This window comes from Coenobita brevimanus, chromosome 87, assembly GCF_032717465.1.
Source record: "Coenobita brevimanus isolate Jiangsu-jjx chromosome 87, ASM3271746v2, whole genome shotgun sequence".
Taxonomy (NCBI): domain Eukaryota; kingdom Metazoa; phylum Arthropoda; class Malacostraca; order Decapoda; family Coenobitidae; genus Coenobita; species Coenobita brevimanus.
Window position 1 is genome coordinate 897,250 of NC_137040.1, and position 144,179 is coordinate 1,041,428.

Sequence of the window (144,179 nt, forward strand, 5' to 3'; positions counted from 1 at the left end):
CTCTCTCAATTAGCAGTTAACATATTCTTAAACCCTATGTCAACACTATTAAGTTGTCATATAAAAAACGAGAGAGAGAGAGAGAGAGAGAGAGAGAGAGACTCTGACGATACTAAATGTGATGTCAACAGAAAATGATTGCAGAATTATTGACACGAAAAATATATAAACGCATTCGTTGACCGTGTACTTGCGTCGTGTTGGGATATTCGTCACTGAAAAAAAAAAATAGTGACAAACGGGAACTCCTTAAAAACAGAATATGAAGCCAAAATCAAAACTGCCTGTCTGAAAATATAAATTCAGGTGAGTTAATTGGAAAAGAAACGTGAACTAGGCCACCTGAAACTGAATTAATCGAAACTTTCCAATTAATATAACGAAAGATAAACATACTGGAATGGCAAACAGATTAAAAAAAAAAAACTGAAAAACTAAAGTAACAGACACTATGAAAAGGAAAAATAAAGACAAGAAAATCAATACTAAAGTGACTGCATTAATATATTACAGATTAACAAACCAGGACGAAAAATGTGTTAAAAATGAATTAATCGCGCATGTCAATGATGGAATGTATTAAGGGAAAATGATGGGACTAAGTTAATGGAAAATTGATGGGGCATGTACTGAAACGCATCCCTCCAGGGCAGGAAATTATATATTGCACTTCAAGATAACGATAATGTGATTAAAAAAAAAAACGACAGTACAAGAACGTAGGGTAAAGTAATATAAATAAACACTGGTAAATATATAAATAATACTGACAGCATAGTAATGGACCGTACATTCAAAATTAAAAACATAGCTACAGTTCTTTCACCTTAACCTGACCCAGATTTTCGTCTTTTTGCACCTTACTTCACGTATCTCAGTGTGATGGAAAAGTAATGTGGCTCAACATCCTTCCTATGGCACTGCATCGTGATTAGCACCGTATTCCAGCGTTACTCTTGCTACAGGTAAGCATGCTAGATGAAAAGGTGGCAATGTTAGGCCAAGCTAGAGTAAAAGGTGTAGAGAACTATTACACTGCCTCAACTGAAAATGAATAAACATGTAAATACCTACAGAGTCAAAATTCAATACCCTTTTCACTCCTTGCCCCCCAAATTGCCATCTCACCATTTTGCATGCTGTGTTATAGCAAGATATTAACACTGCAATATGCTATGGAAAGGTGCTATGGAAAGGATGTGGAGCCATAGCACTTAGCCTATTCTGCCACTGACTTACGTGAAATAAGGTGCTAAAGAACGAAAGTCTCGGTCAAGTTAAGGTGAAAGGAGTACAGTGTAAGGAGCAGTGCAAATAAGTAGCCTATATAGATCTTTTTAATTTAATGCAAGGAAGAAGGAACCAAAGGCCAGGAGCCCGCAATCCGTTCCTTCCAATAAAAAAACAAAACCAATACAAAAGAGAGCCAATTTCATGATCTGTTCATTTCGAGATGCCTGGACACACTACGCTTGAAAGACTGGAGACCATAGGAAGAGGGAAATACAGACAGAGGGAGACAGTTCCAGAGCTGACCTGTTGCTAAATGGTAATGTAAGTAACTGTAAATAAGTAAATAAATGTAAGTGGTAATTATGTAAAAAGTGCAAAGCTCTCACCTCCTTGGGCTTGGCGAGGACAGAGAAACAGCCGTGGTGAGGATAGATGTGAGGATAGCAGTGCACAGTGAGGAGACAGGATAGTGAGTGGGGGTGAGGATTGGGGGAAACGGTGAGTGAGGATAAGATGAGCAGAAGGAAAAATTAGAAGGGTGAGGATAGAGGGAAGGGATCAGTAAGGATAGGGCTGAGTGACGGGAAAAGTTAGATGGGAGTGGGGATAAGTGGAAAGGTGTGAGTGAGGACAGGATGAGTGAAAGAAAAATCAGAGAGGGGAGTGAGGATTAGGGAAAGAAGTGAGTGAGGATAGGATGAGTGAAAGGAAAAATTTGAGTGAACTGGAGTGAGGATAGGGCGTGTGAATAAACTACAGAGAGGGGTGAGCGAGGACAGGGAAAGACAGAATGAGGACAAGGTGAGTGAGTGAAGTTTTAGACTAAAAGAGGGGGGAATGAGTGAGAATAGAGGGAAAAGTGTGAGGACAAGATACTAAAAGTGGTGCGTGAGGAATGTGAGAGGTGAGTGAGGATACAGCAGTAAGTGGAGCAAGCTGAGGGGGGCAAGTGAGGTGGAAATGAGGATAGGGAGAGAGTGAGGATAGGAAGCCTAGCAAGTGAGGTTAAAGAGAAACATGACAGTGGACAGAGTGAGGATACAGAGGCTTAGTAACAAGAGTGAGGATAGGTATGAAAAAAAATAGGGTAGTGAAAGGGGAGTGAGGAGAGGGCAAGGAGAGGGATATGAAGGAAGACAGAGTTGTGAGGGGTGAGTGAGGATATTGTATGGTCCGTACTTGTGAGGATAGTGAGGCTACGGTGAAGGAAATGAGGATAGAAAGAGGGGTGAAGTGAGGATGAAGTGAGGGGGTGAGATGAAGACGACAAAGGGGACGATGTAGAGAGGATAGTGAGCAGCAGTGAGGATAGGAAGGAGGATAGTGTGGTAAGGAAGGGGTGGTGGTGGTGCAGTGGTAATAGCAGTGTTCCTCTCCCAAGACTAGGAAAGTGAGGATAGCAACAATACAGTGAGGAAGGTGGGGAGGATGGAGTGAGGACAGAACAACAGGAAAAGATGGTGCAGTGAAGGTGGTGGTGCTGAGGCAGTAGTTATAGTAGTGAGGATGATAGCAAGAGAAATACAGAGGACAGTGAGGATAATGAAGTGAGGATAAGAGAAGGGATAGTGAGGAAAGGATGATGCAGTGATGTGGTGGTGGTTATAGCAGTGAGGATAGCGACATGAAAATTGCAGTTATGAGTGACTGGGAAGTGAGGATAGGAGGCAAGAGACTAAGGAATGGGTGGTGTTGCAGTGTAGTGGATATGGCAGTGAGGACAGCAACAAGGAGGATAGTGTGAAGATAGAAGAAAGGAAGTTAGGTAAGGATGGTGGTTGTGGTGGAGGTATAGTGGTGAGGATAGCAACAAGAAGGATACAGTGAGGATAAGAGAAAGAAAAGGTTAGGTAGGGATGGTGAAGGTTGGTGTAGTGATTATAGTAGTGATGGTAGCAACAAGGATAAAGTGAGGATAGGAAAGAGGAAGCTGGGTGGTGATGGTGGTGGTGTGGATATAGTGGTGAGGATAGCAACAACGACAGAGTAAGGATAGGAATGAGGAAGCTGGGTGGTGGTGGTGGTGGTGTGGATATAGTGGTGAGGATAGCAACAAGGATTAAGTGAGGATAGGAATGAGGAAGCTGGGTGGTGATGGTGGTGGTGTGGATATAGTGGTGAGGATAGCAACAACGATAGAGTAAGGATAGGAATTTGGAAGCTGGGTGGTGGTGGTGGTGGTGTGGATATAGTGGTGAGGATAGCAACAAGGATTAAGTGAGGATAGGAATGAGGAAGCTGGGTGGTGGTGGTGGTGGTGGTGGTGGTGGTGGTGGTGGTGGTGGTGGTGGAGGTGGTGGTGGTGTGGCTACAGCAGCAGGCCCTCCGACAAGTCCGGGGATGAGGGAGGGAGGGAGTGAGCGAGCGAGTTGCGTTGAGTGTGTGACCACCACCACACCTCTGAGCAGACTGACCCCGCACACCACAGCCACACACACACCGGGAGAGGAGGGGGACCAGGGACGGAGAGAGTGGAGACAGAAAGCGGAGAGGAGGAAGAGATGAGGAGAAAGGAGAGGGAGAAATGATTGGAAGAACGGGGGGAAGGGAAGAGAAGATAATAGGAAAGAGAGAGAGAGAGAGGGGGGGGGCTGGAGAAAGGAGGAAGTTAAGAGCAGAGGGAAAGGAAGAGAGAAGAGAGGGAGCAGGAAGAGAGAAAGGAAGGATGGAGAATGGAATGGGTCACAGAGGAGTGAATTGAGACGAGGAAGAGAGGAATGAAAGGAGAAAGAAAGAAAGAAGAGGGGGAACAATGGAAAAAGAAACCAGTGAGGAATGAGAGGAGAGGGAGGAGAGAGAGGAGAGGGTGGGAGGGAGAAAAGGGAGAGGGGGATGAAGAAAGATGATCACACACACACACACACACACACACACACACACACACACACACACACACACAAAGAGGAAGGAAGGGGAAAGGACCAGATGAAGGGAAAGTGAGGGGAAGGATGGAGGGAAGGATGGGAGAAAAGCGAAGAGACGGGAAGGAAGGGGAGAAGAATAGAGCCAGGGAGTGATTGAGAAAAACGCAGGGAAAAACAGAAAGAGAAAGAGAGAGAGACAGAGGAGGTAGGAAGGTGAGAGAAAGGATTAAGGAAGTTGCAGGGGAAGGGAAAAATGGAGGAGGAAGGGACAAATGGCAAAGAATGAAGGGGGAGGGGAGGGACAAATGAAAGTGAAAGGAGGAAAGAAAGGAGTAGGAGGGGTGGAGGTGAGTGGGAGGCAGATATAGAGGATAGCAACACGAACAGCGTAGTGACAAGGCGTGAGGATAGTGTGAGGAGGAGGAGGAGGAGGTGAGGACAGGATGGAGAATGAGGTACAATGATCAGTACAGTGGAGGAGAAACGTAGTATAATGTAAGAAATAAAGACAGTGAAATGAGGTGAGGACAGGAAGAAGGATGAAATGGGGCAAGGACAGTGTACGGTGACGGGGCGAGACAGCGTAATGGTGAGAGCAACGGGGCTAGAGAATTGAGGATAGCAACAAGGGAAGTGCGGGGAGTGAGGATAGAGATGCTGGAGTGAGAATAGGATGAGGACAGAGTAGGGGAGGTAAGGATGATGTGGTGAGGAGGGTGGTGGCGGTGGTGTGGTGACTATAGTAGTGTGTCACAAGAGAGAGGGTGAGGGGGCGCTGGTGAGGACAGTGAGAGAGGTGTGAGGACAGGAAGAGGACAGAGTGAGGGAGATACAGATGGTGTGGTGAAGAGGGTGGTGGGGGTGATGGTGTGGGTATAATCGTGTCTGTCTCAGAAGTGGAGGGTGTGGGAAGGAGCGGTGTGGGACGAATGTGCTCCCACCACCACACCACGGAGCAGACTGACCCGGCATATGAGAGAGAGAGAGAGAGAGAAAGGGGGGGGGGGGAATGAAATAAATAAGGGCCCACCATGAAAATAACGATGATATAAAGATAATCTGTTTTAAAATTAGCTACACCAGCACATACAATAGGACAGAAAAATATATACATATAAAAAATATACCAGAAAACTTACCAGTAAAAACTGGTGGCATTTTAGGAGTATTTAAGGAGAGTTCAGTTATCACATTTTTAATAATAATAATAATAATAATACTGCTACTATTACTACTACTACGACGACGACAAATAATAATAGTAGTTGTAGTAATAGTAGTAGCAGTAGTAGTAGTAGGGCAACCGAGAGAGAGAGAGAGAGAGAGAGAGAGAGCAAAACCTCGTACTCCCGGCCACCCTCACAATAGGACAGTATCGACCAACCCACTTCCCGCCTCTTTAACATGACTTTTTTTACTCATTTAATTTTTGACCCTCATAATCAATATAGGAATAATGTTCAAACAGCATCTGAGATACTGGTAATGAACTGACTACAAGCGAAGGGATAGACTACTACTACTCCTACTACTACTACTATTACCACTACTACTACTGCTACTGCTGCTGCTGTTGTTGTTGCTGCTGCTAATGACGATGACGATGATGATGATGATGATGACTATGATGATGCTACTACTACTACTATTATTAAAGTCATGGTCAGTATGGGTGGCTGGCCCGTACGAGACATGGCTATACTGTGGAGGAAAGACACGCACATGAAAATGCGGCAGTTAGAGAAGAATTTTATTGTTCTTAGCATTAATATTATTGGGTTTAATGTTCTTATGGATGTATATTTGAACAGTGATATCTGAGAAGTGGTTACATTAAATAATTACCTGGAATCTCTTGCCAGACTAGAATACTTCCTCAAGAATTTGCATTGACTATATTTTTTATTTGGGGATTTTAATGCTGACCCTTTTTATGGAAGATCTTGGCGAAATGTTTTTTTTTTTTTTATAGAAACCGTTTAAAATGCTTCGACTTTGAGGATCTTGGGCATAATTCTCACGCGTTTATGGGTTATGGGAATTCGGTCTCTGACTTGATCACGTTATAGGCAGGGAACACAACATCAAAATAGATAACATTAATGTATTACAGATTATTATCGGTTCTGATCATTTGCCATTGGCTGCGAGTTTGAGAATTACAGGTGGAGTATTTGTAATGCAGCCTCAAGTGCCTTCCTGTGACACTGTCCATTCATCAGTCAGATGGGAAAAACTCAAGGACCACGAGATGAATGAAATAAATCGTACAATTGATGTGCACTTGTAGGACTTTGTTCACTGCCTGCACATAATTGTCACAAGACAGGTTGCCGAGCCCCTGAACATCTTAAATGAAAGATGAACTGTATGAAATTATTACGAATACAGTTCAATATTGTAGCCAAAAATATATGAGCAGCGCATCAAAAAGAATAAATTTAGGGTAATCCCAGGATGGAACCGCTGTATTAAAGAAAAGTAGTGTTGCCGGAGAAAAATATGTGAACTGGGTGAAACATGGCAGGTTACGAGGCACACATTTCGTGACAAAAGCAAAACAAACCTCTGGAATGATGTTAAGCAAAAAGTCAATAAATAAGTTATCTAATGTTATCGATGATGAAAGTGGTGATGTTAGTATTGTGTTTTATGAGAATTTTTATATTGAAGTAGCCTCGTACCAATAACGAATCTGAAACAAACTTGTGCAGAGAAATTAAGAGAGTCTGGCCTCAAGAAATAAAAATGTATTTATATACACAGTGATACACTTAAAAAACTTATACAGCGTCTTATGTCTGGCCAAGGTCATGATTTAATTAATTCCTGTTATTCAAAGAATGCTTCTGACTATTTCTTACGAAATCTTGCTCGTTTTTACAATTTATGCTTTGTACTTTGGTACCTCCCTGGTTACCTTCTGAAGAGTACTATTATTATTGTAATAAAGGATACTCTGAAAAATGTTGCCGAGTCATCAAATTACCAACCAGTGACGCAGTCCTCATGCCTTTTAAAAACACCTGCATTACTTAGATATTTTAGATGTTTTATCAGAGAAGACTAATTAATTTTAGGTAACTATGTTTTAAGACTGGTTCTTCAGCCACGGATGCTTGTTTTACCTTAAGGGGTTAAAAAGGCTGAAAAAAATACGCATGTTTAACTTAATCTTATTAATTACAAGGCATAATTTTACACGTCACCTAGCCTTACGGAGCCATACCTATCCTATCCGAGAAAGCAGTCATTTCCGCAGACTCGATTACATAAACGTCACTGTGAAATAACTGGCAATTCACATTTCAGCATCTGTGAATGAAAGGTCCATTTTGCCAGGGGGTTTTAAATGCCAAGCGCCAGTGTTTGCGAACTGGGCTTTAAACCTTCTTGTTTACACACGATGCTTGAACACACGAGTTGCAATTTTCTGAAGTACCATCACACCTTTGCTTTACCATTATCCCATTGAGGTTGATGATGTCTTCTGCTTTTGGGAACCATTAGACAATATTGCTCGGCTTGGGAGGTTCTCAAGCTGAAGGGACTGGATAATATTCTACGTACAATCCACCGCAGTGGAAATGAACAGGGACGTGAGCATAAAAGTCACTGCATGACAGTATTGTGATACCAACTCTAACATATGGAAGTAAAGCTTGGACCTTGTTGGAAAGACACAAGAGTGACGGCAGTGGAAGTGAGTTCTTTGAGAGGAGCGTGTGGAGTTACATGGAAAGAGACTGACAAATGAGGAAGTGAGGGTGCTCTGTGGTAATTAATTCACCGGGTCGGTCAGGATCACCTGATGGTCGTGATGGTCAGCTTTTACCCTCCCGGAAGGGAGCTGAGAGCTCATATAGTCCGATCTAAGGGCAAGGCTGTGACCTTCACACACGCACACACCCGTCCCCTTGCTCAAGGGGGACAGTAACCACCCACTTCGTCAGTGAAACTCTTCGCAACCTGAGCGAGGCGCGAACTCCCGTCCACCAGTTGGCAAGCGAGAATGTTACCACTGCACCACCGAGCGGTGTGGTGTAGATGTGGATGTGATAGAAGGCGTTAGGAGAAATACACTGAGGTGATCTGGCCATGGGGAGAGGATGGGGAGCGAGAGACTAACGAGGAGTGTATGTGAGTGAGGTGAAGGGGGGGAAGAGGAGTCCGAGGATGAAATGGAGGGATGTAGGGGTATATGAGCGAAGGGGGTGTGAGCTGGGAGCAAGACAGTGAGGTGGCATTGGACAGGGCGACGTGAAGGTGATTTGTTTGCGGCCACCCCTTACAGGATTTAGGCGTCTGGCAATAGATACATAAACAATCCACCGCTACCTCATCTTCAACAAGTAGGGATTGGTTACGTTAAGGTACCTGGGCACATCCCTGAAAACACCATCATATCTCCCATTGTACTATATGCTAGGTAAGTCTACTTCATTTGGTTGATGTACTTACCAATATTCTGCTCACCAGGTGTAGATCCGATCGTTATTTCGGTCAAAAAACTCGGCTGCTCACCCACACACCTCACTTCAAAAGCCATGTTGCTCCCAATAATTCCCTTTCTCAAATGCACACTTGAGTCGACTTTGCAACAGAAGTAAATAAACATAACTGTAAAGCTATAAAAAATAGATGAAACACGGTTAATTATTGGAAAAAAATGAAATTCGGGCATTTCTCCCATCACATGACATTAAATTTGGGTCAATGAATGCATCCAAGGAAGAGGAACACGAGACGAGGCATGGCGCCTTTTTTAAATTCCTCAGACTGTGCTCACCGTTTAACTTCCTTGAAAGCTAGTCTTCACAGTATAACAGTGATGCATCTCCTAAAGAGTCATCAAATTTGTTGTCTTCATATTAAAATGTATAGTTAAATACCATTAGAATTTATTTTCCAGCGATAATAACCCGTCATCAGATGTGGCAGCATATGTAGGTGCAGCCTGGTCAGTCAGTCACATCCCAAGCATTTTCACATGCGAGGTCTTTCACTCTGGTGAAGTCCCATACGGTGCTTCTATATGGTCCTGCATGTCTATGACTTCTGTAATTAGGTTATTCTGCTATCTTCAGATGATTTTGTTCAGCTTTGGAGAGGTGGGTCAGATAGAGACTAAACTAATCCTTCTCGCTAAAGCAGATGGATAAAATCATTAAATAAAATGGCCAGACAGTAACATGGCTAGGTGATTCTACACTGAGTGAGAAACAAAACAGTACCCTATTGCACTTTGTCTACTATATATTACTGTATTTCTGTACAGTCCTTCATCTGCATCTGTTACCAACAAACAAATTTCTTACTGTTACTCATACAAAGTAGTGAACAGATATACAAGAACTTATATCAATAATAGTTTATTTATTTCAGCAGCCACATCTTTTAAAAAATCAGCTTCATTTAAAGTCTTACACATTGCAATCTAACCTACATGACATGGATGGCATGTGAGCATTTGGAGTTACTTATCATTACCTCTATGTAGCTCAAAACTAACAGTAATATCTAACAATTAAACTTAAGTACAAAAAAGATCTGTGTATTTGAGCAATTACAAAAAATAAATACAGTAGTTTAAATTAATGCATTATGAGTGAGCACAGGGTCAACTAAAATCTAAATATTGACAAGCAGTATTAACCTTTATTCCTTATCTTATTATAGGTGATCAGCCCATACTGCTGTTTCTAATGTTACACCTACAACCTGCAATTAAAAAAAAATATACAGTATAATAAACAAAGTATGTTGTGCCCCCATCCAAATTCTCTGCCAGTTAGGCTCAGTAAGATATTCAAAAACTGTTACCATATATAGGAACCATTCTTGTTCTTGATGCAATTAGATTTTAGCCTACAGGCAATATAACAAACTTTGAACCTGGTATCAAGAACTAGAAGTCTGGTTTACACTTACCGTGGTAAAGAATTCAGTAACGTTTGACCTTTCCAGTAGAATATAACAAAACTATAATGATTCCACTGAAGGAATCTTCCTATTAGTATTTTACATTGTGATGCCTAGTAATATTCTGATACCCTGTACTTGACTTCTGACATGAACACTTTGGGTAACAAAATGACATGGCTTTTGAAAATTCTGTTCCTATAGGCACTGTTGTAGATTACCTGCAGCATCTAACTGGGAGAAAAATAAGTCACTGGTTACACAACTGCTCCTTTTCATTCCTAGCCATGCTCAGCATACAGAGACCACTGATGTTTCAGCCCAGGCTTTACACTCTTCATGGCAAGGAACATTAACAAGCATCCTACAAATATCCTGCTAAAACAGACTAGCCTTCATCATCCATTCTGTATTCATTTCTCAACAAGACTAGATAAAATGGTATTACAGTAAAACCTCCATAAATCAGAACCCTTTTGGTCAGGATTATGCTTAAGCTGGCATGGCATATGATATTCATTAATGAACATACAGTAATTCATTGATGAAAATACAGTCATTTAAATCTCGGCATGATGCACTAAGTTCATCACGTTTCAACCTACGAGGGGCCCATCATCAGTCTGGCATCTGCCACCGCCCCTGTTGGTACTCTCTTGTACCTGCTCCTGTAGTGAATCCATGTTCTGCACTTTTATTCGTTACCAGCATTGCTTCCAAGGCTCCCAAATGTTGCACTGAAGTGAAAATGTTGCACAGAAGCAATCATTTGCCCCCCTAACACCTCTATATCCTACCAAAAGGCCCTCCTTATTCTTGGATTATACCCTCTGCAAACATGGTAAATCTTTTTTTTTTTTTTTCTAGTTAGTCTGCAGGCCTCACACTTTCCATAAGTCAGAATGTCAGTGAAGGTGGAATGGCCTCAGCCCCTATTATTCCAACTTAAAGAGGTTTTACTATAATGTTAACATGACAGTGAAACATAATCTTCATATTGATTGTATTTAGACCACTTCACCTGAGAAACAATCGCTGCTGACTGGATATAAACTCCCAAATTAGGAGTTTTTGTTCCTCCTGAGTCTTACATCAACTTTTTAAACCTGCTAGACAAGTTGTAAGCATATTTCCTGTTGTCTTAAGTCCTGAAAGTGACATGTCAGTGTGCCTCAATGACGAGTGAGTCACGATTCTATGACATGGTTGCTTCTGAAAAACTTCTTAATTTTAAGACAAGAACATGGCTTGGCTTTCTGAATACTGGGACAACTTCAAGTATGTCAAGCTACCAACACTGAGGCAATCCTGTACTCACATGGTTTAGCACCAATGTGCCACAACAGAGTGGAGAATTACAGTACTTAAAAATGTGACAGGCTGGTATGTCTACTGTACATACAGTATTTCTTTCTTTATAAAGTCTGGGGCAAAATCTGACATTACAGCAACTGACAATACCCTATCCCTCAATTCTGTGGTGATAAACAATACTGTGGTTTGTTCAAGGCACTCTTAAAGAAAGTTATCATTATAATCGAAAGAGGTCAACACAGTACAGCACCACCTCCATGACTACATTGGTCTTCGTTTTGGAAACCCTTGAAAGTTTGGGCCAAGTATTTGGTACTGTTTGAGCAATGTCTGTAAATCATGACAACAAACTGTTCTACTTTTTGAAGAGAATATTTGTGCAAAAGGGAAACTCCATACTAACTGCAATGATGTCTTCTGCAGTTTGATATGACTATGAGACCTACACAGCAAAGTATGATGATCCACCATGGAACATTCAGGTGATAGTGAAGCATTCAGGTGTGCAGGAGTTTTACAGTACCACTGAGAAAAAGACACATGAACATTCACTTGTTTTATACTGATGGGACAGAAGCCATGAACTGGTCTTCAAGTAATCTAATGAAGGTTATCCGATCTGCAGTTCTGTGAGTCTCGTGACAAAAAAATGCATTTGTCACCTGCATGACTATTTATCTCCTAAACAGCTACAGATCTGATCCCTTTTTGGTTGTCCTTCCCATATAAATCATTGTCATCATAAAGCTCAACTGAATGTTACTATTCCATTCCCAACATACACTGATGAGATGGTATGATTGGTTTCAAGGATGAAAGTTCTGTAAATGTTCAAAAACTAAACTCTTAATCCAAGAGATTAAAAAAAAAAAAAAAAAAAAAAAAAAAAAACTGTGCAATTTAGTTCCCATCAGTATCACATTCCACCCCAGCTCAGACATGCAGGTGATGCTTTCATGGGCTAGGATGGCAAGGACTCTGTTTATGAATCTGATTCCTACTACCCTGATTGGAGCTGATCAGATTCAGTTTTTACCAGTGTTGAGGGGCTACTGTGTGTGATGGCCATGCTGTCTTCTTCCTCTTCCCTTTGGAGGAGGAACTGATCTGAGACATTCTTATATTAATTTGGGGTTCTCTCAAAATCCTATAGATTTGGAGATGTTTAATTCTCTTGAGTTTTGTAAGTAAAGAAATTAATATCAATGCTGGCTGTACTGAGTAATGTGGGATGCAGGCTAATCTAGTCTATAATATGGTTTCTAAATAGGCCTATCAGAAACTTGTGGTCTGCTCAAAATGCATTCTAAATATGCCCATCAGAAACTTGTGGTCTGCCTTCATCTTGGCATGTTAAGTTAGTCCAAAATGCATCCAAATTCCTTTCAATTAAAAATCAAATCCTGGGAAACCATATTTAGAACCTGTGGTAATCCTTGGGTGCTAAGCATGGCTATGGAAAAAAAAAAAATCTAAGTACTGTTTGCTCTATTGTCACAAAATACTGCATTAGAGGAACTTGTATTTTAGACAGTACTGAAACTTATCTCAAGAATAACACATTAAGTTACAATGAGCAATAGTTTGAGGTGAACACCTAATAAATAAAGCAAAAACTAACTACAAATGTCAGTTAAAACTACATACACAATAACTGTAAACATTGAGCATCATCCCTAGTCATCTGGTGGGATCAGTGAGCACTAGGTTCTAATACTACTGGTACTGTATCTGGGCGCCATTAAAAAATAATTAAATTTGGCAGGTTTGTGAGCATAGTGTGGTTGGGTTGCATAGGCTGCATCCAGGACTGAGCAGCCTGTAAGCTTACCAAAACTAAATCCTCATATCTAACACTGAGCATAAATTACAGGGGCATATATTTTGATAACATTGCATTACTTAGCTACTGCATTAAATACTATTATATCATATACCCCAACAACTGTATGTTAATACATATAATTTAAAATTGGACACCTGTAAACCAGAACATGGACTGTTTTCCATGAACTGCAATTAAAAATACCTGTATGATTGCATTTCAGTAACACACTAATGAGAAACATCTTGCAGCAAATTTGAGCATTGGTTGTTGATCTAATATCTAGAAAATAATTCAACTTGGCACTTTTCTATGGAGATCATCTGAAAAATCTTCACTTAACTATACTTTGTTCCATACTTCAAGTACTTATTAAGCACTTCAAATACTTTAGTTATATGAAGGATACAAAAATAGAGTGACTTACATGAGTAGTCTTATAAAACTGGAAACTAGAAAAATGCCACACACTGACGGGAAGAATCTCCTCTTGTCTTGGCTATAACTAAAATTACAAAAATAAATTATAAGTTATATAAATAGTACTTATTATCTACAACATTTATGAGGAACACTTCTCGTCCTTTACTGAATCAAGCACTAGAAACTTTTAGTAACTTTCAGATTCTCATGAGAAGACAAGGATAACACAAATAAAGCACTAGTACAGTTGCTCCCCTGCTTAAGACCTTGGGTCAGAGAAATTATTTGTGACTTTTAAGAGTCTGCAACTCTAAATTCACTAATACCCAAAATCAAATACACACAATTCAACGGTGATCACTGGTTAAAAACTAAAAAAAACTTTTGCAACTGCAAGTGAAGTTAATCATTTATAACATTCATGTCTAAACAAATACTGTATACAATCTTTTGTAGATGTCACAGCAAAACTCTAAATAAATGCTTCTTAAAAAAAAAAAAAAAAATGTATATAACTCAAAAGGTTTTGAGTAAGGGCACAACTGCACCTGTCCTACCAAAAGCCTAAGTTTCTGCTGTGAAGAGGCGGTGAGATACCAGCAGGAACTTTCAGTACAATTCCATGTTTGGGCACAGGGTACATCTTAAATCACTTCAGACAGTGTGGTCACTATGAAAATTAAACTTATTTCCTTACCATGTATCTGTTTATCGTATCATTTTAAGTCACTGCCATTGGCATTCCTGCTGCGTCTTCTTCAAAGTGAAGGTTCTGCTTTCCTCATGAAGAAACCTCAACACACAAGCTAATGAAAGTGGCAATCTTAAAAATCTTACACCAAAAAGTATTTGTACAATATTTAGTAAAAAATTGCAAAGATAGTTGATTTATAATATTCTTTGGCACAATACAACACGATCTTATGATTGAATTTTTGCTAACTCTTTAAGGTACAACATTTTGGAGAGCATCTCTGTGTGGAAATGATTCAGGATAGTCCCTATACTTAGTTATTCAGTTGACAATCCTTTCTAATTCACTGACAGATTCTTTTGGTGCAAAAGTGACTAACAAGATTTGACAGTAAAAATAAAGGAAGACAAAAATTTGGCATAGACATTGTCTTGCATATATTACATATCTTACTAAATTTTATAAATTACTTGCAAACCATTTGGTGATGTTCACAACCTCTCACAAAAACGGAAGACCTTTGTATATTTTTCACTCTTATAAATATGAAAATATCTTCTACTACAGTCAGACAAAGTTTCCATTCTTCACTAAATGAGAGAACATTTCCAAACAAATAGGCATTTATTCATCAAAGTCAAGGAGCGAAAGACTCTGCCCTCTCTAGATAAGGGGGAAAAAAATGTTTGAGAATGACAAAAAGGTGCCAAGAATGGCTGCAATGGTTGAGGAAAAGGAAAGGAATTAAAGGTGTTCAGGTGGTGGTGGTAGGAAGTCAAGAGAGGTAAAGGAAGCTGTTTGAAAATGCCATCATCTGAATCAGGTGTTGTATAGGTAATATAAAAATGAAAAAATAATGGATGAAAATAAACAAGAAAGCTGGCAGATCTACCTGATGGTACTGAAAAATAAAAGCAAAACTGATAAAAGGAGTAGTCATCGGAGGGGATCTACCTATCTATCTACTGCCAGATGCCTTAATCCGGTAAGGGGTGGCCTCCATGTTGCCCTGTCCCCCAATATTTCACTACTCTGCTCCCAGATCACACTCCACTCTCTCATATATCTCTCCACTCCATCCCTCCATCTCATCCTTGGCCTCCCCCTCCCTCTCCCCCCCTCCACCTCATTCACATACTCTCCTCATCAGTCTCTTGCTCTCCATCCTCTCCAAATGGCCAAACTGCCTCAATGTGTTTCTCCTAACACTGAGGGGATCATGACTACAAAAAGAGACAAGATAGGTGCCAAGTTTCAGGAACTACAACAGATATTAATTCCTGACGCAAGTGATGTATTCTACTGATTTACTCCTGCTACCTCTGGGTAATTTTATTCATCACAGGGGAGACCTTTTGTACCAGAGGGGTCAGTGAAAGCCAAATCTAACTCTCAAGTTCACAGTCTCCTATGCTTCATAATATTCTCAGGAGGTAAAAAGAAAGAACTATAGAATATGTTATGGAACTGGAGAAGTTTAGAGCTATCAGGAAGGTTCTGAAACTGTAAAAAAGACTAAATGCTGTCTGGATATACCACGAACTACAGTATAACTAAGAGCTGTATTCTAAGTGGCATGGAAGACTTTGTATCAGTTATTTCTCAGTGATATATTTTGCATATTACACCTTGTTATCTTATTGTACATTGTTATGTGTTACTAGAATATATATATATATATATATATATATATACACACAGTATATACAATGCAAAAGAGCATATCAGGGTGTAATATGCACAATAATCTGCCAAGACAAATGTGCTATGAAGATTCCTATGCAATATAAAACAGACCCTATGAACTACCAGGAAAGATTTCTGGGGCTAAACAGAGGTATAAGAACTGTGAACAGAGATGTAAAGATCTGCCATAAAAAAGATATAATTAAGAAAAAAAATTGGAGCTAAAAACGAGATATCTGAAAGAATTAGAAGATTTGCTGTAAATAAAACAGCCTACTGGGAAAAAAAAAAAAAAAAAAAAAAAGGTAGTTACAATAAAGATGTCAGGAAGGATTAGGAGATCTGCAATAAATGACATATACTGCATTAAAAAAAAAAAAAAGAAGAAGAAGTATGACAGAGATGTCAGGAAGGATTAGAAGTTCTGCCATAAACATGATAAAGTGAATGAATAAAAACAAAAACCAGTAACTACAAGAAAGAGGGCAGGGCAGCCAGAAAGGGTCAGTAAGGTGGGCTGAGAGAAACCAAACCAGGAGGCTCAGTCAAGATGGTGTGCAGTGAGTGGGAAAGGTTGTGTTTTGTGATGTGCCGCTTCAACACATCCTTCCTTGCAAATGCCTTGGAACACACAGCACACGAGTAGGGACGGTAGTTGGCTTGTGAGGCGAGGTGGCGCTGCAGGTTGGACCGGTTGCTGAAGGACTTGTCGCAACAACGGCAACGGAGGGTGAATCGCATGGTCTCACAGTCCAGCTGAGGGGTAAAGGAGATGCACGATGAGCTAAATGCTGCTGGTGTATACACTGATAAATTTATCAATAATTCCACTAATATACTACTTTTCTACTGCAACAACAATTACTACCATTACTTCTACTACTACTACTGGTACTACTAATATTGTACTACTATTGCTAATGGTGCTGGCACTACTACTGCTACTACTACAGGGCTGCTTCAATTTTACAACTACTACTGTAATATCATTTTGTTACAATGAAAGTACTGTATCAGCACATGTAGTTCACTATAAGAACAACTTATCATCATCAACTGTCATTATTATCTAAGTGACATATATTTCAGTGGTTATAAATGTAGAAGCTCCAATATTAATTTCATGAAATATTATACGTAAAAACCCTAATACATATGCTTGTTTCTAAGTACATTAAGGAGAAAGTAAGAGTTTCAGGTGATACTGCATTTTATTTCAATACCAAACAACAGACAATACAATACACATTCATACAAATAAACAGAACTCCTTACAAAACATACGGTACCAATCAGTGCAAAAACACAGTAACATGTATATAAACCTAAACACTGTGCAAAATAATAAGCATAACCTTATTTCACTAGTGGAAATGTTATAAGAAATATTGTATAACAGAAAACCATTAATTACCTATTACATCCAATACTGAACTTTGCTGCCACTTAAATAATAATCTCTTACATCTAAAACAGCATCAGCATTACTGTGAGGCAAGATCTTTGTTTTGATGCTTGGAGTTAAGAGCAACAAAAGGGCCTTTGTGAAGGCTTCAATGTAAGAAATTAAGAGGTAGACTGACAACGGTATAACATCTTACAAACACTAGTCATTTAGAGGTAACTTGAGCCTGGACAAACAATACTAACAAAATGCGATGATGAGAATCCTGGAAGAGTGGCACAAAAGAGAAAATGTGGTAATAGTCTTAGTGATTGTGAACTTTGGTCCAACATGTGAACATGAGAGGTGACATAAAGGTCATGGTGGGGTGGGATTAGGTGGGGAGTCATGTGGTGAAGCCCTGTGATTGGGGAGCCAGGAGGGCAATGTGGTGGTGTGGCACCCTCAGAGTGAGGGCGGGGGCAACACGCCAGCCTGCAGCTGGACCTGCCTTGCCTCACACCGAGCCTGATGGTACTTGTACTGATCCTTGCGGTGGAAAGACTTTCCACAAGCAGTGCAGCGGAGGCGGTGTGCAGTGGGCAGATGGCCCTGGCAGTGACGTATCATGGACTCAGGATAGGAGAAGGTCTTGCGACACAGTGGGCACACAGTGTCGGAGCCACACACCAGCCGGGCCACACGTCGTGGCGACACGCCCTGGGCCAGCAGCGCCTGCAACACACCGGGGGGTTAGTACCTCCACCACCACACCACACCACAGCACACCACACCACAGTCACCACACCACATTTACCCCCATCACCACCTAAACCCACCACCACAATGACCACCACTGCACAGACTGCACCAAAAGAAGGTAAAGGCGTGAGGAACATAAACCAGCTTTGGTAGGGCCACGTAATACGCAAGTGTCACACAATTAGTTTGTACCAGTCACAGGAATAGTCAAAGGAACAATATTATACCTGAACCACCACTTAGAATATGTGACAAAGTAATAATACTGCATATGATACTTTGGGTTGCATAATACTGTCTAGCTGCACTGTATGTGAATGTGTGTGTGTGTGTGTGTGTGTGTCAACAGGGTATACCCACACTGACTTGGAGAAACATCCTGTATACTAGAAACAGAATTAAGGTTTTGAGTATGTTTTATATTGGTTACTTATGAATACTGTACATAGTGCCCCACTGAAACTCATATATAGCAATAGCTTACTAGAGCCTGAGAATCAAAGCTGTGCTTAAAGTGCCAAAAAGGTAACATAGTGGCCTCACTTTCTGCAATTATCAATTTATCGCTCTTACATTTCTTCTCTTTAAGATCACATATTTGCTGCTCAAAAAGTAGACATAATAATCATATCTACATTTTTCTTCTGCTTTATTTTCTATATGAACATTCAATATGTTCACTGAGAATTTCATTTGGAGGTATGTCAGTGCTAGAATGCAGTCCCATCCCATGCTGAAGGGACGTGAGATGGTGTAGGGGCATGGCCATGGGCAGAAGCATGAGTAGTGGCAGGGGTATGGGCAGGGGCAGGAGCAGAGGTATGGGCAGGGATTGGAGCATGGGTGTGAACAGGGATATGGGTAGGAATGTGGGTTGGAGCAGGAGCATGGGCAGTGGCTGGAACATGAGTTGGAGGTGGAGCATGAGCAGGTGAGGGTACATGAGCTGGTGCTTGTGCATGAGCTGGAGCTAGAGTGGTGGTAGGAGAAGGGGCAGGTGATGCTGGGGGTGGGGGCGCCACATGTGGCACAGCCGAATCAGATACAACAGAGTCAGATGAGGACTGCTGTTCTCTCGAGCTCCTGCTGCTGCCACGCTGAGACGGAAAGTGACGGTGGCGCAGGAGGTGGTGGTTCAAGTTGGAGCGATCACCGGTGCGGTAGGGGCAGTGCGGACAACCAAATGGCTTTTCCCCTGTGTGTGTGCGTAGATGTGTGGCCAGGTAGGTGCGAGCCATCACATTGCTGCATACGGGACACGCCACCCGCCGCCCACCGGCCCGCCCACCACCCGCGTCCTCAGTCTGGCCAGACAGAGCTGCCAGGTACGCACTCTGGAAAGAGCAAGAGCACAGAGTTGAGGGGCGGGTGGCGATGGCGGACGGGCGAGACAGACCAATCTTCTAAAGCTCTACATCATTTCTGAGAGCTAACCAAATAGCTACAGAAGCATGGAATGATGATAGGTAATTCTCCAAAGCAAGCAATTTATACAAGTAGGCCATAGCAGAATTTCACAGATATTAAAAACTAAATGCTGTAGAACAAGCTCACTCCATCAGTACTGTCAAATATACTTCATGTTTTCTTCAAACATTTGGTTGTTTTCCATCACAGTCAAATAACTATACTATTATTCATATTAACAACTTTATTAACAACAATATATTAACAACACTGCTACTTCTCACCCTGCCCTAGCGTGGGAAAGGGGGTCCGGATGATGTTGATCATGATGATGATGATGATTAACAACTTTATAAATTCCAATACAGTACCATAAATTTTTATTCTATGTACTAATCAGTGCAATCTCTCTGGAGGAAAAGAAACAAAAACACACCAAAGAAAATTTATTGGGTAAAAACCACATTTGGTAAAAATGTGAAAAACACTGCCATACATTGATCTACAGGTGTCAAGACACTGAACCAATACATATGCTGGGTCCACTTTGGAAATGGTTAAAAAATATCATCTCATCCATCCTTGGTAATCATACAGTACAGTATCAAGTCAAGTTATATATTTCTTTAAAAATGGTTTCATGCACTGATGGAACCAACAAAAGAAAACACACACACTCACACACACACACAAACACACACACACACACACAATGCCTTTGAATTATTTTGGTGAATAATATGGTAAATTAATACTGACAGCTCTGATCTCATCTGATAGCTGCTTACATCAGTCAACTATACCAGCACCATATTAAGCAGGGGTTAATACATCATTAACAGTAACATGATGAAAAGATGTACACACAACACAAAAATATTACTTTGATATAAAATCTGCCAGAGTACATTCCCACCTCTAAAATGTAACTACTGGTGAGGGAAAAGTAGAATTCAGATTCCATAAATATATAGATTACTGTACAGTATACGACAATCTCATAAATACATCCTAGAATACTGACAAATTCTTGTGAAAAAAAGACTATTATACAAGAGGACGGCAGATGTGGGGAACATCAATAATGTAGCTGTATTCTAGATGGCACAAGAGACTTTGTTGTACCACTTTGTCAGCAACTTCTTCTGTACAGTATATTATACCTTAGCACTCTCTTGCATGGCATTCATACTGCTTTACTATCAACACAGTTTGCATCAACAAGATACAAGAGGATACTGAGATATAGTGTGCAGAACAATTTTCAAGAAAGAGGTATTATTAAATCTCCAGCACCACTCTGAATATGAGCCACTGAATAATCACAGCTTGGTTTACCGACAATTTCATCAGCAACATTTACTTCTCTACCAGGAGTATAATAAAACATCTTAAACCACCTCATTGCAAGATTAATTATAATCCTGTTGTTTCTGGAGTAAGTTATATAGCTTAGGAGAGCCCTCACTGAGAGAAAAAAATTAACTATGGTTATTTTTTACTCCTCCAGTTCTAAACCTTTATCCTAAAATGAATCCAATCACCAGGAAACAGCAAGAATAAAACTGAAAATACATCGATAAACTGATGGAATTTATTACCATTTAATAACTTTTAAAATTAATTCCACATTTATCCTTTCAAAACAATGTTGTTTATATTGCATTTTGTTCTCGTTAATCCCCGACAATTCTGTTCGTGACAAAATCAGTTCTCAATTTACTTCTTGCCACAGCCAGTACAATCTATTTAGCTTAGAAGAGATCCACCACAGTGAAGGGTGATAAACCTGGTGCCAAAATATCCACCACAGTGAAGGGGGTTAAATCTGAAGCCAAAATATAAGTTACAACCATAAATTTGTTCAAACATCTTGTGTACTGTACAGTGATCATTAAAACCATTTATTCCACCTCTTGTACCTCAATATACATCAACAAAATTACTGTACAAGCAAGAATTACATACAGTACTTATATTTTGGGCTAAATTATATACAGTACTTATATGCTGCACTAAACAGTACTGTATATCACTCTAATTTCAATCTGGGTCCAGTAACATGATATAAAAAATTGTGTGTAATACAGTAAAACCTCAGTAAGTCGACCCTGAAAGCGAAATTTCCTGTAAGTCAAACTCTGACCGAGGTGTGGCTTAGTGTTTATTCAAAGGGTTATATATTTGTTTCTTATATTCCAAGTGCTACATTTTAGTTTATTATATTGCAAGTGTTACATTTCAGTGTAACTGATTGTGAAGGGAAGTAAACAAGTGCAAAACGTTACATAATTAAGTGACTGTTGCACCTCTCCACTTACGCAACCTCCTATCCTATCCGAGCCTATGATATGCACCAAATTGTTTTTATTGTTTATTTTCCCACCCTAGGGCAGGGTGAGGAGTAGCAACATCCAGACAGCTTAAGTTTGCCCATTCCAGTGGGTCATGCTTCCATTAACTCATCCTTCAAGCCCCTGGAATCCTGGCTATAACTGAATGTTTTTAACGCATCAAATAGAGCCAGGATTCCAGGGGCTTGAATGATGAGTGAATGGAAGCATGGTCCATTGGATTGGGCAAACTCGAGCTGCCTGGACTTTGCTGCTCCTCACCCTTCCCCTAGGGTGGGAAAGGAGGTCTGGATGATAATGACGATGATGTTTATTTTTATTACTTCATAAATGTTTCTTTAGTTTAGTGTTAATAAACAAGTAATCACATACAATTTGCAATTATTGGGAGGGGGGGGATAATATACGTTTTTTTGCAATTATTTCTGGTTAGTCTGAAGGTTCAGTAAGTCAAAGAGCCCTAGAGCCCCATACAGTTCGACTTATGTAGGGTTTACTGTATGTACAGTATATATATATATATGCCATAAATCTCAAACAGGATTCAGTTTTAAGTATGTATCCAGATGGTTAGCAAAAGCTAGAATAATCACTTTCTGGTATAAGCATCAGTGTGGTAAAGTTATTTGAATAACTCATTGACAGAAGTTATTTAATTTTCCTTCTTTAATTCAGTTTTCACTTCATCCTTATGAGCTGCTGCAAATTTATTTTTCCCTCACTTCCTGAACTACATCTGAGGCAAAGGTGTTTGGACCTTGAATATTTTAAAGAGTAATGGAACAGTTTCTTTGGTTTCTTTCTTTATTCCAGCTTTATTGTTATCTTTAGGAAATACAGAACATTTGTTTTCTCTTGCTTTTTAAACTACATCTACAATGCAAGTCTGTCTTGGTGAACAATCCCATGATGACAGACTGATGGAGTAGTTTTCTTTTTACCTCCCCCTTTTTTTTTTTTTTTTTTTCTTCCCAATCTACAGGATATTTTTTTTTTCCCTCACTGCCTGAACTGCTGTACATGAGCAAGTTCTTCCAGTCTCCCTCTTCATTCCAGTTTCAATTTCATCTTTACTGTCTCCTAATGGGGCAATACAGGATTGGATGAGACAGTTAGATAAATTTATTATCTACTGCACATCTTTTTCTCGGTCCTGAACTACCCTACATTTGCAGTGCCGGTTTGTCTGGGTGAACACTGGCATGGTGGCGGCGCAGATTAGAACGATCACCAGTGCGGTAGCGGCAGTCAGGACAGCCATACAACTTTTCACCAGTGTGAGTCCGGATGTGGCGCTGAAGGTTGGCCCGACTCACACTCGACCCACAGATGTGACAAGCCGTCCTAGGCGAGGCACGGCGCATGTCATCTGTTGTGTGACGCATGGCCTGCCTCATCTCCTCCCACGACCCTGCCCACGCCCTCCGCCCGCCTCTACCACCACCGTCCACGCCCAGCAACACCATGTCAGTAAAGAGGCCAGCCACACCCTGCAACACCAGAAACACAGGCTCACTCCACACCCCCACACACATTCACTGACCAATATCATATCCTCTTTTCATTTTTTCCAGTTTCATGGGAAGAGAAGCTAAACAAACAGCATGTCCTCACTGTAAGTTGCCTTATTTATTTTATCTATTTACTTGCTAGTTAAATCTCAACAACTTAGTAATATTTCCAACGAAAGTTCCACTGCAACCTATAGAGCTGGCTCCCAGTTTCCCAAACTTGTACAGGTATTTTAGAACACATCCTTGACTTACAACGAGGACTGCCTCTGTTGTAATATGCTAACTTTACTTCAGCATGCTATACAACCTTCAACAGAATTTACCAAACATTACTGTACTTAATTTTTCTAACATAAGATACAACTTGATTAATTTGAGGCAGCATAGTACTGTACTAGATAACACTGTACATGAATTCATAATGATAAAATTAATCAAAACATTAAAAATATGCAGTCTCACCTGATATGGCCTTTTGCATGTCGATATATTGAATTGCAATATTGACGATCTGCATGAGCACTGTTTGCTTGAAAGATTTTATGAGATTTGGTACACAGAATTTATATTAGTAAAATATGTCCAGTATGCCAGAATGCAACTTTTTCATGCTATTACAATGTAATGTTACAACACAGGGCAGTAGAAAAACTAATGTTTTTCATCAGTACTGTATGAATATATATTTGTCAAGTTATCCTTATCGGCTATACACTTAAAAATTTTATCAAGACTCATCAGACTTTGCCTGCAAATCTTGGCTTTGCTTAAGTAAAACAAAAATACAAGGACAATGAAATGGAACACTGCAGTAATTTTAAAATAATAACTTAAAGAACCCACAAATAAAGGCAATATGTCTCCTGACATACACTTCCTTCTATGCATTTGAAAAAAAAAAAAAAAAAAAAAGTGTACTGGCATATATGCATGGAGAGACATTTTAAATAATCAGAAACTGCAACTTAATACATCTACTGTACTTTACAGAAAAAAGCACAAAAAAAGAGTATATTACTCAAATCATCTGGAAGAATTCCTATAGGTGAAATTAAGTAAATCCCTGATTGTCTGTCATAGATCACAAAAGGCAAATACTTTTAACAAATGGTGAGAAGTGCTGAGGTAATGATGGTGTTATCCTTGCTGGTCCTGCTGCTGCTGCTGTTGCTGATGGTGGTGGTGGTGATGGTGACACAGAATTACACAACGAAAGTTTACTTTGATTAATTAACGGTACACTTAGTTTCCTGTGGTAAAATTATTCAATTCTGTTGAAGCTGTTGTTCCAAAGTTAACACAGTTATCCTTTCTGATGGTGGAGGGTCCTCTCTGTTACTGTTATTACTGCTGTTGCCCAGTGCTCATATGGACATGAACTTGGTGGACTGCAGCCTGAAGCTAGTCTCCTGCAGTCCATCACCCTCCATCCATCAGACAGGGAGGGAGCTGGGGGAAATTCGTATAACCAAGTAGAAAAACCACCCAATTAAATTGATGCCATCGCATGAAGGCATCCCTTCCCCGCACCTCTCCTACCGTAACAGCTGCTAATGAAGAATCTGTTTATGTGGCTGTCTCCTTAGTTTGCACAATTTTCCATTTTGATGGTATGAAATTTCTCTACTGTAACTGCTGCTAATGAAGATGCTGCTTATGCAGGTGTCAGGGAGGTGGTGGCGGTGGTGGATGTGAGGCTCGAAGGTGGCGTGCCAAGTGGCTCCGATCACCCGTGCGGAATGAACAGCTATGGCAGCTAAAGGGTTTTTCACCCGTGTGTGTCCTGAGGTGCTTCTGCAGGTCAGCGGCAAAGACGAAACGCTTATCACAAAGGCTGCAGGGGTGCTGGGGATTGGACGCACGTCGGTGGTAGTCCATGTGACGCTTGAAGCCTTGTTTGGAAGTCTGAAGTTTGAAGCAGAGGGGACAAACCCACTCCTGCTCGCTTCCTTGCACTGGCTGTACCAAACTCACCGCATTGCTAACCTGCAGTGAGTCAGTCCAGGGAGGATGTTTAAACTGACCGGAGTGTAGTCCGTCCTGCTTGAATAGTGTTACATAGCTGCCCCCTGCCATGCCCGCCCCTGCCACAGTACCGGCCTGCAAGGAGGTAAGACAAAGGCATCTTATCATGACTGTATTGGCCATGCGGCACTTCCTATCACCCATAGTTTATTTATTTTCCTTTTCTGTCCTTAGGTGGTGTACAGTACTGTTCAAAAACATCTGTGAAAGTGTCAACATTTCATTCACAAGCCTTTCTTTTCTGTCCTTTGGTGCTGTACTCCTCAAAATATTTGTGCAAGTGTTAACATTTCATATTCACAAGGAAGAGCATCTTAACTCAGGTGGTCACATCAGGGTGAAGTCTATGCCGGTGTGTAACAAAGACTACTGCAGTTGACAAATTTGAAAGGGCAGTAAAGGCCATTCACAAGGACTCCTTTTCTGTCTTTTGGTGCTGTACTGCTCAAAAACTTCTATGCAAGTGTTAACATTTCAATCACAAGAAGAAACAGCATCTTAACTCAGGTGGTTGGGTCAGGATGAAGTCTACGCCGGTGTTTAACGAGACTACTGCGGTCAGCAAATCTGAAAGGGCAGTAGTGGCAAGCATAGGGTTTTTCACCCGTGTGAGTCCTGACATGCTTCTCCAAGTCTTTACGATAAGCGAAGGACTTGTGGCAGGTCTGGCAGGCAAACTGGGGGTTGGCTGCACGACGGCAGTACTCGAGATGGCTCTTGTAGCGTGAGTGAGTGTGCAGGAGGCGGCCACAGAGCGGGCAGGGTAGTACAGGCACACCACCACCTACCATGTACATGCCGCCGCCCTTACCACCCCCGCCCAGCAACAGCCCGCCCCTAGCCTGAAACAAGAGGACAACCATCACTCTTGACACTCTCTGCACAGTTTTTGTTTGCAGCATCATCAAGTTTTGTGGAGAAACAGCAACAAAGAAGACCCAACACAAGGCAGTTAAAGTCTCCATCTTCTTTTGTTTTGATTTTTGCTGTATTTTTTCACTTACATAACACACCAATACTTCATATTACACAATCATTAATACACACACAAAAATAAATTCAGATGCAGTACAAAACCTGCAAACTTTAAGTAATTACAACTTGCTACTAGAAGTCTTCCAGTCACAAACTTTGATGTCTGACTGATGTAGGGCAGCTGCCATTCTTCCACAGCACACACCAAACATGAATCATTCACAAAGGATATTTTTGTTCAGTCTCTTACAAACACACACAATCAATTCTCATAATACTGTACAACATGATTAGTTCTCCTGATACTGAGTAACACAATTAATTCTCCTGAAACTGTATAACACGATAACTTCTGATACTGTATAACACCATCAGTTCCCTTGATAATGTATAATAAAATCAGTTCTCCTAATACTGTATTACATGATCAGTACTTTCTGATCCTGTACAACACAATCATTTCTTGACACTACGCATAACGTGATCAGATCTCCTGATACTGTAAACACAATCATTTCTCCTGATAGAATATTGTATAACACAATCAGTTCTCCTGACAGTGGTACTGTATAACACAATCAGTTCTCCTGATAGTGGTACCGTATAACACAATCAGTTCTCTTGATACCGTATAGCACATTTCATTCTCATGATACTGCACATGATGATGGGTTCTCATGATACTGTATGCTGTTATCGTTGTTGAGGAAATGTAGTGGCACGTGAACTGCTTTGAAGCTGCTGTTGTAGCTGCTGCTGATGATGACGGCGGACATGCTTGGACAAACTGGATCTGTCACCGGTGCGGAAGGGACATGTGGAACAGGCATATGGCTTCTCCCCAGTATGAGTCCGGAGGTGCTTGTCGTAGTCATAGCGGGTGGAGGAGAGCTTCCCGCACCAGCAGCACCGCAACATTTGGTAGCGTCGGGGAGGAGCGAGGGGAGGTGGGTGAGGATGAGGAGAGTGGACAGCTAGCAAGCTCTGCAACAAGAGATAAGGTCAGCCCTCTTTTGGGTTTGCCCTCCTCTCCTTCTGTCCATCTATTCCATTACTCCTCCAGCCTTTATTTATATTCATCATTTATCATTCCATCCATTATTTATCCATCCAATACAGTATTTTCGTGATTATTCATCGTCAGTACCAGCATTTTAAACATAAGAGTATTTCAAATACAGTATTCACTCTCGCTTTTATCTACAGTGAAAAATCAAATGAAAAGGTCAAGTAAAAACTCAGACATCATAACACAACGGGTGTGAAATGAAACCTCATTTTTAATTACATTACCCTTCTACACTGGCAAGCTACAAGCACAATCACACACCAGGCCAAAATAAAAAACAACGATGTCGTTGGGGAAAATACTTTAAACTGCACGAATCACAGTATCACTCAACTTTCAATGTTACGACCTAATCATCTTACCCATTAATGCTTCACTTTAAGAATTAACAGTTAATAATGCTCAAGACTAATATCTTGCCGCTGCTCCCTTGTGTTACACTTTACTTCGTGCACAAAAATGAAAAATATGCATTCTGAAGATTCTCACTCTTGTTTTAAACACAAAAGTTCATGACCCTATATGGTAGGAACCAAATCATTAAGATTCATATGCTGTATTTTCAAGTGTTCAATGATAAGTACAGTACTAATGTACTACAGTATCATAGAGTAAAATCAGCTTCATATCCTCTTCCCAGAGTATTGTGGTCATCCACACAATACCATAACAAATTATCCACAAAATGGGTATACACGAGATGTAATCACCATTCCAAAATTATTATGGAATTGTATTTCAATAAAACATTCATACAGTGCAGTATTTAACTCATAAGGTATTAGAGTGCAGCACTTTCTCCAGCAGGATCACTGTTAAGAAATACAGTGCAATATACTGTTAAAAAAAAAATGACACTCAACAAGATGCAGTACTGTATATGATCTGTCCTTGATTTGTACATCATTATACTCTTTCAGTTTCACATGACAATGAGTTGGGCTGGTGACGGAAATGAGAAAAGAAAACATGATGGTGTGAGCAATCTGCGAAATGTTCACAGAAATCTCTCAAACACTCACACATTATCACTCAGACCTTCAAACACTAAGCTCCATCCCACTGGCCACATCACAACAGAACACATTCTAGCTGTCCCAGTGTGGTACAAAAACATCAAGTCCTTAATATATGCCATACATGTGTTCCAAAATACCAAAGTTTTTCCACCTTTGGTAGGTGGGGATGCTCAATATCCACGCACTCAATGTAATGTTGCTTTGGGTGTCTGCCCTTTCCCCTCTTCCTTCCTTCCTCTTCTGTCTTTCTTTCCTTTATTCTTTCCTCTTCCTTCTGCCTATGGGTGATTTTACGCTCCCTCTTCTGTCTTTTTTTCATTCATTCTTTCCTCTTCCTACTGCCTAAAGGTGACTCTACACTAAGTGACAAGCCAAATGGTTTCCTGTACACCAGGAAACCATTTACTGCGCTGGGTGGTAATCATATAACCAGATTATGGCGTCTAGTGGTTTAGTGGGTAATTAAGGTGCTCCAATCAGATTGAGCTTGTGAAGGTTTATATTCAAGGGGTGGTTGGGGTTTACTGCTCACGTAATGCCATTTAGCGATGAATGAGACGTCATTCTCATCTTAAATGTCAGGACCAACTTGCCTAGCCTCAGGCTGGATGATGGATAGTAAGTCAGGTTTATAAGAAGCAATGGAAATTTAATATGCACTTATTTTCATAATTACTGTGGACTAAATTGCAAAAATTAACATTTAAAAATATATCCTAACACCCTCAATCCAATTACTTTTTTGTGTGTTCACTTTACTACTTCTACATGATTTTATTCAGCTTGGGAGAGACTGTTTTAAACTGAATGGGTTACTTTTAACATTCATTTATCCCACCGTTGATGCAGGAGAGAGATACCTTCATGTGGTGGCACCAACATAACAGCAAAGCTTCAGTGCCTGCTTATACAGATGTCCCTCAACTCCCTCCCTATCCTTAAAAAGTATGATGATGGAATCCATGAGAAGGGGAACTTCTCCCTACCATCCCCCTGGGGTCACATTTCACATAAACCAGGGGCTATAACTACTACTACTGCATTTACTCATCACTAACAGAGGTCTGTCTTAATATCTTCAGCAAGGAGACATCTTTTTCTCTTAAATAAGGCTATCACATGACAATTCTATGCAACTTAAGAATGATCTTGAGTCAAAAAGTCTCCCCAAATCAAATAAAATCATTTAGAGATAACAAGAATAAAATGTTACAAGTACTGTGCATCATAACACTGAATCTTATTTGTCTACCTAACAGCCCATCTAGTGCCAGACACCTCATTTCTGGAAGGGGTGGCAACAAACATAACACCTCCACATCACCCTGTCCTCTGTCACCAGGTTGCCCACTCTTCATCCCATTCCTACAATACCTCTCTACCCCATCCCACCATCTCATCTTGTCTCTCCCTCTCCCAACCCTGCTCCATCTCACTCACATACACTCTCCTTTTCCATTCACTCTATATGATCATATTCTAGTAGTTATACTGAATAAAATTTTCTGGTGGTTGAAAAAAATAATAATAATAATAATAATAAAAAAAAATAATTAGAATCGAGGGGTTAAATATTTACCAGAGGAAGCCGCTATGCTGGAAATCTGAGTGACAAATTCAAAAGGTTGCATTTGTTTTACCCAATGCTTTTCATGTGATGCCACATTTTATATTTTAATATCATTACTACCAGATGCTTGTACACAGCTTGAGAGAGGATTTTCACTCTGGATTCACTCTGGATGGGTTAGCTACAGCCATCATTAACCTTGCGCTACAAGAATTCTTCCCTACGTTGAATAATTTAAAATCAGAAAAAATCATATGCAAAATACATCCTCAAGCTGAAGGATTTAAAAGTAAAAATGTTAGGTTTTGAATGTGAACAGCAGTGCATGCCAACTTTCCACCATGCGTCATCTTCCTAGCACATTCCCTCTGGCTTTGGAGCTCTCTTAATGCCACATTCTTGTACTCAGTGATTTTGCCCTTTACACCTTTATAATAAGGCATCTGGCAACAGACAGATAATTAGACACCTTTATAATTTTCTTGTACTGTATGATACTAATGAAAACCTGACTGATTTCATTATGACAAATAACATGCAATGGAGGGCATAGCTGTAGTATGCAAAATATATTGCTAATGAAAGGGTGCTGTGAAATCTCTCAAGCCAATAAGACTATGACTATCTTGTTACCATCCCTTAGTCACTTCCTTTTGATTTAGGTAAAATGGTAACAACCAATCCCATTTTATCCCCTCCTAGGCATATAAAGCCAAAGTTAGATTATGACAGTCCAGTTAATTCAAAGTAGATAAAAGCATATTCCCTTACTGGCATTACACAGCTGGAAACCCTCCAGTCACTTCATGGGGACTAAACTATGCAAGGCTGTCATCGCAATTGGGGCATTCTAACCACTAGATCATCATGCTCCCCTCATTAGGATACTACAGTCGCTGGAATATGGTACCTACAACACGCCCACAATCAGTTCCCAAAGCCATGCCCAAGAATCACTTATAACTGAAGATTAGCTCTGGATGAGTAGAATGATTACCAGTAAGTGCTGAAATATATGGATTAAATCTGGGTGTGAGCTGATACAAAGACTTGCGAAAGAAAAAGAAAAAGGCATTACAGAATACATTTAAATACAGTACAAAGAAATGTCTCTTGCTTGGCAAAACTTGATATCAAATACTTGCTGGATAATAACCTTCAGTACATGTAACAAAGCACTGAGATGTAAAGCAAACTTCTATTCTTTCCTTGATCTGGGTAGTTTTTGAGTTAATGTTTAGGCCACAGCCATTTCACTTTAAATAAGTTTCCAGACTATGACTTATTCACAAGAAGGTGCCATGCTTACAAAATTCCACTGTACAAGAATCTTCATTCCAAATAAAAAATTTTCTCTGCCTAGTTTGTCTACAGCACACATTTCAAAATAAGTGTAAAAATGAAATACTGCATTTACATATCACAAATACACTCATTTATGCAAAGCAACTGCACCACAATAAATGTAATACCATGCAGTACATTTTCTAAACAGCTGTCTTTTGTAGAATGAGTACTATATATGGTATTTTCTATATCCAGGATACTGTATGTATGTAGGACAACTGTTGATGATCTACTTGTACTGTACATCTTTATATTGTAAAACTGATGCCGCCACAAAGATTCCAGGTGTGAAAAATCTGTACCTCACACCCAGCTCTTCATCTGAAACAACTATCACTGTTGTGAAGGTGGTGGCAGCTTGTCCCAGTGTTTGCTTCTAATGTGAGACTTTAGATTCCACTTGTATGAAGCCCTAAATGGACAATATGGGCACTGGTGTTCTTTGTGAGCCTGATGACACTTGAGGTGACGCTCATAGTAGTATTTCATGCCAAACTGCTTCTGGCACACCGAACACGTCCAAATTTGTCCGCTGCCCAGACACCGAATCCACGCCCGGCGCTCCGTCTCGCTCATGCTTCCAACTCCTCCCCCTCCTCTTCCACTACCTCCTCCTCCCACCTCACCAATTCCTCCACTTCCTCCACTCACTGCCCCTAACACGCCCATCACACCTCCGCCTCCAAAAACGGAAGTCAGCCGCTGCAAAGACACAAAACACCATCTTAGGCAGGGCTCCTTTACTTGTACAGGCATTTCTCATTATAAGTCACATGTGACTTTCAAAATATCACAACCTGAACTGGCAAATCAGCTTTATAGGCAGCAATGAAGGTTTAGTAAAAGTTTCTGTGGACCTAACATAACAAAAAGGAATGTTTACAAAACACTTATTGCAAGGACTTATTGCACTCCCTCAATTCTTTCACCAAATACTTTGGAACTAATGTAAGTTTCTGAAGTCATGATGTATATACAGAGCTGTGATAACACGACCAACATCATTAATATAACTGCAGTCATTTCAAGCTTATTTCCGTTCAGGCTTAAAGGATACTCTTTTGCCTCAAGCATCAAAGCAATACATCATCAAATAACAATATTGCCTTCAGTCAACTCCTGTGTAACTTCTTCCTTCTTCCATATTTCACATTAATCAAAATGTCTTCATGATTTAGTGAACACAGTTCTATTTTCATTCACCATCCAAACCTGTAAAAATTTGAATTTCAATCATCTGAATATATTCATATTCCTCAGGTTGAAGAAAATGGCATTATGTATCTGAGTACACGTGTATTTCTTTTAAAATTACTGTATACATTTTTATACTGTACAATGGATAAGTTACACATTTCACAATGTGACATGCCCAGTTTGTAATACTGCAAATAATTTATGACAAATATTGTAATTGCCATATTTACCTTAACACAAAAAGATTTAAAGTTATATAAAGAGAAAATTACACAAGCATACCTACAAATTAAATAAAATTTCTTCCCTCTCAACAACAATGCCCACAACTAAAATAACATTTTTCTTCTCAAGGTGTGAAGTGGAAGTAGGGGACTGTACTCTGTCAAAACTGCATTTTTTTTTTTTTAACATAACATGTTTACAGTGGCTGCCATGATATCAAGAGTATGGTGATATTTATTTTAATTTGCTATAATTTTCTATCTCCATCCATGCAAACTGCAAAGGCATATGATGACCCCACTTGAATCTCTTTCACAAAATACAATAGAAATAAAATATTTTCCTTTTAAAATTATTACCAGCTGCTAAAATCTGTGGCTACATAAAAGAAAACTGGCCAGTTTCTTATGAGCAACTCTTAACCATCCAACATAAAGTATCACTGCTCTCTGGACTAAGGTTTCTCCATTTTTATTTTTTTATTTTATCTATTTCTTTTTTAATGCTAGGAAGAAGGAACCAAAGGCCATGAGCCCATGATACTGCTCCTTCCAAGAGAAAAACAAAATACAAGAGAAAGCCAAATTCAAGATCCAATCATTTCGAGATGCCTGGACACACTGCATTTGAAAGACTGGAGTATGGTGATGATTATTTCAATTTGCTATAATTTACTACCTCCATCCATGCATAGGATCCCACCTGAACCTCTCTCATAAAATATGGCAGAAATAAAATATTTTCCTTATCAAATTATCACCAGCTGATGAATTCAGTGGCTATGTAAAAGAAAACTGGCCAACGTTGTAGCAACAGAACTTAAGGTAATAGTTAACATCCAACATAAAGTATCACTGCTCTCTGGTATCATTTTTCTCCATTTTTAATTTATGTATTTAATATAAATATAGTTTTCAAAGTGCAACCAAGATATTACTACCAATGGTTCTTCCAGTGACTGACTTCATATATCTACCCAGTTAATGTGTACACCATTCTTTCACAATGACCCGAAGAGGCAAAATCTCAAACAAACTTCAACTATTCATACAAACATATATTTGGAAAGACAGTGTTCCACGCTTGCCGGAGTCAGCCTTGTTCAACTGATGGCTACTTGCCCACAGTCACCATCAACCACAGCCACCCTGCCAAGTCCCATCATCCTGAGGTCCATATTTCATGTGGCACAAAGACTCAGTAGCACCTCTTCTTTAGCTATTTATATCGCACATTACACAATATTCTTCTCTTGAATGTTAATATGGCAAACTGTCGGTAACAAACACACATAAACAACATCTATCCACTGCCAGACACCTCAATTCCATAAGGGGGGACCACAAACAAACTGCCTCCATGTTGCCCTAACCTCTGCCATTTGGCTGCCCTCCCTTTAACTCAAGTTCCCATATCTCACATCTCTCTCCACTCCAACCCTCCATCTCATCCTTGGTCTCCCCCTCCACCTCAATCACATACATTCTTCTAGTCAGTCTCTACATGAACCAAACATACAAGAGAACAAGGAATAATATGCATAATAAATCACAAAGGAAAGGGGGCAATGATGCATTCAAAGCTACCCCCTCTTATAAAAAAAAAAAAAAAAAAAAAAAAAATCAAGGTTTCTTTTCAGTGTGTGTGTGTGTGTGTGTGTGTGTGTGTGTGTGTGTGTGTGTGTGTGTGTGTGTGTGTGTGTGTGTGTGTGTGTGTGTGTGTGTGTGTGTGTGTGTGTGTGTGTGTGTGTGTGTGTGTGTGTGTGTGTGTGTGTGTGTGTGTGTGTGTGTGTGTGTGTGTGTGTGTGTGTGTGTGTGTGTGTGTGTGTGTGTGTGTGTGTGTGTGTGTGTGTGTGTGTGTGTGTGTGTGTGTGTGTGTGTGTGTGTGTGTGTGTGTGTGTGTGTGTGTGTGTGTGTGTGTGTGTGTGTGTGTGTGTGTGTGTGTGTGTGTGTGTGTGTGTGTGTGTGTGTGTGTGTGTGTGTGTGTGTGTGTGTGTGTGTGTGTGTGTGTGTGTGTGTGTGTGTGTGTGTGTGTGTGTGTGTGTGTGTGTGTGTGTGTGTGTGTGTGTGTGTGTGTGTGTGTGTGTGTGTGTGTGTGTGTGTGTGTGTGTGTGTGTGTGTGTGTGTGTGTGTGTGTGTGTGTGTGTGTGTGTGTGTGTGTGTGTGTGTGTGTGTGTGTGTGTGTGTGTGTGTGTGTGTGTGTGTGTGTGTGTGTGTGTGTGTGTGTGTGTGTGTGTGTGTGTGTGTGTGTGTGTACACATCAGGAGTTCTTGTTGGCAGGTGGGGATGCCCACCATCCACTCACAATGTAGTGTTGCTCGTGGGTGACTGCCCTTTCCTCTCTTACTTCTTTCTTTCCTTCCTTCTTCTTCGGTCTTTCTTTCCTTCATTCTTTCCTCCTCCTCCTGTAAACGGATGACTCTATACGGAGAGACAAGCCAAATGGTTTCCTATACACCAGGAAACCATTTACTACACTGGGTGATAACCATATAACCAAATTATGGCACCTGGGGGTTCAGTGGGTAACTAGGGCACTCCAGTTGGACTGAGCCTATAAGTGTAATGCCACTCAGGGATGAGTGAGGCTGGTCACACTCATCTTAAATGTCACGACCAACTTGCCTAGCCCCAGGCTTCTACACTCATGGAACAACACAGGATTAGGTGATGTATGTATGTATCAGGAGTTCTTTCTCATTTGTGCACAATTATGAAATTATTTATCTATTTTGCAATCCTTCATTACAATTCAGCCAAAATTACTGTTAAATACAGTCTTCACAAAGCCAAGCCATGTCAACAACACTGTACCCGTCAACTCACTAATACACCCAATGCCCACTCCCATCTAATACGCAACTGTGAACAGTCCTGCACTTACAGAATGGTTAGCTTTTAAAAATCATTTGCTTATTAGAAAAATAAAACCTATGCAGCATCTCTGAAATGAAATGGATGCATTTATGGGTGAAGGGAAGTTTTATTGGGGTAGTTTCAAATTTTAAAAGATTTTAAAAAGAGGAAATTATTAATTTATCATGTAAGTGACCATATTAGAGACCAAAAGTATATAATAATATTATAAGTAATGATGCAGAGAGTGAAAGCAGTAAAAAATTAAGGCAATTATTTATTGTCTGCATCAAGTATCTGTACTGTCACTTTTCGCTTTTCTTGTTTCATGCCATTATCATCAGCAGCAGCATCACCATCACCATAACCATCCTCTCCTGACATTGTGTTCTCCACTACAAATCCCACAACAATGAATGACCACTCCAGGCTCCCCATTACACTGTTACTCCTTTCCTCTAACTTTGAAAAATCATATTATGGTGAAAACAATTAAAACATTTCCTGCACTACCATATGCTTAGTATCCAATACAAAAGGGTACAGCTGGAAACATACTGCCCATCACAGAGAAAATATTATACATAGACAACTCATACTCTATCAGTTCACGTACGGTGAGCGGTAAGATAAAAATTTTTACAAACTTCTCTCCAATGTTCATTTTCAAAAAGGGATGGCAACCTTGACACTAAAACCCCTACTGGCAGTGCTCACATGAAATTACATATAACCATACAAATATGCTTATAAGACACCCAGCTCTGGTTAGGACAATAATATTCCAATAATGATCTGGAAGTGCTACAACAATACTATGCTCTGATGATAAATTTTGACCCTGCTTTTCTTATACATACTCTTGAGCATTATCTAATGATAGTATCAAATTATAATAAATACATTTAAAATCTTTGTTATAATTATTCCAAACTTATTTCTACATCCTTCTTCCAATACTGAATAAAGAAAACAGGTATACTTCTTGTTAAAAAAAAAAAAAATCATGAAAACAAAAGAATACTTCTTGTATAAAAAAAAAAAAAAAAAAAAAAAAAAAAAAAAAAAAAAAGCTTCAAATAATGAGAAAAGAAAAAATGTATTTCTTTTCTGAGGATGCTGGGCTTATATAAAGCTAGTGTCAGATTTGCCAGTGAAAGATGTTTGTGGTTGTGACTGTGGTTGTTGGGTGATGTTGGATGTGTCCGAGCTAAACACTGCATTCTGTCCTCCATTCGACGATGATGACCCCGGTGGATGAAACACTTTATGAATTGATCTGAGATGGACATTCAGGTTGGATCGTTGGGCCGAGCGGTAGGCACAGAGGTGACACCCAAACGGTTTCTCGCCTGTGTGAGTCCTCATGTGCTTGACAAACTCTGAGCGGAAGAGTACAAAGCGGCCACACACGGGGCACTTGATGGGGTTGTTGGAGCGTCTCTGTGGCCGGGTGATGGACTGTGCTGGTGAGGTCATAATGACACTAACAAGCCCTGCTGGGTTACTCAGAGTGGCTATGTTGCTGGGGCTAGATAAACCCACCATTCCAAGATTGCCTGGAAGTCCCGTAAGTCGAGGGTAAGTCATATATCGATGTGGAGTAGTTTCTATAGGTCCTGAGCCCGAGACAGCTGGGTTCTCCAAGGGGTCCTTCTGCTCTGGCGAGGTGTTGCAGGGTTCATTCTTCACCGCAGCGACCAAAGGGGGGGAGATCGTCGACCCCCTGAGGATCTGCTCCAGTGCAGTGGCCTGTAATGATACACACAGAGGTGTCAGTGGCCGCAGGGCAGTCCTCTCCTTCACAACTCACGCTCATCCTTCCTTCATCTGCACCAAACATCATCCTTTCCTTTCACCAGCCTTATCTAATAACCTAAACTGGAATCACCCTCATCTTTCACCAGTCTAACGCTTGCTACACCCATTACTAGACAACCCGGCAGGGTTTGAGGTATCCTCACAAAGCCAAATTTCAACATATGACACATCGACCATGAAGGCAACTAGTTACCAGCATCCTATACCATTCCCTGGTTTTCTGTTCATTCAGCAACAATGTACTAGCCCTAGTCATTCACCTATGTCACCTGATTCACGTTATTCTAAACACACATCACATATCTCTTCCATTATAAATATTCAGTAATTTAAGTGTAACACAGTACTGTACTGGAATGATCTTGTGTACTGTAGTCAATCAAACAGCAGCTACTGTAAACAACATTGGAAGCATTTGTAAACAACACTTATAAAATATGCTACACAGCAACATTAGCAATGGCAACTATGTTCAACTGTGATTTGAATATGTTACTGTAATAGAGAAGCATCAATGTAATCCCTGTAATACACTGCTATAATGTGTATGAAGGGGACACCGATAATCCTCAATCACCTCGTAATACACCTTGGGATTTATTGATTCATTATGAAGTGCTGCTGATGAGCTGTCCAGAGGAGTGATGCAGAAGAGGCTCAAATATTAATTTACACATCCTTTAGGTTATTACCCTTAATGAAATCTTTACTGGGCTCAATACTGTATAAGTACATATCTTACTTGACAAAGGTTTGGAATATAGCTTCAGCTATCTGAACATCAAAAAGAACTTTAAAAATATGAATGCAGTATTATCTTAATAATATTAAAAAATTTCAATTTTCATACTGCAAGATACAGTACGAGTGTACTTATTACCAAATATCATCAAAAGTATCTGAAAACAACAAGGCAATGGTATTCTTTATTTTCTTCCATAGAGTAACATTACTTCGCTTGGGTATACACTGCAGTAGTACACAATTTGTAAGCTTAAGGCATAAGTGTTCCCGCTTTAATACTGTACCATAATACTTATTCTCATACTATTAACACATATTTACTTAATTCTTCAATAAACATAAGGACAATGCTGAACACACTCTGTATGAGACTGCTACCACAGAAAGTCCTGGCAATGGCCACTCTCCAACCACAGCTCCTGACACATGTAGCTCAATAATTTAAACCTTGTGTTTCTTATTTCACATCCTTAGCTGGTGGACTGCGAGGTATCCGTGGAGTGCTGGGTGTCTGAGTGTGATGAGTGAGGAAGCAAGGCATCAGAGTGTGATGGATGAGAGGAAGACGACTCATATTCTATCAGCAGCGCCTGATGGTGAAGCCTCATGTGGTACTTGACCTGCTTAGCGCGCTTGAAGGTGGCAGGGCAGGCAGGGCAGCAGAAGGGCTTTTCTGCTCGATGGACTACATCGTGCTCTACCAGGTGATGCTTGAGCTTGAAAGCCTTACCACACACCCCACAAGCATGACGCCTCTCCCCTGCACCTCTACCAATGCTCATACTACCATTGCTACTACCACTACTACCAATGCGCCCTCTCCCACGCCCTCGCCCACGTCTCCCCCACAGCGAGCCAACCAGCGCAGGTGGTGTTAGGGGCACGGTGGACTGCCAGTACGACACAGGTAGCGACATGGCCATAGAGAGCATGCTCGCACCATCCCCACCACTCGTGCCAGCCACCTGAAACACACAGCCGCCAGTTAGCCCTGTGGCCAGCCCATCTCTACCCTCAAACTCCTCTACAAATCACATCCTCTTTGGTGCCATGATTTCACAGACTTGAACTGTTCACATAGAAGAATTACACTTATACACACTAAGTCCTCATTATATCACCCTTCTTTTTATTGTTTTTGCTATGAAGTCCACATTATATTTGGGAATAACTGCCAATTCAACTTCCATTACCACCCATAAAGCTAATTTATCTGTTTCCCCCAAATAACAGTACCAGTTATATGATGAGATGTGATATTTTGAAAAACATCCCTAACATACTATGACTGCCTGTATCAAATCTACATCACAAGACTGTACAGTATGCATAACTTTAATATGTGGGTATTAGTCTGCCACAATCTTCTTCACAAGTACACCCTCTACCTTCCCATTTCTCAATATCTCCAGCCCACCTACATGTACATTTATAGATGATCTTGACTTAAGTAACCCTTTCTATCCACCTGCATCTCTTTATAGGTTCTTCTTGCTACTACCAGAATAAGTTTAGTCAGCTTAAGAGTGACCTCTCACATTGAAGAGGTGAGTGAGGCTACATCTAACCCCTCCAGTTCTAAAAACATTCTTAGCTGAATAAAGGACAAAAATATGACTGAAAACATCAAAGGAGTGATGGCTTGTGATAACCATTCACAGTTTCTGAATGCTGCTCACAATCCCTCTATTCCATCTCCTATCTTATGCCTTCCAGCATCACTGATAATATTCATAATACAAAATTCATAGCCATTTACAGAACTTGAAATGCGGTAATGAAATGTTTACAACGCTTAAGACTAGATACAATAGTACAATGTGTGTGTGTGTGTGTGTGTGTGTGTGTGTGTGTGTGTGTGTGTGTGTGTGTGTAACTTGAAAACTAAGTAAAAACATGTCACAGTCTTAGTAGTAACCACAAAACAACTGTTTGCCAATGTCACACTCCCAGCACTGCCTACATATGTATCTTACAGCAACAGTACAAACAAGTCATTTGATGACCTTATACCTGTGTCATGCCATCACAACTGTCAGCTGGCATAACCCGCAAAGAAATCAACCAAAATATCTGATTATCCTGTGTGAACTGATTAAAAACATTTTTGCTTACTGGCCAAATTTAGGCTATCACAGATCCATCTGGGGGGCCATATCAGTCATGTATTATATCATGAACCCCTTCAACCAGATGACATAAATGCCTTTTGTTCCTGCTGACTCCAAATGATGTTACTAAGCTGAAAGGGTGACTGAAGGCCATATCTACCCCTCCAGTTTGAAAAGTTTCTACTAAATAAAATCATCTGAAGAATGCAAGAATAAAATGGAAAATGTCATCAAGGTTAAGCGGTTAACTTCCATTGAGGCAGGCTAAGGTGTTGCCCTATTTAGAAGGCTTTGGTTTGTGTGTGTTGCCCTATACACATAATTATCATGCTAATTCAGTGGTATTCATGTTAATACTAAAATTATACTTGTAAATAAACAAAATTATGCTGTTGTACATTGCTTTATTTCACTCATGACACTTCACGCTACATGTACAACCGAATTTGTTACCTTTAGCTTCCCGAAAACCAAAAGTCTCAAATTCTTCTAAATTATACTAACAAAATACATCCGTTAAGAATCTGAATTTATACTTTCTTGGATTCCCCTAAAACCATCAATATTAAGTTTTCCAGGAAACTTTCTTCTCTGTTTGAAGCAACGATTTATGGTAGAAGTCTGAATGGGAGTTATACATTTTCTTCTCTAAAAGATATAATTGCATCAATTTTATTTCCTCCTCACACACACTACTGTATATGACTACATAATTATCCATTCTCATTTGAAATTTCAGCTACAAATGTTGGACATGGATATGTAACAATCAAATACAAACTTGTACCTTATCACGGCCTTCTGTTCTCTCTCACATGGTATTACAACTACTCCACATGAACATTTAATGATCCATGTAGAATGCTACATCCCAGACATCACACAACAAACTATTGCTGTTGTTGCTAAACCAGGTTCCTTCTGATCGAGCAGATCTTCAACCACAGGTTGACTGGAACTGTCTCCCTCTGTCTGTATTTCCTACTGCATCTCCAGTCTTCCAAATGCAGTGCGTCCGGGCATCTCAAAATATACGGATCTTCAATTTGGCTCTCTGATATCTTGTTTTTGTTTTTTCTTGGAGGGAACAATTTGCGGGCTCCTGGCCTTTGGTTCCTTACACACACACATATATACATCACTATACTGTGTATATATATATATATATATATAAAAGTTAGCAAATGCCCCTATGGATAGCTCTCACTGGTTCCCTACACTGTCAATGTTGTGTCTTCATCTTAGCGGGACATGTGTTGTGCAGTGCTACATATGTGTGCTCTGTTGTGTAGGCCTATTCCACAAGCAGGGCATGTGTCATCTGGAAGCTGGGGAGGGCTGGGTGATGTCCTGATCTAAGCCTAGCTAGATGAACTTGAATCATCTCAGTTTAAGGACACATCCAACGGGTGGATAACAGGAGGGGGACTTGTAATACAGCACAGTGTTTTGATTAAGGTGTCGTATTGCCCTGCATATAAAGTGAGTACATAGGAGTTTCTTCATTGCTAGTATGGGAATATCTGGAGGCAGGATAGCACTGTAATGGGTTGATAATGTTTGTGTGTTGACTGTTTTATGTGCTTATGTGGATAGTATGCTGTGTATTGACACAGGCTGCTGCAAAGAACTGTGTGCCTCTCATATCAGGGAAGTCTCTGACAAAGAAGACTTTAGGTTCAGAGTGTACAAGAGCTATGGTTCTGGTGCATCCAATGGTCATGTGTACAGCACTGTTCTGTATGGTTTGCAAGATGCTGTAGTGAGCGTTAGACATGATGGAAGCCCATGCTTAGGAAGTACAGATCATCACTGATCTAATGAACTGTTTGCAGAGTAAGGATAATGCTTTTGTTGCCCAAAGTCTGCTCCTGTAGTTGCCCTAAGAGCACTGACTCTGAGGGTGCACTGTCACTTGATAGCCTATACATAGTCCTAGAAGATTAGTCCAGGATCATATGTCACTCTAAAGACCTTGGTAAAGGAAGTGTGTGGGTGTGGCACAAGTACACTGTTAAGTGTAATATTAGGTAAGTACAGTATAAGTCCTCCAATCCGACCACCAATAATCAGAATATCCCAATACTCCAAAATTTTCAAGGCGAAGTTTTTTAAATTTTTCAGGGCTTCATCTAAGGATTTATCTGGCTTGGACTTGGATGTACATGCTTGCAACTATTCAGCTACACTTCTATGCATTTCTGGTGAATAAAACAATAATCCATGTCATTTTAAGTGTTTATTTAATGATCGTGTACATATTTCTAATGTTCTTAAAGGTCCTATCCAATAGTCCAAAAAAAACACTGGTCCAAAAGACCCTCAGTCTCCTGTGATTCGGATTACAGGACTTTTAAGGTACTGTACCTGTGTATTTGCAGATGGTGATGAGTGTGGTGATGGATTTGGCTGACCATCAGCTTGTTGTCCTCAACCCAAGCCTGCAGTGTGTTGAGGTAGCCCTGTTGCAGTATACAATGTGGTGTGTGGTTGTGATGGTGATGTCATCAGCATATGAAGTAATATTTGTGGGCAATTGGAATGTGGGTGAGAGGAATCCTGTGGAACTTCCTTAGGGATATTTTGTGCTCAAAATGAATTGCCCTCCAATATAATGTGTGCAAACAGCATACTGTAAGCAATACTAATAACCACCAAACTTCTCTTCAGTCACTGACGCAAGTATGACTACCACCCTTGAATGATACCATATAAAACAATCTTGTCACAGATCTTATATAAGTCCACAAGTAAAGTTTGCAGCTTCCTGATTTTAGCAACACAATTTTAAACTTTCAATCACCCTAAACAACCATGGTGATGACACAACAGTACCTACAAGTAAGAACAACACTGTAAATTTTCTTTCCTTCTAGATCACAACACCTAGTTTATCTCTGATGTAAGACATGGCACTGAGAAATATATCCATCTTGAATATGTTAGAAATGTGAGTTGCCATCCCATATCTGAGACCGATGGATACTCCTCCTTTCTGGAATAAGCACCCCATTTACAGTACCACACAGTATTTAATATGGACTGTAACTTACCATACATCACAAAAGCATGTGAGGAAATGCAACATACAGTGTGCTGTGTACCTATACTTGTGCCAATAAACAAGGCCTGGACCATAATTACCATTCATGTACCAAAACACACAGCAGCATGCCACTATGCCCACACACCAATGAATACTTTATTGTGGTGATCCTTGCAACCTGATGATGCATTTTTCATTTTCTACACTTATGTTATCAACTTATGTTTTTATTCATCTTGGGAGAGACTGCTCAAACCGGAGGGATTACACACAGTTTTCATTACTCCTTCACTACTTGGGCACTCTCTTTGACTGAATGAACTCATCTGGTAGCAGAGCATAAAATGTACATTACGTCACTACACTGAAGGGATTAACAGAACAGACAGTGTGTTTGAAAAGTTTTGCTTTCTGTTTTCAAATGTGATGGTGACCATTTTCATGGTAGATACAATCAGAGGACTGAAAACGCTATCATATCGACTAGCTGCTTTTGCGAGTACAGGACTAAATGCTAAAATCACTATATGGTAATCCTTTGGCAAAGTATGGGCATCCAAAATATATTACCACATTTTTTCTCTGCAACAAATTTCCAATGCCATAAGCATATAATTTAGTGCTGGAGGGTGGTGTGCCAAACTAGAGAAACAATCCAGTTTGATAAATCTGAATACCCTGTTATGAGTAATATATTTAAAGCTCTGAAATATATTTCAAGCGATAATACGTCACTTAACAGTTAAAATCTGATATTATTCCTATAAATAACATTCATGTTCTTAAAAACAGACTGGAAAGGTGCAGTCAACAATTTCTATCATTTGTGAAGCCCCTTGATAAGACAAAGGGTTATACTGTAGGTGGCATTGGTGGTCATGTAACATCACCTCCTAAAAGATAAACACTATCCATATTACACCTAATATTCTTTTGTATGCTATTTATGTTGTTTTAACATCAACTAGTCTGAACAAATAATATACAAGAGGATAATGAGATGTAATGTGCAGAATACATATCATTCAGAAACTCCAAAACCACACAGAATACGACCCTGATGCATGCTTATTATCAGTAGCTCATTGCTGAATATGCTCTGAAAGATAATATGCAGGCCAAGGGAGAGACACTTTGGGGTCCTGGTGCATCATGGCCTGATAACACTATTAAAGTGTGCAAAGATGATCAATTTTATTAGACCTACAATGCTTATTACTGAAGAACATTTATTACTTATAGCTCTTGCCTTGCTTTCTAAGCCCTCTTCATGTTTGGGTCCTTGTGTCCTGGTATCATTAACACCATCCTTCTGCTGTATTATACTGCAAAAGATAGAACAATGGACTTGTTCTGTACGATCATCTACATGTTGATACAATGACATCTTTATTCAAAACGTCTTCATGCCGGATGATTCTATTCTGCTTAGTGAAAACCTTGGATTGTGGAGGTACAGGAGACTGTTTCTAACCCATTCATTACAAAATGTTTCAACTACAAAAAATTATCAGGCAGTCACAAACATAAAGTGAAAAAGTGTTGTCATCTTAGATGACTTATACTTAGTTCCTGTTTAAAACTTACTTCACCGAAGAGTTGTTCCACTGTAAAGTTATTTGATTTATGAATTGATGGCTTTTTGTCACTTAAAGATAGTTATGATTAATCTTGCTGTAAAGTTGTTTTGATGTAAAAAAAAATATATTTTCTGTGCTACTACCGTAACCAGAGTACAACTCTCTTAAGGTTGTGTTACAATATATCCTAGACTCTTTGGGAGGACTGACTGCAGATAGCAAAATGATTAATGATGGTGATTTTCAATATAATATGTAGTCCAATGACAAGCAAAAAATCTTAATACTTCAGTAATACCCCTGAAGGTAATCCACGGTAGCACTTATTATAAAATAAAACTAAATAAAGCAGTATTGTACTGTGCCACAGACAAGATATATTCTGGCAACAGATCCACCCAAGAATGATCAACAAACAAGCATCAAATAAAGATGCACCTAAAGAAAGCGGTAATAAGGAACAGACATCATTATTCTGGAAAGGGTGACCAAAGAACATGATTTATACTGGCTTCAATTGGAAAGGAAAATGAGCCATAAAAAAAATAAATAAATAAATAAAGATAATAAACTACGGAACACATGATTTGAAAGTGGTATGATATACAGTACACAAGGACGTGGTATACATATGATTTGAAAGTGTGTATGATTTACATAAGAGAGTGGTATTGAAGAACAGGCATGAATTACACAAGAAAGCCGTACTGTATAGAGGAAAAGACTATTGCAACTGGCTACAAATGCGCCTGAGAGTGAGCCATTGTGATGTGTGTCTTGAGAGTACGCCCGCGGGTGAAACGCTTGAAGCAGAGTGGACACACAAACGGTTTCTCCCCAGTGTGAACCCGATAGTGCTCCTTGACGTGGTCCTTTTTCTTGAAGGAGCGTCCACACGCCCTACAAGCATAGCGTCTACCAGCGCTTCCCACTACACCTCCCTCCCCTGTCGTCACGCTCACCACCTCCGCCACACTCCTCTGCAAAGACCACAACAACACCCCACCATTACAATGCAAACCTGGCCCACCATTCTAAAGTTCTATTTGTTTATCTATACCGAAGATGCTTTCCTTCCAGATGGGGTGACGATGTATAAATTGCCTCTATGTCACCCTGCCCTCCACCATCAGGTCACTCTCCCTCCACCTCACACCATCCTCACTTATAAACCTCTTCACCTCATTCTCCATCTCCCTCTTCCTCTCCACCTCCACCTCACTCTCATACACTGTTAATCAATCTCTCTTTCTCCCTCCTCCCCACTTGGTAGTGGTGTTCACTCAATACCTACAACCATACGTGGCAGTGGATATTAACCCACTACACATGGGGATGTCTGCGTCTAATTTTTTTACTCCTGCCATCTCCAGAGGATTATACTTGGCTTGGGATAGATTTTTTTGAATGGAGAGAGAGAGAGAGAGAGACTACATCTACTGTATGTAACAATGGTCCGAACTTCTCCTTTTATAATTAAAATAGGATTATATATATAATACCGGAGATTCAAGATACAATACACTGATCTTCCCGAAATTAATATCTACACACGGGTATTGCTGTCCTCCTCCTGTTACACTACTATGGTATTACTAACCTTCTCCTGGTACACTACAATGGTCCTTTCTTACGCCAGAACTTCCATTAGCATCCTAGAGAAGATTCATTTTTGGCTGGTGTATTTCTCCATCTCTAAATATTCCTTATGAAGAACAATACAGTATTCTCTTTACACAGGATCCTTCTCAGACTACAAAAAGTGAGATACCATTGCTTCCACCCATCATGGGTAATCTGTTGTGTCTCATAATGTTAAGCCATCATCATGAAGGGCTGAAAACAAGTACAGTACTCAAAATTCAATCGCACAGCCAACAGAGTTGTCACAGCTAATGATATTGTACCATCTGCTCTCTGTAAATTTGTAATTGAATGTCTCTCACCGTCCATCACTTCTTGCATGAAAGTCAGGAAGAAAGGGAAGCCTACAACTTACACCCTTGAAACTAAATGACATCGGTGTTTATTTATGCCATCATCATACTATTTTAGCCTGGGACATACTTTTTGATCTGGAGGAGATAATGCAACCTTTATTAGGCCTATCATAAATAAAAATATTTTTTAAGTTCTAAAAACCTGTGTGGGTGTATCATAAATCAATAAAATACAACATGCCACCAGGCTGAAGGGGTTATGATAGGATACTCCTTCACAAATACCAGCTTTACTTGTCAATGTGCCCTTCTTTAACCCAGTACCTACAGTTTTATATATATATATATATATATATATATATATATATATAATGTTAATAAGACCGAGGATGAGGTGGAGGGATGGAGTTGAGAGGTATATGAGGGAGGGGGGGAGTGAGTTGGGAGGAGAATAGTCAAATGGTGGGTGACAGAGCAACTTGGAGGCATTTTGTCTGCAGCCACCCTCTGCGGGATTAGGGCGTCGGGCTGTAGATAGATAGATTAATAAGAGGGTGTTCCAGTCTTAGGCTGCACTTAGGAAAACTCACATTGAGTATCACACTTTTATTGTACAAAGGAATTCATTTGAATAGGTTTTGTATAAAATACATCAGAATGAAATACAGGCTCGTACATCTTCCTGTGGGAAAATAATAGAAAATACTATTTGCTTAACAATTAACAATTGTGTAATATGGCAACTGAAACTGACTAATGTGAAAACTGAGATGTGCAATTATCATAGTGATAGTGGTACTAAGCTGCATGTAAATGGTGAAGGTAAGGTTGTTGCTGTTGTTGCTGTTGCTGCTGTTGTTGTTGTTGTTGTTGTTGATGACTACGAGTATGAGTGTTAAGGTTGGTCTTTTTTGCAAAACTCTTGCCACACACCGCACACACATAAGGTCGTTCACCTGTGTGTGTGCGTTCATGTTCTACCAAATGGTCCTTGCGTTTAAACCGTTTGGCACAAAAACGACAGGCAAAGGGGCGGCACTGATAGAGAAGGGAGTCGGCCCCCACACTACGGGCTGCAGTCACCCCTGCCCCGGGTGACCGTGGCTCCCCTGGAAGTTGGTCCCCCACTGCATCACTGAGGCAATATTCCAAGATGTCAAGGTCTGGGGCTGACTGGCCAACAGAGCCCCCAGCCAGAGTGCCAGATCCCACAGTCGAGGTGAGACCTGTAGGAGCGGCCCTACGAGGGAATGCGCTGGCCCCGTCACCGCCGCCCGCCTCACCCAACTCCCCAAGTATTAACCGCATCGTCTGTAACGATACACAAAGACATTGTCAGGCCTCTGGCACTGAGCATCTGGCAGCACAGTAACTAGCTAGGAAATATTATGCTCTTACTGGCGTCACGGCCGAGGTAGGAAGGTGGTGGCGGTGGAAGAGGAAGAGGGAGGGGGCATCAGGTGGAGTTGCATGTGCAGGGAGAGTGCATCCCTACTAGGGAAAGTCTGGTTGCATGTGAGGCAAACAGGGGCAGAACACTTGGCTGCACGCTCATGCTGCCGCAGGTGCTGCCGCTGCACGAACGATCGGCCGCAGGTGTGGCAAGTGAAGGGGCGCTCCCCAGTGTGAAGTCGCAGGTGGTCACGCAGGTGGCTCGTGTTCAGGAAGCGCTTGCCACAGAATGAACAAATATGAGGTCGGCTGGCATCGTACGAGCCCCGCTGTGTCCGGCCAACCAGGGGCCCTGGTGCTGCGTCCCGCCCTGCCCGCCCCTGCAACAAACACCACCACTTAGACTCACCGCACCAAAACTGCCCTCCCTTCACTTGTACATCCAGCCCTGCCCCACAGCCAGACTGACTCTCACACCACCACATTTGGACCAGTTGTGCCACCAAAGGAAAACACTCGACACAAACAACGCAAATACTGTACTGTACCTCAAACTCCTTCTATGATGTTACTGCCCGTACCCGGCTTACAAAAGTTTCCTAATACTGCATTGCAAAGTACAACATTGCTCCCCAAAAAAGGGCATTCCTTAACAAAAGTGTAGTTGTTTTCCAACTGATATTATTACTTTCATATGACTGCCAAGATTAGTACTGACTTTCTCATTGACATTCTTTCTCTCATATTACTGCAAAGACTAGTACACCGTTAACATTACAGAATAAAGTACGATGAACGACGTACATTATATAGTACACTGATCTCCACCAAAAACAGTCTGCTTTACCTTTCATTTTTCATGCATTTGCCAATTTAATCAATACATTATTTGATCCCCCCCCCCCCTCCCCAAATACCGAGAATGCTTAAAACTCTTCCTAAAACTCTCCCTCAAGTGCAAAGGGCAGGCTGAAAATAAAGACAAGTAAATTGCATAAGTTCTATGGAACTTTTATTAAAATCTCAGAATAAATCAAATTTCATAAAATTTATGGCATATGCATCTAATATGTTAGTTTGTACATCATGTACAATTTACAAGAATGATGTTATACAACATATCCATACACTACTGAAAATAAAGCACAATGTATTAAAATATGGCTAAGTCATTTCTTCATAATAGTACTGACACATTGCACTAACAACTAGCATACAATATTTACAGTCTCCCCTCAAATTTTCCCTTTCTTTTTTTTTTTTCCTTTTTTTTTTTTAAATAGAAAAATATATTTCACTATTGGAATCTGATTTCCCTTGATCAGAGTAATGGCACAATCTTCAATTTCCTTGAAAAGATACATAAAACTTATTACTACTGTACTGGGACTCTGTGGTCATCAATAATGTGACACACAAACTCCTCTTCATGATTCCATATGCGCTGCATGACTGAGCAAGAAAAAATGTATGCCGTTGTCCCCTCTATCTCTTGCACTTGTTTCCATGCAGTAGTTGGAGGATATGAGCTGCTGTTTCTTTCATATCCTTACACTTGCTTCTAAAAACAGAGGATAAGAGCTGTTCCTCTCATATCCTCACACCTGCTTCCAAAAATGAGTTGGAACTGGAGGCGAGGGTGGAGGGGGTGGACACTTATGGCGATGGCGATTGATGGCCATGCGGTGTTTAAAGGTATGGCCACATTGACGACATTTGTAAGGTCGTTCGCCAGTATGGATGCGAAGGTGTTGCTTGAGGGAGTCAAGGCGGGTGAAGCAGCGGCCACAATGCGGGCAGGTTGGGGCAGAGGTTACATTACTGCACCGGCCAGGCCACCACCAACCCTGCAACACACAGAACCCACGTCAGCACCGCCATACTCCACCAAAGCTATCTTTGTCCTCTTCGATTCTTTCTATCCACAGTGCTGTCAAAATTTCAAGCAAGCATCCAGTTCAACTTAGCCTCTGTTCTCTTCATTCCCTCTAACAATATACAGAACCCAAACCAGCATTGCCGTACTCCAGCACAGCTAACATCGTCCTCTTTGATTCCCTCTACCAACATACAGAAACTGTGTCAACACCATCAAACTTCAAATTTCCTCTTCAATTCCTTTTACCAATACTGTACACAGAACCAAAGTTAGCATCACCACACACTGAACACATAACCAAAGTTAGCACCACCACATTCCCTCCCTTCACAAGAGATCTTTGACTCTGTTATTTCTCCTATCAACACACAGAGCCTCGCCATACTCAATCACAGCTACTTATGTTCTCTCAAATTTCTTCCAACAATTTTTTCTCTTCAATGCCTATTACAAACATACAGAATCCATGTTAGCACCATCATACTCCATCACAGCCACCTCTATCCTCTTCAGTTCCATCACCCATCAATGTCATTTCAACAAGCAAACTTCCAGCTTAATTACATCCTTCACCATCAACACCGTATTGTTTGTATGAGGTATATCTGCAGTTTCTTAATCTTCCGATCAACAGTCATCCCTGAGAAAAACTTCACGCCAATTCTCTGTTCTTCTTCAATCTTCAAAATATGTCACATTTAAAGTATAATGGAGTGCTTTTCTTGTCTTCATTCAACTACTCATGACTGGCAATACAGCTTGTATCCCTCTGTTCTTCTCCATACTTCAAAATCTAAACAGCTCTTGTGCGTCCGTTTTTCTTCACACATCAGTACAGTATCTGTATTACATACAAATGATCAATGAGGGCTTTTCTTTCCTTCATTCAACTGTTCATGACTGGCAACACAGCCTTTTAAACGGTGGTAGTGGAGGGCCCAGCGCTGGGAAAAGGCCGAACCACAGCGGGTACACACATACGGCCTCTCCCCAGTGTGACTCCTTTGGTGCTGGCTCAGATTGTCTCGGCGCTTGTAGCTGCGGCCACACACACCACAAACAAATCTTCGTTCCCCCGGTTTCACCACCCAACTACCCTGGCGTGTTCCCACCCCCCAGGGACCACCCGCACCCACTACCCACGGCCTGCCCTCACCCACCTGCGGCCACCCACACGCCGCTACCACCCCCTGCCCGCCACTCTGCAACAGACAAGAGAGTGGACATTACTCCTTCGTCCGTCAACTGCACATATCCTCACTTGCCAATCATCTATCTGTGGTTCACCCAAATCTAGATCCTTTCCCTCCAGACCAGAGCTACAACTGCAGATTGTTCATTCCCTAGTACTTTATCAGCTACTCATAGTATTACTCACACCTGATCTAAAAACAGACAAATTTATGGATAACATAACAAATGCAGATACTACCATAACCCCTCCAAAGATTATCAGTACTCCTATACACTCGATATTCTCTTCTCAAATAACCTTCCATTAGCCTTAATCCCCTACAACCTTCCAAGCAAAGGTTCTCTTATAGATTCCAGCAGTGCAAATCACATACTGTATTCCACACATAATACTGTACAAGTATACTGGTAAATGCAATTTTCAATAAATATTTTTGTGGCGTTTTACTGTGAATGACTTGGCATGTAGGAAACGACCAGGTTCTGATGGTTTGAAAGTACAGTAGAGCAGTCCTTTACACTAACAATCTATGTAAAAAAAAATGTAGCAGACATCAATGTGCAAAAGGTAGCAAATCCATGAAGAAATCATCATATGGATACAAGGTCATGTATATGGGAGATGGCAGTATGAAACTTACCTGTTCATATCTTTATAAACTGTTTACGCCTCTAATAATACGTTGTGGTGTAAAAGGGTGATGATGTAAGTGGTGGTGTGGTGTCATTAACTGCTTGAATCCTACTGATATCCTTGCTTTATCTTACTCTTGCTGCAACCATTATTTTATTCAATTTTGGAAAGGAATCTCAAACTAAAGGGGTTATTAAGGCTATATCTAACCCCTCCAGTTCATAAAGTCTACCCTATCCTGAACGTAACTGTAAGGAAATGGCAAGAATAAAAAGAAAGACATCCCCAGGTTTAACAGATTACATAACTCTACTAACTCTAACTGTAAAATTTATATAAGCCCACTGCAGGACACTATGAGGACGAAGGATGACAATTAGGTGCAGAAGCAAGACGTGCAAATGTCAGGGTTGAGGTTCCAACAGGAAGACCAAAAAAGACCTGGGATGAGGTCATAGAGTGACCTACAGGATAAGGGGCTGAATAAGGAGGCTGCCAAAGATCAAGCGGCAAGGGGATCCACCAATTGGTGAAAGAGGCCAAATCACGCAAGCACAACAAAGCCTTTCTAAAAGATGTGACAATACGTTGACGACAAATTCCTACTATAGGCGGATAAGCCTTTTTGGTGTTTGTTTTTGGAAGTATTTTACTGACTGGAATGAAGTGCAAGGTAGAGTACTGCTTTTTACACCCACAAACACCAAACCAACTCCAAACACAAACACTTCCACAATATCAAACATCCAGTTCTTTCATACAGTCTTGTATCCTCACAGTACAGAAACTAAAAAAGTAGGGGAAGGGCTTTAATTTCACTGTATAAAAGAGAAAGATCAGGAAGGGTGAATGGACTAGGGTTATCACACAACAGGATCAGCTCTGACCTAAGAACCTTGACAGACCCCTATGACCAAGATCCCGCCTCCACCCATAAACCTGCTCAGCATAGTGAGTTTTTCTTATCACCACCAGATAATTATCAGTTCAGGATGCTCTGAGTTGCAAAAGTTAGATATAGCCTTCACCAACCCCTTAATAATATGTCTCCCTTATGCTGATAAAATAAATTTTAATAAAATATGATGCAATGGTAGTGTTGGATTTAATATCTACCCATACATTCAGGGAGGCTTTAGGAAGGGAAGAGGTTGTGTAGATCAGATATTCATTCTTAGATCTTTAGTGGAAAAGTTTCTAGAGAAGGGAAAGAAGTTGTATGTGGCTTTCATGGATTTAGAGAAAGCATATGACAAGGTGGATAGACATGGATTGTGGAAAGTATTAAGAATATATGGAGTAGATGGAAAGTTGCTGGATGCTGTGAAGAGTATGTATGATGGTGCTAAGGCTGCAAAGGCTGCAGTGCGTGTGGATGGTGAACTAAGTGAATTTTTCTCTTTGGAGGTTGGGTTGAAACAGGGATGTGTCATGTCTCCATGGTTGTTCAGTCTGTTCATGGATGGGGTAATATAAGAGGTACAAGGTAGGGTAGGGGATGTTGGAGTGACCCTGGTGAGAGAGGATAGTGTTTGGAAACTCCCCGTACTGTTGTTTGCAGATGATACTGTGTTGTTGAGTGAAGACGAAGGGGAGCTGCAAGGCTTGGTGGATGAGTTTGCGAGAGTGTGCAAGAAATGGAATCTAAAGGTGAATGTAGGGAAGAGTAAAGTGATGGTCTTTGAGGGAGGTGAAGTCAATGAATGTATAGCGAGGTTGGATGGTGAGGAATTGGAAAATGTGAGTACGTTTAAGTACTTGGGTAGTGTGATGAGTAAGGATGGAGGTTTGGAGGGTGAAGTGCTTGAAAGGGTACAGCAGGGAAGAAAGGTTGCTGCTTCTTTGAAAGCAGTGATAAGAAACAGGGAAGTGAGCATAGAAGTGAAAAAGTTACTACATGACAGTATTGTGATACCAACTCTAACGTATGGAAGTGAAGCTTGGACGTTGTTGGAAGGACAAGTCAAGAGTGAGAGCAGTGGAAATTAGTTATTTAAGATGAGCCTGTGGAGTCACATGGAGAGACAGGCTGACAAATGAGGATATAAAGGAGCGTTGTGGTGTGGATGTGGATGTGATAGGAAGTGTTATGAGGAACACACTGAGGTGGTTTGGCCATATGGAGAGGATGGAGGGTGAAAGACTGATGAAGAGAGTGTATGTGAGTGAGGTGGAGGGGGGAAGAGGGAGGGGGAGGCCGAGGATGAGATGGAGGGATGGGGTGGAGAGGTATATGAGAGACGGGGGTGTGAGTTGGGAGCAGGGCAGTGAAATGGCCAGGGACAGGACGACGTGGAGGCGATTTGTTTGTGGCCATCCCAAATGGGATTGAGGCGTCTGGCAATAGACAGATAGATAGACATTCTTCTTAAAAATATATATATAAATAAAAATACTGTGAAGTACTGTAAATACTCTCTCACTATCTCTGCATTATTTTATTCAACCTGGGGGGAAAAAAAAAATCAAACTGAAGGGGTTTACCTAACTCTCATTTTGAAAAGTCTGTCATTTGGTGAATTAAACTATGAAAATGAGAGAGAGAGAGAGACAGACAGACAGACAGACAGACATACTGCATCTCCAAACATCTTCCATATTTGTAGTCTTTATTTCTTAAACCATTTCCACACCAGTATTAAAACTCTGATTTCATTTCCATCAATCAAAATGCTGCCAATTTTAAACCACTGCACAATCTTTTTATTATATCCATCCATCCATCATCCAATCTTATATTGCCCCATGAGGAGTGTAGGAGACCAGGGCTAGGCAAGATGGTCCTAATATTTAAGATGAGTGACCAGACTCACTCATCCCTGACTGGCATTACATGAGCAATAAACACCAACCACCCCTTGGATTTAAACCTACACAGGCTTAATCTGATTGGAGTGCCTTAATTACTCACTAAACCACCAGGCACCATAATCTGGTTATATGGTAACCACCCAACATAGCAAATGGTTACCTGGTGTACAGGAAACAATTTGGCTTGTCACTCAGTGTACAGGTAGAGTCACCCATAGGCAAGAGGAGGAAAGAATGAAGGAAAGAAAAACAGAAGAGGAAGGAAGGAAGAGAGGAAAGGGCAGATGCCCAAAGCAGCACTATATCGAGTGAGTGGATGGTGAGCACACCCACCTACAACCTTTTTTATTAAAATTATTAATAAATGTGATGTTAAACAAATAACACTGTTCAAAATTTATTGTTTGGTTTAAATACAAACAATGTCACTTACAAACAAAATCACATCAACAAGTAGACATCCTACTTGTAATCATCACTCCTAATTTTCTATTTTTGTTTTTTCTCTTTGTTAAATGCACAGGCAAGTTCATACATTCCTTTTCTATATTTATGGAACTATGGCACAGCTCCAAAAAGCCAAATTTCAATATGCCTTTGGGAAAATATGAAAAAGGAGAATTCATGTGCTTTGTAGTTAAATATAAATATATGACTGTGCACTCACACATAAATAGTGTCTCAATTATTAAATACACGATCATCTAGGCTGTTATGCTGGCAAAACAAAAACATTGCACAACTTCTGTTTACCGGAACGGCAGTACAGTATAACGGTAATAACAAAATTTCCATTTTCTATAACTAAACATTCTACGGCAGAGTCAGGGATAAGTGGTTCTGGTGCAGTGATGGAGCTGTGTTTGGTGGAGGAGTTGGGAGAGGTGGGAGGTCTGACATCATGGCTTGAGCATCCAGGGAAGTATAGGTCAGCACTGGGTCTCACTGGGTTTAGTAGTATCTACACATGTCACAGCTGAGTGTCCAGGAAAGTACAGTATGTTAGCGCTGGGCCTCACTGGGCTTGGTGGTTTCTATTGATGTCCTTGGTGAGGATCCACGGCAGGCATTAAGCTTGTGGTAATGCAGGCCACTCTGCTGGGCAAACTTGGCGCCACAAACGGGGCACACATAAGGCTTTTCACCAGTATGAAGACGCTCGTGCTGCCGCCTATGATCCGAACGCTTGAAGCGCCGGCCACAGAAGGTACATGCATAAGGACGGGGGTCAGGTAGCTGTGGGAGATGGTGTTGTTGCTGCTGGAGGTGATGCTGCTGTTGCTGTGGTTGTTGCTGTGTGAGGGCTGATGGGCGGCCGGCCAAGCACGACTCGCCTGTCAGCCAGAGGTGGGGCAGCTTGACTGCCACCCTGCCCATGGCACCACCACCACCATCACAACCACTGGCCTGCAACACATGAGTGCCTCGTCACACACCGCCGCTCTCCTCCCTTAGCATGCTACTGTACTGGTCCTATTATTTAAAAAAAGCTCCACTTTACTCACAACTTCCGAAAATCTCTCAGTTATGGTCAACACCAATTAACACAGTACAGGAATAGAGTACACAGCAAAATGGCAACAAACAACATATAATTCTGTCAAACATTTCACTCAAATTACACAGATCTTCATTCACAGCTCAAAATTGCAGTGTTTGCTTGCAGTTGTGTTCATCAAAGTACATGACAAGTTAGCTTCTCACAGCCACATCAAAACTTTCAATGAAGCTTCTTCAAAATATTGTACAGTATAAAATCTTCTTGTAATAAAACACAAACTCTGCACCCTATAAGCTTCCACGATGCAGTGGCAGCACGATAAACAGATGCTCAGGTGGTACATGAGAGGATTCTATTAACTCTCTGGCCCTACCTCACCCCTCCTCTAGGTGAGAATGGAGGCCAGGATGACACTGTAACAATATACAGTACACACAATCTTCAGCGATGCGGCAACAGGACTATCGACAGATGCTCTGGTGGTACATGAGGGGACTCTTCTGGTTGAAGCCACGGCCACAGCGAGGGCAGGTGTAGGGCTTTTCACCAGTGTGGATGCGCACATGTTGGGTGAGGTGGTCCTTGCGGCGGAACTGTTTGGTGCAGTACGGGCAGTGGTGCTGCTTCACCTCTCCCCCAGCCTCAGCCCCGCCCCTCTGCCGGTACTGCACCCCCATCAGCCTAGACCCCAACCAGTCGGACACCAGCTCCCCTGTGCTGGCCCCTCCAACACCATACTGAGAGGGGGTCACGTTCACCTCCCAGCCCTGGGGACAAGAGATCCCACCTTCACTAAGATACACTATGCCCACACTTCTTCACTAACCTGATTAAGCAGCAACCCACTTTAAATATGTACAGAAACATCATTTTTATTCTTCAGTTTTCATTTTATTTAAGCAGTTGTTCCATTTGCCAGGATCTTCAGTGTGAATACATGTAAATGCTTTAAATGCCACCTAATTTTGCATGCAATGCTACCTGGTATGTTTAACTGTGGCTAACTGTAGGATGAACATCAACAGAGCCTGCCCCCCCTCCTCCACCACCACCACCACCACCACCACCACCACCCCCAAGATTTATGCCAGAATCCGAGGTGCCAGCCAGAGCAGTGTAAGCATTGATGAGGTCAGCTGGCAAGGTGGTAGCAGGCAGGACTGAAGTCTGATCCACATGAGGTACACCAGACACATTCAACATTGACCCGCCTGGCTTGCCCATTTCAGACAACATCCCACCGACCATTCCCAAACCCAACTCCAAACTCTGCTGTGAGGAGGATATTTTGGTGACGTTTCCACCTGGCTGAGAGCTATTTGACTGCCCATAATCTTGTTTCATCGCAACTGGCCCACAGAGCTTCTTCTTTATGTGGTAGTGGTAACTGCTCTGTTGGGTGAAGGTTTTGCCACAGAGGCTGCAGGCAAAGGGTCGTTCTCCAGTGTGAATCCTACTATGCTGTTTCAGATGGTGGTTGAGTTTGAAGCGCTTCCCACAAATATGACAGGCATACGGACGGAAGGGGTCGGCGCCGGCGGAGGTGGGTGTAGTGGTGGTGATGGTGGTGGTGGAGGTGGAGTGTGGGGGGAGCGGGCCAAAACCAAACGATGCGTGAAGGTTGGTTAGGGAGTCAAACAACACACTCTGCAACAGAAGAGGGCAATTGCTTAGAGAACCTTTCAAACAAATGCCCTTCATAGACAGACAAAGCAATAACAGACACCACTGTTAGAGCCCAACAGACACCAACTCTACCGTTACCACCACCATCACCGCCACCTCCACTCTCAGCACTGATCCTGCATAATTTTTCCAAATCAAAAACCTTCACTGAAGCTACAGCCAAATCTCAGCAACAAAATGCTCTCCTTATTCCTGTACAACCTGCACCTTCATCAGTTTTCTTTTAAAAATATTCAAATCTAAGATCTTCAGATCCCATACGTGCAATTTTATTAACATACACCAGGGTTGACATGTTACAAATAAAACGATGTGGGTAACTACCTGAATGACGCTACTTTTTCATAATGCTGCAAAGGACTGTCATTCACTGCCCATTATCACAACCCTGACAGTATATTAATCCCTTCACTAAAAATCTCTCATTATCTGAATCATCTGGACATACAGATGGAGGGAAAACATAAGTCAACTAATGGGATTAATGAAAATATTTCTAACCTCTCCACTACAAGAGGTCTCTTAGAAGCTGAATAAAATCTTTTTAAAAAATAAAAAATAAAAAAAAATATATTTTTCATACTGCAATGGCTACTACACTGAACTGTTCTATCCCCAGGGGCATGTTTAACCCAAGGCACATTGGGCATGTGCCCTAAGCCCCACAGTCTATGGGGCCCTGCATATAACAAAATATAAATGCATACTGCATATAAATATTTTCCGGTAAGTAAACTCATATTAATTACAACAATACCATCAAGTTCTAACTCTGCAATACAAATAAAGCCCGTTTTCTTGTGTGTGTGTGTGTGTGTGTGTGTGTGTGTGTGTGTGTGTGTGTGTGTGTGTGTGTGTGACAGAGAGAGAGAGAGAGAGAGAAAGGGGTCCTGCAGCTTACCAGGTGCATTGGGCCCTGCTTAGGTTAAACGTGTCCTTGTCTATCCCTTAGATATTTTAAATCCAAACACTGCAATCAGGAAAACTGTTTGGATAACCAGCCACCCAAACTTGGGAATAGCTTCAATTTAAAATCATCCAGTATATTACCACTATGCCAGAAATCGAACCCTGGACTCTCAGACGACAGCCAGGAAGCAATCCATTACACCACGACCAGGTAAAAGTTATCTCACGTTGTGGTAATATATTGGATGATTTTTCTGTGTATAGTACAGTTTCTCTCCTTACTTTCAAAAATCCTGCACTGATATACACCAAGTGACAAATCAGTTCATCAACCCATGTACAACCAATTCAAAATGTACACTGATTAGTATACCAACTGGCAACTACATTATCAGCAGATTATGTTATTATGTGACAGAGCACAGTATCCAAATGAGAAAGAGAGAGAGAGAGAGAGAGAGAGAGAGAGACACACACACACACACACACACACACACACACACACACACACACACACACCATTGAAAATGTTTTTTGTTGTACTGTACAATAGGATGAAAAACAATCAGTTTCCAGAGGTTTAATTGTTTCCATCAGCATATAAATTCACTGGGCAGGAGCCAGACATTAAAGCATGGTGTCTCCATCACCATCAAGGGGCTGACAGGTGTTTCTTTCACCTCAAAATGAAGTTGTAGAATGCAAGCCAAAATACAATTCCAATGTGCCCCATCTGTCCTCAAGATGTTCACAAATAAACAAAAAGCATACATGTGTGAAAATCACGTAATTCTCCCACTTAAGGAATCCCAGTACTAAACATGATGTGCTACATCCGTTTCCCATGAACTAGAAGCTCAACCACCTACTGCAATTACGTCTCAGTATTTGCTGGGAAATGAGAATTAATAAGGTTAAGAAGGATAAACCATGCAAAACAACTCTTCTCCTCTCTTCTCTTTATTCACCATTTAACCTAGACCATACAGCTTTGATAACTTTACTATACTGGTTCAAGTGATGAACAAACAGGTGTTGAGAAATGGATGCAGCTGCCACACAACCATCAAGGTCTGGCTGCCAAGGACCAGTAATTAAACATGACATGATCTCATAATTATCTTCCATGGTAAGTGAACCTCCGGTTTAAACAATAACGATAAGCCGGAAGGATAGAAACAGTGCTTATGTCTTCAAGAATAAATAAAAAACCGGGCAATAAAGTCGACGTGAAAACAGTGAGCTGCTCATTTCCAGGATATTCTACATTTACATTTTAATAACGAAAACTATAATAAATAGCACTAAGATAATATAATGCAATGTAATGCCCTTACTGTGGAGTAATCTTAAAAAAATAGTGACTACAACAAAGGGAAAATATTTAACAGAAGCTTCAACTCCACTTCAAGTATTCTGAAGGGTTTTCTATCTCACCATCTGCTAACACTTTTCTTTTTTGTCACTTCTGTCACATATGACACCAGGAGCAAACCCCAAGGGAAAAGTTAATATGCAACAAAAGTGTTACTTACAAAGAGTGCTTGCAAATGGCAAGATAAAATTTAAAGGCACTTCAAAATTCCTGAATTATGGTTGAAGTTTCTGCTAAAGATGTACCCAACACAGCTGCCCCACTCAGCACATTACTCTGCAATATGTGTGAAGATCAACTTAAGTCTTTAGGGTAGAGCTAACAGCAAGTCTACACATTTTGTACCCTCAATAAGATTCCTACAACCAAATTCTGGACTGGGAGATCACAGGACTAGCCAAAAGCAAAATACAGCAGTGGATTTAAAGTTAAGTTAAAAGGGTAAAAGGTTCACATAAAGGAAAGTGAAGTATAAAAGAGAATGAGGGTTAAAAAAGAAGCTTATTACAAAAAAAGGTTTAACTCTTCCTAATGATGGATTCAGAACCAAGAGGGGCACCTGAGTAAGAAAAGATGGCAGGGGCTGTCTTACGACATGGATGATGGGCAGAGGGGTCAAGAAAGGGAACTGTATTCTCATCAGTATAGGAAATTTTCTAGTACATCTTCCTTTCCAGTTAATTTCCATATCTGGTATGATTTCCATATCTGGTATGATTTCCATATCTGGTATGATTTCCATATCTGGTATGCTAATGATTCCTTGTATGTCACTTATTCAATCTATGTCAGTATTACAATGCCATAAGTAATACACAGAACAGTAATGTGTAGTAGGCAAAATTAACTGTTAAGAAAGGGGTGCTAGAAAGCCTCCTAACCTTACAAGAATACAGGCCAAGGAGCTTCTCAGGGGTCAAGTTGGTAGAGGGGTGTTGGGGCTGGTTCTGCGTGTTTGCGCTCCAGATGGTGCTTGAGAATGTGCATGCGGCTGAATGCCTGGCCACACAGAGTGCACACATACTTCTCTCCTGTGTGTATACGCTCATGGTTCTGGAGGTGCTGCTTCTTTTTGAATCGGGCTTCACAAAAGTGGCATGGGTACGGTCGTTCCGCTCCATCATCCATCGTTGCCATCGCTCCCGGTCCTCCCCGACCACTGCCCACGTTTGCCATGGGATTCAAGCCAGACTTGTAGTCCCCACGCCCAGCTACAGGTATGCCAGCAACCGACTTTCTATCGTTCCGCTGTGGCGGCGTGAGGCAGGAGGCAGCAGCAGTGTCCACCAGAGCGTGGTAAGGCACCCCACCAGTTGCCGCTGCTGCCGCTGCCGTGTCCAGTCTCAGTATGTTTGAGGCCACCTGGGAGCCGAGCCCCAGCACGGGGGCAGCGGCCAGATCTGGGTCTCTCTTCATGTTACGCCGGCAGCCAAGAAGGGCGTCTGCACCGCTCTGCAAGAGACCGACACCCGTACTTTAGTCTCAGGTGGCAGCACCCACTTGCTAACGCTGCCCTCACGCTGGCCTGCCCCGCCACTGCCCGCATCGACCACATCTTAATTATAGTACATTTACTCTACCCTAACAAAGATTCCTAAACACTTTCAGCTCGGTTGATGGCCAAGTGTTGTCAGGCTGGAGAGTCAATTTACTTACTAACTCAGGATACTCATTCCCACCTCTTGACTATGCCCGCTGAATATCATTCAACCACAACATTGTATTCAAATAGTAGAAGTGCCCAGCTCTGTCAGATGAAAACAAACCGATTATACAGTAATGCACTCCCACAGATCCACCAAAGATTTTCATCTGACTCAACAAATACCTCATCATAAATGAAAACAATACTGTATATCTAAAGAAATTTAATCCACTACAGCATAATTGCATACCAGTTAACAGGACACATGTTCTACTGTTTCCAAGTCTTCAACAAGGTAGACAAGGACGGTACCCTTCAATCTCCATACAAAGTGGACCAACAGAATATTAGAATGGTACTATAACTGTAAACAAATATTCAGATTTTCATGTCATCCAATTTCGCAAGATGATAAGTATCAACAGCACCACCTTATCAATGTACATGCTTCATGACACTCCATAAAATTTACTCAATACTTACTACAATCAAACAAGTATGCACTGCAGATCTACAACATCAGTTACATGGCAAAGGTATAATAATGCAAAACCAGGTCACAGCATTCACCCCATGAAACAAGGCCATATCAGTCATCCAATGAAACAACTGGATAACGAGATACATTTCAAATCCTGATATACAACACTGGCCATCCTTCTGCACACAAATTGAAAAGATCACACAGTTTTATGAAATACAGTATAAATTAGCTGTAAAGCTTGTCATGGAATATATCAAGGAACTCACCCAACAGGGATCCAAACTTACACTGATCTCTGCCACTCAATAATACGGCCCAGATGATGGCTGATATCCACTCATCCACCTGTGGCAGATATGTCGGGCCCAGGGTGGGTATCGCATACCAGGCAATGTCACAGCAACCCCACAAACATCACAAACACCTGCACGTCTCGCAGGCCGATGCTTACGACCACCAAAATGACGCCTGAACCTGATCCTGATTCTTGCCCTATGCCCCTGCAACAATGAACTGGGTTTACATCCCAGTGAAGTGACATTCTGCACCTCATCATAAAATTCACCCATCACCCACCACACAGACACCACTTAAGGCCTACTGTCCACCTTTTCAGGCAATCAGTAAGCGCATCTGCTGTTATTGTTACTTTTGTTGTATCCCCAGACTCGTAAAGATTTGAACCCAGTGGACTGCAAGAAGCCAGCTACTTCAACAACCACGCATTCCCAGAGATTTTCTGTTAAGGTCATGACTTTCAGTGAAGTGATTGTGAGATGCTGTGATATGGAGGGCTGCCTTACATTGTGAGCATAGTGAATTGAGCTGTATTTTGCGTTGATACAGTAGCAGGGAAGGGTGATAGCCTACTCATGATCTGGCTGGGAAACACATGATAATGTGGTGCACACTTTAATTTCTACTGCTGCCAGCTAATGGCAAGTCAATCCCATTTTACCCATTGCAAAGCAAAGATGCGCAAGGCCTGGTGACCATAATTCAGTACTTTTAAGGGTATATGACAAGCAAACTTCTCTTTAAAGTATCACACTACTGTACTGAATATGATCAACAAACCTCCACTCATACCTTAAGTCACATCCTGGGGATTGAGCCTCCTCACACTGCTGTACCATTACAATGGCATTCTAACCACATGACAAACAGAAAGGCACTCCCACAAAGTCAAGGTCAAAACAATGCAAGCAACCAGTATGCACAAAGATGTCCTCATTATATGAAGCTATTTCTAACACTCTTCCAGAGTGAATCCATACATACTGTGTACTAAACATCAAGTGTTATCCATAAACCTCATCTGCAATATTGCTTTTAGTCCAATTTGGCCTCAAACTGCCATCTTGCCACCTTGAGAGTGAAGCTGCAGCAACAGATCATCAATAAAAAATTACGTTTGTCAGGAAGAAGTGTAATGGAAAGAATGTAGAGACAGATTATAGTCTTATTCTGACACTAAGGTATATCAATTAGGCCACTTGAGGATGAAAATCTGGGCCATTAAGTTGAAAAGAGTATAGGTTCCCCCACTTTACACAACCAGTTGTATGGAAGGTGTGATATTGCAGAACATAAGTTACACATCCTTAACTTGTAATAAAGGAAAGCCTGTTAACAATATCATTCTTTTCCTCCCATCCCCAATAATTTAGCAACGAAGTACTGCATGTATGTAGAGTAATTATGTTCTAAAACTACCAAATTATCTTTATAGCCAGATACTTTAGTTTCTGAAGAAGTGGTCACAAATGAATCACCTCCATGTTTATTCTGACCACTGCCAACTGAGATGCCCTCTCTTTAACTCACACCCTCTTCACTTACACATCTCTCCACCTCATCCTCATTCCAAAACACTAATCACAAACTCAACAAACTACACACTTTGTACTAAAGCCCAAACCACAATAATTTAAGGTACAGCTTCATGATGCCGCCTCATAATATTATGAAAATTGGTTGTCCAACAATAACCACCAAGAAATCTTCCCAAATATGTCATCAACTAACAATGAGAAATTTTGCAGCCTGCTTGACAAATATATATTAGGGTTAAATAATCACAGCTTCTCTAAATACGAAATTCCAATGTGCCACTGGATGGATACGCAGGCCAGAACAAATATGAACAAAACACCAACAACTATGATAGGAGATATTTCAAACACTATTAAAGTATAATCTTTTATTTCCTGTATTTATATACTGTATGTATATATATATATATATATATATATATATATATATATATATAATTCATTTCTACCCTCAGTTTCCTGTTTACCTTTTAGGCAACCGCATTACACAGCACTCCACTAATGGTACACTGCTTTTCTATCATTTTAGGAAGAAAAATTGCCATCAACTTAACTCCAGAGCTACAGTCCCACCTCCTGATTACAGGACAAAATTCAGTGGAGAGTTTTTGATCACATCATTTTGATGCTCTTCTATTCTGTAATGTTCTGCAGTTCATCCTATTTGTAATAATGAGTAGTTTTTTCCCTGAACATTCAAAATGCATTAAAAGAGCATAGGGAGAGGGACTGTAAAGCTCAAAAGTACAGTACAATCACAGTGATTTCTTAGGTCTGAAAAATGCTGTTGGCACAGCATTTGCTACCAATTTACTTTAACACAAGAAATGTATCAAATACTAACAAACCAGTTTTGGGGCTTTACACACAATACTGCGTATAAATCTTTAAGCTCAATTCTGTTTCTTTAAAATGAAATATCATCATTATTAAACTGAAAATATAATCTTACCATTGCTGGTAGAAACATCTGACTTCAAATTAGCTATAACAGTAAATGAGGATTGTTCCCAAAAAAAAGACTAACTTGATAAATGGTACTGCACAGATATAATACCTCACAAAGGGCAGCAGCTAACAGTATCTATGGCCATACTCTTACAACTTTATTTGCAAATGATAAAGCTAGGCCACAATTTCTGATAGGAAATACATGGAACGCATACAGTTATTACGTTGTGATTGGCCTGCATCTGGCATCAGAGCGCAATAAGCAAATATAAAGCAGCCAGACATACAGCATTCTATCTTTGTACGGTGATCCAGAAATTATCGGAAAAAAATATGGACTTGCCTTCCCCTTCCCAGCTTATGTCTTCAGTACATGGCTGTTAGTTCTGTAACATGTGCTTCTGACACACTCTCATTCGCACGTGTTTTAGAAGAGAGCTCCTCTGGGTGAAAGCCTTGCCACAAGAACGGCAGGCATACGGGCGTGACCCCAAGTGTATGCGCACATGCTCCTGCAAGGTGTAGCGTCGCTTGAAGCTTAGTGAACAATAGGGACAAGGGAAAGGTCGTTCTACAGTACCTGTCAATTCTGTATTTACCCTTACCTCGCCCCATCCTAGTCCAAATCTACCATCACTAGTACCAGTACTACTGCTGTTCTTACCAGCACCTTCACTCTCCACATTCCATCTATCACCTCCTCTGCCCATGCCCTCAGTTTCTACACCCCACCGAACATTCTTTGTGCCACCTTCCCTCTCAGCATTCCACCCATCTGTCATATTACTTGCTAACACCCTCATTCTATGTGATAAGCTGCCCTCCGCAGTCGGGCCCACACTATCCTGGAAGGGCAGTATGGTCATAATGTCCTTGGTTTGCATCAGGCCACCCTGCAACAAGAGGAGACCTACTTTAGAGGTGGGCACTGCAACACAACACTATGGGTTGTACTCTCACGAGCTTTGAGAACATCCTAACCACTCTTCCTTACCAATTAATTTTCCATACTACACTTCACTGTTGTCTTGTATGTTAATCAATCTTTTCAATACTGACATACATTGGATAAACAGCATACAAGAGAATATTAACATGCCATATGCAGAAATAAACTGGTAAGGCAGAGGTGCAAGTAAGCCTCCTAAGCTGTTAAGAATACGAGCCTATTTCTAGCTCTCTGTTTATTAACTCTTCAGCATTCACACCAGTGCATCAGTTACACTCAAAATTTCATATTACAGCCACTAACCTCACTGAGCCCTTGAAATTAAGCCTAACTTACATGAAATAACACAACAGTAAAAGAGTAATTAGCTATGTCAAATGCACATTTTCTCTCTATTAAAATTGCAAGTTGGTAAAAATATTACAAACCTATGCAGTACATACATGAATAAGATAAGAGAAAGAACTAGTGATCCTGAGGTGTTGATCTGCTCTTCTTTCACCTGAGTTTGCAAAATATTTGCATTTTTTATATCATCTACATCTTAATCGACGGTGATGGCTGCGCTGTGGCAGCATCAAGATGAAACTTTGCTAAGTGCCTCTTGAGTGGGGTCATCTGGGTAAATCGAGCCCAGCAGTGAGTGCAGGCATATGGTTTCTCCCCAGTGTGAAGCCGCTGATGCTGGGTGAGGTGCTGGCGAGTCTTGAACCTGCTGCTACAGTACTGACATGAGAAAGGACGCAAGTGTATGTCAGGCGCTGGCTGGGAAGGGTGAGGCAGGGCAAGGCCAGGCTGTAGAGGGTTGTGGGCTGGTCCAACCACACCTCTACTCCCTACACTCAATTTCTGGGCCTGAACAGGGTGGTGCCCAGACAACCCTAGCCAGCCCACGGGCCCCTGGAAGGAGAAAGTCTGCCTTAGTCCCGAGTGCTTGCTGGCCAGCCCTGCCTCACCTCTTCTCATCTCTACGATTGCCAATTTAGTGGTATTTAGTGCTTTTACAGCTATATCTAAAGACATAGATATCCATTTAGCTAGTTTCTTAGCTTATTTCTTAGTGATTTTCAAGAGGTTTAGTGACTAACATCCTTAAAAAACTAATATACTGACCTTTGCAGATCTGGTTTTTAAACTCTAATCATCATCCCTGACATCATTTCAGATTTTATAGTTATTTAGTACTTCTCTATCTCTCTTAGTGTAGTGGCTGGGTCATCTGGAACCTCTGAACTGATTATCAACCAAGATATTACCAAGTCTCACTAATAATATTAAGAAAACTGGATCGCACATACTTTACGATTTAACCCATTATCTCCATTCTCATAAATCATGTGAAATACACCAGAAAACAATGACAATGCCACTGTAATGTGCAAATCCCATTCCTAGGGTGCCAGAAATGTTCATCCATCATCTATCTCAATTATGGTCTCCATGTGCTGTTGTAGTCCCCCCCCCCCCAAAAAAAATCAACAGATCAACTTACTTTCTCCTCTAATGGGGTAGTATGTTTAAAAAAACGCAGGAGCTACCACATTCACTAACACAACTAATATGGGAGATATAGTACAACTACCCACATAGTCAGTACCGCCTTTACATTTCCCCAACTTACAGTGGAAATGAAAAATTTTAAGTTGGTGGTAAATCAAGTATAAACTGTATGCTGCAAAAACAGTAAACAAAACAAATTCAAAGAATACAAATTCTTAAAAGCCAAGGAAAAAAGAAAGGGGGGGGATAGACACCTAGGTAAATACAACTTACTGCATTCACCATCTCTCTCTCTCTCTCAACTGTGTTTGTTCAATTACTAGTGCTATTATCTACTTCATAGTAATGCTTTTTCATGTATCTATCTACCCTCCAGCATCTAACCTTGCAGATCATCTAGTGGCAGTAATAAAAACGCCCCCAAACCTTTGTATTGTCACCCATCACAACAGGTACTAGTATTTCTTTCTCCTGAAATACCTGCACTCCATACTCCATCTTTCAACTTTACTCTTTCCCCTCCTCTCCCACCAATTTTGAGGTTCTCTATGTGCTTTCAATTTTCCATTTTCCTTGCAGACCCCACAACCAGCTATTAATGTTATCATATCCACCTCCATTCCTGTATGTCTAAACACCCACTCATTAATCCACCAATCCCCACATGTACTCCACAGGAATCTAATCTCTACCACCATTCAACCTCACACAGCCTGGATAACTTTTGTTTTCCACCAAACACCATAGGCTTATTCTCAGCTAAAATGAATCAGTGAAGTCTAGGTGATAACTGATGATACCTGTACTATTTACACTCCTGAGATCAGGAAAACTTATATACACTCTTGAGATCAGGAAACTTATATACAGTATCATGTTTGGTAATCACCGGGAAATTATATTCAGGCAGGTGAATCACACGACCCAGTGTTACATGTAAGTTTAACCTGGTACTACTAAAACACTGTTCATACCTTCAAAAAGTCAAACCTGGTATCACCAACTTAGCACACCATTATTCATACATAATCCCCATCCTTGATCACCACTTTCAAACCCACCTGAAGCACTTCACCACTTCTTGGATCAAGTTGCCATATGAGCACTGACAGTAAGCATGCTGCCATGAGTAGATGCTTTAGCCCTTTTAATCCTAATGATGCCTTTTTTAGTTCTCCTTTCCCTTCTCTGGCACTGGAGGTATAGTCCATCAAGAAAATATCTAAAGTTTTTCCGTCTTTATATCTGCAAACAGTGGACACAGCATTTGAAAAGAATCTCCAGTAATTTCCTCTGCCTGTGTATGCTGTTGCATTGATCAACACGAAGGAGAGCTCCAAGGCTTGGTGGACGAGTTTGGGAGTGTGTGTGTAACAAGCGGAATCTAAAGGTGAACATAGGGAAGAGTAAAGTTATGGCCTTTGAAAGAAATGAAGTCAGTGAATGTACAGTGAGGTTGGATGAGGAAATGTGAGTACATTTAAGTACAGTACTTGGATAGTGTGATGAGTAAGGATGGAAGTTTGGAGGGTGAAGTGCTTGAAAGGGTGCAACAAGGAAGAAAGGTTGCTGGTTCCTTGAAAGCAGTGATAAGAAACAGGGAAGTGAGCATGGAAGAGAAAAAGTTACTACATGACAGTATTGTGATACCAACTCTAAAGTATGGAAGTGAAGCTTGGACATTGTTGGAGGGACAGAAGTCAAGAGAGAGCGCTGGGGAAATTAGTTACTTGAGAGGAGCATGTGCAGTCACATAGAGAGACAGACAGTCAAATGAGGATGTGAAGGAGCATTGTGATGTGGATGTGATAGAAAGCATTAGGAGAAACACACTGAGGTGGTTTGGCCATGTGGAGAGGATGGAGAATGAGAGACTGATGAGGAGAGAGTATGTGAGTGAGGCGGAGGGGGAGAGAGGGAACGGGAGGCCAAGGATGAGATGGAGGGATGGAGTGGAGAGGTATATGAGGGAGGGGGGTGAGTTGGGAGCAAGGCAGTGAAATGGTGGGGGACAGGATGACGTGGAGGCGATTTGTTTATGGACACCCCGTATGGGATTAAGGCGTCTGGCAATAGATAGATAGTATGCTGTTGCAATGATCAACACATCATGAGGAAGGAATGTTATGCAATACAAGAAATACATTATCCATTCAGAAATATTTGCCTCAGGGAAAAAAAAAAAAAATAGCAACATTCATTAATCAACTGGTTGATGATACATTTTTGATTGAGTGTATTGCACAGCTGGGTCAGATCATCCCAAAACCAATACAGAGGGAGGTAGAGGGAGGACAGGGTTCCAGGCCCCCCTCCCCCCCACTTTTTTTTTTTTTTTTTTTTTAAGAACAAACTAATGTGGGTAAATTCAAGTCCTGTAATAAGTTGCCCTTTTCTTTTTAATGTTAATTTCTGCTATCAAGTTGACAAAGCACCAGAAAAACTGCCTGATTAAACATCTATTTCTATCCATAAAACTTATTTGCCAAGCTTCCTCTTTCACAGCTGCAGTCACAAATAACTGAATGTGACACTGTGGCCCATATTCTTGCTGATTAAGGAAGCTTCCCAACACCTTTTCCTAAGCAATTTAGTGTGCTTATTACACCTTGCCATCCTCTTCTGTGTTGCTTAAATCAATCTCATATCACCATCCTCTGCATAAATAATGTACAAAAACAACATCAGTCTGCCCTATCCAAAAACAAATCGGTAAAGAAAAGGTGTTAGGGAGCTTCCTTAACTGACAATACGAGCCCGTGTACTGAGATGTATATATAGTAATCTATGAGTGATACACACCTTTGTCCACTATGACTCACTGAAGCATTTATGACCAGCAATGAGAGGGGAAGGAAAGACTAATGGGCTTTTAAACTGACTGTCCACTGCCATGTATGAAAATGTGATATTTTGGGAAAAAAATCTCTCAACTTATTATGGGAAGAGCTTGTACTGTGCTATTTCCCTCCCCATCTCTAGTAATTTATATACACTTCATTCTTCATGATATGCACCAAATATAAGACGTACCATACTTGTAAATAAAAGCTCTTAGCAAGAAAATCCATGCCCCCATACCCTCTGTCTTTTTTTCCTGCTTCTAGATCTAATCCATCCCATTTGTGATACCAGTAGTGGAAACATAATACTGGAAAACTGGGATGATGATGATGATGATGATAATGACTTTCATGATTACTACATAGGCAATGTCATTACTATTTAATTCTCTCTTTATCACAGCCATAACTTATTTCATATTGCATACCCAGTACACTGATATAATTCTTCTGCTAAACTCCCCGGTGAAGCCTCTACAACAGATGACTCACAGTACCATTAAAAAAAATCACCCAAACTGCCTAGGTATGACACTTGCATTCTTAATATTTGCATGACAACTAAGGAACGGACAAAGGACATTCTTAGGGTGGGGACGTGGAATGTGGGAGGAGTGAATGATGAAGTGAAAGAGAGAGATATTGTGCAGGTGCTTGAGGATGCAACAGTGGATATATGTGGATTGACCGAAACTAAGTGGAAAGGTGAAAGGGTGAGAGAATGGGAATACGGTTTAGGCATAGGTGCAGGAGTTAATGAGAATGCGAGGGCAAGAGGGGGAGTATGTCTGATGATAAGCAAGAAGTAGAAGGAGAATATAAGACAGCATGGAACAGTGGGTGCAAGGATTGTATGGGTAAGGATGAAAGTAGGTATACAAGCATGGGCGATTGTGTGTGCGTATGCGCCGACAGAGGACCGAGTGGCAACAGTGTAAGATGAGTTTTGGGCGAGTGTAGAAGCATGAAAGGACAAGTTTGAGAGGAGTGAGAGAGTGCTTTTGATTGGAGACATGAATGGCAAAGTCAGGAATGTACGAGTGGATGGAGTGGTTGGTCAGTGGGGTGTGCCAGCTGAAGCAGATGGGAATGGTACTGCTTTGTTGGACATCTGTGTTGGTAAGGGGTTAGCAATAGCTAACACTTACTTTCGGCACAAGATGATCCACAGGTATACATGGAGGGTTATGAGGAGGATGGATGGTGAACTTGTTGAACAAAAGGCAATGATAGACTACATGTGTGTGGATGAGCAAATGAGAAGACAAGTGGTGGATGCAAGAGTGTGGAGAGGGTGGGGGAATGGAGTCCCAGACCATCACTTAGTGATGGCCAAGGTAAAGCTGCAAAGAAAATGGTTGAAGAGACCAAGGGGAAGACTGGAGGAAACAGCTCCTGTGTGAAGAGTGGAGAAATTGCAAGACAGTGAGAGAATGGCAGAGTATAAGAGCATAGTGGAAGAAAGATTGGGAAGGTATGAGTCAGAGCAGATGGAATGGGTGGAAGACGTATGTAAGATATTCAAGGAAGAGATAGGTGCAGCGTGTGAGTTGGTTTGTGGAGTGAGGAGATGCAGGGGTGTGCAAGGGACAGCATGGTGGAATGATGAGGTGAAATGAGCTGTGGAACAAAAGAAGGCATATAGTGAATGGCTAGCGAGTAGAGGTAGGGGAGAAGATGAGAGAGAGAAGAGAGAGGTATATGTGAACAGGAGAAGGGAGGTGAAGAGATTGGTGAAGGAGAGTAGGAAGAAAGTGGATGAAGAATTTGGGAGGAATCTGAGTGTGAAATGGAGGGAGAGTAAGAAATTGTTTTGGAAGGAGGTACAGAAAGTAAGGCAGTGTGAAAGGGGAAATAGTAGGGGAGTGAAAGATAGGAATAATAGATTGTTGGTGGAGAAGAGAGAGAAATTGAGGAGATGGAAGGAGCACTTTGAGGATTTGTTGAATGTTGGGAGTGAGAGCAGTGTGAGTATAAGTGGTTGGGGAATGGCTGGGAGAAGGAGAGATGAGAGGAGGGAGGAAGAGATCAGTAGGGCAGAAAATTGTGAGAGCAATGAAGATGATCAAGATAGGAAAGGCCCCAGGAATTGATGGAGTGTGTGGTGAAATGCTGAGGTATGGGGGTGAGACTGTAGTGGAGTGGATATGGAAGTTATGTAGACTGGCTTGGGAAGAGGGAAGGGTTCCAGAGGACTGGGAATCAGGTATAATTGTTCCTTTATACAAAGGAAAAGAGGAGAGAGATGTATGTGGTAACCATAGGGGTATTTGCCTTCTTAGTGTGACCGGAAAAATATATGGTAGAATACTCAGACAGGGTTAGGCATATAACAAAGGAGCAAGTTGGAGAAGAACAAGGGGGATTTAGGAAAGGAAAAGGGTGTGTAGATCTGATATTTGTTCTAAGATGTTTAGTGGGGACGTATCTAAAGAAAGGAAAGAAAGTGTATGCTGCCTTCATGGACTTGGAGAAAGCTTATGACATAATAGACAGACAAGGTATGTGGAAGGTATTGAGAATATATGGAGTGGAGGGGAAATTGTTGAGTGCTGTGAAGAGTATGTACGAAGGAGTTAGGGCTACAGTGTGAGTGGATGGTGAGATGAGTGAGTTCTTTGAACTCAGTGTGGGACTGAAACAGGGTTGTGTGATGTCCCCATGGCAGTTTAATATATACATGGATGGGGTTGTAACGGAGGTGCAAGGTAGGGCAGTGGATGTGGGGCTGGCTCTAATGAATGAGGGTGAGATTTGGAAGATTCCAGTGTTGTTGTTTCCTGATGATACAGTATTGTTGAGTGAAGATGAATGGAGCTGCAAGGTTTGGTGAATGAATTTGGGACAGTGTTTAGGAAGAGGAATCTGAGTTAATGTAAACAAGAGTAAAGTTATGGTGTTTGAGAGGAATGAAATCACAGAATGCAGGGTGAGGTTGGATGGCGAGGATATGGAGAATGTGAGTGCATTCAAGTACTTGGGTAGTGTGATGAGTATGGATGGAACTTTGGGGGATGAAGTGCGTGAAAGGGTACAGCAGGTAAGGAAGGTTGTTGGTTCACTGAAAGCAGTGATGAGAAATAGGGAGGTGCGTATGGAAGTTAAGAAGTCACTGCATGATAGGATTGTGATCCCTACCCTGACGTATGGAAGCGAGGCATGGACCTTGCAAGAGGGGAACAAGTCGAGTGAGAGCAGCGGAAATGAGCTACTTGAGAGGAGCATGTGGAGTGACACGGAGGGACAGCTTGATGAATGAAGACGTGAAAGAATGTTGTGGGGTGGATGTGGATGTGGTTGAGAAGATTAGGAGAAATACACTGAAATAGTATGGACATGTGGAGAGAATGGAGAATGAAAGACTGATTTAGAGGATGTACGTAGGTGAGGTGGAGGGAGGGAGAGAGAGGGGAAGACCGAGGATGAGGTGGAGGGATGGAATTGAGAGGTATATGAGGGAGGCGGGAGTGAGTTGGGGGAAGGGTAGTCAAATGGTGGATGAGAGAGCGACTTGGAGGTGTTTTGTCTGCGGCCACCCTTTGCGGGATTAGGGCGTCAGGCTATAGATAGATAGATAGACAGATATAAAAAAAATCTGTATTTTTCCTGAACTGCACAAAAAGTTTTCACGAGTCAAAAGGTAATACAAAAGACAAGCAGATACTGCTCACTCATGTCCATGACTATCTGGTAGTCAAATGTGTGTGACAACAGCGCGAGGCTACCACTTTAATATTTGTACGTTAATTTAGTTTGTACGTTACTTTCCCATCCTTACTGTTATGTCAACCCTTTCAAAGTTCCTTCTTCCTAGAGAAGCAAACCCGTGGTAACCTACAGAAAAGCTGGTTACAAATCCACTGCTGCTTATAAAGATAATATTCCAGCTTGCAGTACCAACTGTATGGAAAAAAGATGTGATTTCTGGAACACTTCCCTGGCATACAACAACCTGATAAACTGATAATACAGTATGCCAGTCAGCTTTAAGAGGGATAAGTTAAGAAATAAAGGGGTGGCTCTATCAATTGCTATACCTAACTCTTTATGACTACTGAGTTCTTTTGGAACATTACCATAGATTGTAATTTTCTCATGCCAGTAGTTTAGGACATAAAACTAATTTTTATCAACAACTGTTTTATTAACTACACAATAACCTCACTTGAGCAGCAGGTGGACACAAATCTAGAAACAATCTAAGGATGAGCGCATCTAAAATGCCTGTATAATTTGTAAGTAAAATCAATGTACTGTATATCTAGTTAAGCATTATAGTTTGTCAAATAATACTCTTTTATGCAGTAAAGAAAATATATAGTACTCTCATCTCTACATTCAATCATATAATGTCCTTAACAAATAAGATTGGCCTACATTACAATGTAAGAAATGTCAATACAAGTAATGAAAGACTGATGGAAACATCCATGTGAACTAAATGTCAAGCAAAAATCTACTGTATAAAATATCTGCAAAATCTATTACTCTTATTTTGAACATCAAATTAACAAACTATTCTTTGGGAGTTTATATTCCATGCTGGAATATTTGTATATTAAAATAATACAGCACAATCTGTTAATGGAAACTTCCATTATTTACTGTAGTCTTAAAAGTCTGTAGACACAAGCATATAAACTATCACCATTTTGTCTCAACCCACACCACTGCTGGAGTAGCCTAAAAACATTTTTGTTGTGCTGACCATGAGGCCATTGGCAACATGGCTCAGAAGTGGGTCTGATGCCCCCCACTGAGGCCAGTGTGGGAGGAAGGGGGTGCAGGGGGTGGTGGTGGTGGTGGTGGTGGGCCTGGAGGGTAGGGTCGAGTGTAGTTGGTTTGGTCTGAATGTTTACGCCGTACGTGACTCATCAGTTGATGCTTCTGAACAAAGGCTCGGCCACAAAGCCTGCAAGCATAGGGTCGCTCCCCAGTGTGGATTCGCTCGTGCTCGATGCGGTGATCTTTGCGTTTAAAACGGCGGCCACAATACACACACTGGTGAGGCCTGAGCGTCCCCTCATCCAGCGCTGCTGCATGGTAGTTGAGGGCGGCCATCAGCCCCTGGAACAGAGCAGAGAGCCGCTTAGCATGTCACCCTCCGCCACCTTCACACCACACCACCCACACCCTCCCAAACACTCACTCACCCTATGGTGCACTCAGCCACAGTGGTATAGGCTCACCGGGCACAATGAAGCTGTAGGGAGGCTACAGTTGGTAGTGGGTGGTCAGGTGAGCCCGCCAACCCTCCCTCGTATCAAGCACCACCCCGCAGATGGCACAAGTGTTTGTCTCATCGTGGTGTATTTTCTCATGAATCTTTAACGAGTCCTTCCTCTTGAAGCGCTTGCCGCAAATCAGGCAGGCATGGGCTCGTACCTCAGAGTGCTTGGTGAGGTGGTTGCGCAGGTGTGTCTTTTGTGCGAAGCGATGGCCACACACTTCACACACAAATGGCTTGTCACCTGTATGCACTTTCTCATGTATCAAGAGGTGGTCCTTCCTCTTGAAAGCTTTGCTGCAGTAGGTGCACACAAAGGGGCGGTCGCTCTCCCCACCAGCTGGGTCCCTGAGCCAGTCCAAGTGCAATGCTTGCCAGGCGCTCTGCAACAGATGAGAGGAGAACCTGCCTTAGCCAGCAACACTACCACTCTTGCCACCACCGCCTCCCTCCCTGCTCACTACACCAGTTTGTTCATAGAACCTAATCCCATTTTGGTTTCACCCATATTCTTCCCAAGAAAATGTAGTAAAGGCAGATCTGGGTAGGGCGGTGTGGCGAGGGTGTGGGGTGAGGGTTGGGGTGTGCTAGGTGGTGGCTGCCTTGCTACGGTGCTGTGCATGCTCCTGGCTACGCTCTAAGTGGTACTTCAGGTTGGTCTTGGTGATGTACCCTCTCCCGCATAGGTGACACACATAGGGCTTCTCCCCAGTGTGGAGCTTTTCGTGGCGCTGTGCATTAGCTCTCCGCTGAAACGACTTCTCGCAGTATGAGCACTTGTGGATTTTGGCCTCCTCAGGGCCTCTAAAGGTTGGAGCCATGAAATACAACCCGTAGTCCTGCAACAAATGAAAAATGGGTCTCACCAAGCCGCTCTCACTCCCCTCCATATTACTTGCCAGTTCCTTATTGTTTTTTTCCAGACAGGCTCACCTAGACCTCATATTATTTTCATATGAACTTTTAACAAGATATAGCTCTCCTAATTTGTTACCAAAGGCAGCAGCAGTAGCAGCAGAACACCTTACCCAATGCGATATTAGTCATTTCAGACTACTAAAGCCAAGTAACAATAGGTATGTAATAATGATACTGTAATTTAATCAAATGCTTAAAATTTATTACTTGATGTTCAATGAATTGTACATCATAAGAGCTAAGATCAAGTACAGTACAGCACAGTAGAAGGTTACTACTGATCCTTTTACAAAAAAAAATTCTCAACGGGAACAAATATGTTCAATGCTCATGAATGAAAAATATGGGTTGCTAAGTAAACTTCTGAACCACCAAAACAGTCGACAAATTACCGCTTTATCAGGACCAGGTACAGCACTACCTTCCCCCACAGAACTATTAACTGACACCAACACAAAACCAAATTCAGCAATAAGCTAGCAGTTGGAAACACAGGCACGAGCAGGAGGTCATATTCTATGTGAGCTCTGTAGATTGCATAACAACTCTTCCTTGATGATTTACTCTGCACATTACACCCCAACATCCTTTTATGTTACTGATGCAAACTATGTTGATACTAACAACACAAATAGCATTCAAGAGAATGCTACGGTATAATATGCAAAAATAAATAAAAAAGGAGGCTGTTCTACAAAGCCTCCTATCCCACCTAAAATATGGACCTCACAAGTTCACAATAAGCAGAGGATGCAGATGGCTGATAAGGACAAAGGTGGGCAAGGAGAGAAAGCTTAGTTCTGAGGGAATAAGTCAGGACAGTTGTTAGTTATAATGGCAGACTTAGAGGCTGTATTCTTGTGGACTAAGAAGGCGCCTTCATATTGCTTCCTTAGCAATTTATTAAACATATTACAAATTACTGTTCTCCTATTAACTTATTTTCATCTTCTGAAATGACACAATTTCATACTATAAAAAGGAATAATACTGTGCAAAATACAAAACTAAACTAGCAAGGAAGAAGTGCTAGCTAGTCTCAAGTCCACCACAATATGGTCCTAGGTGTTCTGAGTAGGCACAAAACAAAGTAATAATTGGACTTGAAGATGGAACAGGCATACAGTGAATACTGACAAGAACAAGATGGGTTGGTAGAAAATTTGGAAAAAAAATAGTAGATTATCAAAGTAATTTCTGTGGCCAAGCTGGTGTTTTGTGGACTGCAAATCCAGTCATCCATCAGGTAAACTTTAATTACATGTAGCGGGAGGAATCTGACTGTTCAGGAGGTAACATGATGCTTAGAGCTTAGGCATCAGCAGGGGGTGGCCAAGGAGCTTAGGCATCAGCAGGTGGTGGCCAAGGAGATTAGGCATCAGCAGAGGGTGGCAGAGGTGGCTGTGGTGGGTGATCATTGGCATGGACGGTGCTGCGGTGGAGGTGGTAGTGTAGATGGTAGCGTGTATTGAATCGTCGTGGACACAGGTGACACTGGAAGGGCAGCTGGCCAGAGTGCAGTCGCATGTGTCGGCGGTAGTTATCTCTGCGCTGGATTATCTGCCCACACACCCGACACCCGAACCCTGCCTGCTGCTGTTGCTGCTGGGGCTGGGGCTGCGACTGGGTGGGGCCGGGAGTGTGGGCGTCGGGACCGAGGTAGGGGAACGGTGTAGCCAGACAGAATGCTTTGTCTACCAACACCTTTACTACCTCCTCCTCACCATACTCATCACCACCACCACCACCACCACCAAGACCACCACCAAAACCCCCCTGCAACAGAACAGAAAGCTTGGCATCACTATCTACTCTACACCCAGCTATCTCCTCCTGTATTTTAAACTCAGTGTCTACTTTCAGCCTCAATATTCTCTGCCTTGCCCCATCCCACACAATCCCACACTTCTGCCTATCCCATTCCCTACAGATTGAGCTGGGCAAGGGTGGTATGGTGGCCAACACTATGCAACATGTGATAGCTATAGTGTGAACGGGTTGAGAAGAACTTGTTACAAATGAGGCACATGTAAGGTTGCTGTGGACGTGCTTGCTGTTGAATATGCTGAGGAAGAGGTTGCTGCTGTTGCTCCTGCTGCTGCTGAGGTTGAGGTGGAGGCTGCTGCTGGGACTGTTGTTGCTGAGGTTGAGACTGCGGTGCTGGTGGCTGCGGCTGCTGATGTTGCTGACCAGCTTGGCTCTCAACTTTAACTTGATCTGCTGCCCCACCTGCCACATTTTGGTCTCCATCAGCACCTTCAGCCAGGTCTCTTCCCTGTCCCCCTCCTCTGTTGACACGATGCTCAAGGCTACGCGTCATGTGATAGTTGTAATGTGAGCGGTTGATAAACTGCTTGTTGCATGTGTGGCAGGAGTAGGGGAGGTTGCCAGTGTGGCGGCGGCGGTGCTGTGCCACGTCGTACTGCCGCCGGAACATCTTGCCACAGTACTCACAGCCAAATCTGCGGGGGGGAGGTTCACCCCCCACTGGGCCCTTGATGGCGGCGGCCGCCCCCTTGCCGGTGGTCACTGGGCCAGTCCCCACCACAGTCTTGCTGGCAGCCGGCGGCAGCGGTGGTGGTGCGCTCCCCCACTGCAAAGAGACGACTACGTCTCAACCTGACCACCCACTCACTACACAACACCTAAACTGTACTGTAAACTCAAAATGGCACAGAGTTGCCCCTTTCACCCTGACCACCCATTAAAGCATTTACTAAATAAGAGCAATTAAAAGTATAATAATACTTGGTCATTTGAAAACATATAGAGAGAGAGTTTGGGAAGGGGAAAGCTGTTACTGGATGATTAATAACAAACTACTGGTACGTTGGCTAACCAAGTTAAAAGTTACATATTGTTTAAAAAATAAATTCAAAAATTTTAAGTTTAACCATAATAAGGCTTTACCAGCAAAGAATACAGTATACATACCGGGTAGTCTTTTGTACTGCTTAAACACTGGAAAGAACTCGCTTCCCAAAAATAAACCTGACATACAATGTTTCAGGTATACTCCTGAGTTCAGACTACTTCATACGCAATTTCCACTCTCAATGAATCAATGAATACTGGTGAAAAGCATATACTGAACAAATATTACCGGGCATACTTTCCAAATGTAAAAGTAAGCCAAGTTCAGTAATTGATGCATTACTGTACCTGAACAATACTTAACGATGAGGTTTCCTTGTAAAAGAATATCTGGGAGGACCAATACAGTGCCGTAGTTTTAAAAATATCTGAGCCCCCTTTATTTTTAAAAATAAAAAATCATTCATTCATTCATTGCCAGACGCCATGTATCCCAGACGGGGTGGCCAAGGGCTCAGAGTTAATTGTTTTTTACAGGGAGGGGCACTAATCCTCCACCAACCCCACTTGACGTAGGGATGCCAACAGCATCTGGTGTTCCCAGGCGGTCACCCATCCAAGTACTAACCAGACCCAACGTTACAGTAATAATAATAATCATAATAATAATAATAATAAAAAAATAATAACAACAACAATATCTTCTCCCTGCCCACTACAAATACAACACACATGCATCAAGGGTACTGACACAGAATCCATTTTGTAATCACCCTTCACGCACCAAAACTGCTGCCTTCTCTTAAACCACATAATTCATACTGCAGAACTGTTTCACCAGTACACATGAAACATCACAGCTTTGATAAGATTTACAGTACTGTGTGATAAACATTACCCTTCCTCTCAAGGTATCAAATAAATTTTATTCTGGCAAATACCATACTGTATTTATTTTATTCAGCTTCGGAGGGACACCTCCAACTAGAGGTTGTAACCCTTTCGGTCAGATGATCTATTTTTCTCTATACTCTAATTAATACCAAACGATATCAGTCACCTTATGAGAGACCTGCTCTGGCTAATGGAAGGGTAAATTAAAAGTTTTGTACCAAATGCTGCAAACAGTTTTTTACTCTCCAATTCAAATGTCTTATGAAAAAAAAAAAAAAATCTAGATACATGTAACAATGTCAATTCAAAAAATGTGTAAAATGAATGAATGATAACTAAGTACAATTTTGCCATTACTGTGCATTAAATACTAGGGGGGGGGGGGGAAAAGCTAACTGTCCCACTGTAAAGCATGAATAAATCGGCATCATTTGCAAGACGCTTCATTACTGTCGGTCAGGAAAAAACATCTAAATAAAGGCACATTTCTTCAAGCTTTGTTAATTTCTATTTCTCTACACGATTGATAAACAGCAGCAGAACGTGGAGTAGGTTAAATTTTGTACTTATTATTCAGTGCAAAACATGTTACTGGAAAAATGGAAAAAGAAATATCCAACTACTTTTCCAAGATAAAGATAATAAAAAGGCTGGTTAGAGTAGGTTTCGGACAAATCCCAACAATATCGTGATCTGCCGGATTTTAGCACGATGCAATATGTGGTTTTCCTCCTCCAATACACCAACGAATGCAGTTAAGTTTTACAATGCACTGTGTGTGTGTGTGTGTGTGTGTGTGTGTGTGTGTGTGTGTGTGTGTGTGTGTGAGAGAGAGGGGGGGGGGTTATAAAGTTAAAGGAATACAGTGGTAGGGATGAAAGAATAAAAGAAGAGATGAAAATACAATGGAAGGGGAAGGAGATCAATGAAAGAGGAAAGGAGATCAGGTAGGGAGGGACAAAAAGGGAGGAGGAAAGCAATGAAAGAAGAGGAAGAAGATTAATGAAATGGAAGGGCAACAGGTAGGAAAGGAAATAAGGAAGACGGCAGATGGGGATGAAATGACAAAAGAAAAAGATGAGAATGCTAAAGATGGAGATTGACAGGAAAGAGGAGGGGTAAAATTACAGAAAGGGAAGGAAGGAAAAGGAATAATGAACGAGGCAGAAGAGGTATAGGGACGGAAGGAACAAAGAACATTACAGAAAGGAGGAAGATGGACAAGAGCCGTAAGGATTCAGCACACTCAGTAATCCAACCTGACAGGACAAGTTTTTAGTCAGAGTTCCAAATATACATCAACCTTCTGTTAAATGTTGTGGTTGCAGTTCAAAGGTTAGACGACACATGGAACCATTCATGACAACAATGTTATACTCACAGTTTTAAAAAACCTCCAATCAACACCACCACCATGTTTTTGCCCAAGGTATAATCCTGAATAGACACTCTGTCTGAGATAAGCTAGATCAGCTAAACTAAGGCTCACAAATGCCAAACTGCAGTCTTTAAGAGGTACAAAAATAAAAAACCAATGTGGCAGCCGTGGCCCAGTGGATTAGAGTGCTCTGACCAAAGGGTCAAAAGTTCAAGTCCACCCACATCAGGAAGGGCATCCAGTCATAAAGTGCTACATACTCTAAAACCAAAGTCCTCTACCCAGAGGAAATGCCTTAGCCCTTATAAAAAAAAAAAAAAAGGACACAGTGCTTTAAAAAGAAAATAAATAAAACTTCAGATATTATTAGGTTTCAAATGACAACCTCCTATGCTGACCTGTTATTAGGTTAGGGGAAAAAAAAAAAAAAAAAAATCCAAAAGACATGGAGCAATTAGATAATGGGCCAGTCTGTGACCTGTGGATTGGCTAATCTTTACAAAGGGCAAAAGAGCAGTGACAGTTTAATGCTCCTCATTTTCCAGTGATACGATAGTAATGTCACAACTTTATTTTTTACAGATGGTAACTGACCAGAAATAGGCAACCACAGGAATCCAAAAAGGAGTCAAATCTAAGTTTTATTAACTTCTTCAAACTAAATAATACTGTAAAGTGGAAGAAAATTAATATCATCTTTACAGGCATGAATGGTTCTATTACTCAGCAAAATACTGTACTTTGGGAAAACAGTCACACCAGCTTTTTAAGTAAAAATGTAACTTCAAAGGGCAAATTTTTCTTTTCCTGTAATACATCAATCCATTATAAAAAAGTAATGCAAAAGCAGGTAACTAAAAAACACTGGATGCTCCTCCTGACCAGCGACCAATCAATTAAAGCATTCATCTGTGCCTGGATACATAGCTCCTGAAAGACTTCATTTCAGTACATAAAGGACTTCCATCGCATCTTTCAATCTGCATACCCCACCACTCTCCCCTCACACTGGGGTTCTAGTCCCCACATTACTGTAGTAAACTGTGCACTTATAAAAAAAGGAGTCAGCACATCACACCCAACCTCACAAAGCTTATTTTGCAAGACAAGTTATGTCATCCTTCCAAGATGTACTAACAAAAAATATACTGACAATGCTTTTCGATGCAGAACTGAACTGAGTCGGCAGCCCACATGAGATGGAGCAAAGGCAGGATGAGGAACAAAGCTTTGGAATCACTGACTACTGCAATGTTTCCTTTGCTGAAACCTAAAACAATATCGGTGAGGACAATCCTATTTTATGATATTACTCTTCCTTCCATTAGATGATTTTCTCAAACTTTGGAATGATGCCTAACAGGAAAGGGGTTAAATTGAGGCTACACCTAAACCTTACTGTTCAAAAACACCCCAGTGCTGAAAATATGTGACTGGTAGTGGAAAAGGGGGTGAAAAAGAAAATGGGGGGGGGGGGATTCACTGCCATACCAAAGACGGGATTATAATGCAATAACTTGACCCCCACCGCCTTCATCACCTCACATGAAGCGATATGCAGGCCGAGGCGAAGGGTCTTTGCGCCATAATTTCAAGAATGAGGAAACGTCAGTAGTTTCCATTGGAATGTTGAGTCTCCCTCTTCGTCACCAGAGCTGTTGCCAAGCCCTGCCACACCGCAGTTGCCAAATACCGCATTATTTAGTAGGTCAGTTCTCATTTGTGGCCCAGCAATGGTGGATTCATGCACATATACCTCCCACAGTGCAGGCAAATTATCACCACCCTCTCACCCACCCAAGAGGCGTAAATTACAAAAAGATGCAGGTGATGAAGAGTTCGAGCTCAAAAACACTTGATCTGAAGACAAAAGAGCAACTTATTAAACCCTCTCAGGTGCAAATGGTTTGAGTTGTTGATTGTTTAACAACCTGTAAAGAGCACCATGACACGAATCAGGAAAAAAAAAAAACATCAAAATATGACACACATCGGCGGGAAACTTGTGTCCTCCATTGTTTGACACGATGTGCATCATGGTGCGTTGTACAGGATGGTATTTAATGACTCGATTGGAGTCCGTGTATGAAAGGGTAAAAAAAAAAAAAAAGTCCAAAAACAATGACTCAGAAAAGGTAATCAAGTTGGTAAGAATTAGCATGGGGGAGGTTAACCCAGACAAGGATCCCCAAAGTCTATGATGCCACGGCTTACTATGAAAAATGTGACGGTGACTCACTTCCATCATGTGAAAACAAACTAATTTTCAGTGAATGTGCAGCAGATGATAATGCATGGAATGGCACTCAGCTCTGTGTACAACTCCATTACATGATGCAATTTCATGCAAACTCTGGAAGTTGATCCCATATTTCTCCAAGCCCATTTATGGCCCAACTCACTTGATGAACATTGCCAAAATATTACTACTATATTCCACTGCATCCCTCCGCTGATTTTCCATAACCCAGACAAGCATGCAAAGATTTAAAACAGGTCTACCTATTTTCAGTGGCTGAGGTAGTGTTATAGAAAGGACAAAACCCAAACGAACACCAATGCTGGCAGCTTTAAAACTGTGCCAACACCAACAGGAACATTACAACAATCAAAAGGGATGTCTGTGATGATGATGACAAACAAGCACTTTCAAAATAAGGTAATGTAGATCACACAAAATTTTACCACCAGAAATAATGTTAAATATGGGAAGGAAATGATTGTAGCAGATTTGGGAAAGGCCAAGTTAAAAAGCAATTGCTCGAGAAAACAGGTCAGTTTCGATGAGGAAGAGATGGTGTCACAGCAACAGTATTAGTGGCTGTAGCCTCAAAGGTCATCTGAAATGCGACACCAGGTGAAGTACAGGCCAAGGTTGCCATTATCCGGCAGTCCACATTCCTCTCAGGGGACAAGGAGGGAACTGAGGAATGGTTGTATATATGAGTAAAGGAGCCACTCAGTCCATACTGATACCGTACCATCACATGAAGGTGTGTCTTTTCAGCACCAGATAGTTCCAGAGCCACCCAAACACAGTAAGTACTTGTTACAGGTGGTCACTTTTTGCTTAAGTTGCAGAAATAATTCCAGTTAACCCTTTGAGATTTTCGGCCCTCCGCCGATTGTGTCTGTGCCAGATTCAGCTGGGCGCACATACAGCGCGCCAGTGCGCAGTTACATTTGTACTTAATCAGCCAATGTACACTAACTTTTTATGGTAGACTAATGAATGTGGTACCGTTTTAAAGCTGAATAGTTGCTCTTTATTGTAGTATGGTTGAAAAGGGTAAATACAATAGCTAAAAGGCCAATAAGACGAGTAGAAGTTAGCCGAGAAGGAAAAATCGCACACCCTTCCATAGAAAAAAAAAAAAAAAAAAAAGTATTGTTACATGAAATTTGATAGCAGCATGTCAATCTACAGTAAATTCCCTTTCTATTGATATATAGGTTATGGTAATTTATGTTAGTTTTCACAGAGAAAAGTGAAAGCTCTCACTGTCACGCGAGCAAATATCCATGCTGGTAATACCGATATCATTCATGGTAAAAACCTATTTATTATGCTTATCTATCTGATGTACTCATCACTGTAAAAACAAATAGTTGGAAAAGGATAAACAGGATAGTGTATGTGGGAAAAAAAAAAAAAAAATGTATGATTCGAATCAGAGTCATCAGAATCTCAACGGTTCGATTTATGACGACGCGAAATCGCGTTGTCAGAATCTCAAAGGGTTAATGTACCACTGCCACCTATAAAGCTAGGCTGCCAGCTTCCCTCAATTTACAGTACCAGTTACTGTACACAGAAACAAGTTGATACTGTATATTGGAACACAGCCCTTCATAATCGTAGGGGCATTTGTCTTCTCAGTGTAATAGGAAAAGTATACGATAGGATACTTATTGACAGAGTTAGGGAAATAACAGAGGAATTAGTTGGAGAAGAACAGGGAGGCTTTAGGATGGGAAGAAGTTGTGTAGATCAGATATTCATGCTAAGATCTTTAGTGGAAAAGTGCCTAGAGAAGGGAAAGAACTTGTATGCGGCCTTCATGGATTTGGAGAAAGCATATGACAGGGTGGATAGACAAGGATTGTGGAAAGTATTAAGAATATATGGAGTACTGTAGATGGGAAGTTGTCGAATGCTGTGAAGCGTATGTATGAGGGTGCTAAGGCTGCAGAGCATGTGGATAAAGTACTGTGTGAGATTTTCTATTTGAAGGTTGGGTTGAAAAAGGGATGTGTCATGTCTCCATGATTGTTCAGTCTGTACGTGGATGGAGTTCTAAAAGATACAAGGTAGGGCAGTGGATGTTGGAGTGGCCCTGGTGAGAGAGGGCAGTGTTTCAAGACTCCCTGTACTGTTGTTTGCAGATGATAATGTACTGTTAAGTGAAGACAATGGGGAGCTGCAAGGCTTGGTGGATGAGTTTGGGAAAGTGTGTAAGAAACGGAATTTAAGGGTAAGCGTAGGGAAGAGTAAAGTTATGGTCTTCGAGAGAGGTGAAGCCAGTGAATGTACAGTGAGACTGGATGATGAGGAAATGGAAAATGTGAGTATGTTTAAGTACTGTACTTGGGTAGTGTGATGAGTAAGGATGGAAGTTTGGAAGGTGAAGCGCTTGAATGGGTACAACAAGGAAGAAAGATCACTGGTTCCTTGAAGGCAGTGATAAAAAACTGGGAAGTGAGCATGGATGTGAAAAAGTTATTACATGACAGTATTGTGATACCAACTCTGATGTATGGAACTGAAGCTTGGACGTTGTTGGAGGGGCACAAGTCAAGAGTGAGAGCAGAGGAAATGAGTTATTTGAGAGGAGCCTGTGGAGTCACATGGAGAGAGAGATTGACAAATGAGGAGGTGAAGAAGCATTGTGGTGTGGATGTGATAGGAAGCATTAGGAGAAACACACTGAGGTGGTTTGGCCATGTGGAGAGGATGGAGAGTGAGAGACTGACAAGGAGAGAGTATGTGAGTGAGGTGAAGGGAGAGAGAGGGAGGGGAAGGCCAAGGATGAGATGGCAGGATGGAGTGGAGAGACATATGTGAGGGGGGGGGGGACTGGGAGCAGGACAGTGAAATGGGGGGGGACAGAGTGATGTGGAGGCAATTTGTTTGTGGCCACCCCATATAAGGGATTACGGCATCTGGCAACAGATAGATAGAATATACTGTACTATGAGAGCACCAATATCCATAGTTAAAAATAAATAAATAAACAAAAGTAATGTCCGACAGCCTTTCAATCTTCAGCATCACAAAGTCTGGTGCTACTTCCCGGGAGGACATGGAAACCTTGCTGGATGATGCCTTGCATCCCCATGCTATTAACTACAAGCCTCCCTTGCCTTTACTGGTCTGTATACTGTAATCTCTGTTCCGTTCTAAAACATTCCTAATACTAGAAGACATAATTTTTCTACATTTAACTGTAACCCCCCTCCCCCCTCTCTCTCAAATCATCAGTAACAGAACTTAACCCCCTCCCCTCTCTCTCTCCGTCTCTCAAATCATCAGTAACAGAACAAGTCCAAACTCCTCTACCTATCTATTCACAAACTCAACCTAGTATAGTACAATCTTAGGGGTAGTTCTCCGATCACTTATACATCAAGAAGAATGACCATAATTCTAGTGCTTAATTAATAAGGTACAGTGAGCGCCAATAGTCGTGTCGTGAAATTTGGCAAAAACATAAGCCTTCGAGCTAAACGTCTGATATATTCCGCCGTCTGGTAGGGCTTTTGTAATGATTCATGAGTTACATTTAATCTTCGGACAAAACCGCAACACGACTATTGGCACTCACTGTACCTAATACCTGAACTTTTTCCTGCAATCCTGGCAGGCATTAAACCTGTTAAACCCAAAGGAATGTCATAAGACATACACACTCCCCACTTTTTCATTCCCATCTTTCTTCAGCCTCAGTATATAAAGGGGTCTTCCCAATCAGTCTTAAGTGGGCCAATGAACAGTAAGGGTGACCTATTCTACCTCTGTTTAGTATTAAGAGTTCCTCTGGCCACTCAAACTGCAATTTTTTGCTACAAAATGTCCAAGCTATTAGATTCTATTGCCACAGCAGGATGATCAAGACTGTATTTGGTGTAAATCTGCAGATGAAGAATAACTTTCAAATTGGCTCTAATCTTTTACAGTATCCCTTCCATTAAAGAAAGAAAATAGTATAAAATATGTGAAAATCAAGTAGTGGTTTTCTGTATTTGTCCTCTTTCAGAGAAAGTTGATGATACCACACGTCACACATATCTCTACTAACACTATACCCATAGATATAGGAAAAAGAATGCTGCACTATCTTTTGAGCTGAAAGGTGACTCAAAGGGTGAAGGTGCAGTGGAGCTGAACTGATAAGAACAGAGTGGACTTGACTAGAGAAGGGGATATGTGGCTCAAACATTTACAATATACATATTTGGCAAATGACTATGATATGGTAAAGCAGGGTTATGGAAGGTTCTGAGTATATGTAATGATAAAAATAACTGATTCAAGGGAGAAATGATATGATAAAGCAGGATTATGGAAGGTTCTGAGTATATGCAGTGATAAAAATAACTGTTTCAAGGGAGAAAAAAAAAAAAAAAAAGTTCCTTTGCAAAAGTGGTCTTTAGTTTGCTCTTGCCATCTCCATTTCATTACTATTATTATTATTATTATTATTATTTTTTTTTAAGAATGAAAGACCTACTACAGAGTGATAACGGCTATCACAGTCTGTATCTACTGCCTCCTCTTGGAAGAATCTTAGGTAATGTAAAATTATTTGAGGGTGGCAAAAATTTTGAGAGATCTCACTGCACTGAAGGAGTTCATTGGGGAACCGAGCAACACTATGGAGGGAAGGACTGATGAGGGTAAAATAGTCCATTATTAACCCCTTCAATCTGCAGCCAGACACCATAATCCCATAAGGGGTGGTCGTTTGTCTTTTAGTTGTTCTGCAGGAAGGGGTACTAACCCTCCACCAACCCACTTGCTAACATGTGGGGAACTCATCTGGGTTGGTTAAATGGTTACCACCCAGCGTTATAAATGGTTTTTGGCTTACAGGAAACCATTTGGCTTCTCATTCAATGCAAAGCCACCTGAGAATGAAAGAAGGGTAATAAAAAGTGACAGGAAAGATGGAAGAAATAGGATGAGAGAGGGTAGACATAAAAAAGTGATAGAGGTGAAGGAAGAAGTACGGGGAACTATATCAAGTGAGTGGATGACAATCACCACCACCACATACCACCTTAAATCAAGGTGACATAATATTTGGCTTATTCTTGCTTTTACCACTTGATACTGTAAACCCTCAATTATCCATTGTTGCAATATCCAACCCCACGCAACATTCGGCAGTACTGGCTCGGCTCTATTAAAGAAATATCTGGCACTGAAACAGGACGTAACCAGCGGTTTGTGCGATATCTGGCGTCGAGGTGTATCAACCAGCTCACAAATGGTAGCCAAGCAGTGTCGTATTACTGTATTTTATACTTAATTTTTACCTTTTACTCAATGGAAAGTTTTTCAGATAGAGGGCTAAGACGGTTAATAACACAATATCCAGCTCAATGCCGAATTTTGAGCCAATGAGGGGGGGGGGTACTATGCAATATCAGGCATAGGACTTGGCTGAATACACCAAATAATTGATTTTACTGTGTTATTCAACTTGGGAGTGGCTTCTCATACTGAAGAGGTTTACCAAGTCCACATCTTACATCTACAGCTTTATATGTCTCTTGAAAACTGAACAAAATCACCAGGAGGTGGCAAGAATAATATCAAAACATCCCTGGGCTCAATGAGTTAAAATGTGATAATCTGGGGAACGAAATCTGGCCAGAGGATACTAAGGCTCCCAGTTAACCCGTAATGTGGTGGCAGTAATGAAGATAATGATGATCCTCTTCCCATTTTATTCTTGCTCAAGCTAAATAATTTTATTCTTCAATCAGTACCTCTAAGTTAGCACACCTTTCCAATGTATACAGGTATTTTCACTTAATCAATGCTATTATGTGTCCACTCTTTCCTGGCCAGTAATTATTCTGGTTATTTGTGCTCCCCACTGAAACCCATTCAAATGAGGTTTCCACTTAGGCTTATAACTAATAATAATAATAATAATACCAGTAATAATTATAATAATATGGATGTAGTATTCAAGGAGCTGAAAGTACAGGAGGAAAATGGAGCTAAATGGCAATAAATGAACCTTTTCACCTGCCAATATCCAAATGATTCTATTTTGATGGTAGAAAATGAGTGACGTACAAAAGGTACCGTGGTGAACAAGTTGCACAGTTTGCAAAGAAAATTTAAACTGAATGTGAAGGAAAAGTAAACACAACAGATTTTGGCAGAGAGTATACAGCAGAGAAAAGAAACAGTGAATTTCAGGTCCAGGTGGAAGGAGAAATACATTAAGATGTTGATAATTTTTACAATCTGGCGGCTATACAGTATTATGTACATGAGGCAAAACGGAAGGTGGGATTAAGAAGAGACCTTTGTCAATGGAGAGCTCAGTTATATTTTGAGGGCTAGGAGTGTTAGTATGGAAGAACCGTGTGAAAGTGTGTACCTTTCTAGCACTCCTGTATGGGCATGAAACCTGCGTAGTGAATGAGAGCTGCCTAATATGTTAGTTGTAGAAATAACCTTCTTAGAACAGCTGCATCCATGGCAAGGATGGAGCATATAAGTAACAGTGAATTTATGATTGGAAGCAAGAGCTATTCATGCCCGATGTTGAACTGTTCAGTGGCTAAAGAGGAATACACTGAGACGGTGTGGATATTTACAAAGGATGCACACACAATGTATAGGGTTCCAAAGGTCATAAAAGTGAGATCAAGATCAAGAGTAGTGTTGGCAGAAGCAAACCTTAAGTGGCATGGGATAAGACTGGAACAATACAGTACTGTATAGCCTACTGGTGAAAGGGAGGACGAGGAGAAAGAAGAGTGTTGGACAGTGAAAGAAGTGTGTAAGGATAGGGTAACCTGGAGGCATCTGTCAAGGCCATCCCTCTTCATACGTTCCCATAAGGAAGTACTGTGTTGGGAATAATAATAATAATAATAATAATAATAAATAATAATAATAACAATAATAATAATAACAATAATAATAATGAAATAATAATAACAATGAAATAATAATAACAATGTACTGGTAATAATTTTAATTTATTTTTTACAACTAGCAACAGGAAAGTGCAACAGGGGGTGAGGCTGAGAATGGAACAGTATAATTAGCAAGAGAAATGGACAAAATGACAAAACGAGAAATTAGTAAAAGACCAAACAACCTAAAGGTAGTTCTGTCACAGCCATGATTTCTTTGGGGACTCTAAGGTGGGAGAGTGGAGTCACTGATATATTACAGTACAGGTATAATGATGATGACAAAAATCAAAAGCTATTTGTTCAATTCAGTGCTGAAATTACTCAAAAGAGCTGTTTAATACTGTAAACCTGATGAGGGCCCAAGCTGGACCTTAAAAAAAAAAAAAAAAAAAAAAAAAAAAAAAAAAAAAAGGCTTAAAGAAACTTTAATTACAACATTTGGCACAAATAAATTCTGACTTATTTGTAAAATCAACTAAATTTATAGTTTATCAGCAGTACTGTTGCTTTATGGCAATTTCCATACTAACTGTACAAACCATGGAAATCCAGCAGGCACACCTTCAAGTTATACAAGTTCTTGTTTCCCTTCTCGCTAAACTAGTACCAGTAACTAAAGGATGTTTCACACAACTTAGTCTATGTTTTTCTACGATGGCTTCTCACACGTCTTCCACTCTTACACACAACTTCATACAGCTATGTTACTCCATCCTGATATTTCATGTCTAAGCCAATTTCAGCAAACCCTCACTAATACTTTCTATACACAGCAAACTACTCAATTCAGTCCCCAACGATGCTATAAACATCCATCAAACAACTCTGTATTGCCTTGAAATCTCTGTTCATCTTACTCCTGCTCATGTCTCACTGTCAAACACCTTTCTTAGGCAACTGTGTACAGCCTACCCTTTCAAAACCTCCCGGCGGTCCCTCTGCATGTCGAAGGAGGCTGTTGTTCCTTTAAACCTGATACAACCATGTGATTCCTCCAGCATTCACTGTCATCACCAGAAGTATATATCATACTGGTACTTGAGATAAATGAACTCACCAATACATTCAAGAGTCAGCAAAGACCTACCCAACACTCGTCTGGCATTAGTATACGAGGTTCGCTTATGGACAGTCTTCTCACGGGGAAAAGTGACAGCCGATCCCCCATCCCCCCCGCTTCTCAAGAATGAATTACAAGGAGGTGTTTACATTAATGCTATCTAATGTTTTGTGTGTGCCAGTGTGTACATCATCAGCACGAACTAATGGAATGCAAACACACAATGCAACATCCAACGATACAAACTTTTTGATGTTCACCGCACCTTGAGTTTCACCCCCAACTTGGGGCACAGCTAAGCAGAATGTAACAGGGGTAACCAATTAGCTACTGTTCAGGACCTGTATCCCCACAAATCAATCTATCTACCCAAGGCCAACTGGTTTCCAAGATGAAATTTATGGTTCGCATTATCTTGAAGTGCACCCTAATGCCACTGTTACAAATAACTGAATGAATATTTTTGTTCAACAGTGCTGTATATATTTCCTCCAATCTCAGTTTTTGTTAAACAGTGTTGTATATAATATCAATACGATACATCTTTTCTTGCCATGCACAGTACTGTGCCATATATCCATTCAAAGAACTAATATATTTGGGAACCTGCATTTGCATCTGTAACCTGAACATTTCACAATTCAACAACACTCATCTTTTTCAATATCCAGGTAAGAGAAAGGAAGTAATCCAACACTACATTCACATTTCACCACACGCTAAATAAAGTATAACGTGTGCTTGTGCACACCAACATTGTCCTCTTATCACTTTCTTTGTGTTGCCATATGAAATTCTGAACTCTGCTGACTTCACTTGCCAATTTCCTAATTTCAGTTCTTCTGATCTCTTTATACCAATTTTTCTCCTCCTTTCTCTCAACATATCTTTCCCTCAATAATCTTCCTCTTTCCTCTCTCCCAAATCTTCCACTAGCTTCTCCTTTCTCGATTCAGTAAGTTTCAAGAGTGTCCCATAGTAGCTAAATATTAAGTCCCCAACTGTAGCATATTTTCATTACTTATGAACACTTCATACCTCTTCCGCAGTGACTTATTTAGCCTATTACAACTTTACATCCCTTTGTATGCTACTGATGTACATTCCATCAATATCAAAGATAACAACAAGAGACAAGATGACATGCCAATTGAATAAAAAAATAAAATAAAATAAAAAATAAATAAAAATCCTAACATTTTTAAGGCTCCAGTGTCAACAAAAATTCAATTCAGTGGTACATCTGAGATTTAATTTTTCCAAAGGGTTCAGAAGCAGTTGGGAAGTTATATATATATATATATACTGTATATATATATATATATATATATATATACACACACACACACATCTCTCTCTCTCTCTCTTTCATCATCACTGGCTGTTGAATATCCACTGCAGGTCTGGCCTATCCCAACTAAAGTGGGGATGATTCAGCCAATGTATCTCTACCAAGTGGCTTAGGCTGTCTGGCAGAGATGGTGAAGTGCTTCTAAGTGTGAATGTAATGTTGGAGTGACTTTGGACGGCGTGTAGTCTGTGAACAAAATGAAATCAGTCCACGTAAGCCGACTGGGTGCAAGCATACTTCATAGTATGCAACACTTGTTCAACCACAGCACCCCTTATGTCCACCACAGCAGTATAAGGCCAGGCGAACACTCCCAAAGTTTATTACTTTGGCAGGGCGCAAACCCTCGTTCTCCTGTGTACAATAACACTCTACCACTGTACCACAGAGGCTCAAAAAATATTATATATATATGCAAAAAAGAAGGAACCAAAGGCCAGGAGCCCATAAAATCATTAGCTGCCTTTTGGTAACTTGTTTAGATTCCATCCCAAAGAAAACATCAACTGTACCAAGACCAACCTCAATAGGGGCTTTCTTAACCTTTTGCCTTTGGGTGGTCATTTCCTAATAAAGTATACTCTAGTTGCTAGCAGATGAGTTTATTCACCTTGAAGAAAGATGTTATTTAAAGTTTCTTAAAGTCATATCTATCTCTTCAACTTCTGTCAATTGTCAATAAATTGGTGGTTACCATTCACAATTATCTTCTTGAATTAATCCACTGTGTCTCATGTGGTAAAGTATATCTGTACTGTATATACTAAAAGCACAAGACAAGGGCTTAACAACCCTTTTCTTTAACTTGACGTCACTGGATTGACTCCATTTGATAGGTAATATGAGGCATGCATGAGTTGATGAAGCATGTGAAGGGGTTGGGATTCCATGGGCCAGAACGATGAGTGAAGAAATGTGAGACCCTTTCTGTCATGTTCCTCATCCCATCTCCGGGTGGGTGGGGAAAAAAATAAATATCTAAACAATGATGATAAATAAAAGTACGCAGAAACAACCATGACGGATCGTTCATTCATAACTCTTCCCGCCGCCTGTCTTTAATAGTGAAACCTTGTTTTAAGACCTGTGAATACTAAACTTCAGATATAATGAGCCCTTTGACTCTAACGGATAACTTTTGCTATACAGTATACTGACCAAGGGTCCAGTATACGAAGCACATACAGTGACCTTTAGGAACCCAGGCCTGGTACTTATTCTTCCATTATCTATTGAAATAAGGCCCAAAGTTAGTTCTGTGGTGCTTAATGATCTACTATATATCAAGGAACATAGACAAATCCCATTCAGTACAATACTGATTTACTGATCATCTTATAACTTGTTCTTTAGTCATAGCACACGAGTCTGAAGGTGTCATTATCATACCCTGGTAACCTACCAGTCAACAATGCATCTGACTTGTATCATATCATCATACACAAATATATTATACACAAACATATTACAGTATACACGAATCGCAAGTGTATCACATTACTGTATACACTAAACCAGATGCACTGTTGACAGGTAAGTTGCCAAGGTACAATAATGACACCTTCAGACTCGTGCGTCGCAACTAGAGTAGGGTACCTACCAGACCATTATTCATATACAGTATACTGTACCGACCCTGGGTTCGGTATAGCAGGTCCCTATCAGACATCTTACACAACCATCTATCAGATATACAGTATCGGCAACATTCCCCCCCCCCCCAATAAATCTGTTACAAGGTCTGACTGTAATGGTATCAGCAGAACTAAAGCTTCTCCCAAGCTATCTGGCTCTGAACTCTTAGGCCGTTAGCCTGATATACACTCATCCCTTAACATCAGCGTTTTTAACATACGTGGTTTTAAATACCCGCGGATGGATATAACATACATGGTTTTAAATATTCGCAGGTGGATACACTACCAGGGACGGATTCACTAAAGCATTTTATCTCGCTGAACTCTGCTGACACTGTTCACTGCAAATGTAACATTATCCCGAGCACAGTTCATGGCTGTTTTAGTGATGACATTATCCAGTGAAACAAGTAATAACGCTCTTCCTTGTGGCCACTTCATTTATTAATGCCATTAATTCATCAGGGGAAAACTTAGGACGGGCTTGGATTATTTCTTTTCTTCCATGTTCTCCTTTGCAATCTTGGCAGCAAAGGGCTTTGTTGTGTTTACCAGCTGATACAAGGGGAAAGCTCCGTGACTGGTTGGTCATACCAAAGCTTTGTATGTAGGAGCCTCCGTCATTGGCTAATTGGAAATCAGCTGGTAACGGCTGAAACACCTGATGAACCTGATGACCCTCCTCTCACTGCCGAGGACAGGTAAAGTGAAAATTTTAACTGTTTTTATAGCTTTTCTTGCCCTTATTACTGTATTGTTTGTAAAGATGTACAGAACATAGGAAATGGGGGGTGCCGTTACTCACGGAACATTTTTGTTGTCGGTAGTGTTAATGATGCGGAGGCTGGAGGAGGGAGCTGGGATGAGTAGTCAAGAGGCCATACAGTAGTATTCATTATTTTTAACTTTTTTTAGTGTTTCTGTATTAAATAAAGTGGTTGTAAACATACACATAGGGTTTTTCTTTATTTATATAAGGAAATGGGGTGCAGCAGATATCCGTGGATTTTTAACAAACGCGGGTGTCTGTTACCTACCCCCCGTGGATGTTAAGGGAGCACTGTATCCAGTTCTTAAAAAACACTTCATCCTTTCAGTCTGGTTATTTTACTCCAATGGTCAATGGCACTGAATTTAAAACTATTTTTAATTAGTGTATAAAAAAATACTGTGAAAGCACATCTGCTGAAAGCTACAAGACTGATGGCACTATAGATTAATAACCACTCCTCACACCTTTTGTTCCAAAACCAATTCACTGGAAGTCGCTGTTTTAGAAGTGTCTTCAAGCAGCTTTGCAAAATTCACTTGCTTTCACAACCAACTTTTCTTCCTTTGCCAACTTTTCACCAATAAAATGTTCAACTCTTCCTCCCACAAAGTTACAACATAACCCACTACTTCGCATTCAAACACCATGTATTTTCCTACAAACTGTTCTCATATAAAGCCAGGAACTGTCTGCCTATTACCCCAGTGTGTGTGCTTCACACTGATGGAATGTCGATCACTTCATCGCCTGATGGATATTAAAGAGAGAATCATCTATGGGCAGAGAAACAAGCTTTCACCAGTTTATTAATATTAGCCAGAAAAGTGTAAGAAACGGGAAAATTATTAACTTTTGTCCCTGACTGTTCATACCACCTCAGTGTGTTTCTCTTCATCCACTCCACTAAACCCAAAGCCATAACTTCTGAACTTTCCTCCAAACTGAATTCTACCATTAACTACTTACACAGGCATTTCTTACTAAAGCTTTTTTTCAAACTATGCAACATATATCAGTAATTGCCAATCAAGAAAGTGCTGAATCAGAAAAGGGAAAAAAAAAAGTGTGTGTGTGTGTGTGTGTGTGTGTGTGTGTGTGTGTGTGTGTGTGTGTGTGTGTGTGTGTGTGTGTGTGTGTGTGTGTGTGTGTGTGTGTGTGTGTGTGTGTGTGTGTGTGTTTTTTTCTTTACACAGCTAACAGCAGAAAAAATATTTAACAATAATAATAATCCATTCACAAAATGCTATAAAAAAAAAAATCTCATAAGCTCATATTAGTATCTACAACTCATAAAGTACAGAAAAATAACTTTCAACAGAGTCTGGCATAAGTCTGACCCTTCCCCCATTAGTATAATGGTACAAATGAAGGAGAAATAAAAATGTAAAGCTAAATTCTTTTTTAATTATGTCAACACAAAATATGAGTGGTAAATTTTATGCATAAATCTTGAAGCACAGCTCTGGAGGTCAAATGGCCAGTGAGGCCTGGGAATAAGGCAGTTCTCACAAGAGGTTGGTGGCTGCAGGGCAACGCACTGCATGGTTTCGGCAATTGCTTCTTTGAGCAAAGCCACGGCCACAATGCTGGCAGTGGTAGGGACGCTCACCAGTGTGAAGCCGCTCGTGATCAGTCAGGTGATCCTTGCGCTTAAATTTCTTAAAACAAAAGCGACATGAGTAAGGCCGCCACTCTGGGCCGGGTACATAGGGGTTCTGACGGTTAGCCACCGAGGCAGGGGTTATGGGGGGGCAGGGAGGCGGGGCTGGGGCCACCGCACCCACCAGCCGGGGCTCCATACCGCTACCTGGCCCGCTCACGCGCACAAACTCGCCTACCACTGCCCCATAGGCCGTCCTCTGCAAATGAAGGAACACCACCATCACTCTCTGACCTGCAGGCTGCCCTCCCCTATTACCACCACTGCCACAACCACAGCACATCACCTCACAGCCAGCACCAGGTAACATTCACCTGGCACCATTCATCAGGTTCAGGCTCTACTCAACACACTGCCGTCCATTACATCTCATAACGCAGCAAACACCGAGATCTCTCACTTCCATAGCAATGACCGTTGTCCCCCTCTCTATTGGAAACGAACAGAATGTACTTTTAAGGCTCGCAATTTATGTTAATAAGCATGTTATTTTCACCAATAATGAAAAATATATATATATGGCCATCACCTCCACACCAGTGGAATAAAAAGAAAGAAAACCACTAACATAATATGGCTGGAAGAACATCTGAGGAAAGTAAGATCTGAATTAAATAAGTGGCACATGTCACAGATACTGTACACTGTTACCATATCCAGTGTACAGTACTTTATAACACTTGTAGATGTATCAGTAAAAATTCTTGGCACATGTTAGACTGTTATTGACTAGCTGGCAGCACTAAAAGCATTCTAACCCAACCACGCACTACTGAAGCAACAGATACCTTGGCTCATATTCTAAATGGATTTGGGGACTCCTTTACACCTCTTCCTGAGCAAGTTATTCTGTACATTACACCTCACTGTCCCCTCTAGATTACTAATGTAAACTTCACATTTATTTAAATAGCATAAATATCATTTTAAGGTGTAATATGCTAAATAAATATCTGAGCAAGAGGCCTAAGATGAAGCCTCCCATGCCACTAAGAATATGGCACTAGTATGACACATTAACAGCTAGCACAACCACCCCAGCACCCAACACGGTGGCCAGATTGACACCGGCCAGGGGGCATCATCAGCACCATTCAGCCCCTTGGTACTGCCCCTGTGACGCTGCTGCCGCCGCAGCTGCATTCATCTTTTTCTTCATCTTCTCCCTGAACTTCCGCTGTCGCAGTTGCCCACTGATCAGGCGTTCAAGTTCTTTTTGTAGTTGTTCTATCTCATTCCTCTTGCTGGTGACTTTAGCCTCAACACGGGCTGCTTCTGACTCTCCTAGCATCCCTGACTCCAAAAGTGACTCTAGAGAAGCTGCCTCAGCCTTCACCAGGTTCATTTGTGCTCTTATCCTGTCCTGCCGGTAACGGCCCCGCCCCGACGCATGTCCCCGGTATACTCCACCCCCCAAGCTGCCCATGAGGGGTGAGGAGGGAGGAGAGGAGGAGGAGGAGGAAGGAGGGGCACCTAGTCTGGCAGCCAGTGCACCAAACAGAGCGTGAGAGCCGGGCTGACGGGATACCGGGAGGGGGACGTGGCTCGCAGGAGAGAGGGGAGCAGCCGCCACAGAGGAAAATGGGCCCAATAACTGGAAAAGGAGAGAGACTTGTGTAAGGTCACTCTCTGCTGCGATGGGTCCAGCCCCGGTCTTTCCCCTGGCGTCCACTCCCCGTCCTGCCCTGCCCCGTCCCGGTCCCAACAGCCGATAATGAACAACATCCCTTCGATCCCTACCTAGCTAACTCATGTCACTAAGGAAGAATTGCCTTGCAGAGGACGTATCAACACTCCTCTACGCTGAAGACAGTTTGCACATCAAGTAAGAAGTGGATCTAGAAGTCGTTTAATGCAGAATGACAAGACTTAATCCCTGCACCAGCTACAAATACACATTCACAATCAATGAGTGAAATTTCACCTCCAGGCCACTACCATGGTACCACCTATCATGTTTCAACATGATCAAAAGTAACTTCTTGACATCATGACTGACAATACTAATAACTGCTGTGAACAAAACCACAAAGACACTGGAATGCTTTATAGTTCACAGAAATTCATGCAACTGTAAAATGAGATGAATAATATGGTAGCCAGAGATGGAATTTCCTCTCATCAAATACACAAGAACAATATCAACAGTTACATACACAAATTACTCCAGTTGCCTTTCCAGAGGTAATAAACAAAATGCATAACATGACATGGCATATCAAGTTTAATTGGAATATTTTATTCAATTTGTTAGTCTGCACTGGCCAGAGTAATTTGCTCATCAAATAATTTATTGACATCTCCTCTAATAAATTTTTGAGAATCAGATTCTCCGACGAAACAAACAGGGATAAACGAATACATGTAATTAACACCACTATTCATATTTATCAAATTTACAGAATAATGCTCCTTGTGCTCCTTGAAGTTCAACTTGAATTCTCCAAACATCAAGTCTGATAATCAGTTTGCACATACAGTATTTATGTAGCAGTTAGTAATTTGTGAGACTGAACCAGGCAGTAATTTAGGGTACACCTTCACTTCTGAATTGCAGTTAGAGAATAAAAAATATATATATAGGTCGACTGAGAAACTAAACAATACTGTACACAACTGTATTGGGTGATTATACAGTATCACAACACGTAATGAAATCATCTACACAATTACAAACTGCCATTAGTTCATTCAGCCTCGAGGTGCTGTTTTCATTCTGCTCATGCCATCTACCAATTTCATTCAGCTTAAGACTGACTTTTCAAACTGGAGGAGCTAGACACAGCTTTAATACACCCCTTCAAAATGAAAGGCCTTTCCTTATTTGAATCAACTAATCCGGCAGCATCAAAATTTACTAAAAAAGTCATCCAGATCCCATGGGTTAAAAGTACTTTATAGCCTACCAGAGGAAAAAAAAAAAAAAAAAAATACTGCATCAAACTTGATGCAAGCATCCTAATCAAGTCTGGCAGGGAGCACAGGGAGACAATAGAGGAGTGATCAATTAGTGCCGACAGGAAGCAAGATCTCACTTTACCTTACCTTTCCAGTTAACTGTTGTCGACTGTGGTGAGCCTGGTGTGTGTTGTGTGCATTGTGTTAGGTGAAGTGTAGATAACAAATGGTAACTAAAGTTCATTCACCTTAACTCAGCCCATATTTTTATATTTTTTGCAGCTTATTTCATGTAACTCAATATCAGAATAAGACAGTGCTATGGCTCTACATCTTTTCCTAGCATTCTCTGTGACTAAAACCATATTCTACTCTCAATTTGCTGTTACGACTTTGCAGTCAAGTTCAAGAGATGGCAAAATTAGGCCAAGTTAAAATGAAAAGGTGAAGAAATGCAGAAGTTTCCCGTAAATATGCTAAGGTAGGGAGAAGCAGGATGTAATGCATGCAAGAGTGACCATATGAGTTGAGAAAAGGTTTAGTGTTACTCAAACACAGTAAGCTATGTATGGTACATTGCTACCGGTGTAAGGGAGGGGGAAGCATGACACGTTGCTTGAAGAATGGGATGTAGGCCTCACAGTCAGAAAAGACAATCTATAGAAGCAGACTGTAATGCTTACAAGAATTAGAATATGGAGGGATGTATACAAAACCAACTATAGAAGCAGGCTGTAATGCCTGCAAAAATTAGAATATGAAGACTTAAAAGACTAACTACAGAAGCAAGCTGCAATGCCTAAAAAATTTGAATATGGAAGGCCATATTAAAGACTAACTAATAGAAGCAGGCCATAATGCCTGCAAAATTTGAATATGAAGAGACATATAAAAGATCACTTTTTAAGAGGCCATAATGCCTGCAAAAATCAGAATATGGAGAGACAAAGACTAACTATAGAAGCAGGCCATAATGCTTGCAAAAGTTAGAATATGGAGGGACATATTTTGAGTTAGGAAATCACTGTATGTAGAAGCAGAACGTACTGCTAGCAAGATTTAGAATATTATGAGAAAGACAAGATAATGTGAACACTAACATACTGTGGTATGGTGTTCATATACAGGATGTGATGTAAAAACACAATAAATGACTCTGACCAAATCATGACAATAGGGAACTGCTAGTATGATTTAACAGATCTAGCACAAGGATAAGGGGACAGAAGGTAACTGGATGAATGGCGAAGGTTAAGCATGAGAAATGGCATTGACTACTACTGAAATATGTAGAAAGTTCTGAGGACACATCAGTGAGCAGAGGCTGCAAGAAGGATGGCTATCACAGCACTATGCACCATAAATGATTATAGTACTTAGAATTTTGGAAGCATGAAAAGAAACTGAAAGCTTCAAAAACTGAGAAAACATGCACACATGTTAAACTATAAAGGAAGAGGGTAAGGCAAGAAAGGGAAAATATACCGTACACGTGAATGATCAGAGCAAGGTAGGGAAGAGAATCTGAATACATTGCTCGGTTTCAAGGCAAACAGATGTGGGGAAAACATGGTACAAGCTGGGATGCCAAGGAAAGGAGTTTGTGGTAAGAGGAGCTCCAGAAGTATGAACAGGCAGAGCAAAAAATAAAAAGCCATAAGTAGCTGGATGGAGGACCTAAAATTCAGTCTAACTTTTCAATAAGGAAGCAAATACTGATTACAGTGACAGAAATAAGAAAACCATGATGCAAAGGCATCAGCATGACTTATGATAGGTCACTCTAAACACAAGAGGCTTTATATGTATAACAAATTGAGCATGATAAGGCAGTCAATGGTAAGACATGGCAAGATCAATAAGCTGATAAAACACTTTAAATTTAAAACTCTGAACATGAGCTTTTCAAATCTGCTTCCTTTGAAAATGTAAGACTTGAAGAAAAATTGCTAGTTTCTCTGCATTAGGCTCGACACAGATTTCCAAGCCGTGTGATTTTCTGTTCGTACCTGCCATGCAATGAAAAGGGCATTCAGGGTTTGTGTTTTATCTTAGTGGAATAACATTTTTATGTATTTGCTTAGTTTTAGAATAACAGAGTACTAAATATATATGTTTAGAATGTGTAAATAACAATACATACACACAAAAACCATACCTCATACACCTCACCTATCTACCATCACACATCAAATAATCCATCCACATACACTCACTAAACCTATGGAACCTACACAAACAACCATTCTTTCATGTACTCACTATCCAGCAAACATTACAACCAGAGACTGAATTAACCCAATGGCTTAACTGTACCCTGTTCTACTAATGACTCTCTCAGGTACTATACCCCAGCTAATACCTAATACTGTATTCCTGTCAGCAGAGACAACCCTACTAATTTGCTACAATGGGTGCACTCTGGTCAGTTACCCAGAGAAACATATGGTGACCGCTTGGCATTTGACAAATCATGGTACTTGTGAAGGCAAGATGATAAAAAAAATAATAATAGTAATAATAAAAAATCTTACTACACAGTATTTTGGATTTCCAAATTTTACTGTACATTTTAAGTAAGAGGCAGCTGTTGATGATCAACCCTAATCTGTCTGGCTGAGCAGATCCATCAACCAAAACCAACTACCCCCACATGGCTGTCCCATGCAGTAAACTGATGTTCCCCTAACACTGATAGTGCCTCAAGGTGTGGGGAGTACTACAGAGGTTTGGACGGTGCATTTGCATCTCTCCTGCCAGTTAAATGAAGCACCACAGCAGGCTCCATTTCACCTCATAATCTGAGTAATGTATATATATGGATACTATCCAGCACTGTACAAGCAAAATTTACATTTCACCAATGAAAGACAGCCAGCGTTTAATATGCCATAAAACCATAACGTATACCCTAAATAATGCATCAATCAGCGAAAATTTATTTAAACCAAAATTCTAAACAGTATCTGTATGTCAAGAAGTACCCAATGGCTTTTGGTCCATTATTAGTTACTGCTGCCCAGAAGGTGTAACACCCCTACGGCCACTACTGTAAGCAAGTACTCTACAGCAGCAACCAGAATACTTTCTACAAGTTATGTGACCATTATGAAACCAGACTACACTGGCCCTATAGACAGCAACTTGCTGATTCCAAAGATACGAACAAAACCTGAGGAAGCCATTTTTCACTTCCCAGCAACTTCATATTAAAAAAAAAATGGTCACATTAAAAGTCTAATTCTTTAGCTCCATAACAAGGAATTTTGTCATTTATGAAATACAGTACTACTAAGGATATGGCATTCAGATATTTTGCACTGTTTATTATCACATTTAAATCATCACAGCACCAGTATGCAAGTTCACAGAGGGCATTTTATGACAGTGGTTGGCAAGTTTCAAGCATTCAGTTTTTCTAAATGCATATATCCTTACGCTGAAGATGGGCATAAGATCCAGCTATCAAAAGCTGCAAACTGTACAATGCTGAAACATATGCTGCATGTATAAAAATTCCAATAACAGTTTTTCCTCTAAATAACTTCCGCATTACTATACTGTAGAATGTGTACTAGTCTAATATTCTTGTTAACTTGAAACTGCTGGGATTAATGGCCAGACAATGAACAGATACCATGAATAAAAGTATTTGAAGCAAAACAATTAACAACATATAGTACAGTACTACTACTACTGTACAGAGCCTGCCATTACAAACTTAATTCATCAGTTTGTTGCCTCAAGCTTAGGATGGCAGTAAAGCATGTCGTAAGGAATAACAGTTCAAATATCAATCTCTTTACAAAGCAAAATCTCTAAAAGTATCAGCTGCAAAAGAAGGTATCAGAACTTTTGTTTCATTTAATCTCTGTACTGTACATCAAATGTTAAGTAGGACAGTACAATTTAATGCAAAGGGAGCACTCAAAACGTATCATGGTGATTCAATTCATGCAGCAAAACTTAATTTAATCACCCACACAACTCCTGTTCAGAGCAAGCTAAGTTCAGTTCTGCCCCAAAAAATTATTTTAACAAAGTACATCATGTTCCAATCATCTGAATCCAAAGCTTAAGGATAGGGGACTGAACAGGATGGATACCAGAAATCGAGCAGCATGGAGAACCGCCATTAGGTGACGGGCTGATGCAGGCAAGCATGTTGGAGCCTTTAAAAACTGTGTAAATATATATATATATATATGAAAGCTATTAGCTCATATCAGTTGTGTGAAAACCAGCTACTAAATATAACTCAGCAAAATCTTGTACTAAACATATAAAATTCTTAGATATATGTGGGACAAGTTAACTAAAAGCATTTAAGCATTCAGGGTACAAGCAACTTTGAATTCTGCCTGTGCTGAGTTTCACCTAAGACACAATGCCTAGTTTTTATCTGTCAAGCTCATACTTCTGCATACTTATGCCCTCAATGCACGGGCTCATAGTAAGATCAGTATATACACCTTGCCTGCAAGTGATTTTTTTTTTTTTAACCTAATGTTGCATCTTAAAACTTTTTTCAACTAAGAATGGCACCATCATACAAACAAAATGAAAAAGAAGCAAACAGACACTGTACTTTTATGCAGTATGACTAATAGATGAATACGCCGGTTACATATTACTGCTTTTACTCCAATGTCTTTAGTACTGTCATAAGTAAAGATACATTTTCTAGTATCACAAGACACAGCAATTTACGAGCCTTCTGATGATGGCCTCAGAAGATTGAAGTGGCTTAAGATTTTCAACCAATATGACAAAAACTGAATATATTTATGCAGGATTCAGGGGGCTTGAATGATGAGTTAATGGAAGTGTGGCCCATTGGATTGGGCAAACTTGGGCTCTCTGGATGTTGCTACTCCTCACCCTGCCCTATGGTGGGAAAGGAGGTCCGGATGATGACGATGATGATGATGATGATGATGATATTAGCAAGACTGTCAGAAGGAACAGAAGAAACTCCTAGCGACACACAACTATTAAGGGCTTTGTGAGATGCCCATTTCCCTCCTGCGACTGTGACTGACTATTCAGATACCTTGCTGGTGGAGCCATGCATGTCAAGAGAAATATTTACTGTTTTTATTTAATATCCGTTGTGTGACTGTATTTGTAAGATTACTTTGTACATAACTAAACTCACTGACATACCACGAAAAAAAAAAAAAAAAAGCCACTGTAGGATGTGCCAAAACCAGAGTTAATGTTTGATACTGGGCATATAAATGGGTAAATGCATGATAATTATTCTCCAATATTTAATAAGCCAACTATAAAGTTTGTACCAAATCTCAATTTACAATAGGTCTTATATCTTCCTTCCAGTGAAATGACCTCAATTCAATCTATTTGACTAGCAACCCATTTAGTACAATGGCATTTTTCTCATTTATTCTTCCAAACTAAAAAATGAGTTTATTCAGCTCTGAGGACTTGTGAGGGAGTTAAGTCAATCTGTTCACTGCTTCAGTGTGAGGGCTTTTATAACTTTACTCATGCTCTCTCCACATAGTTGTATTCAGCTAAGTAGACTTTTCACACATGATGGATCATAAACTTCATTAAACTCTTCATTATGACAATGCTCTCTTATGTTAGAGAGAACAGTGTGGTAGCAGCAAAATGAAATCACAAATAACATTAGGGCTAAAGGGATCAGCCCTTGCACAGCAACATCTCTCCCTGATTTACCTTTCCTTCTTCCATATCAATTTACTCGGCTGAGGGGAGGCCTCCTGTGGCAATGATGCAGTTAAGTCTCCAATGAAATTTTTTCTTCTTAAAACAATGCTTGATTCATTATTTTTTGCGCATTAAAATGATTGAATATTGTACTTAGTAATCACAACCATGAACCAGAAGCATGTTCATCATTTAATGCAACACTTTCTCTACATAAAGTCTACATGATGTGAGGATCATCTACAGTATACCTATGATACACCTTCGTTATTGATAATTTTTTTTTTTCAACGGCTTTGACCATATACCTTCCCCCCCCCCCACCAGGGAATTATTTACTAATTTCCAAGGCAGTCATTGGTAGAACGATCCTGCCAACCAGCCAGTCACCCTATTTCGGCTCTACCCATTTCCACTTACGCATTTCACTCTTACTTTTAACAAACAACAAAATATTCTTAGTGTCTGCAGCTCCTTCCATGGAAAATAACACATCTACATAAATATGCATGATGGTGTGCCAGCATGTCTCTTTGTTATGAACATAGCTAGCTGCCTGGTGTCAGCTCTACTTATTTCCATCTAACTAGTGCATCTCCCACTCACTTTTAATAAATAACAAACTATTCTCAGTGCCTGTAGCTCCTCTGGAAGATAATAAAATGTTTACATAAATATGTACGCTAGTGGTGTGAGACCGTCTCCTTTGTGTTACTTAGCTATGTAGCTAGTTGCATACTTTAGGCTCCACTCATTTCCATCTAAGCATCTCGCTTCCATCTTTTATAAATAACAACATTCTAAGTGCTTGTAGCTGAACAAGAATTCAAATTGACTGAGACAGGCGTAATGGTGGAATGGCATGTATAAAAGAAACACATTTTTAATTGTAAAAAAATCACATTAACATGTGAGTGGCTGCATAATCATTACTATGGTGACCATAGGAAAATCAATATCAACGGCTTAATAGAAACGTAACCAGTCGATAGTCGATAACGGGGGAGGTCTGGACATTAGATACCCTACAATCTTCTCTGCACTATGAACCAACAAATCAATACGCAATTATCAAAGACGTTAATGATGATGTGATGATGGGGGTATATTGTGAAAAATTTTCAATTCAACCAAACTTGGGATGTATAAAAACTGACATTTCATTCTGTTTACATAATACATGGATTACACTTTCTGAACCCTGAGGTTCCTTTACACAAGAGTATGTAGTAAGATTTTGGAACACAATCAACTGACTGCTAGGAGTAGCATACTGAAGATTGTGTACTTTTTTATCGAGGTCAGCAATCATATAATGGCATCTCTTTAAAGACTTCTATACTTAGTACATTACTTGTATACAGGAATGTCAGTTAAATAATGCTTAACCTTTCAACTATTAAAGGTTTTAACTAAGCCAAGTAAGGTGGGAAGTGGCAGGGTGATATAAAATTACACTGCATTGGAAATGTTATTGGAAGCTTTTGGATTATTCACCTCGAGTAAAGTAATACTGCACAGCAGTGACAAGAGGAGAAAAATGTCATTACATAAAACAACTTAAACAGTATTTGACTACCGTTTTGTCTGTACATAATCAAGCTTAAGCCCTTGCCCTTAAAAATGTACGAAAGCTAACCAAATGTGAAATGGATGTTGCTTAATCAACTGGCTAACTGCTTATTCTATCAAACAATTGCCGAGATGTACAGTGAAAAACTTGAGGATGGTGGGGGGAGGGGGATGGAAGTGATTTTGGCTATCTCCTACCCTATCACAAAGGTGGCAAGTGCCACAAAGAATGGCAACCTTGTTATTCCAAGTTTCCAGTTGCTTTATTAAGATATACCCCAGTTAACTGTACTACATTTTTAAACACCATTCAGTACTGAAAACCTCTGTTCTAGCTTCCATTTTAAAAAATACAATGATAAAGGAGTTCAACATCAAATTATTTTCAGTCAACAAAACCAGGCATAACTAGTCTTTCTCCAGCATATTAATGTTGACTACCTTCCCTCTTAAGTGCAGGTTTTTCAGTTTTCAAAACAAAACAAGGATGACAACTATTTTTAACTATAGTATGAACACCAAGCACCATGAGAACTGAATCATGCTCCTGAAGTCCAATAGATGTATCCATTTCAGATGGCACTTGAAATTTCTAACATCCAATACCTTGACATTTATATATATTATGGCAACAAAAACTATGTCAGGGGTAATATTTACACTTCTGGCCCATTTATTGGAATGCTTCACGCTTTTTCAGAATGTCAAGTGCATCGTGGAGAGTCATACTTTTGTTTTCAAGTGGTGCACAATTATCTTGATGCCTGGTAGTTTAGTTGTTGAAAAATTGGCCACAAACACCTGTGCACTAAGACAAGGTTAACATCCCCCCCCCCCTTTACTTGTTGGTGATGCTAAAAATGTAGGTTGGTCACTAATGTTCTGGATTATGGTAACCTGGCCCATTCCCCCAATGCCCCAATGGTAGTAATATGTACTTTAACAATTATGAAGCTTACACTTGCGGAACTACTGCCTCAGAACCATGAACTACTTGCCATAATTCCTGTCACCTTCCACTACATTTTGAAAAGAACTGAATCATTAGTTTTTTCTTTACAGCCAGTATACCTTGCGTGTAACTACTGTGTACTTCATTCAAACGTTTCTGAATATGTTCATAATCTAAAACTTGTACGTGCTGCATTCACTTGAAACACTGTACAGCATGGGGCGCACACAGTAAACGCAATTATAGCCAAAAGTTCATCTGAAGCACAAACCCAGCAGACTGCTAGCTGAAGATGTCTTCCTGCAGTCCACCATCCTCCATTTCAGGGGATCAGAAGAGGGTAGAGGGGTATTGTACAACGAAGCAAAGGAACTGCCCAAGGACACTCATGTCACCATGTGAAGGCATCCCTAAGCAACACTAGTGCACAATAAATGCAAAAATTAATGGCCACCAAAATACAGTACAGTATTTTTTTTATTTTTTTTTTTCCAATTCCATGACTAATGAAGCAATAACATACGACTTACAGAAGTTAGGGTTGTTTGAGAATGCTGGCAACTAACAGGCCTATACAAGTTAAAATAGCGAAGCTACTACCTGGTACCCATGAGTTACTATTTTCCTCACATACCGTACGTACACAAGCTAATTGTTCCATCAATTAAAACTGAACACCCATACTGCAAATGCTCACAATGCATTGTGCTCAAACACCTACCAGTAAATAAATCAAGGGCCAAAAGTTAATGTTACTCAAACATGACTGTACACTTTTGTACAATTCCTGTTACAGGAAATGCTAATGAAAAATACTATCACGCAGTGGCACTGATATGTCTGAGCAACTCTGCTGCCTAGTTAAACATCCCTCATCTCTCTCCTCATCTCCCAAAAGGAGGATGGTGGACCAGGCAAGGGGCAACTTAACCCCTAAATTACGCAATTTGCTCAGCAGGTCTGTCCCTCCAGCCACAAAACAGGGTCGATTTTTCTTCCACATTTCGAGAGACTGAATTTACACACCTGTAAATGTATGTTTCAGCCAGACTGACCAAACAGTTATCGCACAATCGCCCATCAAAGATGCAAAAAAGTTACCAATCCCCCATGGGCAAAAATAGAAAATGTACAGAAAATGCATTATTTACGGTAAATAATTATATATACATAACTTGTGTCAATGTGAAGTGTTCCCTAGGCATGAAATGTCAGTCTGGCATATGCCCCTAGCAACAAAACAAGTCAGGTGAAAAGTGGAGGTGGAGTGTGTGTGGCTGGAGGAGGGAGGAGGATGGGGGGATAGGGGAGGAGGGAGAAGGGTTGCTATGCACACATCGCTGTAGGGGGTATGTTGGGGTGTTGTTGGTTGGGAGGGGACTATGTGGAGATGATGCAATGGGGCTGAGGTAGGTAAAGTGACGGTGGTGGTGGGGGGGGTCCTTCTCCCCCACCTTAGGGGGCCAATCACGCCATACCACCCCAGACACTCTAGCTCTCATTGGTCTGATCCCATATAAGTCACCAAAGGGTCGGAGTTACCCTCCCCCAGTTTTTTGTATGTCTTTATCGATCGTGCAGGATAGGCTGGAGTGTCAAATTACACAAAAGCATGATTGTGCAGCATAGGTCCTGAGGGGTTAAACCTGCTGTCCAACATTTTATATCCAGATGAACCTGGCATTGCAACTACAGTACAACTACTGATAGAATGCAACACCATGTTTCAACAAATAAGCTCTTTCTTGTCACATTTCGATCATTGTTGTTCGACCTAACAGTGAAGTGTGGCATTAAAACAAATCCCTAGGCTTTCTTTCTGTATACTGTAGATATGAATGACTATCTATTTCAGTGTCTAACTTGACCAATGCATTACATAAATTACAATTATTATCACCCCAGTACTCCAGGCAGGAATTCACTTGATTACATCAACTGCTACTTTGTACAAAAACTGGTACTATATACAAATAATCTAATGTAAAAATAGCAAGATTCCCATTTAAAAAAAAAAATCTTCATTCATTCATTACCACCTAAAAGTATCTTCCTAATCCACAACACACACCCACACACACCCACACCACCCCCACACACACACACAACACCCACACACACACACCCACAAGCACTCAGAAAAATATTTGTATAACTGTTGGAGATGGAAAAAAGAAAAAAAAAAGTTTGCTTCCTGTTGGCACATAAAAGATAAGAAAAATCTTGAAATTGAACACTCACCATCGCTGGGTCTCCAGAGGGTGGTATGGAGCCATCCGAGTGCGGCAACATAACTTCAGGGAAATTAGGGGGGTTATCAGTCCCTATGGACGACTCCCCCCCTCCCCCATCCCCTTCAACACCCCAGTCTCCTTCATCATCCTCCCCCAGTTCTACCACATCCTCCTGTTTTATTTCCTGTGGAGTAGAGTTGCATTTGGGTTTAGCATTTAGTTATTACATATCTACACACTAAACAAAACTCAAAGGTACAAAGTTACTTTCATCACTGCATTAGTTAAACAGAAAGATACTGTAAAGGACAAACTCAGATGACAAAGAATCAACATACTGTTCAAGTGTACAAGAAGCAAATACAGTTGTTTGTGGTTATCATTATTTTCAGCTCAGAAAAAATTAAGAAGTCAAACTTACAAACTCAGGCTCCTCTTTTGACTGTGGAGGTTGCTGAGGTTTATGTAAGCCTGAGGGCCCCGGTGAAGGTTCCTCCCCTCCGCTAGGACCATGCCCTATTGAATCTTGGTGTTGCGTTGTATCATCTTGGTTGTGTTGTTGTTGTTGCGCTTGACTGCTTGTGCTGCCACTGGTTTGCTTGGAACTTAGACTAGGAGTTGTGCTGGTATTCTGTTCACTGGGGCCACTAACGCCACTCTGGACACTAGTTCTGCTGTCCTCATCCAGTGTGGCCTCCACCGGGGGCATGTTAATCTGAGATGCGCCAACAGGGGTGACTGGAGGGGCAGGGGAGCGAGATCTAGACGCAGGGTTGCTGGTGGGGACTTGGACTGGGGGTTGTTGGGAGGGGGACGAGTGTGGGGGTGAGCGTTCCCTTGGTCGGGGCCGCTTGGCTGGAGGACTGTGGTGGTGGTGGTGGTCAAGTTGTGTCCGGTTTTCGCGTTTTTCCCTATCCCGTTCCCTTTTGGGGGCTGGGGGGTCATCGGGAACTGCTAAACCCTTTATTTGTAGTCCTTCGGCAGTCTTTATAAGAGATCCTAGACTAGACTGAGGAACATTCACTTCACCATTATACATGAAGTCCAAAAGCGCTTCGAGATCACGGGACGTCACATCTTTCATGAACACTATAGGATGTTTACTAGGATTTTTGGTGAACATCTGCTTGAAATAGTCACTACAGGTACTGAGAACGAATTTGTGGGCGGCGTAGAGCTTCCCACCACAAGCCAAGGTGGCATCCACGAAAATTTCCTGTGAAGAGATAGAAAAGCTATCAGAAAAGCAATATGGACCAAAATTCAACTGTTGTACTGTACACATTTACCAAAGAGTGTCTGCATGTTGTATGTGCCTTATGTTTATAAATATATGATCAAGGAACCTGAATACAGCTATTAAGTGTATGTCCATCAGTAATTATTACTGCACCATAAACTGGCATTACATTTTCAAGTGCATCAATCCACAATCAGGCATGCCAACTACAGTATTCCAAGATGACTAGATATGTTCTGCTCATTTTTGCATCCATCAAGCCCTGGTATTCAGGAAGTTTTTGGTGACAGTGTAAAGGCTATTACTTCACTACTTGTAACCTATATTACAATACATAAATACAATTGTACGTGTGTTAGCAGAGCAGACTGAATTTAAATGATGGTGACCAGAATATGATAAACTTACTATTCCCATTTGTTCATTCACCTGCTTGAATATTCACTATTCTCTAGGTGAAATGATGCCAGTATTCTTACAATGTGCTCACAATACCGGTACTTTATCAACATGTTTAACTTTAAAAAAGTATTCATTCCAATGCTGAGTAAACATAACACTTCTCTCAATGACATCAAATACCACAAACCAACAGTGTGCACAATAATCCGAAAATACACCACTTCACAGTAAATGCAGTACCAACGGAACTGTACTTAACAATCACATTTAAATCTTACAATAAATGAGTAAAAAGTTGAATATCTTACTATGCAGTACTAACACTAGAGGTTGAATAATGTTGCTCATATACACATTTGGTTATAATGCAGAGTTATATAAGCTTATCACTTAACACAAAGAGCTTTTAATTATATACAATATAATGGAAGTCTAGAGGGTGAATTGCTTGAAAGGGTACAACAGGGAAGAAAGGTTGCAGATTCTTTAAAAGCAATGATAAGGTACAGGGAGGGGAGCATGGCAGTAAAAATGTCACTGCATGACAGTATTGTGATACCAACTCTAACATATGGAAATGAAGCTTGGACCTTGTTGGAAGGGCATAAGTCAAGAGTGAGAGCAAAGGAACTGAGTTACAGGAAAAGGCGCAGGTGGAGAGAGAGACTGACAAATAAGGAAGTGAAGAAGCACTGTGGTGTGGATGTGGATGTGATAGAAAGCATCAGGAGCGATACACCGAGATGGTTTGGTCACGTGAAGAGCATGGAGAGTGAGAAACTAATGAGGAGAGTGTATGCAAGTGTGGAGGGGGGCAGAGGGAGGGAGGGGGAGGCTTAGGATGAGATGGAGGGATGGAGTGGAGAGGTATATGAGAGAGGGGGGGGTGAGCTGGGAGCCAGGCAGTGAAGTGGCACTGGACAGGGTGACTTGAAGGCAACTTATTCGTGATCACCCCTTACAGGATTGAGGCGTCTGACAATAGACAGATAGATAGACAATGGTACCTGTTCCCGCAGGAAAGTGAGGATGTCCACAAAGTGGGCTTGGTGGTTGTTCCATTTTAAGGAGAGAAGCTCCTCCGCCATTTTGCCACACCTGTAAAACATTAAATATACTTTAGTAAAAGAAGGAAAATAAATACTGTAATATTTGGATACAGTAAAAGGTTACACTATAACCAATCTATTTTTGGCAACAGCCAGTACATACATCTGAGTCTATATAATGCTTTTAAAACACCAATGGCTCAACAAAACCACTTTAATTTCAGCTGTTCCACTGTTATTTCATAGATTAGGAAGGCATCAAAACACAATCAACAAGGAAACACTTTGCCACTTTATATGTGACAAGTAGCCTCCCCACTTCAAGGCCTTTTCCTTCACTACAGCTGCCACAGGTAAACTGTATGAGGTCAATGACAGAGAACAGAAAAACAGGAAGTTTTTTTTTTTGGACAGCCAAAGCATATATTTATTCCACTCTGGAAGACTGGATGGCCTGTGATAGGCAATGGCCTGGCAGGCAGTTGCCCATTTTGCCTATACCTGGTAATCCAGCCCTGCATGTGGGAACCTACAGCAAGGATGGAATATTTGGTCGCCACCACCACGAAGATTCAAACCTGCAACTCCGAGTCCTTCCAAGGCAATACACTAGCACACTACTGTATACCACAGCAGCACCCAGACCTCTTACCTTCCTACCCTGCCACTGGAGGTCTATGGTCCCTATAGACTATAGGTTACATTTTAACAAAAGCAGACCCTGTGCAATGAAACAAGCACCATACTTTTCATCATGGATGATACAGATACATAATTCATAAATTAAGCTTCTAATTTTGTACTAATTACTTTTGAAAATATTAACTACCTAACCACAACAATTCAAACTTTAACTCCACACTATTGAGCACACTCCCAAGGAGCAGGTTGGGCTGGTTAGTAACAGTATATGTTGCCTATTTGACAGAGTTTTGGATGCAAAGTTATTTACAGTGCATGTTCTGTACATTAAGCTTCTTGTGTTCACAGGTGCACTTTGGTATGTAAATTTGGAAAATCTGTAACTACATGATGCACTCAGCAGGTCCATTAATATCTCCATAGTTGCAGAATTCTCAGATACATTATTCGGTATTATTTTACAAGTTGCCAATATTCAGTTCAGGGATATTACCACCATAAATGCATAGTATGATAAGCATTCTGCTGCAGCAGGTTAGGTTAGGTCCAGAAAAATAAACTGCACAACCTGAGGGATGTATTGGCAAGTTGTAAAAATTTACCCATTATTCCACACACACAGATGATGTCACTTCAGAGTGAATGACGATTAATAGCATCCACACATAGGTGGGTCTTTGTTGAAGAATCTGATGGGAATAACACTGCATGTTACAGGTAACTATTGCATTCATATATCCTTAACCTTACTGATTGTATGCATAACAATACTTTCATACCGACCTATGACATGCATAAGAGCACAGGACAACCACGACACATCAGGAAAATTCCGCTGTCTTCCCAGAACAAGCCATCCTCAGGGTGAGGCGTTAGGACAACCCCCTCCCCTACCCTGAGCCAAGACGCGTTGTTACAAAGAAGCGACAGCTCAAGTAAAACAAGGAACAGCGTGCATAGGCAACACCATCCAAGGCATACACTTGTGTTAAGCTGTCATAGTGCATCACATTCTGACGATCACGGATTTCATAGCTTGGGTTGAAAAGCGGAGTAGCATCCACCAAGATGGCGTCCTCAAAGAGGCCTCCCCAAGTGGCCTCAGCGCGTCCCCTCGCATCGCACCGTCCCTACCTCTCACCCATCACACATCATCTTCTGTTCTCACCACCTTCACCTTCCCTGGGCCGTTACGAACCCCCGAAGACTACTTAAAGAGCCAGACTTGTATTACTTACATGAATAATCACGAAATTGTGGAGGACATTGTAGGTCTCGGCTAGCAGATGGCGTCCACTGCGCTGAGTGTCGCCGCTCGGGCAGCTTCCTGATTGGCCGCCCCGAGGTGCCTTACAACCCATTTTCCTTTATATTCCTTCATTATTTATAGCTCTCAGCTCTGTTTCCCTATTCATATCTATTAATCTATTCATCTCAGCATTCTTTATTTATATCTAAGTGCGAAGAAGAGTTTCTATATAGAAATGACATGCGAGGGAAAATGTTGTTTGTAAAGACGCTTTGTGAGACTCCGCAGGACCGCCATTGGCCGTCCTCCCCTACGTCCTCTAGCGGGCTCTACAAATATCGAGAAAATCAATACATAACCGTTACTTTCACTTTCTAAACTTCTTTGGGTAATATAATGCCATCGTGGTATGCATCTTCTATCTTGCATATCTCCATATAACGTATATGACCCAATCTATGACCATGCACGGAAATGAGAGTAGCTACCGTATTAACAAATACGATTATCTCAGGTAGCTTTTTTTTTTTTTTTTACTTCAAGATGCTTATAAATACTCATAAAAGATATTCTGTTTTGAAAGTATGGTTCCTGTTCTTGTGCTTGCAAAATTTGGCCAACTTCTCAATGAAACCATACGTTAAAGGAGTTATAGGAGGAGAGTAAAGGGAGAGGATAAGGAGGAAATGGAAGAAGCCCTGTACACAAAGGGTGCAAATGAGAGTGCAGACGTGTGACTTGATTAGATTCCATAATATTCTGACGCTCAGTTATTATTATTAGTTTTCAATGAGTGTAGTGATACCGGTATGGCTTTACATGTTCCCACTTAGTCGAGGTTACCTGAAATAAACAGTAGACTACACAGTAAAACACTGCCATAGCTGACGTACGAAGCCTTTACAAAAAGCAGCTCGTTATCTTACAGAAGCCTCCCTTCCCTTTAATACCTAAGCACATAGCTTAGGTGGGAGCCGATCACTTCTCCAAGACAGAAATGGCGTCGACGTACCCTATAGTTCCCCGTAAAAGCTTGGACGTTATAATAAAGCTGTTGGTACATGTAATAAAAGAAGGTGAATGCAGGCTGGTGCAAACTATCTGCTGCGATACACCCATGTTTGCTTTCTGTACAGTATCGGTCCTTTGGAAGTCACACCTGAACACTTACAGGAGAGAGAGAGGGGGGGGGGGAGGGAAAGCTACTCTGAATTTCCTTATGCTATGGCCAAGAAAGGGTGTGTATAGTGAGTAAAGTGCATATGAACGTAATGTTACGTGTGTGTGTGTGTCAGACTCTGTCTCCAGTAAACCATTAATGAGACAGAATGGAAGAGTGTATGTGAAGAGTGGCCACAAACAAATCGCCTCCACGTCACCCTGTCCTTCAACATCAGGGAGCCCTTTCTCCAACTCAAGGTACAGGCTTTCATGTAAAGTGTCCAATGTTCAGGCTACCCACTTATCACAAACATGCACACTCAATCATCACACTTGTTTATCATACTTATTACATTAATAACTAATTTACCATACTTCTCACTCGTCATATTCGTCATACCCATTCATCACACTTTCATCACATTTCTTATTAATAATTTATCACACACCTCACACTCGTCATATTCAAAACATTCATCACGCCCATTCATCACACTGATTCACCACCCTCTTTCATCACACTCCTTATACTACTTCATCACACTTCTCACACTCGTCATATACTTCCCCTGTGCCCTTTACCTTTGACTGACTGCCCTCAGAATCTAATAACTTCACCCTTACCCTACCATCCATCCATCCACCGAATTGTATTCATATCGGATTAAAAATATAAAAATGACATTAGCTGTGGCCTCGACCTTTGATCTAATGTTCGGATTAAAGAATAATTTAATCCAGGCTGAACCTTAAATTCTTCCACCCAGTTTTATACCAGTCAAGTCGGTCCTATTAGAGTTAACAAAGCCAAACGTTTTACTTTTCCCAGTGAGCTAAATTTATCTTTGATCCATTGTTGTCATTGTTGGATCACTTTACCTTTTTCTGTCCCTCACCTTTTCCGCCAAGTTTGGTCAAAATCGGTTCAGTACTGTCTTTCACCTATGACATTTTTTCAGTCAGACATTATCATCTGCTCCTTTGATGGCCCTAAATGAGTATGCTAAGTTTGGTGCACTTCCATCTGATGATTTTTTTTTTTTTTTCATAACCTTGTTTCCAGACAGACAATTAGATAGACAATCATATCGGACCAAACAATCCGCACAGTTGTAATAAACGACGTCACCGTATTGAAGAGACTAAACGATGGACAAGATGTGCTCTAACACACTTGTTTGAGTTTTGCCTTCACTTCGTCGTGTATGTTTAATCGAAAGAGATTTACCCACATATGGAAACAGTGTTTTAGGCCGCTACACTCCACGAACACTTCTTACAGACCTTAAACAAAGAGTTTTTGATGGCATCAATTCAGCTAGGCCACCACACAGAACACTCCTATAATAATCACAGTAGACATTAGCAAAGCTTTCGGTGCCAGCCCTGGCCACAACCTCACAAACAAAATATTCAGCACAAACATCCACAATAACACAAAAAGATGGCTGGTACACTAATTAGCAGGCAGATGTGCGTATGTAATATTTGCCGGTCAGTCATCGAACATCAGAAACTTCACAAACGGCATCCCCCATGCACGACATACCCACACCCCACATACCACAAATACACACAGCTTCCAATGCAGCCAACGTAACAATTACATGTACACACCAGAACGCAAACACAGTCGCACAGATCCTCCAACCTTACCACAACACACTACACGAATGGTTCACCACAAACAGACTCACAATAGCCCCAGCCAAATCTAGTGACCCTTCATACAAACTGGACAGCAGAACATACTGTAGTCACATTCCACACCTCATAATAAACAACACTACCCTACCCTCCCACACACACAAAATCCTTGGTGTAACATACAATAGTTACATCAATGTCATTTAAACAACACATCACGAACATTAAAAATAAAGTAACACCAAGACTCAACGCCCTAAGGTCACTTGCCCATGCAATATTCGGACACAAAGAAACCACCACAACAGCATACAAACTATATACACGTTCAGTGGGTGGTGAAATATGCAAGCCCTGCTTGAGCTTCTACTCTCAATGAAACACACTACAGCACCCTACAGTCCATACAGAACAAGGCTCTAAAAATAATCACAGGCTGCACAGCTAGTACACCTACAGACCACCAACACCAAGAAAACAAAGTCCTCGAAGTCAAGAATCATCTAGACATGAAAAGCACACAAATTCTTGCCGCAGCCTCCATAAACCCACACCATCCACTACACTACATGGCACCACATCCACACACACCAAGGAACCTCAAAACAACAGCCAGCACGACATCATACACAAATACCGTCATCTCACCCCCCTCGCCAACCTCAAACCAGCTTCCAGAAGTATATCCATGCTCAAGTCACTCGCCGCTCCATTCAGTCACTCACTGACAACACACAGCTGCATGTGCGGCCTCCTGATATCCACCCTTCTGAATCCTACCTCCCTCGTGAGAACAGGGTCCACCTGGCTAGGCTGAGATGTGGGCATCATTCGGCCCTCTTGAGTTATCAAAAAAGGCTGGATGACTTCGTCACTGATGCCGTTCCAGGATGCAACACAGCACCCCATACTATTAATCACATTACGGAAGACTGCATTGCACACAAACGCCTGCGCCAACAACACAACATACACTCCTTGAGAGCTCTGTGGGAAAGCCCGGTCTCGGCCGTGTCCTTCCTTAGGGACTCGGGATGTTCGGCCAGACTTTTTTTTTTTTTTTTTAATGCAAGAAAGAAGGAACCAAAGGTCAGGAGCCTGCAAATTGGTCCCTCAAAAAAAAAAAAAAAAAAAAAAAAAAGATAACAGAGCCAAACTCAAGATCCATGACTAGGGAAAAACTACTACTGCTACTTCTACTATAGTGTTAATTGAAAAGACAGTATTTTTGGCCTGACTTTGCCCCCTCTTCTGGTATGGTTAAGTAGTTGCAACCCCAGTCTCATCTGTGCGCGAACCTGGTGGACTGCAGGCTGAAGCTGGTCTTTTATTGCAATCCATCATCCTTCTTTCAGGGAACAGGGTGGGAGCTGAAGGACGTTTGTATAACCGGGCAGCAGAACTATTCATAGCTGGTTATATCAGTGCCACCACGTGAAGGTGTCCCTCGCCAGCACTAGGTATGGAAAAAGATGAAACACATGTGCTTAAGCAGAAAAAGTGAGGAGATGAGAGAGAGGATAGGTGGACGACTGGGAAGGGAGAAGGGAGGGAGGGAAGTAGTGAAGTGAGGTGTAGGAGAGAGAGAGAGAGACAGACAGACAGACAGAGACAGACAGAGACAGACAGAGAGAAATACAGGATGTTTCACTACTGTAGCGTTCCATGGCTTTTTTTTTTTTTTAAATCAAGTGCATATTCACGCATTGGGCACTGACACAACATTACCTACTACACCATGGTCACTCTAAAGAACTATTGAATCAGTTTTATTATATATATGTAGATTCTTCATACAGCATTCACCATTTTTGCCTCAACACTGGCGCTGTAGGCTAAACGAGAATGGGTAGAATATGACAAGCAAATACACAGTAGCAAATATAAGAGAAATATTTGTAGGGAAGCAGCAGCAGTAGTAGTAGCAATTGCACCCCAGGCTCTTCTGAAACGTGAACCCAGTGGACTGCATGCTCAAGTTGCCCTCCTGCAATCCACCATCATTCTTTTAAGTGACATGGAGATAACTAAAGGACGTTTGTATAAGCGTATAGTACAGCCTTCCAGTTATATAGGCGCCACCACATGAGGGCGTCCTTCTTCAGCATCTTCACAGGGGAAGAAGGTAAAGATGGAGTTAACCTGGAGTAGAGTGAAAGAACGGGACATCCTCACAGAAAACGAAGGAAAGCGTAGACCCGGTATTGTAGCAGTAGCTGTAATCCAGGCACATATATAAATCAGTGTTGCCCTTCTTCCGCAGTCCACCGTCATTCTTTCGAGAACAGGGAGGGATTAAGGGCTTTTGTATAACCGGGCAGCTCCATCACCCGATCATATCAGTGCCACCGCAGAAAGGCGTCCCTCTCCAACACCGTCGCAGATAAAATTACTGATGTCTGACCCCACCAAGCACAGGGCCTCATATTTACTATGTTCTTGTTATTAGACTGGTCGATAATGGGGAATCTCTCGCAATGAAGAAATTATCCTGTTCTGGGGCTGGAGAGGGACTCCTTCGTGTGGTGGCACCGATATGATGGGGCACCTCTACTGCTAGACTATACAAACGTCCCTCAACTCCTTCCCTAGCTTCCCGAAAGGAGGATGGTGGGTTCCATGAGGGAAATGTCAGTCTGCCATTCACGTCCAGATGAGCCTCGGGTTACAACTGCTACTACCACTACTTCTACTACTGTACTACTACTACTGCCACTTCTACCTCTACTATTACTACTACTACCCCTTCTTCTACTATTAATACTTCTACTACTGGTGTCCTATTTTTCGACATTTTGATGAGCATCATAATCTAGTATTCGTCTATTCTTGCAATTCAACATTCAAGATGGAAAGATAGGAATTTTAGGACAAATTAGAGTTAAAAGAATATAATATATTCTATATATTTTATGCATTTTAGCACCAATCTCGCCTTTTTTTTTTTTTTTGGCAATTTTGAGAGAGAGAGAGAGAGAGAGAGAGAGAGAGAGAGAGAGAGAGAGAGAAACAAGAAGAAAAAAAGTCCTCAGAATGAATGTGAAAACCCTTGGAATGCGGGTGTCGTAATTTTTAGTTTTTTTTTTTTCTGTCAGGCGATTTTATTCAACTCTGGCAATGCCTCTCATACCGAAGGGGCTTATTAAGGCTCTATCTAACCCCTCAGTTTCGAAGTATCTCTCCTGACCTGAATAAAATCGTCACGAATGGCAAGAATTTAGTGATGTGCACGCCCCAGGATTCTTCAGGTTAATATTGTCAAACCGTATTATGCCCTTTGTACCTTAACTTGACTCAGATTTTCGTCTTTTTGCTGCTTACAACATGCAGCTCAGTGGCAGAAAAAGAATACCACGGCACCACATTTTCCATAGCACGTCTTTGTGATTGACATAATTTAGTGTTAATCTCTTGTTATACTTCAGAATTCAAGATGGAGAGATGGCAGTTCAGGCCAAGTTAGGGCAAAAGTGGATGTAGTTGTTCATGCGTTAATATTCCTTTTATGTTTGGGGGACATTACTGAACCCACTGAACTAACCTCTCCACACCAGGTCACGAATCATTATATCTGTTCTTTAACGTCTTGTCTCTATTTCCTGTTAATGGGTATCGATTCACAAATACATTTACAGTTCCCGGTCGTAATTAGAGTTTATTCTAGTAGAAGGACAAGGAAATAAGAGTGCAGGATCTCCCGTGAGTCTCATTTGAAGTGCCCTGGGATGATTTAGCTATTTACTCGCATAAATGAAAAAACAAGTGCATTGGATGGGAGAGAGACACAGGTAAGAGTTTGAATTTATTTTTCTCTAACGTTTCGGGCTACACAGAACTCATCTTCAGAGTTCAGTGTGGCTGAAACGTTAGACAAAAAAAAAAAAAAAAACTCAAGCTCCAGCCTGTGTCCCTCACCCACCCAACATTTCCACTTGTAACTGATCATCCACAAAGAACAAGAGACTGAGTAGGTGAATGAATGCGAGCGTGTTAGCGGGTGAGAGGTGAAAGTGGAGACCCTTCCTTCGTTATCCTGTCTTCCATAGCGATTTATTTTGGACAGTACACCTCATTAACGTCCTGTGCGTTACTGGGGCAAACCTTGTCCTAGTATCTCTTCCTTAGAGATTTATTTTGGGCCTGACACCTCAGTATATTCTTGTACGTTACTGGATCAAACTATGTCCATATTACAATGATATAAATAACACGAAAGAGAATATTAAGGGTCCGTATTCTCGTACATTAAGGAGGCTCTCTAGCACCTCTTCCTGAGTGATATATTTTTGGATATGGCTGGTTAATATACTTCCGTACGTTACTTATGCAGAGTACGGGTATGGTGATATTAGAATGACGTGAGTACCACAAAAGAGGACAGCAAGGTGTAACAAGAAAAATAAATCACTTAGGAAGAGGTGTTACAGAGCTTCTTATCTGCTAAAGAGGAGGCGACCCCAGGGGCAGTACTCTCGCGCGGTTAGGAAACCTGCAAACACCTCTGTCTTTACGATTTATTTCTGATTCTGCTCGGTTTCTCCATTCTTGAGAGTCATGCATGAGATTTAGGTCATTAAATATATAAATAATAAAAAGAGAAAGTCGAAAAAAGATGTTAATGGGAGATGTTCATGGGTAGTCCAAAAAAAAAAAAAAAATCGCTAAGGAAGAGGTGCTATGGAGCCTCAGCTGACGAGAATACGGACCTAAACCTACAGATAAACAAGGTCCCTAAAATCCCGCAGTCGTCAGTCAGGTGCAGAAAGAGAAGGTGTTTCGTGCTTTATACCAATATTGAGATGCGGTCACGCGAACCCGCCAAGGTCGAGGTTTCACACACATACAGGGTCTTATTCTCGGTGATACAGGAGGCTTCGTTGCGTCTCTCCCTCGGCGATTGAGTCTGCATTTTACACGTTTTTTATCCTCTTGTACGTCGCTAAGAAAAGCTGTCGATACTGGAATATACAGATAATATGAAAAATAATGTCAAGGTGAAAGTAGCAGCATCGCCTTCCTATACACATGGTAAATTGATGCAGGTACTTGAAAGTTTGGAAGTCTTATCCACTGAATCTCTCTCTCTCTCTCTCTCTCTCTCTCTCTCTCTCTCTCTCATGACAGGATTCGACCACGGGATCATTTGCTTGTCAGTTATACATCTTAGCAACTGCGCCACCTGGTCAATGAAAACACGAATTACACCTTCCCGTCCTCCAGCCATCGATAATATCGACTCCCGAGAACAACCAGGGCTCAACAAGTGTCCGGAATGCTTCAGTCCTAGGCAATGAGACCGAGATGAACGAACAAACTTAATATTCATTCCTCGATGAACCTGAAGCTGTGATTTAATTTCATTCTGTTCGAAGGACAGGGGGAGGCAAGTGCTAACGAAGTTCTCACCAGGACTTTCTGGCTCCTACAAAGGCAAACATTTTCTACGTCAGGAAGATAATACGAAGACATACAGGAAGGAGTGTATTACGAGGTCATGCAAGAAGGAATGCATTTCGAGGACATACGGAAAGGAAAACATTAAGTTACAAAGACATAAGATAGCATATTTATGTGCTTGGTGAAGAAATAAATTAGTATGGAAGGTAGTCAAGGAGTCTCCTTGGCCTATGAGAACATAAAAGAAACTATGTCATAAAGAAATAAAACAGTAAGGAAGAGGTGCCAGGAAGCCTCCTCAACCTACGAGGACACAAGAGAAAATTAACGCTGTATGTGAAGAAATAGAGGACTAAGGAAGCTTATTTCCTCTAAGTCAGTTGTAGAATAAGACTACAACGGCAATATATCCTTGTATAACACTTCTGTGTGAGTAGCGCCATATTTGTTAGTGTTGATCTCTTGTTATAGCCTGAACATTCAGAATGTTGATTTTTTTTTCTCCTAGTAAAAGTGAACATGGCAAGTTGAGTTGTTTTAGCCATTATCATCTTTTCTCTCTTGTAAGTAGGATATCTTTTTATAGTAAGAACAATAAACATTAAAAGATTCTGCATTCTGCTTTCCTTGTCAACATTTTCTTTTGTCTGTGGATCATAGCGTAACTCAACATCTTTACTGTACTGCCTTTATTCTAACCAAGAGATTATTAATCCTTATCACCTCTCTGGCCAAGTTTACTCGTAGTCAGACTGAAGGGTACCAGTAACCCAGGAGACGCATAAAGCCAACTGAGTTTCGTGAAACCATACTTCAAAGTTATGGGAGTGGTTAGGTTCGACAGAAGAAAATGTATCAATTATAGCAATGTCTATGTAGTAAATTTTCCAATATACTGCACACCAATGTTTTTGAGATCTGTTAGGCCCAGTAAAATCGTTGCAGCAGCATTATCATCACACCAATCCTTATCCCCACCAAGAGTGCTAGCCTAATTTAAAAACAGGAGCCATTGTATTTTAACTAGCAACCAAGGAGACTCATTTCTACTTTATGATTACGGCTTTTTGAATTTCATGTAACCAGGACTTAGTGAATATGAATGATCCAGTTCGTTGAAGTGAAAGCAAAAGCAGATTAATAGTGTTACGTGGGGTAACTGTCAAGCAGAGCACTTGTGAATGGCAAACTTTGTATCGCGCTGAAGCATAGGGAGATGTTTCAAACTCCTTCTAGTAGAAGAGATATCACCTAGTTAGAATAAATCACCCATCGACAGGAGGACCATCTATCAATAGCTTACTGTGTGTCATTATTTTGAAAGGGTTGCATTAGAATCAATGTACTGTACTGCAAAAAAAAAAAAAAAAAAATCACTATTAACCTATTCTCTTCGTAGATGATCTCTTGTCAGGGAATTATGACGGTTTTTATATTTTATACTCGCTGCTACTATATGGTTTACTCCAGCTTAGCGCTTAAAGGGTTAATTAAGGCAATATCTAACTCATGCAGTTTGAAAAATGTTGGGATAGATGATATAACATTTTCCTCGTTTGTCATTTGATAAACGCTGCAACTTTTCACGTACTCTAGTCACAGTAAACAAGGACGCATCGCTTTGTTAAAATTAGGCAACTAAACCCTGCAAATATAGAATTTAATACTCTCTATGCCTATACCAGCAAACACATCCATGCATCTCTATTTTGGCGGACGGCGGGTGATCATTCAAACGTTGGCGACCTTCGTCTGTACGTCGTTTGTAAGGTATTTTTGTTGGCCTTTTTACGTTATTGTTTGAATGATATTATACGTACTTTATCTTACATATTTCTGTATCCTTGTACCTTCGAGGTTTGCCTGATTTTTCGGGAAGCTTTTATTGCAACAGGGAAGAGTTTGGTCTTATTGCTCAAATCCGCAACTGATGTTTCAGAAATATGAAAACACAATCGAAATTCAATATCTTTTTTCCTGATTGCTCTCATAGAGCCTTTGACCAACTGGAGAAGAAAGCTGAATAGAAATATTTAAAAAGGCGGTGCAAGTTGAATTTGAAATACCTTCTACTCTTTCTGTAGGCTTAACCAGATTATATCAATATCTTTGGGGAAGATTTTTAAAGTGTAAGACTAAATAATAGACTTAAGCAACTTTTGATACAATGAAGAGTTTGGTTTGTGTTTCACCTTTGCCACCAGAAGACAGTTTTATTCAGCTGATGGATGTGGAGTTAAATTAGAAATTACCTTCATTGACTTCATTCCATTAACTGTAAATAAGTCTGGCTAAAGGATGCTCGAGTGACGCCTTCATATGATGGAACTGATATTTCTGGTCCACTCAAACTGTTTATTTGATTTATATTATTACAGTCATTATCTCTACCTTCCTTTGCTGCTTCCTGAATATATCGATAACTCCCTGTCAGGTGTTCCTTTCCGTGACTCAGAATATAAAACATGGGAATGGTAGCAGCAGTAGTAGTTGTTATTTTTCTTGTAACCCGAGGTTCATCTGCAGCCCACCATACTCCTTAGGGGACAGAACTGAGTTGATGGACGTTTTGTATAACCAGGCAGCTCCGCCGCTGTTATATCAATGACACCACATGAAGGCGCCTCTCTCTAGCACCCACCACTGCCCTGTTATATTAATGACACCACATGAAGGCGTCCATCTCCAGCACCCACAACTGTAGTACAGTACTTTCCTTTTTAGTACGATTACGCCTGCTTTCGGCTAGTCTTTGCTAGATGCAGACGCTTTTACAGAAGGGGTTAACAATTAAGCTTCATCTAATCTCGTCAGCCTACTGAATGAAACGGTCGAAGGATAACATGGGTAAACTGAAAATACGACATAGTACCGTAAGGATTCAGTAATTTTTTCCTGGTATAGGCTAAAAATGACAACCATCTCTTACACGTTAAATCAACATTATTTTCCTCTAACATTTTACTTATCTATACTCATTTCACATTTATTTTTCCCCAGACTGGTCTCTGTCTATCTTGAATGTTGAGCTATAAGAAAATATTAACACAAGAATATAATGCTAGTAATGATGAAGCGCTAACTCATGGGAAGGGCGTAGCCTAGTCATAGTATTGCCATATTCTGGCACGGAGCTATGAGAAATGGGTTAATGACGAAAATCGCCAGGTTAAGGTGGACTAATATAGATTTCCCCACGAGATGCTCTTTCTATCTCCTATCACGGTAACAAATAAATGTTTCTTTATTTTCCTCTTTCGGTATTACTTTACAGCTATGTGTTAAGAGCAAATATGCATGTCTACTATTACCTGCATGAGTTCATGCACCTCTGTATTTTCCTAACATTTTACTAGATTTCCTTACCACGTACACTTTCCATCTATAAAGTAATAAACAGTTACGGTGCTTCAATACTCTTCAAAGTACAGTTCCTTAGACGTTATGGGTAAAAAAGCAAATATGCATGACCACCATCCCCTGTACGAGTTCATGCATGCACCACCAGTTTCATTCATCTGGTCAGCATAAAGGATCACGTTATATTTAGCGCGACAGTAAAATCAATGAATGGGAGTAGTGTAGTATCCTCCCCGGGTGTCAGTCTTCCTAGTTTTACATAACCCTGGGATCGCACCATTCTGGGGACGGTCGCTGCCTGAATGAGTAAAATTTATCTTCTGGCATTCTGGCCTCCCCATGCCTGGGTTTACAGCGCAGAATATTAAGTTATGGGTTTTACTACATAGCTGGATACAATTTTATAGCCATTTCTTAAAGCAACTTTGTATTTTTTCAGTAGCTGTACGGAAAAATTACCAAGCATGTGGAAATACATCGCAACATATGGTCTCGTAGTCGGTTTACAAGTTTGGATTTATGTTTTATATATTCACAGGGTAGTTTATAACACCCTAGCCGATCATTGGTGTTCATAATGATACAAAACACGGGTCACGTGGTCAGTACAGGTCAGCCTGACCACGTGGGAATTTGTTTATGTCGCCAAATGACGTCACATATTTCCCACATGGAAAAAATGAAGTAGCATCGTATTTGTTACAAAAATGTCACCAGTGCTTTTTATATATAACCAGACATATATTGGAAGTCATACAACATCAAAGTAATATCAATAAAATATCTATTACCGAGCCTTGTTTCGAAAGAGAACTAGTTTCTTGATCGCATTATATCAGTCTAGACGATTTATTATGCGGTCGCGGAAGAATACAGAGTTGAGTTTGGAGTGAGTGTCTGACGGCGGCCGAGTGTTTAGCTGAGGAAAATGTCTGGTAGAGAAGGTGGAGAGGATAACCCACAACCGGACCAGCCAAGTACGTGTGGTGTTGATTTGAGGTTGATGTAGTGGGTGAGAGATGCGGGAGATGCCGCCATGTCCCCCCGGGCCGCTGGGGAGGCTGCCAGGTCCCCCTCCACCAAGATGGCAGGCCTCCTCACCTGCCCCGTGATATGCAAATCTTTACATATTTTTCCGGCTTCATCGCCCCCTGATTTTTAATCTGGGACATGGGTATCAAGGTTCATGATATAATTCATCCATCAGTTGCCCCATAGGGTGTTGTAACGATTGTGATGTGTTTATTTTAACGTGGGAAACAGTGGTGGTGAGGGCGACCGTGGCATGTGTGTATTGACGTGGACACTAGTGTTATCCGTCCACTGGCCTCCCCACAGTGTCCCCTGGCCCTCACCCGCCCACCTGGTACCCGCCCACGTGTGCAGCCTTGCCCACCACACCCATGCACACCCCCATCATGCATCATGCACATGCAACCCAATGCACACCACCGCTGAATGAGAAACAGTAGACCTTGCAAGGACAAAACGTACTTTTTTTTTTTTTTTTTTTTTTTGAGAGGTCATGAATATAACATCATCACATGTAACATTTCCCCCACAGAACCCGTACATGCATACCAGCATTTCATTCAGATATGTAATAAATGAGAGTAGTAACATTAAGGTAGAAAGTTGGTAGGAATGCACATAATATTGTAGCATTTCAGAGAATTAGTAAATTTTAAGGTGTTCAGTAGACATGCAGTTCCTTTTTAAATTCCTAGTGTGTAATGCATGAAGGAGTTCATTAAGATTGTATAGCAAATAAGAATAAATTATTAAATTCAGTTGGTCAGTGATAATGCCATGCAAATGACAGCATAAATTCCTGTGTGATTATAATTTGACTGAGTAAGCACTGATTAGATGTAGTATTTCCATTTTTGTTACAGGCTTATGCTGTATAGTACCAGGTGAAGTTTATCTTCTAATGAAAATAATATAGGATAAAGTGCACAAATGCATTGTTATGCATTTTACAGATTATTTTAGTAGGTTTAGTGCTATACATGTAATCAGTAATGACCATTTTATTCACTGCAACTTAAAGAACTAGTACTGTTTATTATTTACCCAAACTGAACTAAATGATGTTGGAAAGGTATTTTACCCAAATATAAACTTGTCAGAGGATTAAGATACCATAATCAGACAAATCCAGCCTACCGCAGCATGCTTATGGTTTGATGGGACAGCCAGATTTCAGAACAGCGTTGTCTGGTATTGATGTAGTGCATTCTTCGAAAAAGAAAAAAAGTAAGATGTCACTCTAGGAATCTGGAAAAATTTTAAATTAGGATTGAATTACTACTTAGCAAAGCAGTAAGCAAGAAGCAGCAAATATGATAATATTAGTACATTGAAGTGCATTGTTACACTTCATGCATTTCACAAGAATGTGTGACATGTTATCACAATCTTCCCACAAAGAGAGTAGATATTTACTGTTGTGTCATCATTTCTGTTACACTGGTACCTCAGTTTAGGCAGGATTTTTGTTCTGATGCATGTAGTATGGTAATATTTTTAGAGAATATTAGAATATGTACATGTTTTACTCTATCATGTACAGTGTATTGCTTTGGCAGATTTTATCATTCTATATAACATAGAACAGTAAGACAAGAACGTATACTGTACTTTGATAAGTGCGTACAGTATTTTATAGAGTATGTAGAGAGAAACCTGTACTGTACACAGGAATATATCTGATTATAGAGTACCGGGTATGTGTTGATACCATATTTTAGCAGTTCAGCACAGATAGTATTTCAATGTTTTAAGGTTTTCTAAAAGAACAGTGAAATTTTAGAACTGTATGTTCAGAGCACAGTACATAGTAACTTTTGTGCATTAGTAAAGTACTAACTAATTTTTCCTTCTTTTCAGGTAAGTTTGTAAAAATACCATAGTAAGAGAGGTGGCTGCAGTCTCATGGGCACCATGAAGCATTGTCGTCCTCTGTTTCTGCTCCAGCAAAGCAAGGCACCAGAACACTTCCCTCACATCAATACAGTACCTCAGAGTGCAGTTACGGTAGTTTGCATTTCTTATTATATCATGTTATATAGTTTTCATTCAGCATCGTAAGCATCTTGAGAAAAATTGATTCAATGATGTCAGCACCTTAACTGCTGTACAGTGTTTGTCTTGAGAAACTGCTACACTCTGCATTTACAGTACTGTATATTTTTTATTATAGTTTCGTGATAAAGTAATATTCTGTCCGACATCACATCTTAGTTTTATCGTGTCGTATTTCTTTTGAATTTTTACTGAAGAGTGGCTGCAGTTGAACTGTAACTTATGTGATGCAGTGTATTACGGAAAAGTTATTATCATCTAACTAATAAATATGGTGGTAAACAGTTTAATAAGTGCTACTGATTTTGTTTGGGGAGTACATGTACTGATACTATTTAAGATGTTACGTGGTAATTGTGGTTGGTGCGTAACAATCTGTGGAAAACAACATGTTAAGGTATGTTGCAATAATGCTTTTAAAAATTTTGATTTAGCTTTGTTGACACTGCTGTGTGTATACTGTTATCACTATTTATTTTGAGTATTGAAACACCAGTGCTTGTTCATCAGCAGGTTGTTATGGTATTCATTCAGCTCTCTTTTGGTACAAATTCAAACTGCCCTGCTTCTCGTACTTGATGCCTTGTGTACAGTGCAGTTTAATAATTCCTCACTTAATTTGCTTTTACTTTATGTTTCATTTTAATGCTGTGAATCAGTCTAGGAAAGCATTTTATATAACACATCAGGATTTGCAGTGGGGGATCAGGGTTGATGCAACTCATGCTAACTATTATTTACAATATATCCCCTATTTGTTCAACCCCTTAAGCCTGAAGATGTATCAGTGGCCTCTTAATATGCACGGTAAATAGGTTAACTTGGGGTACAGTGTAACTCAAAACCGTGAATCTCTGGTTGTTGAAACCCATTACATAAAATCTAATGTGAAGCTACCATATCCTTGAGCCTGAGCTAACTTTCCCCCAAAACTCTTGTTTGGCCAGACTTGCTGACTGATAAGTAAGACATGCTCTGTCATTCAGAGGTAAAACAGACATGAAACAGTGACATCAGAAAAAGCATAAAGCAATAAATTGTGGTACTTACCTTGCCAGAGGATGACCTCTGACTTGGTGATGAGGGGGGGATCTGAGGCTTAGGAGTTGCTGGGGCTGGTCTCCAACTTCTCTGTGCCTCCAGTAGGCAGTGGAGATGTCAGGAAACCCCCCTATTACTGTTGTTGCTTTATGCCTTGCTGATTTCACTGTTTCATGTTTTTTATTGTTCATAATGTTATGCTTAGGGGTTTGTGTGAAATATTGAGGCATTAGGGGATCTATCAGGCTCAGCCTGTGCAACTGTGTTTTAGATTGTGCAGAATGTGCTGGGGTCAGTTTTGATTGCCATGTAACTGTGAATCATAACTTTGTATCGGTGGACAGCTGCACTGTATTGATATTTTATTTATGATATCAGCACTGCCAGGTGATTTTGTTCAGCTTAGGAGAGATACTTTTTCAAAGTTGAAGGTACGATAATTGTCTGGTGGTAGCAAGGTAAAATAAAAATGTCATTTTGAAGGGGTTGATTTGCTTACAGATTATAGTGCCAGTATTTAATGCATAGTGCTGCATCAACTGCAGTATAATTAATATTTGCTGCCATTACTACAATAGTTTTATGTTTGAGAATTTGATCTTTTGTTTTAGCTTAGCCCTTACTTGAAGTTAACTTAGAACTGTCCTTTTGTGGGAAATGTCTACAGTGTTAATTGAGGAATTACCTTACAGTACACAGCCAGTTATTGTTGTGGTATCAGGCACATCCGAATATGAACCCAATGGACTGCAGGCCGACAATGCCTTTTTCCTACAGTCCACCATCCTCCTCTTGGTGGAGGATGGTATTGGTAAATTGAACATTTTCATATTTATGGTATATTTGAAACAACCTCTTCAGCCCATGGATGTCATTATATTTGATTTGTAGCTAATGATGGCTTATGAGTTACTTCAGCATAGGAGACTTGCTAAAACTGAAGGTGCCAGAATCTTTAAGGACTCCTTCAGTCTGAAACTGTATTCATTCAGACTGATTTCAGATTTTTTGTTTTTACTAAGGAAAAACCCCTTAGACCTATTACACCTGGATAAGGATTCATGTTATGAACATACATTCAGAAATTTCCTGTTTGTGAAATCAGCATTTATAAAATGTTCATAAACCAACTTAACTCATATGAGTATCTGTTGTATCACAGGTTGTCTTTATATAGCACTTCATATATATTTAGTACTTGGTAATCAGCAACATTATAAAAACAAGGTACTCCTAAGTTTAATAACATGCGGTTCTTACTTTACTTCCTTTTCGTCTTCAGATCGATACTGTGTCAGTTTGTTGTGACACTGGGCTGACATGAGGAAATAAAGTTACGAGTAGCTACTAGCATAGGGCTGTAACTCCATCAGTGTAAGGAATCTGTCCTTTGCATAAATATGGCGGTTGCAAGATGATAGCGAAAGGTGTCACCATATAGAGGGGGTTAATGGTGATAGTTTTAATTCACATGACTGATGGGTGTCTCGTAAGCTGGATGACAGGTATATACTGGTACATGGGTGTGGTAGAGACTGGGCTTCACATATTTTTGATAATTGATACACAGTACCTGTACTGGAAGTCTCATTCATTTTACAGTAATAGCTATCATTAGAATGGTAGAAGCAGTACCAAATACTGGCCTACATACTGAAGATACAGTCTGTATCTTACCTGTTTAATGGCTCAGAACATATGGTAAGAACACGTTTCCTCAGCTACCGTTAATGTACCGTCCTTAATGGGGTTACTTACTGTTACCATATACTTTATTGAAATTCTTGCAGTTCAGTGTATTGAAAGCATTCCTCACTATATGATTAGGGGAATCTGTGAAAATCCAAGCGTGATCTGATTTGCTACAGGTATCTGTATCCGTCAGATTGTAACGTGGGTTCAGTGGGAATGCATTTTTGGAGATTGTAGTACAGTATATCCTCTGGAAGTTTTTTCTTTTTTCCCCCTCAGTCTATGTAAGCTCAGATTAATTTTAAAAATGCAGATGCCTTATTTTACAGTGGTAACTATAGACTTAATAACTTATTGGTAACTTAAATAATGTGGAAGATGTTAAAATATTAAAATATAGCAAAAGCCACCTGTGAACAGGTTGACAAGGGTAGATAATGTGGAAGGTGTTAAAATACCGGTAGTAAAATTTAGCAAAAGTGTTTGACTGAGATAGTGTAATAGATGGGAGCAAAAGGAAGCTGCCTGTGAACAGGTTGATAGCACTTTTGAAATCCTTCCTGATTTTTTTTTTTTTTTTTTTTATAATAAGTTTCAGCGGTGCATCATAGTAGTGGCAGGAAGAATAATTGAAGGTCAGTGTACAGGTATTGAAGGAGTTTTTATTGAGAAAGTTTCTGACATCTTCACTACCAGACGTAGCCTATCCGTAAGCTTGATAGTTTCATGTCACAAATGCGAGAATAAAGTAGAAAACATGAAGAGATTAATTTGGAAGTAAAAGGATCTGCACATGCTAGCTTGGTCAGAGGTCACTAAATTTAAATGTAAATACTGTGATTAAGGCCTTTTTAATTGTAGCCGAGTACAGTAGTTACTATCTTGGATAAATTGAGTTCAGAAGTTATCATACTGGTATAGTTGTTTGATCATGCACCATCCAGTCGTGTGTAGTGGGATCTTTGTATTCTATTTGAGGTATTTTTAAGTTGTTAGTGTTTGCAGCAATATTGAACTGAATAAGCCATTTTCCATCAGCCTGAATTAGGCTGAATCATAATTGAAAAGGTACTGGAATCCCTGAAAACAGATTTTGGCTCATGTGCTGCTTAGAGAATATTGTCTTTGATATGCAGATTATATTACTTAACCTCATCACTGAAGGATATCCTCTTGTCTAAGTAAAATTGTCTGGTGGAAGCCAAGATTTGATATAGCCTAGTGCATTCATTGTCTTGAAGGAGTTATTTGAAATTTAAAACTTTAACATTACAAGAGATCTCTTCTAAGTTTAATAATAATCTGCATTAGTTGTCAAAACAAGTCATAGTACTGAAGGGTCTGAAGAGAGAATAGTAAAAATATTACCGTAATACCCATGATATGAAGCAAAGAGTATGGTAACCTTTGCTACTGAGGATGTGACCTGAACAGTGTTTTTTGTCCAGTATTTCATAAGGAATCTCTAGAACAGAAAGATCATTGGTATATACTTGACAGCTTCATGTAATGGCATTGCCAGTGTTGTACAGCAGCTGTAATATTGTTATGAAGACCCAGGCTCAGTTAATAATATTTGAGATTGTTAGGCTGAAGGTTACTGTATAAACCATTGGTATGTTACAGCAAGCCTTCTTACTAGCTTTGAGCTTTTGTTAGCTGAGATGCCTTGTCCTCGTAGAGTCCTAATGTTCTTCTTAACCCCTTCACTGCTGAGCCTCTAGTAAAATCTAGTACACTGCACAGCAAGTTACTGTGGATTTTTCAATATTTCTGTTTTGAAAAATTTGGTCTAGAGTGCTGTGGTGTATAGCCTAGGTGTACTAAGGTGGTAAATGTTTGGTTGCACATGATTCATGTGTATCCCTATGAGAAGGCAAATAGGTCACATTTCCATGAGATTTAGCCTGTGGTGTTTGGTACAGGTAGTACCATATCAGTCATTGCCAGCGTCATTCTGAACACTTGCAGTGATTGATGCCATAGGCAGTCAAGGGGTTAATTGTTTTAGAGAAAGTAGTATACAGCTTCAGTATGCATAATAATTGTGTTGTTCATTGGACATGTCATAGATTTAGAGTTTCAGAGCACTGTACAGCACCATAGTTACGTAATTTTCTGTATGGTTAGACATCAGATTACTGTAGTGATCAGAGATTGAATATCAGTTATCTTGGTTACCTTGTATTAATCCTTTGACTGCTTGGCATGTCCCAGGAAAATGTAGTTTGGCAATAGCCAGAACTGAATACCAAGATGCAGCAGCAACAGTCAAAGGATTAAGAGCTCCATTATTCATGTACAGTCATTCCCCAGATTTAAATGTTTCTCCCAACTTGGCATTGGATAATTCATTAATAAACTCAACAACTTGAATGTCTCAATGACTTCTTAACCCATGAATGACCATAGTTTTTATTTTGTTTTGAACATCCACTCAGATTTCTTCCTTTAAGAAGATACTTGATTTATAACTTGCATGAAGATTCATAGTTTTGTAAATGATTTTATTCTGTGTAATTTTAGACTGCCAGCATGGTAATAGATTACTCAGCCAAGGGAGACCTGCAGTACCCAAGGGGGTAATTGTAATTGATGTAATTGACCCTTACTATGAGATGACTGATTTTCTAGCTACTGCCAGGTTATTTATTTACTGGTATTTGTGATTCTGAGAGATCACTTGAACTGATGATGTTAGGAACATTATCGTACCCTCAGCACATTAATTACAGTAATGTAGCAGATATCATTTTCGTTTTCAGTTTTGAAGGTTCCAACATGCTTGCATGCGTTGGCCTTGGTCACCGAATGGCAACTCTCCATTCTTCTTGATCTCTGGCAGCGTCTCTATTTAGTCCTTTAACCCTGAGGTCACACTCAGCAACCTTGTCCCAGGTCTTTTTTGGTCTGCCTCTCGCTACCCTACCCCCAGCATTAACACTTCTCACTTTCTGCACCCAGTTATCATCCCCCACATCCCCAAACCATCTCATTCTAACTGTCCTCATCACAACACCAATGCTGTTAGTTTGAGCCTGTGAGTATCCTCTTCCTTTACTGCCCAGGACTGACTCCCATACAGCATTATACTCCTAACATGTGCCGCATACAAAGATCCCTTAGCACGGAGGGAGAGAGAGCCCTCTAAGTGTCAGGAGAGATATGGTAATAATATGGTGATAATATTTCCCTAGCATCAGCTGAGTTATTAAGATCTTGGGAAATTGGATGAGTAGGTTAGAAACTTTATCCCATTCATTTTGATGGCTACTTCACTGATTTCTTGCTGCTGCTGCACAGTTTTATGCACCTTTAGAGAGACCTCTTAGTCCAAGTATGTTAGATGCTTCAGTTTACTCCTTGTGATGATGCTGTAATACCGGTAACTACCATATTAATTCAAACTTTTGCCAAATGATTCTTTTCAGTGTAAGAATTTCTTAGCCCTAAAGACAAACAGGTGCATTGCTTCTCATATATATGTCACATGTAGAGCAACAGATGTATATAAAGTAGCTATGTGATAGAAAACTGCCTACTGTGATTTTAATTTGAAAGTACAGTACAGTGTATGGTAGAAGTGTTAAGTATCTTGGACAATCAGAGATTTAATTTGATTAGCCAAAAAGTGTCTAGTTTTAGGCTGTCTCAGTCTTACACTTGTAGTGTATGCAGTCCATGTCATACAGCCGTATATTTTGGACTGATGAGCTTGCTGGAATTATCGTATGTACGTGTGATTTTTTATTGTGTATAGGAGGTATTTCCATATACAGTATACTGTACCATATACTGATAGTGTGAGATGTACCAGACTATTTTTTCATTAACTATAAAGGATTTGCCAAGTCCCTCAATTGACAGTAGCATATGTATAGAAAATTGTAAAAGCTTTGGATATATACTGTGCACAAAAGGGAACTACCGGAAGTAACAGTGCATTAGAATTATTTCATTAGAATTTATTACAAGTAGAAAGAGGCAAGTTTTTATGATGTACCGTACTGTATTATTGGTAGCTAGAGGCAAGATTAATGGTTTATATTAGGTAGAAAGAGAGACAAAATTTTATGATGTATTACAGACAGAGAGAGGCTAGGTAGGTGTTGTCATAGATGTGCAGGGAGTGTTGAGATAATCTAACGTTCCCCGGCTCTCGATAAGATAAGAAGATAAGACTTAGGCAGCTGTTGGGCGTCAGCAGCAGCATCCACTGTCTTACATGTTGCCATTTTCTCTCCCTTTCGTCTCTTTTCTTTCCTGTTTGGCCATGTGGAGAGGATGGAGGGTGAAAGACTGATGAAGAGAGTGTATGTGAGTGAGGTGGAGGGGGGAAGAGGGAGGGGGAGGCCGAGGATGAGATGGAGGGATAGGGTGGAGAGGTATATGAGAGAGGGGGATGTGAGTTGGGAGCAGGGCAGTGAAATGGCGGGGGACAGGGCGACTTGGAGGCGATTTGTTTGTGGCCACCCCAGACGGGATTGAGGCGTCTGGCAATAGATAGATAGATAGATAGATTTTTCTCCCATTCTTCTTTCCCATGATTATTCTTTTCCTCCATTCTTTCCCATTTTATTTCTTTTTCTTCACTCCTTTCTCGTTCTTCTTTCTCTCCTCGTCTTTTTCAAGTTGTTCTGCATGTTTTCTCATGATTATTGGTACAAACTGTAATTCATATATTATTATGCTTGTCTTGTACACAAGTACGTTAAAGTAACTGTATTGCATATTTCTCTCTTCTGCTTCAGAGAACTGTTGAAATTGTTCCTGAAAACATTATTGTAAAGAAAAATGGCCATAATGATGATGATAATGTTAGCTTATTAAGAGAAAATAGGAGATAGAGCTTTTTAAGAGAAGGTGGGTGTTAGGAATGAATGGCAAGGGTAAGCTTTGTTGAGGAAGATGGTATAATTATGACATGGTTACTGTTATATAGATGTTATAAGATAAAGGCAGATTAAAGAGAACGGGAAGAAGAAATATAATGTGTTATATAAACAGTGTGAAGAGTCTTATTTTAGGTGGGATTGGAGGCTGTGTACCTCTTCCTTTACAATATACAGTATATTTAGCATATTGTACGTTAACATTCATGTAGCTATTGTTTTAATGACAATGTAATTTGTGCTAGTGTCAAACAAGGGAATCATATATAATGTGCAGACTAAATGAGTAAGGAATACAAAATCTCCAAAGGCGAGAATATGACCCTGTGTCATTCAGTAAAATTGATGAGAGAAGCAGGAGGAGATGTATGGTGTATAGACATTGCATTGAGTCTTAGAGGCAAACTGAGGTGAGGAGATGAGGAAACCAGCTTGGTGTACGAGTAATTATTTTCTTGGTTGTTGTGGTAAATTAATGAGGGTTGGATTGCGAGGCCAGTGTTTTAAGGCAGATTGATGAGCGTACGATTAAAAATGTGGGGTATAAGCATTGTATTGCCATAGAGGTAAAGAGAGGAGAGTAGGATGAAGAGATTTGATTAGTGTAAGTTTGCATCAGAATTAGGTGTAAACTAATGAGAGTAGAATAAGGAGGTCCATGCTGCATTAACACTGCATTAGGTAGAAATTGATGCAAGTAGGATTAAGAAGCATGAGTGGTATAAACATTGCATTGGTCAGCATTAGGTGCAGGTGGTGTGCAGACAAATAAGTGGTTATAGTTGCAGCACAGGCAGGCAGGATGGTATGGATATGGCAGAGTGCAGATGATCATATTCACTAGTGTTGGATAGTCAGTGGTGAATAGACAGCAGGAGAGAGAGAGAGAGGTGGTTAATTTAAGATAGATGCACACAGGATAGTTGTAGATAAAAGCAAACAGCAATGTAGGTTAATACTGGTGAATAGCCAGGACAGAGTAGATTGCATGTGGCATACATGGGAAGAGCAGTCAGTCTTTGTTGGTATTGTTATTGTTATGGTTGTCTGAGGTTCATCTGGACATGAACCATGTGGATTGCAGGCTGAAGTTGTCTTTCACCTGCAGTCCACCATCATCTCGTAAGGGAATAGGGTGGGAGTTGATGGGCATTTGCTTCATCTGAGTGGTGGAAGTAGGTAGTTGTGATATAATTAGTGTGAAAGTATTTAATCCTTTCAGTAGCAGAGTTCTCCCAGGGCTGAATAACGATCTCTGTGACATATAAAGAATGTTTGAGGTTATAAAAGCATCACACTGAGAAAGAAGATCGCCGTTTAGTCCAGTCTTTACAAGGTTTCCTTCCTGAGGTGAATGAAACAGTCCAGTGATGTATTAGAAAGGAAAAAAAAATGTTACTGTAGTGAAGGAGTTGTGACTGGATAATGGGGTGTAAAGATTGTTGTGACTGGGCCCAGGAGTTTTGCAGTGGAGAGGTAAATAGTCCGCCGGGGCAAGGTTGTAGACAGGGTGATGTAATAAGGTTGTAGTAGACAGGGTTGTGACTGAGAGGGTGATGTGACAGGGTTGTGACAGTGTGCTGTGATGGTTGTTGCATAGAGGGTGATGACAGGTTTGTGACAGAGGGGATGGTGTGACAGGGTTGTGACAGAGAGAGTGGTGTGACAGGGTTGTGGCAGAGAGGGTGGTATGACGGTTGTAGCAGAGCGGGTGGTGTGAGAGGGTTGTGACAGAGAGTGGTGTGACAGGGTTGTGACAGAGAGTGGTGTGGCAGGGTTGTAACAGAGCGGGTGCTGTGACAGGGTTGTAGTAGAGCGAGTGGTGTAACGGGTGTAGCAGAGAGGGTGGTATGACGGGTGTAGCAGAGAGGGTGGTGTGACGGGTGTAGCAGTGAGGGTGGTGTAACGATTGTAGCAGAGAGGGGTGTGTGTTAGAAAGGGTGATATGACTGGGTTGTAATAAACAGGGTAGTGTGGCGGGGTTGTAATAGACAAGGTAGTGTGACAGGGTTGAAATGGACAGGCTGGCGTGACGGTAGGAACAGACAAGGTGGTGTGTCTTTGTAGTAGATGGGGTGGTGTGTCTGGTTAAGACGGGATGCTAGACAGTAAAAAAATAGACAGGGTTGTGGTAGAGAGTGGCAGAATCGGAGGCAGGATTTGATGACTGATGGAAGTGTGTGTGGAGACTGGTAGAGCAGACATGGAGGGGGTAGAAGGAAGGATACCGCTGTAAATAGGTTGTAGTAGATTGGGTGATGTGGCAGCGTTGTTGTAGAGAGAATAGCAGACTGACAGGGTTATGGTGGTAGACTTTGAGACAGGATGTGATGACTGATGAAGGAGTGTGTAGAGACTGGTAAGGCAAACATTGAGGCGGTGGCAGGAAGGATACTGCTATTGCCCCAGGGATTCCCACACTGACTGGCTGTTTGTTCTTAACCGTTTCAGTACTGTGGTAACTTATGTGTATAAGTATTGGCCCTGTCTAATTAGTTGACTTGGCATTAACCCCTTCAGTACCACAACGTAGTGTTAAGGTTAAGAAAAACATAAAGGCATTAAAAGCGGTCTCTAGGATTGGTAACATCCATTGGCTGTAGCGTGTTTATGTCAAAGATCCCTAACCCCTTTCAGCTGAGTTGATGGCTAGATGTAGTAAGATTGAGGGTCTTGTTAGTTACTAAGGAGATGCAGTCAAAGCTCATCGAGTTTCATGTAACCACGACTTAGGTAGTAAAGACATAGGCAGGGTGTAGTAGTGAAGGTGTAGGGTAGTGTAATAGGGCTTGGTGTAAGTGTAGGAAAGGAACATATTGAATAGAGTATGGTGTCTGTGTAGTAGTGTCGTAGGTGTAGTCAGAGTGTAGTTTGCGGGGTAAAGACGTTGGCAGGGTGTAGTGATGAAGGTTTAAGGGATTGTATTAGATATCGTTTAAGTATAGAAAGGGAGTACGGTATACACTGTATATATTAATGTGGTGTGGTGTATGTAAGTGTAAAAAGGAAGTGTATTAGAGTATGGTGTAAGTGTAGTAGTGCCCTAGTTGTATCCAGTGTAGTCTGCTTAGTATAGACGTAGGCAAGGTTGAGCGGTGAAGGTGTAGCTTTAGTGTATGTGTAGAAAAGGAATGTATTGGATTCGGTGTGGTGTAAGTGTAGTAGAGTGTCCTAGTTGTAGTTAAAGTGTAGTCTACTTAGTAACGACGTAGGCAGGGTGTAGTGGTGAATGTGTGGTAGAGCGTATTGCCCTCGTCCGTGGTGTCACGCTCTTAGTTTGGTGTAGGGTTTAAAAATACACTGTCTGTGAGTCTTTCTTGGGGGTCCTTGTTAGCCCGCCACCCTGCATTTTGGCCTCCTTGCTTACCAAAGGAGAGAGAGAGGGAGGGGGGGGAGTATTAACTACTTTGCCAATGAAATTTGAATTCTGCGTTACAGATTCAATGTATGTCGGTATTAAAATTCATCAAAATACAAGAGAACGGTAAGGTGTAATATGCAGAATAAGTCGCTTAAGAAGAGGTTCTACGAAGTGCCCCATGCCTCTGAGAATAGAACACATAGTGGGGTTTGTGCGTAGGTGTTATTGTTGTGATCCGTGGCTTAACTGAACGTGAAGGCGTAAGCTTGTTGACGTGTATATATAGCTGCGGTAAACAGACGCGTGTGTGGCGGTGGTGGAAATATACGGTACGCAGAAACGCACGTGTGAGAACAGCGGCGTTGAAAAGCTAGGCTTCTTATTTATCTAGGACTTACAATAGCCAAGGATTTCAAAGGCTTTGATGGTTGAGTGAATGTAAGCGCTTTCGCCTCTCCTCCCACCTCTTCATCGCAGGAGTTACCGGTGCACGAATGAGACAGTAGAAAAAGGTGGATACTGTCACCCACCGATGGATAATAATAATAATAATAATATGCATTCCACCCCGCTACAGTCATTAAATGTCGATGAAATTAGCAGTCAAGGCTCGTATCCGCGTCGGTAAAGAAAGGGCGCCTTTTCTTAAGAGATTCATATTTCTTGTTACACATTACTCCCCAATTCCGTGTTATACAAATTCATCAAACATCGCCATACTGTTCATAAATAACGTTCAAAGGGATGTTAACCAGCCATATCCAAAAACAAATGGCTAAGGAAAAGGTACGAAGGAGCCTTCTTAACTGACGACAGTACGAGCCTAACAGAGGCAGGAGAGGTGAACGGACTGTAGTATTTGCGTGTACCATTTTTACTTGGCACTTTAATCAGGCATTAATATTGATAGCAATGGTAATTTTGCATTTTTCCCATTCCCCCTTTCTGCATCCGCAAAATTTCAGTGGCTGATATGGGGATAGAGATGCAGGTGTGCCACGTTTTCCCTTGGGTTTTTAATAATATATATATATATATATATATATATATATATATATATATATATATATATATATATGTATGTATGTATGGTCAGGAAACAGCAAGCAAAAATAGAGACCTGACGAGATGAAGTGTGTTATGAGGGAGGAGGTGGGGAAGACCTTACGAGATGAGTGTGATGACGGAGGAGGTGGGGAAGACCAGACGAAATGAAGAATGTGATGAGAGTGGATGTGGGGAAGACCTGACGAGATGAAGAGTGTGATGAGGGAGAAGGTGGGGTAGTGGGATGGTGTGAAAAATACGGTAGCAACACGGAAACATGATCATGGGGAGCGTGGTGGTGGTAATTACGTGGTGTTCTTTTACCGTGAAGACGAGTTTGTTGCCGTCTCGTGTGTGTGTGTGTGTGTGTGTGTGTGTGTGTGTGTGTGTGTGTGTGTGAGACATGATGCAAGAATGTAGGAATATGACAAGAATTGTGTTGGGAGGAGAAGGGGGGCATGATGAAAGAATGTGGGAATATAAAAATTTGTGTGTGTGTGAGTGTGTGTGTGTGTGTGTGTGTGGAGAGAGAGAGAGAGAGGGGGGGGGAACACGATGCAATAATATATAGGAATAAAATACAAGAATTTTGCGTGTGTGTGTGTGTGTGTGTGTGTGTGCGTGTGCGCGCGCGTGTGTGTGTTTGCGATGCAAGAATGTGTAGGATATGATTCAAGAATTAATGTGCGCGTGTGTGTGCATGCGTGCTTACTTGCCACGGGGAAACTCCAAGAGTGTTGCACTCAGTCACAAGACCGTGACTTGAATTCTGCCTGAAGAATGGAGGGTCTTCGTTATCATCCACGTGTTCTGCGTGGCTGTGAGTCAGGGTTTCAAGTTCGTATTGTAAGTGCGTTTGGAGATTACGTATCACTTCTTGTGCGACTTTTTTGAACATCACACCTCTGTATCATGGTTATCATTCACGTGTTCTGCGTTGCCGTGAGTCTGAGATTTAAGTTTGTATTCTTTGTGCGATTGGAGATTACGAAGCACCTCTTCATTTGCGACTTGTTCCAGGCATTACATCACCTTATCCGTAACATTATCATCATCCATACTACCAAGCAATATCACCGTAGGAGATTGTGGTTTTGATGTACGTAAGGCTCGTATAAACCCATCAGAACCGTTTGGTGTATTATAATTTTGTTCTTGCTACCACCAGGTGACTCTAGCCCTTGTTCTAGTTGACATTAGACGGCTCGTACCGCCGTTTCCTTAGTGGTTTATTTGCACACAACACTTTTATAGTTGTCTTGTATGCTGTTTGTTTTAGAGGATGGAAAGGTGGTACGTAGAATAAATAGTTGAGGAAGAGGTGTTAAGATTTCCAAAGCAGCTTAGAATACGACTTTGCCTTAGTAGCGTAAAAGAGGAAGGAAAGGTGGAATACGTAGAATGAATCGCTGAGGCAGGGGTGTTCCGGTACTTCCAGAGCCACAGATCTCAACCGTGCGATACTTTCGTTTCATGGTCTTATTCTTCTGTGTTCCATCCCTGCGCATTTTTACCCTGGGTCTTTGTCCGCTCTTTTGCCAGACGGCTTTTCTCGCTTTCTTTTACCCTTCATTTCCAGTCGTATTTTTGCTCCCCCTCCCCCCCTCTCTCTCTCTCTCCCCGTTTTACTGTCTTCCTTCCTCCATTTTCTTCCTATCCTTTCTGTCCCCCTCTTCTTTCTTCCCATCTCGTGTATTCCTCCTGCCCCCCTTTTCTCTCCTTTCTCTTTTTCTCTCTTCCCGTCCCTTTCTTCCCTCCTCTAGTCCTCTTAAAAGCGTCTAGCGATCAGTTTGGTGCCCTCCTGCTAAGCCATTGTAAGCCTCACTTTCACCCTCCTTTTTCTTTTATTTTAAGGGGTTGTTGATGAGGGGGGTGTTGGAAGGCAGCTGTGGAGTAGGCCTAACGATTTATGGGGGGAAGGAGGAGGGTAGGAAGGGCAGTGGAGGAGGTAAGGGGTAGGGAAACAGAGAGGAGAAAGGTAGACGTAGGAAGGCAAGGGGTAGGGATGGGTAGCGACGGAGACGGGTAGCAGGGGTAGGGATGGGTAGCGACGGAGACGGGTAGCAGGGGTAGGGATGGGTAGCGACGGAGACGGGTAGCAGGGGTAGGGATGGGTAGCGACGGAGACGGGTAGGGATGGGTAAGGGAGGCATATAGGGAAGTGGAGGGGATGTAGATGCAAGCAG

General features: G+C 40.9%; 5 protein-coding genes across 13 annotated transcripts in view; 1 reads left to right on the forward strand and 4 right to left on the reverse strand.

Annotated features, from left to right (window-relative positions):
- Nucleotides 1-17,234: 17,234 nt before the first annotated feature.
- LOC145410937 (uncharacterized) lies at nt 17,235-115,355 on the reverse strand. Of its 8 annotated transcripts, none has more exons than XM_080280990.1 (5): nt 115,298-115,355; nt 113,376-113,466; nt 111,148-111,942; nt 110,734-110,910; nt 17,235-18,080 (listed from the first exon to the last, which is right to left on the reverse strand). In XM_080280990.1, coding segments are annotated over exons 1-5 (1,335 nt in total). In that variant the 5' UTR covers nt 115,300-115,355; the 3' UTR covers nt 17,235-17,810. The 8 variants fall into 8 exon arrangements, with proteins under 8 accessions (XP_080137116.1, XP_080137109.1, XP_080137110.1 ...); XM_080280983.1 differs by lacking the exon at nt 17,235-18,080 and adding an exon at nt 59,796-61,739; XM_080280984.1 differs by lacking the exon at nt 17,235-18,080 and adding an exon at nt 65,112-66,095.
- On the reverse strand, nt 45,704-52,020 carry LOC145410953 (zinc finger protein 131-like). The gene is made up of 6 exons (XM_080281009.1): nt 52,013-52,020; nt 51,556-51,562; nt 51,155-51,379; nt 48,314-48,678; nt 47,573-47,588; nt 45,704-45,946 (listed from the first exon to the last, which is right to left on the reverse strand). Exons 1-6 carry the CDS (start codon nt 52,018-52,020, stop codon nt 45,704-45,706), a joined length of 864 nt encoding a protein of 287 aa, XP_080137135.1.
- On the reverse strand, nt 47,592-48,305 carry LOC145410938 (uncharacterized). Its single transcript, XM_080280992.1, has one exon. The coding sequence runs from the start codon at nt 48,212-48,214 to the stop codon at nt 47,705-47,707; it is 510 nt and encodes a 169-aa protein (XP_080137118.1). The 5' UTR covers nt 48,215-48,305; the 3' UTR covers nt 47,592-47,704.
- LOC145410939 (uncharacterized) lies at nt 55,201-56,773 on the reverse strand. Its single transcript, XM_080280993.1, has one exon. It carries the CDS (start codon nt 56,191-56,193, stop codon nt 55,819-55,821), a length of 375 nt encoding a protein of 124 aa, XP_080137119.1. The 5' UTR covers nt 56,194-56,773; the 3' UTR covers nt 55,201-55,818.
- A 12,390-nt stretch (nt 115,356-127,745) lies between the features above and the next one.
- Pur-alpha (Purine-rich binding protein-alpha) overlaps nt 127,746-144,179 on the forward strand; it is a 354,281-nt gene continuing 337,847 nt past the window's right edge. For both annotated transcript variants that reach the window (XM_080281118.1, XM_080281119.1), the window contains exon 1: nt 127,746-127,850. In XM_080281118.1, coding sequence (XP_080137244.1) covers nt 127,802-127,850 — 49 coding nt within the window. In that variant the 5' untranslated portion in view covers nt 127,746-127,801. The remainder of the gene's footprint in view (nt 127,851-144,179) is intronic.

What these genes read in the sequence shown, in the direction of transcription:
- LOC145410938 (XM_080280992.1), bottom strand. Translation starts at nt 48,214, where the DNA reads ATGCGGTTAATACTTGGGGAGTTGGGTGAGGCGGGCGGCGGTGACGGG.
- LOC145410953 (XM_080281009.1), bottom strand. An exon ending in ACACTGGGGAGAGGCCGTAT is followed by an intron (nt 48,679 to 51,154) that starts GTGTGTACCCGC and finishes TGTTTGTTGCAG; the next exon opens with GGGCGGGCAGGGCGGGACGC.
- LOC145410939 (XM_080280993.1), bottom strand. Translation starts at nt 56,193, where the DNA reads ATGGGCAGGGTGGCAGTCAAGCTGCCCCACCTCTGGCTGACAGGCGAG.
- LOC145410937 (XM_080280983.1), bottom strand. An exon ending in TCACTTTCCTGCGGGAACAG is followed by an intron (nt 111,943 to 113,375) that starts GTACCATTGTCT and finishes ATCTCTTCACAG; the next exon opens with GAAATTTTCGTGGATGCCAC. An exon ending in CAAAAGAGGAGCCTGAGTTT is followed by an intron (nt 110,911 to 111,147) that starts GTAAGTTTGACT and finishes TCTACTCCACAG; the next exon opens with GAAATAAAACAGGAGGATGT.